This window comes from Anolis sagrei, chromosome 4 (assembly GCF_037176765.1).
Source record: "Anolis sagrei isolate rAnoSag1 chromosome 4, rAnoSag1.mat, whole genome shotgun sequence".
Lineage (NCBI taxonomy): Eukaryota > Metazoa > Chordata > Lepidosauria > Squamata > Dactyloidae > Anolis > Anolis sagrei.
In genome coordinates, this window is record NC_090024.1 from 177,546,467 (window position 1) to 177,690,645 (window position 144,179).

General features: G+C 40.0%; 5 protein-coding genes across 6 annotated transcripts; all 5 read right to left on the minus strand.

Moving 5' to 3' along the window:
• Nucleotides 1-2,743: 2,743 nt before the first annotated feature.
• Nucleotides 2,744-22,563, minus strand: LOC137096979 (cytochrome P450 4A11-like). The gene is made up of 12 exons (XM_067467894.1): nucleotides 21,634-22,563; nucleotides 19,811-19,952; nucleotides 19,493-19,537; nucleotides 17,371-17,498; nucleotides 14,984-15,114; nucleotides 12,384-12,535; nucleotides 8,971-9,071; nucleotides 8,375-8,565; nucleotides 6,476-6,609; nucleotides 5,394-5,458; nucleotides 4,514-4,596; nucleotides 2,744-2,986 (listed from the first exon to the last, which is right to left on the minus strand). The coding sequence occupies exons 1-12, from the start codon at nucleotides 21,814-21,816 to the stop codon at nucleotides 2,818-2,820; spliced, it is 1,524 nt and encodes a 507-aa protein (XP_067323995.1). The 5' UTR covers nucleotides 21,817-22,563; the 3' UTR covers nucleotides 2,744-2,817.
• A 1,775-nt stretch (nucleotides 22,564-24,338) lies between these two features.
• On the minus strand, nucleotides 24,339-44,147 carry LOC132773889 (cytochrome P450 4B1-like). Its single transcript, XM_060773453.2, has 12 exons — nucleotides 43,806-44,147; nucleotides 43,343-43,484; nucleotides 41,804-41,848; nucleotides 38,770-38,897; nucleotides 37,141-37,271; nucleotides 33,680-33,831; nucleotides 32,009-32,115; nucleotides 29,938-30,128; nucleotides 27,845-27,978; nucleotides 26,260-26,324; nucleotides 25,643-25,725; nucleotides 24,339-24,996 (listed from the first exon to the last, which is right to left on the minus strand). Exons 1-12 carry the CDS (start codon nucleotides 44,004-44,006, stop codon nucleotides 24,828-24,830), a joined length of 1,548 nt encoding a protein of 515 aa, XP_060629436.2. The 5' UTR covers nucleotides 44,007-44,147; the 3' UTR covers nucleotides 24,339-24,827.
• A 601-nt stretch (nucleotides 44,148-44,748) lies between these two features.
• Nucleotides 44,749-71,222, minus strand: LOC132773891 (cytochrome P450 4B1-like). Its single transcript, XM_067467896.1, has 12 exons — nucleotides 70,747-71,222; nucleotides 69,669-69,810; nucleotides 67,023-67,067; nucleotides 64,805-64,932; nucleotides 62,765-62,895; nucleotides 58,459-58,610; nucleotides 56,600-56,706; nucleotides 55,452-55,642; nucleotides 54,199-54,332; nucleotides 51,582-51,646; nucleotides 48,607-48,689; nucleotides 44,749-47,574 (listed from the first exon to the last, which is right to left on the minus strand). The coding sequence occupies exons 1-12, from the start codon at nucleotides 70,981-70,983 to the stop codon at nucleotides 47,406-47,408; spliced, it is 1,584 nt and encodes a 527-aa protein (XP_067323997.1). The 5' UTR covers nucleotides 70,984-71,222; the 3' UTR covers nucleotides 44,749-47,405.
• Nucleotides 71,223-77,353: 6,131 nt separating this feature from the next.
• Nucleotides 77,354-110,333, minus strand: LOC132773888 (cytochrome P450 4A24-like). The gene is made up of 12 exons (XM_067467895.1): nucleotides 109,940-110,333; nucleotides 109,222-109,363; nucleotides 108,176-108,220; nucleotides 103,679-103,806; nucleotides 100,898-101,028; nucleotides 96,038-96,189; nucleotides 91,125-91,231; nucleotides 88,872-89,062; nucleotides 85,063-85,196; nucleotides 81,507-81,571; nucleotides 79,041-79,123; nucleotides 77,354-78,044 (listed from the first exon to the last, which is right to left on the minus strand). Exons 1-12 carry the CDS (start codon nucleotides 110,180-110,182, stop codon nucleotides 77,876-77,878), a joined length of 1,590 nt encoding a protein of 529 aa, XP_067323996.1. The 5' UTR covers nucleotides 110,183-110,333; the 3' UTR covers nucleotides 77,354-77,875.
• Nucleotides 110,334-120,275: 9,942 nt separating this feature from the next.
• On the minus strand, nucleotides 120,276-141,020 carry LOC132773890 (cytochrome P450 4A12A-like). 2 transcript variants are annotated; one of them, XM_060773455.2, is made up of 12 exons: nucleotides 140,456-141,020; nucleotides 137,782-137,926; nucleotides 135,682-135,726; nucleotides 133,011-133,138; nucleotides 131,833-131,957; nucleotides 130,576-130,727; nucleotides 128,119-128,225; nucleotides 126,264-126,454; nucleotides 124,546-124,679; nucleotides 122,060-122,124; nucleotides 121,385-121,467; nucleotides 120,276-120,579 (listed from the first exon to the last, which is right to left on the minus strand). In XM_060773455.2, exons 1-12 carry the CDS (start codon nucleotides 140,612-140,614, stop codon nucleotides 120,408-120,410), a joined length of 1,506 nt encoding a protein of 501 aa, XP_060629438.2. In that variant the 5' UTR covers nucleotides 140,615-141,020; the 3' UTR covers nucleotides 120,276-120,407. The 2 variants fall into 2 exon arrangements, with proteins under 2 accessions (XP_060629438.2, XP_060629439.2); XM_060773456.2 differs by having other exon boundaries at nucleotides 137,844-137,926; nucleotides 140,456-140,545.
• Between the last annotated feature and the right edge of the window lie 3,159 nt (nucleotides 141,021-144,179).

The following is a 144,179-nucleotide window of genomic DNA, read 5'->3' on the forward strand; positions in this document are numbered from 1 at the left end:
TACTCTAAATTAGCCAACTTTTTTTTTCCAGATGCATCCTTTGTTTGGCTTTGGGATCTGGATAAGAATCTGGAGAGAGAGCAGTTTGGAGCCAAACAGTAGAACACAAAAGGAGAGTTAAGCATATAGGTCAACACTGTTTTCACTGTCCTATCCTGTGGAGAAATGCAGAACAAAGGTCTCCTTACATCTGACAGCATTTTGCCATCTCCAAATACATAATCACATTGTTTCTTAATAATCTCTTTACTGAAGTAAGCCCACTCAACTGCTTTGACTTTTCTTTAGAAGGCATAAACTCCATAGTCTGTTGATTAGCATGGGATTTTAAGTGGCAATTTTAAAAATCTGCCTGGTAAGATTTCCATTGCAGGAGGATGACAAGCTGCAAAACTAAGACAGCCAAGATGTATCCGAGATACTTCTGGAAGTCTACCATTCGGGATCCTCCCACCATACATCTCACCAGACAGCCAAGATGTATCCGAGATACTTCTGGAAGTCTACCATTCGGGATCCTCCCACCATACACCTCAACATACATCTTCTACCCTGAAAATGTAGTTCAATATTTTTGTCATATAATAATAATATCTTTATTTATATGCCACTTTTCTCTCGCAAATGGACCCAAAGCAGGCATCAACATGTTAAAATACAATACAAAATTAACAACATCAAAGGGACAAATATAAAACATTATAAGCAATCAATAAAACATAAATAAACATTTAAAACAATATACATTATTGCACTTTGCATTGCCCAATGAAGATTTTAGTGCATATTATTTTAGGACATATAGGATGCTTTAATCTATCATGGCTAATAGTTTGTGTATATGTAAAAAACTATATTAATTGTATGATAATCAAGCCTTTTAATGAAAGTTTCTACATATTTTTCACATTTCTGACCATGAAAGGAAAATATCATTTTTCCTTTGAAAAAAGTCTGCTTGTAATCCAATATATTTTTATTTTCTTCTATCCTGCCCTGATTGTGTTTGGATTGTTTTTGTTAGTTAGTCAGTTAGTTATAACGCTTCAGTGCTGTGCATTGTCTCTTTTTAGTTTGCACTTTATTGGGAACTATAGATTTCCCCTATATTTTATATTTATTACTAACAACCTTGCAAGCAATTGAAAACGAGAGTTAAAAACATAAACCTCATTGCTGTGAAATTTCTTTTCCTCCCCTGTGACAATCAGTCACCATGACAATCAGTGATAATATTTAAATCAGGAATAAAATGCTTTTGAATAAGGCTAGAAACAGCTAAACAATACAAAACCTCCAAATAGATAATGCTTGACAAATTGTTTATCCATGCAGAAACTGAGCATCTCTGTTTACTATTTCTAATGCTAGATACAAAAAAAATGATTATCTGACTCTTTTGAAATATCTGGTAATGATTTGGATTTTTTCAGAAAGGAGTATTCTTGGAGTTCAATTGGTAAGATAAGCCTGTGAAGAAATAGCAACACATTGAACAGTGTATATATGTGTATTGGCATCTTTTTATTTTCGAGTGGATTGAAACTTGACTGTAAGTATGCAAGCTGTCAATCCCAGAACTCCATAGGATGGATTCAAGACAGTTATAGTGATATTTATTTATTTATCATGTCAGAAGTGAATTAAGAATACAGTTATAATGTATAAAAAACCACAAAGAGAGTTAAACACTTGCTATTATACTAAATTTCCTTTGATCAGAAGCTGGCCACTTCGAGTCTCTGGTGTCGCTGTGAAAAGGTCCTCCACTGTGCATGGGGCAGGGCTCAGATTGCATTGTAGTAGGTGATCTGTGGTTTGCTCTTCTCCACACTCGCTTGTTATGGACTCCACTTTGTAGCCCCATTTCTTACAATTGGCTCTGCATCTCATGGTGCCAGAGCAGTCTGTTCAGTGTCTTCCAAATCGCCCAGTCTTCTGTGTGTCCAGGAGGGAGTTTCTCACGTGGTATCAGCCACTGTTTGAGGTTCCAAGTTTTAACCTGCCAGTTTTGGACTCTGGCTTGCTGAAGTGCTCCAGCCAGTATCTCTGTAGAACTTAGAAAGCTATTTCTTGATGAAAGGTGTTGGCATGTTGGCTGATATCCATACAAAGGGTAGGCTGGAGATGTCAATGCCTTGGTCCTTTCATTAGTAGCTGTTACTTCCCGATGGATATCATATGGTGCAATACCGGTTAAACGGTATAATACCTCCAGTGGTGTAGGTTGTAGACATCTTGTGATAATGTAGCATGTCTTATCTCCCAGTCCCTCCCAGAGGTCTGCTGAATCTACTTTTTGGAGACTGTTTTGGATATTTTTTTCTACATCTTTACTGAGTACTCTTCTAGATCATAGTTTTTGTCGGTTACTTTTTTGTTACAATTTCACTCATTATTCCTTTGTATCTAGTTTGATTATTTCATCCTTGTTATTCATATTTCGGTTAATACTCTCATTCTATATGGATTTATGTTACATTGTTTTGAAAAAAACCTGGATGTTTTTCAAGTATATTGATTACCCTTTTTCTTATTTGGTTTGCCCTAAAAACAGCAGTGTGGGTGGGGAATATTTTGATACATATTAACAATACCAGAATTGACTGGAGCAAACTGATTTTAGTCTATTTTACATTAGTTATATTAGTTAAAATTAATCAGTCTTTATTGTTTAATAATGTACGTGATTGTTCACGTATATTAATCCAGAATGCAAGAAGAAAATACAAGATTCTTCATATGGGGTTTAATTCTTTTAATTGCAGGGTGGAACATGACTCCAGTGGCTTAAAAAGTACACGGCATCATAATATGTCAGTGAAGCTTCTTCAGTTTCAGATGTACTCCATTCTTGGAGCGTATGACCAACTGAGCCACCGGAATTGAAGGATTTGCTGGGTCTGGCTTCAGCTCAAACTGGAGCAATGTCAATGCAAGAGCCACTTTCATCTCCATCATGGCAAACTGCTGTCCAATGCAGTTTCTAAGCAAATAGAGAGATGAGACAATATTATATTTTGTAGGGAATGGCCAAGTAATGGTTAACAAAACAATCAACACTATCTACTGTATATCTCCTGGTGGACATGGGGGAAAATTCACTACCTTGACTGGAGTTGGCCCAGAAGAAACTGTGTTGGAAACAAAGTTTGTAACAGTTCAGAAGGGGCTGCAAGCATTGTAGAATTGCTCCCCTCTGTATCCCTTACGATCCATTTGAGGACAAAAGCTCTTTATCAAATCTTTTTCAGAAGGCAGGAGAGCAGCAGATATAACCCTCCGTTCCAGATCATTCAGTGGCAAATGTTGCCCCCTAATTCATAGATTTGCCCCTACTGGGTTTGGAATGATTTAAACAATGGATAAACTTCCACACATAAGTATGATTCCCAGCATCTGAGTCACTGGATGACATTTGACTTCACCATTTCTCCCTTTTTATGCTTAAATGTTAAAAGTGTTGCTGCACAGGAGCCAGAATGAAATGGTTCAATAAAACTGTGAAGAATTTTATAGAAATGGCATTTATTTACTTATTTTACTGAGTTGCAGAAAAAAGTTTTAAAAAGCAAAAAAGAAACCCCCCAAAAAACAACCCCCCTCAAAAAACCCCTTACACCTATGTTAAAAAGGTATTTTTGTTTTCTTATATAATTGATTTTTTTTAAAAAAAAACAGCAACATATAGGTGGAGCTATATTGCTGCTGGAGTACATATACAATTCCATTAGTTATGTGTATCCATTGTGAATGCATCAAAGGAATACTATGTGCATTCATGGAGGTATAGCTCATAAAATAAATTTCAACTTATTATCCTTGGAGCCCCCAGTGGCACAGTGGGTTAAACTGCTGAGCTGCTGAACTTGCTGACTGAAAAGTCAGCGGTTCGAATCTGGGGAGTGAGGTGAGCTCCTGCTGTTAACTGCAGCTTCTGTCAACCTAGCAGTTTGAAAACATGAGTAGAGCAATAGGTACTGCGTCGGCGGGTGTTGCATGCAGTCATGGCAGCCACATGACCATGGAGACGTCTATAGACAATAGACAATCTATAGACATTCTATAGATTGTCTATAGACAATCCTGGTTATTCAGCTTAGAAATGGAGATGAGCACCACCCTCCAGAGTCGGACATGACTAGACTAAATGTCAAGGGAAACTTTTACCTTTCCTTATGGTCCTTATATTCAGTTACAGTTAGTTAGATAAACTAACAGTGGAACACTCTACTTGTCTATTCAAAAGTCTTACTACATTTAATGAGCTTTCTCCCAAGCAGCACAGGGACTGTTTTCCTGGTATGTTTAGCATGCCTTATTGATATCTTTTTCAATTTTCCTTAGGGCCTCTTTTCTTCCACTCACAGTAACATACCCTCATCTATTATGTGAGGTGTCAAATGATATGGATATCTGTCCCACACTCCTGGCATAAATTTCTGACCATGTAAGTAAATTCAGGAGCAAAAGAAGCATAAATGGATACATTAAAAACATTAAATATCATTACCTTGACCCAGCTGAAAAAGGGAGATATGCGTAAGGATGGCGCAAATGTGAATTCTCTGGGGAAAACCGCATTGGATCATATACCTGAAACAGAAAACAAAAAGTACAGGTTCTTGAACTGAGGCAGCAAGGGCTCTTAGGCCCAATTTTTGATGAACAGCTGCATTGCAATCATCCAACAGTCCTACATATGCCAGCTCCTAGTCATTGCTTTGCACACTGCACTACATGCAAATATCAGTTTTGGGGCACATTCAAAGTGCATTTTTCAAGCATTTGTTGGCACGCTGTAAAAGGAATTCTGCAGGTGGAGGATGTAAGGAGTCATGTTACTGGCACATGGAGAATATTTAGGCATTTTCTTATTGCCAGTCAATAGGTGAAGAAATCCCTGTATCAGAAACAGAAGTTCATTATTCTGGTACTCTTTAGATACTATGGACTAGACCTCCCTTATTCCCGATCACATGACATGTTGGGGGATGTTTACAGTTTAATGGGTTAAAATAATAAAAGTCACCAAACTGTCTAACCTTAACAGACATTGTCTATTCTTACATCCTCATCTTTCCAAGCCATTGATAATATACTGTCCTGTAAGGTTGGTTACACTGTGCAAATTAGGTTGTCAAATCTAGTTTACTTGGTTTTGGCCTCTTTGGATCACTGTAGATCTTTATATGTGGAAAATTCTTGCTAAAAAGGATCAGAGTGATCCTTTCCATACCTATAGCATATGAACTCACTATAAGAATTATGTGCCATTCTTTTAAACAATGACATTATTCCAGTTTCCTTGGTTTTTGACTTTCAGTTTTAAGTGTGCCTGGTTCTATCCATTTCCTCCATATACATGATCACTAATTGGTTTATTCACCTACCTTAGGGTTATCCCATACTTCAGAATTTCTGTGAAGAGCAAATATACACACTCCAACTAGGAAACCTAAAGGAAGAAGAACAAGGGGTAGTAAAATTAGAAATTTGCTGTAAGCTCAGTTCATGGTTTCAGTATGAATGTTAGGAAAGCACACATGCCATTTATACCCTTCCTGGACAAGAAGAATCAGTGCAATCAAAACCAGACTTCTCTAATGAGGCTTTATATGCCTCTGACTTGGAAAGATGTTGAGAACTACAAGTGTCTCAAAGTTCATTTTTTTTCGTGTCAGGAGTGACTTGAGAAACTGCAAGTTGCTTCTGGTGTAAGAGAATTGGCCGTCTGCAGAGACGTTGCCCAGGGGGAGTCTTCTCTCATGTCCCCGCATGGGAAGCTGGAGCTGACAGACAGGAGCTCACCCCACCGACCTTCAGGTCAGCAGTTCAGATGGAACAAGGATTTAACCCATTACGCCACCACGGCTCCTTCAGCTGCCATAATACTAAGAGAAGACAGCTGTTTGGGGCATATCGTCTGACATTGCATTCATTGTTGGTTCCTAATTAATGTCTAGGCCAACTATAAAACTCTTCATTTTTAATACCAAAATTCATCTGGGAAGACCACAATATGTCAAAGACCATCTTCTCTCTTAAATAAATTTTTACCCATTTATGAAAGATTATACAGGTATCACCTTTACAATAAATATGGCAGGAGAGATTTGTATCAGTGTCTTATTTATCATTTCCTTGTCTGAGTTGAGGTGTGCTGAACTAGAATGATAGAGCAATGACAAAAGTGTATCTACTCTTTTAGATTGACCTCACCATCCCCGTGCACTGGGTCTGCTACGAAGGACAAAGTGATGTTATTTCAACAGTCAGAAAAAGGGCAGCTAGCATTATGCAAACCAAGCTTCCAAACTGTTTTGTCTGTACTTCTGTTTTTGAATTATGGGTTTTTATTTAGAGTTGGGTTATTTTGCAATGATATTTCATGGAAACTATGTGTTTCTGTTAATCTGCCTTCAATTGCATAGCTGTTCTGCTTGTCTTTGAGAACAGAAGAGAAAAAACTGACCTTTTGGCAGGGTTCGTCCATCTTCAAATGTCAGAGGGGAATCCAGTGTTCGAGCTATTAAGGGTACTGGTGGGTAAAGCCGAAGGCTCTCTTTGATGCACATAGTGGTGTATGTTAACTTTCCTAGCTTATCCCTGTAAAGAACACAGAAAATACACTAGAGGAAAGTGCCAATAATTGAATTAATTTAAAAACTCCCCTAAACACTTTCTGGATTACTCTGAGCAGAAATATTTGATTTGGTGAAAAGAAATAAGCTTTTTAAATTGTCGGAATCAGTGAAAAAGCATAGAATATGCCACCCATGAGGATCTCTTATATGTCAAACAAAACTACTAAAGTTTTGAAATTGTGGGACAAATTAAATAGGCAATTGCCTGGCAAAGAGCACTTTTTCAAAATGTCCCAATTTATGACAACTCTCAGTGTCACCTATCATGGCATTTTCTGGGACCTGTCAAGGCCTCCCAGTGAGTTTACTTACCCAAGTGGGGATTTGAACTCTATTATCTAGTGTCATAGTCTAACACTAAAACGAATATGCCTTCTGACTCCATATAATATACATTACATACCAAAAACTTCCTGCTTATTGTCATTTCTGTTATCTTGACATTATTACCGTATATACTTGAGTATAAGCCAACCCGAATATAACCTGAGGCACCTAGTTTTATCACAAAAACCAAAAACAAAAATGGGAAAACCTACTGACTCGAGTATAAGCTGATGGTGGAAAATGCAGCAGCTACTGGTAAATTTCAAAATAAAAATAGATACCAATAAAATTACATTAACCGAGGCATCAGTAGACCTTTTATACTACATATTGCTGCACACATAAAGATTTAAAAGATCGTTCCTGTCTCGGTGCATAACTTGCCAACTTTTAAAAAGAAAACAACTGAACTATTAGAGTTGAAATCTGCACAAACCTACATGCTTTCACAGAACTTTGCAAGGGTACTTGGAGTATCCTGGTTCATCTAATGACAAAACTAGCACTAGATTTTCCAGACATCACAGTCAAACTGTTTTGACAAACCCTCCAATCTTCTTGCATCTGGGCACTTAGTGACAGGGTCATGCACATGAGGCGAGGAGGAGGGCCTCTTGCCCTGTGTGCACCTCTCTCTTCCTTTCGCTGCGCTACTTCCCTCCCTCCTCTTGCCATGCACACGCCTCCCTCCTCCTCCTCTCACTGTGCGAGGAGGAGGGAGGCAGGTGCAGTGAAAGGAGGGAGGGAGGCATGCAGAGAGGAGGAGGGAGGGAGGAGTGTGCGGGAAAATGAGGAGGGAAGGAGGCACACAGATCCAACCTTAAGAAATGGGGCTACAAAGTGGAGTTGACGACATGCAAGAGCAAACCACAAACCACCTTTTGGAATGCAGTCTGAGCCCTGCCACATACACAATGGAGAACCTTCTTATAGAAACACCAGAGGCACTCCAAGTGGCCAGCTATTGATCAAAGGACATTTAGCATAAAGCCAAGTGTTTAACTTTGTTTGTGTTTTTAAATACATGACAACTGTACCCTCAATTTGCTTCTGACACAATAAATAAATAACCTCAAAGATAATCTTATGCAACTGTTGACCTTATCACACTAGAGAATGAATCTACTTTAAATCCGGTTTCTGCTTCCCGCAGAATTCTGGGGTTTGTAGTTTAGGGAGGAGCCTTTAACAGCCTCATTAAACTACAAATCCCAGAACTCTGCAGGAGGCAGAAACTGGATTTAAAGTAGATTCATTCTCTAGTGTGATGAACCAGTGTGTTACTTTTTTTGTCTGAAACTCCATAAACAAGTTTTGTCTCCAGATGAAATCCACTGCATCTCACCCTAGTTTTAAAAGAAAAAACAATAAAAAGGTGAAGGTTAAAAACTAAGTCCCACCATTGAATGGTTTCTTGGTCGCCGAGGACTTCTTTTATCTCTTCCCTGCATTTCTCCTGATGTTCAGGATTTTGAGCCATGCAGTAAAACAGCCATGAAATCCCACTGGCTGTGGTATCATGACCTGCAAACATGAAAGTGGCCACTTCGGCACGTAGATCTTCTTGAGGTAACGGATTTCCCCTTTCATCCTAGTAATGTAGGAGTGCTGTCAGTGTGATGATTTAAACAAAAGCAGACTTCACAAAGCTAAATTATTCGTGGAAATAAAAGTAGAGGAAGACAGTTATTAAAGGAACACAATATATGCAGAAATGCCCTTCAAAGAGTAGGTTTCTGATATTACCAGTTGCTTCATCTGCCTCCCATTTCTCTGTTTCTTCTTCTTATCATCTACACTTATTTCTTATTATATCTAATAACAAAAAGTATTGTTTTAAAATACAGAAGATTTAGGAAATATGTTCATTTCCACAGTACAAAGCCTTTGGAATACTTGTCAATGTGCCTGCATCTACATCTATATATAATTTATTACGTCTATTTCACCCTTACCTGCTGGTTTTCTGCTTTTCTGAAATATTCACAGTACTGACCTTTGTCAAAAGAAGGATATCCAGAAAGTCAAAATGCTTCCCTTTGAACAATGTCTTGTCTCCAGCCTTGAGGGATTCTTGTCTTTTTTGAATAATTTTATCTGTAGTAAACATATGAAAGAGGCATAGTGTAAAATATTTATCATAAAAGCAGAATATTAAGTATTCTTGTTATGCAAAATAAGATGCAATTTTCCTGCATCGAGATTATCTTTTAGTTAGCATAGCAACTTTAAAAATGCAACAGATACTTCATTTTAATGGCCTAAATTCCATACTGTTTCCACATAAATAGCAGGATGAATCCCAATGGAATTTGCATGTGTTGGCTTACCTTTCAGCAACTGATTCACTGGATTTACTCTAACTGGAGCCAGCAATTGGATTAAGGCAAATTTAGTTGGAAATGTAATAATGCATAGCATCAAAGAGTGAAAAATGCCACATAGTGGTAAATAGTAATAGGGTCCGAAAGTCTGAGTGACCTTAAGTCATCTCTCTTTATATCTAACTATCCTGATTCCTCTGTGATGAGTCTTAGGGATTTCTCCATCTCTTCTTCCTTCCCTGAAAAGAAGAGACTAAACAGAGAAAAGAACCTAAAGACACTGCCTTGAAGGAAAACAAAAAACATAATGTAAGAACAAGAGAGAAACAGTAGAAGGGAAAGAACATAGGGAAAACAAGATAGGCTAAAGAGAAGGAATTTTCTAAACCATGCAAAACTGATATTTTTGTTAATTTCCTATATAGGCTTAAATGATCTGTATGGTGGCACACATAAGGAACTTTTCCTGCCTTATCCCCACCTCAATATTTGCTGGAAAGCTCCTCCTATCGATCCCTACACCATACATTGACAGGTAATCATGAGAACGTCTTTTTTTGTGTCCGGACTCCTTTGTCCTTCCTTGGAGGACGAGAGAGAGGGCCTTCTTGGTGGTAGCCCCCCATCTCTGGAATGCCCTTCCTAGGGAAATAAGACAGCCCCCATCCTTCCCCTCCTTTTGTAAGAGCCTGAAGACCTGGTAGTTTGAACAAGCCTTTGAGAATAGCTAGTTCTAGCTCAGCCTCAGACATTGTTGAATATAGCCTTATTTTTCCTACCAATTACCCAGGTCACTCCCTCTAATAGGCCCTGGAAATAAACAGCCATAGACTGTACCTGTTACTGTTGTTGCCTGCTATAGAACTGCACCTATTTTTCCAGGTCCTCTAGAAATTTTGAGCTTGCCCCAGTCTCGGCCCGGCCTTTTAAATTGCCTTGAACAGGCAGGATTACTTTTTAATATATATGTACTATTGTGCTTATATTGTTTTGTTAATTTTATGTCTATGTTGTCTACTCTGTAAGTATTGATGATGTTACTTAGAAACCGCTCTGGGTCCCCTCGGGGAGATAGAGCGGTATATAAATAAAGTTTTGTTATTGTTGTAGCTCTTCCTGTCTCTTTCCTTTTTAGGTCCCAAAATTTTATTAAAGTGTCGTTTATAAGAATAAGCATCATCAGAAATGTAGTTTGCCTTCCTTTGGTTTTTAATAATTTTGTTGTTCATTTGTTCAGTCATTTCCGACTCTTCATGACCTCATGGACCAGCCCACGCCAGAACTCCCTGTCGGCTGTCACCTCCCCCAGCTCCTTCAGAGTCAAGCCAGTCACTTCAAGGATGCCATCCATCCATCATGCTTTTGGTCGGCCCCTCTTCCTTTTCCTTCCATTTTCCCCAGCACCATTGTCTTCTTCAAGCTTTCCTGTCTTCTCATGATGTGGCCAAAGTACTTCATCTTGGCCTCTACTGCCCTTCCCTTCAATGAGCAGTGGGGCTTTATTCCCTGAAGTATGGACTGGTTGGATCTTCTCGCAATTCAAGGCACTCTCAGACCTTTCCTCCAGCACCACAGTTTAAAAGCATCTATCTTCTTTTGCTCAGCCTTCCCTATGGTCCAGCTCTCACATCCATAGGGTACTACGGGAAATACCATTGCTTTAACTATGCGGATCTTTGTTGCCAGTGTGATGTCTCTACTCTTCACTATTTTATCGAGATTGGACATTGCTCTCCTCCCAAGAAGTAAGTGTCTCCTGATTTCCTGGATGCAGTCTGTGTCTGCAGTAATCTTTGCACCTAGAAATACAAAGTCTGTCACTGCCTCCACGTTTTCTCCCTCTATTTCCCAGTTGTCAACCATTCTTGTTGCCATAATGTTGGCAACAATTTACAATTACATTTTTAATAATTTTGCTTGCCTTCATTATTTCACTGATTGCTATTTCAGTGAAGTGGGAAAATGAATGGTAAGTTGGTGCAATAAATTAATAAGATGCTTCAAAGCTATGGCCAAAAGGCTGCTGAGTCTATAAAGGGAAGGGAAGGGAAGAGCAATGGACAAGAGCTTGTAATCCACAACCTCTCAATTTATATAATTTATTCACAGCTAATGTTGTGCCAGAAAGCCTTTGAAAGAACATATATCATGTATCTTCTGCAGGAACAAGGAACACTGTTCTGTTTCTCAATTTCCTGATAAAGAGAAAGTGAACAAGAGGGAGAGATACCATTCCTTCACAATTCCTGTCAAAGCAAAGTAGGTTTTTGCGGCGCAATTATTTGATCGTAGTTGTTTGATGGAAACAGTGGAATCAGACAGTCCAAAACTGTTCTGGGAGCAGCCTTCAATCACAAATGGCCACTATTCAACCTGTGATATTGGAAAATATCCCATTGGATCAGTCACAGGTGGATGCAGGTGTAATGTTCAGTGTCATGGGTTCTGCCTAAAATGACCACAACAACAACAACAGCAGCTGCAATAACAACAATAGCACATAGGCTTGGGCGGTTTTGTTCGTTAATTTCGTAATTCGTTATTAATTTGTATTTAAATTAGCTTATGATCCAATATTGAGCCATGCAGGACTACTGTGAGGAGTAATTTAAAATCGAAACAATTTTTCCAATTTATTTTGTATTGTTTCGTAATTGTTTCGTAATTGGTTCAAAATTGTTTCGAAATTGTTTCGTAATTGTTTCGTAATTATTTCCGTATGTCTGGTGCAAGTTTTATAGTTGTTGTTTGTTTTATCAATGATAAAAAATAAATTATCACACCAACAGTCAACAACAGAGGGAGAGGGAAGCTTCAGAAGTTCCCCCTGTCCCATTTGGAGGGTTTTTTAGCATATTGCGCAATCGCGTCCGCCATTAACGAATCGATTCGTAATTTTACGAAATTTCGTATATTTCAACCTTTTTTAAAGGAAAATTTCGGAATTCTTTAAAAAAACGAAACGCAAGGGCCCCCCTAAAAACGAAACGAGTTTAGAACCAAATTTTCCATTGTTACCCAAGCCTAATAGCACAGTTTATGAAACAGTTTCTGGGCCAAGGTGATAGAGATCAAAGGGGCATACCTGTGTGAAGGTGAGCTAATCTGCAGGTTTTGTGGAACCAACGTCCTTGGGAGCTCAACGAGTAAATGAAATCATTTTGATACAGGGGTACAAGAGTTCTCTCGTTGATCAGGAAGGCGAGATCAGCGATAGTTTTAACATGGAAATTGTCCCTTTGAGGAAATTTAGAAGAGCAGGTAAATTCCAAGGAAGATGAAGTTTCATTTTTATTTTAGTAGCTGCCGCTTTAAAATATATTTAAAATAAATTTTGATATATTTTTGTTTTGTAACAAACTAAAAAAAGTAACAGAATAAAATGAAAGGCACAATGTGGTGTTTCCACTCCATGTTTCAATGTGCCAGTCCTCCTGGTGAAAGAAGAGTTGCTGCATTCCACAGCATTGAGCCATGGCAGTTAAGGTGGGGCTAAGTTGCATTAATCTACAGCACAGATGCACTCTTTGTTATAACATGTTTCCCAATTATATGGTCCTCACATACTCAATGAGCGTGTCTTCAGCTGGAAAACAGGCTTGAGCATAGATCAAGCTGCTGGTCCCAATTAGAGTTGATTGACTGAGCATTCAGCCTTGCATTCTTTTAGCAGTATATAACATCTCTTAATACAAGTAGTTGCCACCAACACAACTGAACAGAACTGAGCCTTAGACTGGAAAGATTATACACTATTGTGCTTACAGCTGTTCTTTCTTAAAGTGGTGCTTTCCCTTTATTTACATTACGGCTCTGCCCCCCCCCCCCCAATTTCTAAACACTTAGAATCCATCGAGGATCCGATTTATGATGGAGTTCTTCCCACATTGCAAGGGAACTTTCTATCAGCTTTCTGTCATGTTTCGTTAGGGAAACATCTGAAACAATCCCAAAAAAAGGGAGTTCCTGAGCAAGGATTCAGGAACCGGGTTATAACTAGAGGAAACGCCCAAAAACATGTGGGATAGAGCTTTCAATTTCTTGAACCGCTTCAGTGATTTTGAGTAAGGGGTGTTTCTATGGAGAGTCTGCTACCAAGCATTAACATTTCTCTCCCAAAATCCTGCTTCATGAGCCTGGCATGGTAATTTTCTAAAGTCTGGTTTCCCCTTGGAATATGTCTTGGATTGTGTGATTTCGGCGTTGGAATATGTCTTGGATTGAGTGATTTTAATTGTTGTTTAATGTCTGTTGTTTTGTTTTGGATTTTAATGCTTTGTTTATGTATTGATATCTATGGGGTATTGAATTGTTGCCTTTGTAAGGCTGCCCTGAGTCCCCTTCAAGGTGAGAAGGGTGGGGTATAAGTGCAGTAAATAAATAAATAACTAAACAATTAAGTGATGTCTGGTGTAAGATGAGCTGCTTTGGTCAACTGTAGAGTTGCTGGATCAGAGGGGATTTTTCCCTCTAGTGGTGACATATTTAAGATCATCTGCTTGGGTCTATTCTAGGGTAGCAAAATTGGAGGAAAAAGTCAAGTATCCCATAAGCTCCCCCCCCCCCCCAAAAAAAAGGTTTTGTCTTTTTAAAATGGAGTGGGTGGGGACTATGCTGTCTTGTGGAATAAATCTGAAAGTCAATAATTTTGGTAAAACCGGCAAGAAAAGACATCATGTGAAGAGGAATGAGAAAGGAGGGATGTCCTTATAATGCTATAGGACATAACACCATGGTAATATAATGTTCTCTGCCCCCATGGGAAAGAGTTCATAGTATAGTTCCCAGGGCCCTCAAACTATATTCCCCATTTAATTCAACCAATTTCTCTCTGTCATACAGCAGAGCACATTTAATAATCTCCCCAAAATAAAGAACCCTGAATTATCATCTGAACACATCTCTCTTCTTCTTTGCACCAAATCAGTGAAGGTTTCCTTCACTTTGGTTTGATTAAAATTAATTATTAGGATGGGAGGTAGAAATTCATTTAAATTCTATTTTTATTCTGAAATTAAAATTAAAATTCCAAAATTAAATGGTCCCATACTACACAGCATACCAACACAAGTAATGTGGATTGGGAATATAAGTTTAGTCAAATATTTCTTATGTGGGGATGAATTCCAATTGTTTCATGAACAATTTGTTAGTGCCTCAAATATTTGAATTCTAGTGAGTTTTGAAAATGTAAATCACAAAATGTGGAAAAATCTGAACTTAAAAACATTTGGATCGATATTTGGAAATGTTGGGTGCATTTTTTCCAAATATATTTTCTTATACCCAGCTCGGTTGTTGAGTTATACTCACACAGAACCTAAAAAAACTATGTCACAGCGACTGAACATAATGTTATGATGGCAAAAGGTAATGCTCTTTAATATAGTAAACATTCGGGCATGGGTACACAACAGGAGAGAGTGAACTCCAGTGTGAAAGCCCATTTAAAGATAGATCCTGCATTTCACAATGGGAGAATACTACACCTTTAAAGGAACTGAAGTGCATGAAAACACTGTAAAGTAGTCATTGGGACCACATTACTGACTCTAAACCACAAAGAAGAATAGCAAGTAATAGCCAAGATTCTAAGCATATCCTGTCTCCAATACAAAGCAGTGTCAGCATAGCAACATTTAGAAGCAGTAATCACACTGGAGTATGACAATATTCTTAACTGACCTATCCATCTGGCAGTTGCTCTGGAAACTGAATGCACATTTCAGGATGCTGTCAAGGGTCATCAAGTTGACATGGTTATATATTTCCACTGATACTTCACTGTCTTGTGAGGACAATGTGTCCCATTTAGCCTTATAACACAGTAGAAAGGAATGTGAAAGAGCAAATATATCCGTTGATAGATTTTAGATATCTGGCTTGGCTTGACAAATTGAAATACAACATCTGCTTCAAGAAAGTGTGGGGAAAATTTCCAATAAAAGCAGCACAATCCAATGCGTTTTTGCTAAACAATTCCCACTGGATTTCAATATGGATTCAGATAATTATTATCAATGGTAAGATCTGTACTCATATTTAATACATAGAAAACAGAAACCAGTGGTATGTCTGAGATTCACCACTGGTATGATCTATACTTGTCCCATCACAGAAGCAGCTTATAAAGGGACACCAGGAGTCTTGCTTTCAGGATAATGCTATGGAATCACAGGAGTTGTAGTTTTGTGAAGCACCGGAATTTGGCAGAGAAGGCTGAAGATCTTGTAAAATTACAACTCCCATTATTCCACAGCATTGAGCCATGGCAGTTAAAGTGGCATCAAACTGCTTTGATTCTATATAAGTAGCATCCCTAATCAGTCTAAACCAGTGATTCTCAACCTGTGGGTCCCCAAATGTTTTGGGCTTCAATTCCCAGAAATCCTAACAGCTGGCAAACTGGCTGAGAGTTGTAGGCCAAAACACTTGGAGACCCACAGATTAAGAACCACTGGTCTAAACAAAGTCACTACTCTATTCTTTCCAAACAGTCCCGTTTGTGTGTGTGTATGTTTTGTGTTGGGGGAGGTGTGTTACAAGCTTATTCAGGTAATTATTTTGAACCTCTTATAAACAGAAAACTATATCTATATTGACAGATGGGATACTTTGTCAAAGACAAAAAGTAAGGCACAATTTGATACCTTAAATACATATTAAAATAAAACAACATATAATTTAAAATCACATAGGTTCTTGTGGGTTTTTTCGGGCTATATGGCCATGTTCTAGATGCATTTCTCCTGACGTTTCGCCTGCATCTATGGCAAGCATCCTCAGAGGTGAGGTCACCTCTGAGGATGCTTGCCATAGATGCAGGCGAAACGTCAGGAGAAATGCCTCTAGAACATGGCCATATAGCCCGAAAAAACCCACAAGAACCGAGTGATTCCGGCCATGAAAGCCTTTGACAATACATTAAAATCACATAGTTAAAACATATCAATTAAACAATTCTTTAAAATCATGCAATTCAAAACATATACAAAGAGCCATTCTAATTGTCATTTGTATTGTTCATTATTGCACTGAAACTTCAATTGTTGCACTAGAAATCACTGTGTAAACGCTTGGTCCCACAACAAGGATTTGACTTTCTTCATGAAGGTAAGGAGGGAGGGGGCTGATCTAATTTCCCTGGGGAGGAAGTTCCACAGCCGAGGGACAAACACTGAGAAGGCTGTCTCTCGTCCCCACTAGTCGCACTTGTGAGGGAAGTGGGATTGAGAGAAGGGCCTCCCGGGACGATCTTAACCTCTGAGACGTTTCCTAGAGTGAGATATGTTTGGATAGGTAAGTTGGGCCGGAACCATTTAGGGCTTTATAGGCTAAAGCCAGCATTTTGAATGGTGCTTGGTAGCCAACTGGCAGCCAGTGGAGCTGGTGCAGCAAGGGATTTGTGTGCTCCCTGTATCCTGCTTCAGTTAGAAACCTGGCTGCCGCCTACTGGCCTCCTTTAAGCTTCCAAACAGTCTTCAAAGGCAACCCACATAGAGCATGTTGCAGTAGTCTATTTGAGATATATGTGGACTGCTGTGATCAAATCTGACTTCCCAAGGTACGGGTACAACTAGTACACAAGTTTTAATTGTGTGAAAGTCCTCTGGCCACCGCCAAACCTGGGGTTCCAGGCTCAGCGATGAATCCAGGAGAACTCTCAAGTTGTAAACTTGCATCTTCAGGGGGAGTGTAACTCTAACCAACATAGGCTGTATCACTATGCCCTGTTCAGCCTTACAAATGACCAGGAGTACCTGTCTTGTCTGGATTCAATTTCAATTTGTTCACCCTTATCCAGACCATCACAGTAGGCAAGCACTAGTTCAGGACCTGAACATCCTCCTTAGCAGCAGGTGGAAAGGAGTAATAGAGTTGGACATCACGTCATGACATGGATACATCCTAAATCATTAGCAGTATATGCCGATGACTTGCAGCTGACTCCAGTTTCCAGATTTTGTATGGGTGACTGAGAGAATCCTGGTAACTGAGACTAATAATCATGTACACAAAAATGCCACACTCTTTCAAATGCATCCTAGGAATGGGACAATGGTGTTTCCTACCAGCATCACTTTGACAGACTCAGCCACTGGAATCACATAAGACTTCAGAATCTCATAATGAAATCCTGGAGTGAGTAGCCTCCGATGTTGTTGCCACTTTGACCCTTCCAGAAGCAATAAACCTTTCCCTACAAAAAATGACAAGCAGATTTTAGAAAGCATAGAAATGTAATGTAGGTTTTTTTTGTTTGCATTTTGTATTTTATTTTGCTGTATTGTATTTTTGGGCTTGGCCTCATTTTAGCCACCCTGAGTCCCCCTCAGGGAGATGGTGGCGGGGTATAAATAAAGTTTATTATTATTTATTATGGCCGTGCTATAGCTGCATTTTCTCCTGATGTTTTGCCTGCATCTGTGGCTGGCATCTTCAGAGGATCGGATGGTAGTAAAGCAAGTGGACTTTATATATCTAAATATGCCAGCCACAGATGCAGGGAAAATATCAGGAGAAAATGTTGCTAGAACACGGCCATGCAGCCTGAAAACCACACAACACCCCAGTGATTCTGGTTGTGATTTTTTTTAACAAAACAGTGAAATGCTTCATTTTGCAAGCAGGGCTCTACTGACAAATGTTTGACCTACCATGATCACTAACACTTAACATTCTGTCACGCGCTGGGCCTGTAAAGACTTTCCTTTAGAACAGGACGTGCAATCTTTGCCCATCGGGAAGCCAAGGGGGACTAAAGAGAAGTTCTCAGAGGGTTTTCACCACAAATGACTTTTAGATGGCTTGTGAAGTACAACAAAGTCTTTTATTAAGGAACAATCAAACATAAATTTGTCTTGTCTTCAGTAAAGTTAAGCAAATGATTCCAAGCTTTTAGGCAACTGGTGAATTCCTAATCTTGCCCACGAAGGACAGGCAACTGTCTTCAATAACTTCTTCTTTAAAGGAAAATCCCCATTTTAACTTCTCCCAGGCTGACTGTAATCTAACCCATACTGATGTGGGCTCTGCTACTGGGTCGAACTGCTTCTCAAACGCCGAGTGGACCTACCAGTAAAAGCTTAGATGTTCTCCAGCTGGAGTTCTTTGGTCTTTAGGGCTGTTTTCCTGGAAATTCTTGGATGCTCTTAAAATTGTTTTCCCCTGGAAATCTTAAGGGTTGAAGCTTTTGTATACGGGAAGCTTCCACACGTCCTATACATTAGCTTTCCTTGCTGAGACTAACTAAAAATGGCCCCCTTCCCTTCCCAATTGTATTATTAAATATCTTGTATTATTAAATACATTTGTATTTTATTGGAAGACAGTAGAAGCAAGGATGGATGGATGGATACACACAGACACACACACACACATCTCTTAGGGCCTTCCAGCCTTCCAGACAGGCTCTATATCCCAGGAACAGATTCCAGATGTTCTGCTTTTAACTGGATTATATGAGTCCCCACTTCCAGATAATTGGGGATAAACAGGAAACTTGGTATCAGATCCTGGGATATAGGACCTGTCTGGAAGGCCCTCAGAGTCAGGCACTTAGGCTTAAATGTTTTGCTGAAGGGGACTAATAAAACAACCAAAACATATATTTAACTAACTATGTCAAGCATGAATTGACAGATTTATTTATTTATTATTTATTTATTTGCTGCATTTGTTGACCGCCGTTCTCAGCCCTAGGGCGACTCACGGCGGTGTACAACATATAAAAAGACAATTTACAATAAGCAATAACAAAAAAGAAAACATATCACTAAACACAATCATATAGTTACACTAAATTGAGAAGAATTGGCACTCATTCCAAAAAATACATCTTATTCACAACCTGGACACATTCTCTCTATGGGACTAAAGCATTTCTGAAAACATCAGAGACCTGTTTATCACTGTGGTTAATGTATATATGCCTTTGGATGTATGATACATTTATGGAAGCTTGTTCAATTAGATTTGTCTATGTTCTGTCCACACAATAACGTTCACAGTAGTTAGTAACCTACATAAAATGTAGCATACAAAATCTGTTAAAATAAAAATAACAAATATGAGAAATAATGAACCCATCAGCAAATAACATAATCAGATAAAAGCATTAAAGCCAGAACTAGATTTATTATTTAATTATGGTGTCTTTCCATAAAGATCTTGGTGGCACATGAAAATACCTACCAATCCATGGAACCAAGCCATGATAAAATATAGGACATTTTGGATCTGTAATAAAACATACAAAAATTAAGTCGGGATAAGAAAATGTGCGATAATTGCATTTCAGATTTCCTTTAATGTTATTAATCATTGTATTTAAATTATATTAAACAGATATGCATGAAAAAAGACAAAATGCAGTTTGAATAATACAGATTTAATACACAACCAGTTTAATTTAAGAACAAGAGTCACAAATAGAATGGGTGGAGGTTATCCTAGTACCATAGGTAGGATATGGAGGTAAGTGCTTGGGATCAATACAATAGTCATGCTTACCTCCTCTGTTGTATACTGCTTTGACATATTCAGGGTGGTTGATAGCTAAACCAGCTAAGAAACTTCCATACCATACAGGAAAACATCTTGGAAATTCTTCTGTCCACTTCTGTATACTTATTAGTTCTTTCTGGAGTCCCATCTGCATTGTGGGTTGGTACTTACAGTTAAAATCATGGACTACTACATGCAATTAAGAAACATAATTTGTTGTGGAAAGGCAATAGCATCTCTCAACTAAAAGGACTATGAATAGGCTATAATTTGTTGTGATGGTTGCTCATTCTGGGGAAGGAAGATGTAAAGTGCTGTCCTTGGGTACATCTATAAGCTAAACCAGGAAATCCCAATTAGATGGCCCCCTTCGAGGGTCTTCCTCCAATGGAAAACTTGGAAGTCCCTGAATAGACTCAGAAGCGGAGTGGGCAGATCAAAAGACAACCTTGCAAAATGGCACTTTGTGTGACTGTGGAGCAGAACAGACAACTCCGCATCTGTATGCTTGTCCACTGTGCCCTGCCTCATGTACAGAGGAGGAATTGTTGGAGGCTACAGACAATGCCGTTGCTGTTGCCTGTTTTTGGTCAAAAGATATTTAGCTGCCTGCGCGCCTTCTATTTTTATCAGTTTTATACTAATTTATGCAATGCTTTTGATATGAAATAATAATGCAGTTTGACACCACTTTAACTCAATATTGTGGAATCCTGGAAACTGTAGTTATAAAAGGTCTTTAGCCTTGTTTGGCAAATAGTGCTGGTGTCTCGCCAAACTACAACTCCCATGATTCTACAGCATTGAGATATCAACTGCATTAATTGTGGGGAGTGAACAGTAAGAAAGTGATTAGATTCTTCTAATAGATTTTCAAAATACTAATATCATCCGCTAATATAAATCCATTCAAAAGCTCAAAAATTGCACTGGAGCATTATCATCTGTACTTAATATTATTATTTATCGTATCAGCAGTAACCAGACATTTGTATTACATTTTTAACAAAAGCAAACAAACAAACAAACAAACAGACAAAACACAAAGTCTGCAAGCTTGGTAGTTGATTAAATGTTTTTTTGACCAGTATCTGGCCACTTGGAGTGCCTCTGGTGTTGCCGCAAGGAGGTCCTCCATTGTGCATGTGGCAGGGCTCAGGTTGCTTCGCAGCAGGTGGTCTGTGGTTTGCTCTTCTCCGCACTCGCATGTTGTGGATTCCACTTTGTAGCCCCATTTATTAAGATTGTCTCTGCATCTCGTGGTTCACTTAAAACTGAACAACTGATTTTATTTTTAAAGCACTCAAATTTGTGAAAGAACCGAGTGTGATATGGCATTTTCAGTGTGTTAATTGAGTTCAGCACCCAAATATATATTTTTGAAAGCTGCAACTAAAAAATTCCCAACTTTTGGTCCTTCAGGATTTTTTTTTTACTTCAGCTCCCAGAAGTCCTTGCCAACTTGGCTAACTGTCAGGAATGTTCGGGGCTGAAGTCCAAAACTCTTGCAGGCTCCAAGTCACATGCTGGATCCGTACTGTAAACAGTTCTGGTCACTGAACTTAAACAAACAAAAAGCTGTGCACAGTTCTTTTTAAGGCTGGATCTACACTGCCAGATAAAATCCAGATTATATGCTTTGAACTGGATTATATAACAGTGTAGACTCATATAATCCACTTCAAAGCAGATAATGTGGATTTTCTGCTTTGATAAATTGGATTATATGGCAGTATAGATGCAGCTTGAAGCAACAAAATGGAGAAGGCACAGGACAAGATCCCACAAATAACAATATTGCAATAGGAGAAAGAGAAAGGATCCCTTACCATATGGATGTGGCCATAGAGCCAGTGAGTGGGGGGCCCTGGGAAATCCCTCAGCCCCTTCAGCAGTTTCTGCCTTGTCTGAAACAGTTGGATGGCCTTCAGAGCCACACAGGTCAGGATCAGAGCAACAGTGAGTTGGAAAAGCTGAGCGAAGTTCCATGAGGCAGACATTAGACTCTCCATGGCTGTTTTGTTTTTGTGCACGAATATTTACAGAGAAGGATCCTGTTTGTCTACTCTGTATCTAAAGTCAAAGCACTAGAGTAAAGGATAGTTCTGCACAGTATTTGGGAAATTAAGTGGTTGATAAAAACTCCACCCACAATCTCTTGTTTCACTCCCCTTTTATAAAGCAGAACTGCAAAATCACAAGATTTTCGTGCCACTTTAGCTGCCAATGCTTTGGGACTTTGAAATTGCATGTAGCTTATGCTTTAATAAATGCTTGTATTGTTTGGTTCTGGGAAGGCTGCCAAAGTACCTTGGAATATGCTTGACGCTAATACAAGGCAAAGGGAACATCTATACTGTGGAAAGAATGCAGTTTGGTACCACTTTACCATAGTTCAATGCAATGGACTCATGGAAGTTGTAGTTTGGTGCATTCTTTGGCAGGGAAGGCTAAACACCATGTAAAGCCATAACTCCTAAGATTTTGTAGCACTGACCCCTCTTGGTTAGTGCTACAAAAGTTGTCTGGAACTGCATTAATTCCACTGTGTAGATGCACCCTACATCTGATTCAACCTAACAGATCTTGCTGTTCCTTGAAGCTGTCAATATTTGCATTGTTTTGTTCTGGGAATGCAGTCAGAGTTCCTTGGAATGTGCTTGATGCTGATTTTGGGTCAATGCCAGATTTCTGTCTGTAGAAATTTTGATACCAGTGAGGAAACTTTGGTGTGAGCATTATGTGACCAATCAACTAATAACTGAACAGGTTAGAAGGTTTTAAAAGACTTGCAAATGGATATGGCCAAGCACCCTTTTCTGCACAGACTGTGAATAAGGGCTTCATTTTCCTTTCTCCCTCTCTATATATTCATTGGCTACAATGCCCTAGGAACAAATTCAATGTCCTTTTGCAGGACAACACAAGCCTACCTCAGTTATCAAGGTCTTTCATATACAGTCCATTTTACAAAGGCTTTGTAGGATCACCCACCCACCCCCATTTTTGTTTTTTTGCAGTACTGCCATTAGGAGAATGAGGAAAGAGAAAACACATTCATTGTTAGTTTGCAACAGCATGTTCTGCAGGAATAGCAGGCAAAAAAGTTCAACCTTGGAAAGAATTCTGCTCTTAGCAGGCCCGTAGCCAGGATTTCGATTCGGGGAGGGGGGTGGGGGCTGAGTCTGAGTGAAAGAGGGTCTATCCTAGCAAACCTTTTGTATCGTTTCCCCAATACCCCCATGCATATGGGATATATTGAGCATGGTGATCAGATCGTGATATGAATAAACACGTTTAAATAATGCACCAGTAAGGCCTTTTTGCGAAAACACCATGAGAATTTGGGGGGGGGGGGGCTGAAGCCCCTCAAGCCCCCCCCCCCCCCCCGGCTACATGTCTGGCTCTTAGGGTGATCTAGGTTTGGCCTGTAGGCCTTGAGTTTGGTGCAAACTGGCTGAATAACTACTGTAACTTTGCACTTGACAACTGTTTTAAATGGCAGAGAGAAGTTAAAATAGAGTCATATACCGTATATACTAGTTTTTCAAGCTGTTTAGGCTGAAAAAGCCCCCCTCGGCTTATGCTCAAGGTTATTTATTATGTTAAGTTGTTGTTGTTGTTGTTGTTACATTTATTATTTTATTCTATTATTGTTGTTGTTACATTTCCATTATTTTACTCTATTATTTTTATTTGTATTATATTTATTATTTTATTCTCTGTATCATGATTGAAAGGATACATTAAGCACATTTACATTGAAGAAGGTCAGAATAATGGTTTAATCAGAGTTGGACAGTCTTATATTAAATTACAATTTTATGTAAACATTTAAAAACATTTAACATACTGATGCACCAATTAATGCAATTTTGGGGTATTTTTTTTAAAATAAAAAACATTACCAGTAGCTGCTGCATTTGCCACACTCGGCTTATACTCGTGTCAATACGTTTTCCCAGTTTTTTTGTGGTAAAATTGGGTGTCTCGGCTTATATTTGGGTGAGCTTATACTCAAGTATATGTGGTCTCTATTTCTGGATAAACATGCATAGGTGTTCCAAGTTTGAGGGGTGAAAGTTATTGCAGTCTGAAAAAGAACTCAGAATCGATAACCAGTACTTGCAACACTTATGAAGAAGGTTCCATTGCAGAAACCCAGTTCATGGATGTTGGAAGGGAGGGGATAGCATGGACACTTGGCATTGAGATGGATAGCAGTTGGACTTTTCCTTCACCATGGAACTAACCTGCAGTCAAGTAGTATGCAAATATATTTTGGTTTTGGATTAAAGGGAGAATTGTCAATATCCAAGCCAGATTCACGAAAGGAAGTAATATGAGGTAACATATTGCAAACATCCATTGGATAACGAACTCTACCAAAGAATTTCAGGAGAGAATAATCTAGTATCTTGCAGGTTTTAGCTAAGCCTTTGGTTGTGTAGTTCATGAGAAAATATGGTTTGCTCTCAAAGAAAAAGAAGTGTCATAATGCTGAAAGGCAAGAGATGAAATAATTCACCCAAGATCCTCAAATATAAAATTTTATTCTTACATATCGGTCAGAATCATATATGCCATACTATTTCTGATTTCTGGACATTGAAGAAAGCTGATAGAAGATAAACCCATCTGAATTGTTATGCAAAAAGAGAGAAATGTGGATACTATGAACTGCCAAAAAGACAAATAAATGGGCTCTAAAGTAAACCAAGCTTGGACTCTTAACCATAAGCTAAAGTGACTACACCATGTTTGGGACATATGAGACTCACTGGAATGATTTATCAGAGGAGACAATGCAATTCAGTAAAGTGGAAAGCAGCAGGAAAGAGGAAGACCATATTGATTCATTCAGAAATGCCATGACCCTGATTTTGCAAGATATGAGCAAGTCTAATGATACCCTGGACTTATGGAAGTACATGGGGCAGTATATAAATGTAATGAGCTTTCAATATTCATTTAAGAGTACCAAAAGTGCTTCAGCTGGGATTATAGTACTGTATATCAAAGATCAGTGGATAGATTTCAGCTTCAGGTGGATTCCATTCTTGGATCGGGTAACAGTCTGTGGGATGGGAATGGGGGGCTGGGAATGGTCAGGAAGAAGTTCAAACCGCTGAAGTGTCAAGGCAAGAGCAACTTTCATCTCATTCATGGCAAATTGTTGTCCAATGCAGTTCCTGGATAGAATTAAAAAGAAACTTTGCATTTTAAGCAAAAGAGGATTCCATAAATTGTCACAGCAACTTTTCTATTGGCTTTCTTTTTGCTACCATCTAAAAACTTTATTAATCTTCAATCCTTATTAGTTTTTGAGTCTCTATGGGGGTTTTTTTAAGAAGTGGTATGGTATAATGAGTCAGGACTACAGAGCTCCTAGGAAACCAGGGTTCACATTCCTGTTCAGCCATGGAAACCAGCTTGGTGAGTTGGGAAAGTTATATTCTCTCCGCCTAAAAGGAGGACAATGGCAAACCATGTTTGAAGAAATCTTGTTAAAACTCTAGGATATGATTGCCATAAGTTGGAGTGGACTTAAAGGCACATAATAACAACAATGCGCTGTTTTATCTGGGTATCTTCTTCCTATAATCCTGTTCTGCAATAGCTTATATTATCTGTTTATAGTATTATTTCACTATATTAATATGAAAGTCACTTTGAAGAGTGAAAAACAATTTAAAAACATACTAAGATAATATGTTAATCCACAGATATGGATTACAAATATCCAAGTGTTTACAAAGTACTAATAATATTTAAATATCTAATATTGATTGAAACCTATGTGTAATTTTATAACAGTGCAGAATCCGAATTCCTTACCTTGGCCCAGCAGCAAAAGGAAGAAAGGCATAGGGGTGACGACGACTTGCATTTTCTGGGGAAAATCTTAGAGGATCAAAGACCTGTAGCCAAAAATATGTATACATCTTTAGACAAAAAGAACCACGTCAAAAAATAGAATGCTTCAACTGTAATTCCACACACACTTAGCTGGTAATAAGTCCTATTGAATTCAAAGAAGCTTCAGATTTGGGCATATCGGGTATTTGTGCCAAATTTGGTCCAGTGAATGAAAGCACATCCTGCATATCAGATATTTACATTAAGATTTATAACAGTAGCAAAATTACAGTTATAAGTAGCAACATTTTTTTAATGGTTGGGGGTCACCACAACATGAGGAACTGTATTAAAGGGTCGCAGCATTAGGAAGGTTGAGAACCACTGGTTTAGATTAATATAAACTAATAGCCCCCAAAGCTATTATCCTAACCATTCCTCTCCCCGTCATGCATATTTTATCTCTCTTTTGGAGGGGGGGGGGGGATTGATCTCAGAACACATTGAAATTGACCATCCCTTTCCTGTCCCATCACTAAAAGCATCCAGTCTCACAAGGAAGATTTTACTTTTTTAGCTTTTTAGTTTATAATTACCTCAGGATTGTCCCAGACCTCAGGATTTCGGTGAAGGTTATAAATACTCAATATAGCAAAAGTTCCTGTGAAGCAAAGAGAGAAGCATTGCTTAATGAGGAACACAGAAAACTGAAAAATACATTCTTCAATACTGCCTGATCTATCAAAGCACTATCATTTGTATTGCTTTTCATTATATATTGCTTTTCACAGAGTTAATCTAAATGAGAGCTAATCTCTCATTAGGTAAGCATGAGAACTTGCTATGAAGGTGCTAAAATTTACTTTATTACTGAATGTTTATCACTGGATGGATGTGATGAGAAAATATTGGATGTAGATTAGAAGGGGATGGGAGTTAGAGAACCAAGAAAATACTTCTCTTTTTTCTAATGTCTGTACCTTCAACCCACGGAAATGGCAAAACTGAGATAGGAATGAGGTGGGATGAGAGAGCAGCAATGTGATTCTGATACAACCTGCAATCTTCTTCTTACATACAATGAAGTAGAAACATCAATGTAACTAGGCTCAAGGTTCATGTGGGGCTAATAATTGAGTAGGTGTTATCTACTTAACAATCCACATTAGTTTACATCAGTGGTTCCCAACCTTTTTTCGACCAGGGACCACTTTGACCATTCTCCAACATTAGTACCAAAAGAGTTACGAATCAGTTTTTGGTCAACTTTAGATTTGGTTTGGTTATTTGGGGTACTGATTCAGAAAATTATATTGGATAGACCACATCAGCTCTAGTTTCTGATACAGAACATATTCCATCCTGTAGTCGCTCACCCACAGAAAACCATATTTAATAATCTAGAGCTGCGGACCTTATTTTAAGTCTCATGGCTATAAGTTGAGAACCACCGGTTTACACTGTGCGATCAATGGCTTGACAAAATTTATGAAAAGATATTCAAATGCTACACTCACATATAAATACCCAGTGTTCCTACCAACTTTGTCGGTAGCAATCACACAAGAATGGGAGTTACCAAGAGACAGAAATAAAGTTTGATAATCTAAATTGAACTGGAGCATAAAAGGAAAAAAAGAGCAATACATGTATCCATTTAGAGATTGGGGACTGAGGACATCCTTTGCTGATGTGTCTATAGTACACTTAATTATTATGAGGTTGTTCAAACCACTTTTTTCCCTTCATGCTGTAGTTTTATGATATCCGGACACAATAAATCTTTCTGGTGCCTAGGATCTCAATAACAATGAAGCCTGAATGGGCCATGAATGCATAAGCATGCAATAAATGCCCATGTATAAATCAAAGGTAGAGCGTCCAATGAAATTTGGGGGTGGCTCTTCTGCTTTTAAATGCTACCTAGAAGAGGGAATTCTTAAAGATGCTGTATGCCAAACAATGGGAAAGCAAGCAACACAGAGACATTAAAGATATAGAAGCCACCTCAGTTTTCACTCTAGCAACACTAGACATATGTATATTACTATTATATTCTTTCCCTCCTTCATCATGTAATTATTAAAGGCACTCCTTCAAAGCACTGAAGATTTTTACAATTAAAAAGAAAACGAAAATATAAATAAATGCAATCTGCAAAAATAAATGTGAAAAAGAGACCTTTTGGTATTGTTCTTCCATCTGGAAATGTTACTGGCACATTTAGTTCTCGCCCTATTTGGTATACTGGTGGGTAAAGTCGAATGCTCTCTTTAATGCACATGGTGACATATGGCATTTTTCCTAGGTCATCCCTGAAAGACAGGAGAAAAAAATTAAGCTCATCTCACAAATGTTTATTTTTTCAAAAAGTAAAAACAAACAAACAAAATTGGATGTACTTGCTGAAGTTCAGACTTCAGGTCAGACATCATCCAAGTTTGAATAAGGTATTGTTAATGTGCCTATATGTTAGACACCATAGCAAATGAACAAAATGAACAGTACAAGTAGGGGAATATTTTCTGTGAGAGAGAAATCATGTTTCTCACTGTTGGAACAATAATCTATAAGCAAATTTCAAATGAAATTTGGAAGGACTCTTGTTTTACATGGGTGCATCTATATTGCAAAGTTAATGTAGTTTGACACCACTTTAATTGACATGGCTCAATGCTATGGAATCATGGGATTTGAAGTTTTATCCTTCTCTTCCTAATAGTGCTCATCAAATTATAACTGTCATGATTCATAGCATTGATCCATTACTGTTAAAGGGGTGTCAATCTGTAGATGCATCCTGTGACAGAACATAGACCCAACATATAGATTTCTTGACCACCCCCCAAAACATGTTGCTTATTATCCCATGCACATGCTTCTAATATTTGGTTTATATAAGGAAAGTAGATGTTGATATGAGAATAGACCTTATCATACCAATTTAGAAGTTCCTTTGAGACTTGCACGCAGATGATGATGTGTGTTCCTTTATTCAAATTCATATTTAGCTGACAATTTCTAAGTGATTTGCAAAATTTGAAACTAGGATTGTTTAATGTTTAAACTCAGTTCTTAAAAGGAAGTATCATCACCCATGCTGAATTCTGCAAAGATAACTTGCTACCATTGAAAGCAAAATGTTCTGTTCCTAGTTGAGGTTATCCCCATTCCATTTCACAGGTTAAAGTGAAATGGAAATTATCCATGAGATTTATTACCTTGTCACATGGCCGCCAGAGGTGTTCTGCTTCATCGAGGGGGAGTGGGGAACCTGGTGCCCCATGGCCTGAATTGCCCAGCTCCAGCTGAGGGCAATCAGATGGGGGAAGTGTGGAGCATGCGAAGAGTGCACAGCTTCCCCCTATGGATTTCAGTGGCAACACGAGAATCCTCCCATGTTGCCTTGGTGGTGGCAATTCTGCAGGCCATTACCTTTAAAGCCCTAAACAGTTCTGATCCAGACTATTTGCATGACTGCTTCTTCCTCTATGAACCAGTTCGGGCCTTAAGATCCTCCGGGGAGGCCCTTCTTTGCGGTCCCACCACCTTCACAAGTGCGGTTGGTGGGAATGCAGGAAATAGCCTTATCGGGGGTGCACCCTGGCTCTGGAAAGCCCTCCTGAAAGAAATTAGACAGACTCCTTCCCTAGCTTCCTTTGGGAAAGAGTTAAAATCTGGACATGGAAGCAGACGTTTAAAAATGGTTGATTACAATTTTACAGTGGTTGTGGTTTGCCTCTCTAATGGACAGCATGTTTTAATCCAGCAAAATTATGAATTTGTGTCATTTCCCTGGTGTTTGTTATGTCAGTCTTCTTTTTTATATATTGTTGTTAAATATTATGTTATTTTATTTGTCTTTTATATTGTGGGTTTTTTTGTTTAGGTTTTTTATATTACTGTTTATGTATCATATTGTAATTTTTTTAGATTTGTGCTCTGCACTGTGTTTTTACTTCTTTACCCCAAGTTCTGTTTGGAGATGGGACAGGATATAAATGAAGATGATGATGATGATGATGATGATGATGATGATGATGATGATTATGCACTGGCCCACCATCCTTCACCCATGGAGCCGCACTAGTATTTTCTGATGGGAGCTGGCTGACCTGTGCTAAACAGGTGCATGCTGCTGATTTTAGCCACATGTGAAGAGGTCCTTAAGCAGCCTAAGGTCTGTGATCAAATACATACTTAAGAAACCTCAAAATACGTCAATAATATAACCCAGAAAATGTATACAGATAAAGAGCAAAATGAGATCTTACCATTCCACATGCCCCTCTTTGCCAAGAAGTTCCACTATCTCCTCTCTGCATCTCTGCTGATGTTCAGGATTCTGGGCCATACAATAGAAGAGCCAAGAGATGCCACTAGCTGTGGTATCATGACCTTCAAACATAAATGTGTCCACCTCAGCACGTAAGTCTTCATCTGACAATGAGTTCCCATTTTCGTCCTAACCAAACAAGGACCACAGGGTTTATGTTATTGATAAGATCTGTTGTAACTCTATTAAAGAAAGCCTGCATGCTTTGCAGCTTCCCAAACTGAATATAACCTAATGTCTTTCATTTATAAGATCACCATAAGTTAAAGCCAATTTGAGGTCATTTAGCAACCCAATTTACATCTACACAAGCAGCAAGGACATGATGGGGAAAGGCCAAACTGCTGCTTTTTAAAGTGACTCTACTTTTTACAGAACAAATAGCAGCTGTTTTGAAATGTTTTGCCTATCTCATAACATTCGTATTGAAAACACCTGGCTGGAATAATATAAGTTTTATTAATTGTTAGATAATGAAATCTGTATTAATTGCCATTTTGAACTGTTACATCTGTTTGAATTCTGTTAGTTAAGAAGTCAGGAGAAGGGTGGAGGAAAGGTTAAGTGTGCATGGACAACTTTACAAACTAAGGGACATTCAGAACTCATTCAAGTCAAGGCTGAATTCAGCATGAAAAGTAATTTTAAAGTGGATTCATTTTCTAATGTGATGAGGTCCAAAGATAATGCAAACTGAATGAACAATAGGCTTCAGTCTGAGAATTGGGTTGAGAAGAGGCAGAGCTGCTAGGAGCAGGAGGTAGAGTTGAAGGAGGAGTATGGGTGGAGTGAAGAAATGTTAGCGTGCAATGTGTGTCTGTTTGAACATGTATGTAAAGCCATCCATTTTGTTAATAGGTGTGGTGGTATTATGACACTACAGAACCTCCCCCCCTTTTTGCGGGTTTTTGCTTCTGCAGAAATAAAGCTCGTATGTTTATAATAAATAAATAAATAAATAAATAGATAAATAAATAAATAAATAATAAACTTTATTTACATCCCACCACCATCTCCTGAAAGGGGCTCAGGGTGGCTTACAAGGCACTCCAAGTGCAGCATAACAAAATGGTACATGAGTATAAAACAATATCACACAAAATGATAAAAACATCTACTATCAACACATATAAAAATAAAATAACACAATTTTTAAAGCACAGACCATCTATAGTTAATACTAGCCACCATCAATTCACAACTAAATTCAATCAATTCACAACTAATCTCCTCATTCCTGATCTTAACTGGGAAACAAGATCTGAAATAAATGTATAGAAAGGCCTGTCATTTCATCATTGTTAGTCCAACCAGAACAACTCACTGAATCAATGGGATTTACATAAAAGTCAATTCACTGCTTGATCATTTTTTCTGCTGTAGCTGGGACTACCAATAAGGGTCTAGTCTACAACATATCATTACTCATACTGTTACAGGCAGTCCTCAAGTTACAAACATGACTTTAGGACTGATAGTTAAGAACAGGGCGAGACAACGGGAAATGAGAGAAATCTTTCCCCCAGGAAGGGAAACACTGGTGCAAGAATTTCATGGGAAGTTTTATCACCAATCCTTATTTCCACAAGAAGCCATCCCCACCCCCCACCCCAAATCCAATTCACAAAGGGACAAAAAGTAAGGTGACATGTGCTCAACAGTGGCACAGACAGCAAAATAAACATCACAGCAGTCGCAACTTCTCCTTATGCTATACAAGACACACACACACACACACATCTGGAGTCACATTTAAAATGTACCTGTTCTGTCTTACATACAAATTCAACTTAAGAACAAACCTATAGAAACTATGTTGTCTGTCGGACTTACTTAAAAGTGTTGAGCAATTTTTTTTAAGTGTTAGGAAATTTTTAAAAAGCGTTAGGAAACCTTGCTATGTTGAAGCTGTCTGCATTGCTGATTAATGTCTTAGCCTCATTCAAGAGGCTAGCATTGACCCTTAAAGTCCCAAAAAGCATTTTACTTGTTCTGGAAATATTCTTTACCTTTGCACAAATAAGAATATCCAGGAAGTCTAAACGCCTCTTCTTCAAGATCTTCTCGAGTTCTTTCTCATTCTTAAGGGACTCCTTTCTCTCCCTTATAACATTGTCTGTAATAGATGTAAGAAGAGAACAAGAACATAAGAGTTAAACAACATTTATTAATAATAACTAATTAATCTGTCGTGGAATTAAACGTATCCTTCCAAGCAAGAAGGCAGGCTGGAAGAATCAGAAACTGCCACCCACTTCCTCAGTCAGCATGTACATTTTATAGCATTCTATATTGCATATGTGATTGGCTATACAAGTGATGTGGCATCTATCTAGGCTTCTATTTCCTTGGAGACACCTGATTTATAAGAAATCACATGTTAGCTATGATACCCGCAAGCGTACTTATATTCTTTCTAGCACTGCCCTTTAGCAAACAGTTTGCCACTCCCACACTATTGAGCAAGGCAGTGCAAGAAGAAAAAATATTTTTATGCATCTCCATTAAATCTATTAATTTTATTCAAAGAAACAAACTTGCCATCACATGAACAAGCAAAGACATATGCAAGGAAACAAAATACACCAAACAAAAGGACAATATCATCCCCTCATCCCCACAAATACATATTTTCTTAATATATAAAACACTAACTTACAATGACTAACAAAACTACTAAACTTCCTAGGAGAAGAAGAAGGAAACATAACATCTGCAGGAGGGTAACACACAAAACAGTTTAAGTACATACACCAAAGAAGGAACAGAATGAAAGGAAAATAGTGCAGTCCTCCCCTTGCCCATTTGAAACTTCAACTTTTGCAAAAGTTATTAATACAGCACCACCTTTTAAAGAATTCCTAGACCTGCCATTTCAACTCTATATTCAAGTTTGTCAGATATTTCCCATGGAGCTGTGTTGGAGAACTTTGAAATTTTTAGAGATAATTCTTTAATTTTTCCAGCACAGTTCTTGGAAATTGTGATAAATCATCTTCCTTATCTCAGCTGCTTCGACTTTCCAAATTCTACTTGAAAGCACAAAGTGGTAAAGACACTGGATTTCTTCCATTCAGCTTTCACTTGAAAGTGTCACTTATCTTTATTTTACACAATATATACAAGACAATCATCAATCATGTCCACTCACATCACAGCACAGTGCAAGAAGCATATTCTTTTCTCATCAGAGCATCTTCATCTGGGCAGCACAGGAACCTCCAAAAGTTACACTCTACCAACACTCTGGTTTCTCTTCAGATCATATAAATCTTTCACCTTTTACCAACACTACACACCTCTGTGTTTTAACCCATGCATTTCTGAAACCATACAGTTTAAACTATAAGCAATTTTCATACTAGAAAACATTACATAACAGTTCAATGGCCAAGCTGATCATAGAATTGTACTGGAGAACCAGTGATTCCTAGAGAAATATTTTCTCAGATAAAAAAGAGTGTGTTTTATTTGTAGGTTTCCCAATTTTGTGGGAATTTTTTTAACCCCAGCAAATGTGGTGGGCTGGTAGAGTTGTGGGCAAACCACAGTGAATTAAACCAAAATTCTTGCCTTTATCCTTCCTCTGATATTTTTATGCCACTTGATACTTCACAATTCAGCAATGTTCATGTAAGTTCCAGTGGTGGAGGGCAAAGGACCATCCTTATAAATCTTACCTGTGTGATGATGGGCTACTTTACAAGCATTGTAAAATTGGCGCCCCTGGGAGCTAAACCAGTAGGTGAAGTCATTGTGGAGCAATGGCGACTTCAACCTCTGATCAAACAGGTTGGTGAGGTCATAGACGGCCTTAATGTAGACATTATCCCTGCAGACAACAACAAAGTACAAAACAGTAAGACACAGGAAGCAAGCACAATCATAACCAGGAAGACAAACCAAAAGTAAGCTCTATTTAAAAAACCTCAGAATACAAATGAATAGAATCAGATTTAAAGTACTCCATCCAGAGGCGGCCCTAGGTAATTTTCAATGGTAAGCAAACAGTATTTTGCACCCACCCCCGCCCCCAACTAATCACTGATATATATTTTCTGTTCGTCGTGGGAGTTCTGTGTGCCACATTTGGTTCAATTCCATCATTGGTGGAGTTCAAAATGCTCTTTGATTGTAGGTAAACTATACTTCCCAGTAACTGCAACTCGCATATGTCAAGGTCTATTTTCCCCCAAGAGTGCCTAAGAGCGCCCCTGGGCAAAATCAACTATACTGCAAATGCTTACTTTGTGTAATGGGTTGAGCCGCCCCTGGCTCCATCATAACAGCAAAACTGTGTTATATAGCAATTAAGGAAGCAAGCACATTTTATCAATTTTATCTTCAATTCTTCAGACCCAACAGGGAGAACTTCTGGCCCACAATCTGAATTTGGCCTATAAGGTTGCCCATCTAGATCACTCCAGCAAACAAGTAGTGATAAGAGCTTTTCCAGAGTGAACCCTGAAAAAATCCCGTCTCAAAAAAATGACGTTGAATTAATTGCTGATTAATTGTCCTCGGTAAATCATACCCTCCAGCATTTCACAGATGAAAACTGAGACACATGGTCAAGCAACATCTGAGTGTGATCAAGACAGCAAAAAGTATTGGAAGAAGAACACATGAGGTATGAAAGGCCACAATCATTTGCTTGCATCCAATTCTCCTCAGAAGGGCAAGACAATCTGTGTTCCAAAAATCAAATTATTTTACAAGTTTCATGTAGAATGGCAAAAAACAGGGGATGAGCATTATGTGTCTGCTGGGCTACATCGTGGCTCTCAAGAATTGTTAGCCTTGGAAGGTATTGCAGGGGAGCTTGCCAGATACTGGGAGAGTTTGTTTCTCCAACAAGACAGGTATATATTCAGTCACTTTGAGTTTTCTAAAGTAATAAGATTAGAAACCAGTGGTAGAAAATTGGAGGAGGGTGCAAAATTACCTCCAAGTCTTCCGAATTTATGTAGAAAGTAAGAGACCTTATTTTCAAGAGATTTCAACTGATACAGTATTGCTGAGGAGAACCAGAGTGTTATCTTGACCTGAATGCTGGACTAGGGCCCCATCTACACTGCCATAAAAAGTCCAGATTATCTCCTTCAAACTGGATTATATTGCAGTGTAGACTCATATGATCCAGTCCAAAGCAGATGATCTGGGATCAGATACTGGATTATATGGCAGTGTAGATCCAGTCTAAGACACAGTGAGACCAGGATTTAAAACCTTGTTCAGCCATTTGAAACTGGGCAAATCACATTCTTTCAGCCTTAGAGGATGTAAAGCTAACCCCTCTCAGAAGAATTTTAGCCCAGAAAACCCTGTTATAGGTTTAGGGTTACCATAAGTAAAAAATAATTTGCAGGTACACAACAACAGTATTACTGAGATAAAGAGATGTGTTCCCTGCTGTTGGGGTCCATATCATCCCTTCCATGATGCTTCCCCGCTGACTCTCGCTTCCTCTTTGGCTCCTTTGGACTCCTATGCCACAATGTTACCAGCACAGAGCTCCATGGTGTCACACTGGAAATAGGTCAGCATCTTGTGGTGGGCTCCATGCTGGCAGAGGAAAGCAGTAGGGAGCATACACTTCTCTCCCTGCATGTGATGAGGTCATCTGTGATAGATTTCCCTTAGAGTCAGGGGCAGCTCGTCCATTATGCGAAGTAAGCGGTCGCAGAACACTTTTTTTTTGCCGGGAGCGCAGAGGCACCTCTGTAAATGCCCCTCGACCGCCACTTGAGGAGCGCCCCCTCAGCTCACAACAGCCCTAGCAGTCCGGGGGGAGCCTCGGCTTTCTTGCCTCACTGCCGGGCGATCCTCTTCCCAAAGGGGCCGGGCCCTTGAGCCTCGCCTAGCCCCTCTCGTTCCTGCTCCACCCGGCCATCGGGTGCGTGAGCACAGCCGGCGCTCAATTGTTCTCCGCGTTTGATCCCTTTCCCATGACCGGCTCCCTTTCCTGATCCCCCGGCGCTCCACCCACCTCCTCTCCTCTCTGCAATCCGCGGGTGGGCCAAGGGGCGGAGCCGCCACTCCTGGCCTGCTTTGCATCCGGAGGCATGTCTGAAGACCCCAGCGTGCACACCAAAAGTCGCCTCTTCTCCTGACATTCTCTTCAGCCATTGGGACCAAGAGAGAGAGAGAGCCCCTCCGTCTGGAGGTATCTCCCACCCCCGCTCCCTCCTTTGTTTTTGCGCCTACCTTCAGGAAAGGTGGGCATCTCCACCTCTCTCTCTCTTGGTCCCAATGGTTGAGGAGAAAGTCAGGAGAAGAGGTGACTTTTGGTGCACACACCGGGGTCTTCAGGCACGCTTCTGGACCCAAAGCAGGCCAGGCAAGGGAGCAAGTGCGGCAAGTGTAGTTACTGGGATGTATAGTTCAGCTACAATCAGAGAGCATTCTGAACTCCACCAATGATGGAATTGAACCAAATATGGCACACAGAACTCCCACGACGAACAGAAAATGTACAGGGTTAGTCAAAATGCATAGGCCAATAAGCCATTCAATTGAATGGCTTATTGGCCTATGCATTTTGACTAACCCTGTATATCAATGATTGGTTGGGGGGGGGGGGAGCGCCAAAATACTGTTTGCTTACCATTGAAAATTACCTAGGGCCGCCTCTGCTTAGAGTTACCATAAATCCAATAAAACTTGAAGGCACACAACAACAGTATTACTGATATAAAGACATGTTCAGTGAAAAACGCCTTCCACACTACATAGGTTACAAAGGCTAGTGCAGGCAAACAGGCTATGTGTATATAGCATAGCCTCCTCCAACTGTTCTGATCTAACAGGAAAGATCTTTATTAATCCTCTACCATCCCACTTTTGCAGATGTTTTTAAAATTTCCTAGTTTCTCTTTCTTCCTCCCACTTTCCCCCTTTGTCCTCAGCTTACTTCCAATGCTGAAAACTGAATGAAAAGTGCAAGACGTAAAGGAGTCTTGTACAGTAGGCTCAGTCAACTATTGCAGCCTTTTCTAATATCTATGTTCTTCCTCATTAATTACTCTTGCTATGTTGACTGCCCTCTGATGTTGCTTGGCCAGTTTTAATCTGTGAAATATTGGAAGGTGTAATGTGGTCATGGTTCTCACTTTGTTTAAAGAAGACATTGTATACTGACCTTTCTGTTTGACAGTTATTCTTACTGCTGAAGGCACATTTCATGATGGTATCAAGAGTCATCAGACTGACATGTTTGAACATATCCACTGATATGGTAATATCTTTTGATACCTGCTTCTCCAGGATATCCTAATGTTTTAAGAAAAAGAATGGAATAATAAAAAGGAACTCTCCAAAATGATTGACTTATTATTGGACATTGATTCATATACTAGGGCAGTGCTATTCAAAGTGGCTGTTCATAGAGTGCTGCTGATCCCAGAGTCATTTGTGTCTGGTGCCTGCAAAACTTGCAGCTAATAAAGGAACAGTTCTAATCAGTGGGCAAAAATAAGAGACCAACCCCTGTACATCAGCAAAAAAATATTGCTGGTTATCTGTGTTAGATTAAAGAAGTTTGAATGTGAAGTACTGTATGAACATTTGAAAGTTATAAAACCTTTTTGGCCAGATCTCAGAGATACTGGTAAGATTGAAGGAACACTGGAAAATACAGCCAATGTTTCCAGTGCACCTCCTGATTGAGACAGATAATCTGTTTCTGATCTAAAAGTGTAATGAGTAGAAGTGCAGAGTTGAAGATGATGATAGAATATGCCACACAACAGCTCTCTCAAGATACTAATGCATGAGAACATTTGCAAGGGAGAATCATTGGGCAATAAGTGTTGCTTAACATTTTGTTCACTCAGTTTTTGTTGTAATTCTGCTTTACGCCCTCTTGCCACAGCTCTGTTGCACTAAATAAGCTTAGCTGGGATCACTAAAGCCTGTGTGGAGAAGCCGTGGAGATCAGGTAGCGCCATTAAGGATTAGCTACTCAGCCCACTGCTGTTTCCTTGACAAAACTAGCCTACCCAGCCATATGGCCACTAGCATGTATTCCACTCATGAGATGAACTGAATACTAGATGGAGCCCATGGTCTGCAAATCTACATAGTACAACCACATCAGTCCATGCATTAATATTCAAGCTTTACCTAACAAAAGCTTTACCCCAGTGGTGCAGTGGGTTAAGGTTTGAATCCAGGGAGAGTGCATATGAGCTTCCTCTATCAGCTCCAGCTTCTCATGTGGGGACATGAGAACCCTCCCATAAGGATAGTAAAAACATCAAAAACATCTGGGTGTCCCCTGGGCAACGTCTTTGCAGATGGCCAATTCTCTCACACCAGAAGCGACTTGCAGTTTCTCAAGTCGCTCCTGATATGACAAAAAAACCCCTAACAAGATGAAACACATAAACTAAAGTTACCATCTAATGAAAACTATAATTTAATTTTGATGCATAAACTGATGTTTACGTGGGCCTTTTAAAGTCAATTGATCTCCTTCCATGCCAAATATGGTGGTATAAATTATTTAGCCTCAATGGAGATGACTGCCCAGTTAATGTCACATATCAAGATGGGCCTCAGACTCCAAACAAACATCCTGAAGCTAAGTAGCAAAGGACACTTGCATTGCGACAAAAGAGATCTGGGGGTGAAAGGGGTTATTAACAGACATCAACAAAGCTTTCTTTGGGATACTGCTAAACCCAAGCACAACATTAAAGTGGTGCCAGTTTCCCATGAAGGAAGTGAATGAAACTAAAGTTGTAACTGTGGCAATAAGATTTCTTACCAGCATCTGCTTGACTGATTCAACCATAACATTGGTGTAAGGCTTGAGAACATCATAATGGAAGCCTGGAGTCAGCAGCTTCCGATGTTGCTGCCATTTAGGACCATTCAGAATCAACAAGCCCTTTCCTACCAGGGAAAAGGAGAAGGTCAAAAGGATGTAACAAAAGTGTTTATTTGTTTTTTATATACCACATTTTTTGTATAGTACATTTTTTCAAGTGACTTCTGCGTATGTATGCTTCTGCCAGAGGTTACCATGCAATCATGTTGGGGGACCTAGCAAAATTGTAGAGGGTAACCTTTCGAGGAATTTTCTACGCCCTCCAGAGTGACTATGGTAACCTACAGTAGAAGTCACTTATTTCACTAGAGTTCATTATCAGGTTGTTGTGAGTTTTTTTGGGCTGATAAGAATTCACGGTTTTCTGTTTCCATTCTAAATTCAGGAATGTATCTCACATGGATATTGGTGGTCATACTACAAATATTTTATGGTATCTTTAAGGGTCCAAACTTTTCTAAACAGTATACATATTGAAAACGAATATGCAGCTTGTGCAAATTGGATAAATATGTTGGGACTTCACAGTTTTCATTGTATAGTCATCACTTATATTTTTGAGTTCCAAATAGCAGTTTTCATATATATGTGTCTACTTCCTTATACAATGATTTCTGTTAATTACCACAATTTCTTATTCTTTAGCTGAATGCTGCATTTCTTCCTGTTTTAGGACATTTCAGCAGGCTTTGCATTCAAAATCTGTGTATGCACTTGTTGTCTGAGGGCAGTGCCTTATGCTGTGGGATGTGGATGTTCATTTTCTTTTGCCTTTTCATTATTTCCTTCTCAAATGCCTCTCCAGGGAAACTGTCACCAACCCATGGTAATAAGTATTGCATGCTTGTATGTTTACTTTTGTGTATTTCTTTTGTTTGCATTTCTCCCAGTATGAAAGCACAAACCAACCCTTAGACCTTTAGCACATTTATCTACTGTATATTGCTGTAGGTTTTTTTAAAAGGTGAGATTACATATCTGTGCTTCTTGTGCGAAATGAAGCATTGAGTAATGCTGATATTTCAATATTTGTTCTGTGTATATTTTAATATTGTGTGTATTTTAATATATATGTTTTGTAGAAATACATTTTAATATGTGAATTTTATATAATGTTTATGATGATCATATGTTTTAGATATTTTGGAACCTTCCTTGAGTCATGAGGATAGGCCGACTAGAAATAATAATAATAATAACAATAATAATAATAATTACTATTATGAGATCTCAAAACCTGGAGGAATGTGGCTTCAGAGACACAGATACAGATACACTCCATACAACTATCTTAGCTACAGCTTGGACTTTTTCACAATACACATTTATAGCATTATGAATCTATAAGGTTTGAATCCGGGGAGAGTGCGGATGAGCTCCTGTCAGTTCCAGCTCCCCATGCGAGGACATGAGACAAGCCTCCCACAAGGATGGTAAAACATCAAAACATCTGGGCATCCCCTCGGCAACATCCTTGCAGATGGCCAATTCTCTCACACCAGAAGCGACTTGCAGTTTCTCAAGTCGCTCCTGACACACGCACAAAAAGGAATCTGCTTTAACTTTCATGGTTCCATTTCTATAGAGCTCTAGAATTTACAATTTTTGGAGTGATTCTTAAAATTTTCTACCAGAAAGCTCTAGTACTCCATTAAATTACAAGTCCCAGTATTCCATAGGATAAAGCAGTGGACGCTTTCACATGACACAGTTTTAGTGCCATGATTTTATCTGCCCTGCCCCTGCTGCATCTTATGAAATCCTAAGCTCGGTAGTTGGGCTTACTGACATTTTTTTAAAATCGTGTCAGAAGCGACGTGAGAATATGCTGCAAGTTGCTTCTGGTGTGAGAAAATTGGCCGTCTGCAAGGACGTTGCCCAGGGGATGCCTGGATGTGTTACCATTATGGGAGACTTTTCTCATGTCCCTGCATGGGAAGCTAAGGCTGACAGATGGGAGCTCACCCCATCTCGCCTACCTTCAGGTCAACAGTTAAGCCGGCACTGAGGTTAAACTTAATACCCCACCATGGTTTACTGACTGAGAATTCTAAATCTTTGTTTCAAATTTAGTAATTTCAAATTTAATATTAATAATAATAATAATAATAATAATAATAAACTTTATTTATATTCCACCCTATCTCCCTGGAGGGGATTCCAAACATAAAAGGCAAACATTCAATGCCTGAATGCAACAACAATACATCCATATTTAGCAACCCAACATATAAACACAAACATTATGACTTAACAACTAAAATTAAATAAAAAACACAGCCTGTTATATAAGACATAAGGCAAAACATCAAACATTGAATAGAAGCATCAGTTTAATATAGTATATTTAAATACTGAGTTCCTAGGTAACCTACACAATAATCAACACAGTTTGACACCACTTTAACTGCCATGGCTCAATGCTTGGAATCATGGATGTGTAGTATTATTAGCTTTAGCTGTCACTACAAATCCCATGATTTCATAACATTGAATCATTACACTATGTAACAAAAATTGAAACATTTTCTGTTCCTAGATTGAAAATGTTATTTCCTGTTTAGTTCTGCAGTACTTAGTTTGAAAATAGTTGTTTTGCACCAGAAATTTTGTTTTTGTGGCTGCCACAAACTATATTGAATTGGTTGAGACTCTATGAGATAATTCATTGTAAAACTATAGCAAAATCTCTTGCAGGGTGTCCTGCAAAAACAAAGAGGTTTTTTTTGCAGTTTAATAAACAGATTTCATGTTTCTATGATGGAAACAATTAGAAAATGACATTTATAACCCAGGAAAAATATCTTGTTACATAGTGTTATGGTTAAAATGGTGTCAAACTGCATTAGATGCATTCTAAGTCAAACAAATGCATTTGTGGTGTAAACTCTCCAGCAAACTCTATTCTAGTAACCGCACACCTTCACAGAATACATTGATATATATATAATTAGAAAAGAATTATACATACCAATCCATGGAATTAAGAAGCCATATACTAGAAGAACCTTGGGATCTAAATAATGATATAAACACAAAAAAACAAGATTTTATTATAAATCATAATCTTTTGTGAGCAGAAATACAAATATTTCATTTTCTAAATTGTATTTTGATGCACAACTATGGAATTCCCCTGAGGCATATCTCCCCCATCTCTGTCGCTGGACAGATACAGAACATAATCACATTTCTTTGCCAATTTGAATGTGAGCCAATGTGTTGAAAGAGTAGACCATGAACAACGTAGGATAGCATGGATCAATGTGACTAATTTAGCCACTCCCTCTGTGTTTATGCGTGGAGTTTATTTTATTTCATATCAATAGCATTGCATACATAAGTATAAAACTGATAAAAATCGAAGGAGCACAAGCGGCTAAATAAGTTTTGACCAAAACTGGGCAACAGCGACCGCATTTCTGTAGCTTTAAACAATTATTCTTCTGTACATGAGGCTGGGCATTGTGGACAAGCATACAGGTGCAGAGCTGTTTGTCCTGTTCCACAGTTGCACAAGGTGGAGGATTCTTTTAGGAAGTTCCATTTTGCCAGGTTGTCTTTTGATCTGCCCACTCCACTTCTGAGTCTGTTCAGGGACTTCCAAGTTGACCATTCTTGGTTTCCCCCTGGAGGCAGACCATCGTGGGGGGCCATCCAGTTGGAATTTCCTCGTTTAGCTAATCAGAGGGATGCTCTTTCTGTTGCTGGCAAAACATTAAGGGGAATGGTGGTTCTCATGAAGATTTTCCTTGATTTGAGTCTACTGGGAGGAAGCTGATAACCATGCAGTGGATGGCTTTCACAGTGTTCAACCTTATTTCTCTCAAAGTTACCACCAACTTCCCATCACACATCGGAGGGGGGAGGGCAATGTTAGTTAGCTAATATCAACAGGTGTAGGTTTGAGACATCCTGTGATTATTCTGTATGTTTTCTTCAGTGCTATGTGTGGTGTGTGTGTGGGGGGGGGGGGGGAGTAACACACAACACATCAGTGATTCCCAAACACTATAATATTCAAAATGCTTTGAACTTCATCTTCCTTAAACCTCAGCTGCTTTGGCCAATTATCAGGGATCCTGGAAGCGGAAGTCCAAAAACACATGGAAGACCCAGAGTTTGAGAACCACAGGAGTAGATGAACAAACAAACAATGGATATGTTTGGAATCAATGTAGCATTAGGTTTTAAAATTAATTGTAATAATACCCAGGAAAATCCAGCCAAAACAGATTGGATAGTCCCATGATTCTGAGCATATGTTCATGCAGTTAGTCACATTTTTCTGTTGGCTAGAGGCAAGAGAGAGACTGGGTACAAAACATATGTATGCTACAAATAGAACGTTGCTTGTCTCTGCTTTTCCAGACTTACTTGTCCTTAAATCTTAAATGAAACTAAACTCAAACGGATTTCAAAATATCAGGAAAACAAATAGCCTCATAAACTACTTCTGTGGAATGTCATCATTTGATCAAAGAAAGGAGTAAGAGAATAAATTTCTTACCATTTTTACTAAACACCGCTTTCGCATATTCAGGATGGTTAATGTTCAAGGCAAATAAAAATTGTCCAAACCATAGCTGATGACATTGTGGGTATTTTTCTGTCCAGGCCGCTGTAGTCAGGAACTCTTCCTCTGCTGACATCTACATTATTTGTTTGAATATCAGTAATCAGTTTACAATACATTGTGGGCATTATGTTTGCATAGCTGATCAGCAATGCTAATATTTTAGATAATGTGGCATAAAGCTCAGATTAATGCAGGTGAAGCAGATACAAAGATGAAATGCATACTTAAACATGGAAACTCATTGGGTGGCATTCTGTCAACAGCAGAGGAAAGCAATTTTTCCCAACAGTAAAAGGATCACCACTATCACAATGTGCATCTCCTTTTATGTACAAAACAATGCACATCAAAACACACACACACACAGACAACGTTGTTCCAGAAGTCACATTACCTTGTGGACATGACCGTACAGCCAGTGTGTGGGAGGCAATGGAAAACATCGGAGAGCACTGATTTCTTGCTGTCTGCGCCAAAACATTTTGATGACTTTTAGGATGACGTAGGTGAGGCTCAGAAGAAGTACTAGATGGAAAATCTGACAGGAATCCCGAGGCAGCCAAGAATTATTGACAGACTCCATTAGTGTGTTCATTCTCTCTGCTGGTTTCACTCTGTTTTTTTCTCCAGACCCGACATCTAATTCAGCATAGTCTGAAATGATGCCTTGTCATCAATGATTCCCCTAGAAATACATGCCACAAGACGTACGCAGTAGGAAATTCACTATAAAACTATCATGTTACCAAAGCCTGTTACTGCCAAGGAAGGCTGGACCTAGGCTCAGCCAATAAAACCCACTCTCTTAAGCTATGTTTTTTTTCAATGTGTGTAGTTATTCTTTTGGCTCTTGAACAATATCAAGTTACAAAGCACTGTCAGCAGTCAATTGTTGACACAGCCTCTGTTTTCTTGACACATGTTAGCAGATTAAGGACACACAGCATTTGTAGAAATTACCTTTAGGGACTAAAAGGTGCCCCAAAAGGATGCTTTTCAAGCTCTCGAACAATTTTAGTACCACTTGAAATGTTGGAGGCTATATAGCTTGCGTAGGATTTTTGGCCCAAAAAAACAAAAACCTGCAGAAAAGTCTACACTTAATGCAGGTTTTCCCTAATCTATCGTTTTTGTTTCTCTCATGTCAACTTTTTTTTCCATAGTTCAGTTATTTTACTGTTTTACTAGTTTCCAAATCTAAGGAACTAAATGCATGTTCATTTTAGTATTATTTTCTGCCAATACACAAACTATATAGGCATTTTTTTATTTATTTACAATATTTATATGCCACTTTTCTCACCCCTGGGAGCACTCAAAGTGGTTTACAAAAAATAATGGCAAAATGCAATGCCTGACATACATAAGCCAAGTCATAAATCATACAGCATATGACTAAGCATAAAATACAATAGGACAAATTCACCATACGATAATAGGACATTTAAACATGAAGTATAAAAATTAAAAACACCTAATAAAAACATTAAAATCACATGATCCCATCTCCTAGACCGGGCCATTCCAAATGTTGATTGCATATATTCCATATTTGCTTCTTGTACTGCATTACTTTACTAGTACTAGTCAAAAGCTTGGTTCCATAACCATATCTTATGGTCTAAAGACCAGGAGGCAGGGCACTGATCTAATCTCACTGGAGAGAGAGTTCCAGAGTTTGGGAGCCACCACTGAGAAAGCCCTGTCTCTTATCCCTCCCAACTGCACTTGCGAAGCAGATGGGACCGAGAGCAAGGCCTCCCCAGACGATCATAACCTCCATGATGTTAGCATAGCATATGCTATTTTGTCTACATATACCGCTGATACTTGGCCACTATGTTCACAGATTTTGCATTCATGGGATTCAATCATCCATAATTTGAACCTCCCCTCCCAACAATAAAATAAAAAATAGATTATGGAGGCCAACTATGTGTGTATGTGCATATTTATGAACAAAGAGGGTCAAATTTCCATGAGATCTGATGAAGTGTCAAAATATGTCTGTCTTGGTCTTTGCTCCATAGTGGTTTGTTTACACAGTCTTTCTCCAGTGGAATGATTCATACTCAATGAACCTTCATATCTATTCTGCCTTCAGTGTTACAAAACTGTGTGGGCTAGATGAAGCATAATATCAGATCCACATCTATTCATTCAATGTAATTTATTCAAGGGGGAACAAGAGCAAAACTGTATGCAGAAATATTGGCAGTAATTATGTATGTTCTTAATATTGGTCATAAATGAAACAGTTGATGATAACACAGACGCCTGGCAATAACCTGAGATGTGATAAAACAACATGCTAATCATATGAATATCTGACCGAAAGTTCTATTACTTTGACTGACCTTAGAACTTGAAAAGCAATAAATCCTGTTTGAACCGGCTGTTAGTCTTTGCACTACTATGTTGGAATCACACAATTTTGTTGTATTTTCAAAATGTATTAGTCCTCCCCCCTGCCTAACTCTTTAATAAAACCACACTACTGACTGATTTATATGACTTATATCCCATCTTTTCGCTTAGGAGTGGTGCTTAAGAAAGGTTGAAGTGGTATGAATAGAACAAGAATAAAATGGTATACATAAACATACAAAATGATAATGCTATATAATCAAACTTATTTAAAAAACTGTTGAATTGGAAAACAATGTAAAATCACATTTAAATCACACTTTATGTAGTGATCTAAGGAATCATTATTCCAATTCAAAGTGCTATTCACAGACTATAATCTTAGAATCATAGAATCATAGAGGTGAAAGAGACCACATGGGCCATCTAGTCCAACCCCCTGCTATGCAGGGAAACTACTTATAAGAAGGGATTTCTTTCTTAACTTAATTTGAAATTAGTATCACCTAAATTATCACTACAACTCATAATAATCAAATCATCACTTCATGGATGAAGACATTTTTGATTTAGAAGAGCATGTACAATCTGCATGTATATATGTGCTAAGAATATCGAGATATCCACTACTATTATTTCTCACAAATAGGCTAGAGTCCTGTTGGGGCAGTATGGCAGCAGAAAAAATAGTTGTGGTAGCACTTCTCAATGATTGTGCAAGTGTGGTTAGTAATACTATCAGGAGCGGATAGTATTCCCAGTAGGCTCAGATAAAAGCAAACTGCCACAGCCTCTTTTAATTTGTCCATTCTCCCTCATTTAAATTGTTTGCTATTAAAATCACACTTTAATATTGCTTGGAAGCACACCTCCTGGTTCCCGTCCATGAAATGTCAGGTGTCTGCAGGCATTAGATAAGGTACTGTATAAAAATAATGCTTTCTGGGCTAATCCAGTACATCATCTCTTATTCTTAACCCACAGATCAAAAGAATGGTAACTACAGCAGGCCTGTGTGTTACATAAGGGATCAAGTTCCAGGACCCTTCATGTAACACTTATTTCCTGTAACCTAATTGTTCTTTCCTTAAATGAGCAATGTCTTGGTCTTCCAGGTGAAGCATACTGTAGCATTGTGATGGAGAACCTACAGGTGGCTGGATAAATGTTCTTTCTAGAAATGTCCGGTGGAAGTTGACCATAGAATTGTGCTGGAAGTCTACTTCTCAAGGTATCCCTAGGTCCCTTCAATGCAATTGTATGGTATTCAAAATCCTTCCCATGTAACTAAAACCACATTCAAGGAACTCATGTAATTAGCAGACCTACTGTACTCACAAAAGGTACGTCAGTCTTGTATAGTCTCCTTTTGGAATGTGAGATGTATGTTTCCCCACGGTTTCCCCCCCTACAATCATCCCTAGATCAATAATTGGAAATCCTGCCATCAGATATCCCAATAGTATATTGGGATTGGGTGGTGGTGGTTTACATTTGGTGTATTTTAATGAATTTATGTGTTTCTTACAAGACGTAGTACATAGGACAGTATATAAAAATTAATGTGCTGCCAATATTTATTTGAGAGTCCCAAAGCACCACTGCTAACATTGCAGTATATTAAAGATCAGTAGATAGGTTTCAGCTTCAGATGTATCCCATTCTTGGAGCGGGTGACGATCTGTGGGATGGGAATGGGGGGCTTGGAACGATCAGGCAAAAGTTCAAAGCGCAGAAGTGTCAAGGCAAGAGCAACTTTCATCTCATTCATGGCAAACTGTTGTCCAATACAGCTCCTGAGTATAATTACAAATACAAAAGAAACATTGCATTTTCAGCAAAATTCCAGAAGTTGTCACATAAACACCTTTTCTATTGTCCAGTTTTTGGGCTTTTTTTTTTGTTGCTACAAACTGAAAATGTTATTAGTCCTCAATCCTTTTGAGTTTTTGAGTTTCTGTATTTTTTAGGAAGTGCTATGGTACAGTGAGTCAGGACTACAGGAATAGGACTCCTAAGAAACCAGGGTTTGCATTCCTGTTCAGTAGGGATGTGTGATCAATTAAAAAAAGTTTCCAAAGTCATTACAAAACAGGGTGCTAGCTCTTCGTTTCTAAATTATTTTTTAAAATGTATTTCGCAAAAATTTCATTACTGTAAAGAGAGTAACGAAATTTCATTATTTTGTTATAGTAATTGCACAAGTGGGGAAACCTCAGGAAAAGAAGGACAATGGCAAACCATGTCTGAAAACATCTTGTCAAGAAAACCCTAAGATACAGTCACCATAAGTTGGAATGGACTTAAAGGAACACAATAACAATAATAACATTGTGTTGTTTTATCTTCTTTTAACAATTCCCATCAGTGATAGCTTATATTTTGTATCTGTCTATAGTATTATTTCAGCATTTTCACTGTATTAAGTGTGAAAACTACTCTGAAAAGCTATAAACAAATAATGCACTCAAAGAATATATGTGTTCAAAATGTTTACGAAGTAGTAAGAAGGTTTAATTTTTTAATACTGATTGAAATCTATCTATAGATCTATAGGATCACAGTTTGATTGAGTCTGAATTGATGTTTTTATATGTGCATGCGTTTTATTTTATTGTATTTTATATTGTGTTCACTTTTATGTTCATTTTTAGGCACTTTGTGTGGTCTGCAAGCTGCCCTGAGTCCTTTTGGTTAGATGGTGGCAGGATGTAAGAATAAAGTTGTTGTTATTATTCTATAAGTTTTCAATTCAGTTAAATCGCATGGAAAATACATATGTTTTGGAGAGGAAACTTACATAACAATGCAGAATTGAAACTCTTTACCTTGGCCCAGCAGCAAAAGGAAGAAAGGCAAAGGGGTGGCGACGACTTGAATTTTCAAAGGAAAATCTTAGTGGATCAAAGACCTGTTGAATAAAATAAATATCAGAGTTAGTGCGAGACTTAGTCACATTTTTGGACAAAAAGAACTGCACTAAAAATTGTTTGTTTTGATTGTAATTCCATACACACTTAATTTGTTATATGCTCCACTTAAGTCAATAGATCTTAATTATAAGTAAGTATGCATGGGACTGCACTGTTAACAATGCCCCCCCCCCCACCTCCCCAGGAAACAGGTTTAGACCAAGGATCTGTGCTGAAGTATATCCTGAAGAAATATTTTTCATATTCAGAAATGTTAAGGCTAATGCAGATTTGACGCTATTCAATTGAATGAAATTAATTGCACAAATACAATTAGTTGGATGAATGCAATAAACTGCATGGTGTTTAGCATATAAATAGCAAACACAAGTCAGTCAGTGGGCGATGGAGGCAGCGATAATTTAACCAACATATTTTTTTGCACTCACGTGAGTGTGCATGTATACACATTAAGCCACATAGGCAAGACATACCGGGATCTGAACTATAGTCCTGGCCAAGAATCAAGGGGGCTGCAACTCTCCTTTCTGCATGCCAATTTTCTAAAGCAGTGGTTTCCCAACATTTTTAGTAATAAAACACTTCAGAAGATTTCCCCCCCTACAGAACACACCATAATTTATTGCACAATTGTCACCACTACATAATACTTGCACCCCTCCCCCCTTTTGGGGTACCAAAATTGTATTTTTGTTTTTCTCACATAATATATGAGTCCCCATTTGGGGATGATTCTCTTTTACTTCCTTCTTTCTCTGAAAGCAAAGCAGTTTAACAACTATAAAATGAAGGTCTTTGGAACTCCAGGCTTCTTTCCTCACTACTGCTTCAGAGGCAAGACAGTTTACAAAACCTGGAATTGGGTTCTTTGGAGAAAGGATTAAGGAGAGAAGATCTGAGTTCTAGAGACCTACATTTCAGGTTTTTTAAACTCCTTGCCTCGAAGGAAAGAGGAAGGAGAGAAGAGTGTTATAGTTTTTAAACTGTTTTGCCTTTGGAGAAAAAAGAAAGAAAGAGAAGGAGAATCAGCCCCAAATGGCTCTGCAGTTTAAAAAACCCAAACAGAACAGAAACAGAGCTGTTTGTTTGAGACTGGATCATTTCTCCTCCTTCGCATTTTATTTTAAATAATGACAGAAAATGCAGAATTAAAGGCAGATGTTCTTTCCTCACATAATAGTTGCACCCCCTTTTTGGATAAAAAGGGGGAAGTGTGACTATTGTGTGATGAAATATGGTATGTCTATCCCTGATTTTTACTAAGGAGCAGCATATATACTCACTGTTGCATTTTGTAATGCTATTAATTACAAATAGTGTTAGCTTTTTGATTTTATGAATATTTCCATTAGAAAACGCATACCCAGGGAACACTACATGCATATTTTTCATTCTTTGCACCATAACCCCTCAAAGAGTAGTTTTAAAGTTGAAAGCCCATTGTAGAACAAACATACATATGTTGACTTTTAGATGTATAGATTGTGAACCCACAAAGTTCTTCCTTCTTTCATCTACTCCTTTCCCCTGAGTTTTGTGTTTACATTACTAGGTTTGGAAATAAAAGGAAAATATACCAAAAACATTTATTTTGGTAGAAGGGAATACTGTATTCACAACTGCTATAATAAATAAAATAGTTTGATTTTTGTACTTAAAATAGTTTTGAAATTGGACTTTATGTCAGATAGCCGAATATGTAAATCCCAGGGCAGCATCCAACTTACTCCTACATTTGTTTTTAGTTTATGCATAAGACGAAAAGCCTGATTCATATCAGCAGTTAGATACATAGGGGAGCAGCACTCAGATAGCCTTTCTGGTTGCTATCTGTCAGCCCTATCCAAAAGTGATTTGGTGGCAAAGATACATATTTCATTTTTTAAAAACACTGAATTTCAATAATATCTTCACATTCTAGCACACACTCAATCAACACAGCAGGAGGAAAGGGGAAGTTAGGTTCTCCACCCCCCCCCCCCAGACTTTCTTAAATTCAGTACACAAACTCCAAGATTCCTTTGAGTAAAACAGCAGCTTTCTATGTTCTTGTTGCCTGGCCATAACCTTTTGGTCGCAATCTGATGTTGCTTGGCCACACTGCATCCCAGTATTGATCTGTAAAATGTTGGCAAGTTTAACCCTTGAAGTCTTCCAACTCTGATTTTGTGATTCCAGAAGTGAATATGAGTAAGATATGCTACCCAGAACCATATCCAATCGATGGAAGTGCAATGTACATAATTCATAATCTAAGGACAGAAAAGAGATCATGAAAATTGAAAGGAACTTACAGCCTCATCAGAAAGGCCAGATGAAGCATCTTTCTTCACCTGGCTTCCACGAGAAAACAGAGGTGCTTCTGGGTGAATCTGCCCCCCCCCCCCCCCCTCGCAGCTCCTTCTTGCCGATGTTTTCCCCATCACATGTGGAAAGTGTTGCTCTCTCGGAGAGGTCCTGTGCTGGCTCAAATTGAGCCTGCACAACACAAGAAGCCTCCCATGTTAGGGAAAAGGGTCCAGCGACACTTTCGTGCTAGTTGGGTGTGGGGCCTCTGTTGGAAGTTGCACAACATTGTGGGGCTCTGTTCTGAAGATGGGACAGAAGTGTCCTAGGGATGGTGTTTAAGGTAAGTATTATGAGGTCCCTAGTGGTCAACAACTCAATGAAATGTAGCCAGATTTTCCTTAGATGTACACCAGAGGTGGCAAAGACAGTTACTAGACTATGTCTAATATCTTGCAATCTCAAAAATATAAGTAACGGAGTTGACTCATAGTCTATACTCTAGAACTCAAAGCATCCAATTTCCCCAGTCACACAATAAAGACTTTACGTTCTTAGCTTTTTATGTTTTAGTTTATAATCACCTCAGGGTTGTCCCAGACCTCAGGATTTCGGTGAAGGTTATAAATACTCAATAATGTTAAAAGCCCTGCGAAGCAAAGAAAGAAGCATTGTTTAATGAGCAGAACCAAATATTAATAAATACATGCCGCAGGGTTGCATGACCTATCAAGGCACTATTCATTCATTATACCTTGTTTCGTGCAAAGAAATTCAGTGTAGTTCACATAGCTGCAGAGTGATCTACAACATTAGAAAAGCATCAGAAACTGTCATGAAGATAATAAAATTTACTTTATGACTGAATGTTTATCTCTAGGATACCAAGAGATGTTTGCCCCACAGTTATGACATAACCACCTTGGATTTTTTTCAGGCCACTTTACATCGAGCCTATTAAATTGGGACAATGGATGCACTCATTTAGCCAGGACATATTAATCAAATAATTGAAATTTCCATTTTTATCTTTCCTTATTTGGATTTATGAAATGCTGCAAATTGCATGGATATCTGTTAAAATAGAATGGTGCCAAAGTTCAGCTGTGATGATAGACAGATTGCAATTAGAGTGAAAGGGGATGGGAGTTAGGGAATCAACAAAAACTACCCCTTTCCAAAACTCTTTACCTTCTGCCTATGAAAATCAAATCATATGACACATCTGAGATAGGAATAAGGTGGGTTGAGAGAGGTATTTTCAGCATCAAGGTGAGAGTAACAATTGTTAGCAGAGAGAAATGAGGTGAGTGACTGTGAGATGGGCATTTAAGAAGGAAAGGACATCAGTAGTCAAAGAATTAATCTTTACTAACAAAATTCTGTTACTGATAGGAAAGATACCTATACTTAGCCTATTCTACATTCTAAGCAGTTGGAGTGGATAGGTTCAGGAATAGAAATGAGAAGGAGGTGGGGAAGAGATTGAAATATCCATCTATGTCATACACAGCAGAGGCAGGATATATTACCATAAAAGAAAAAAGGTTCAGGTTACCCCAAGCTTTCTAAACCCCATCTACCCACCATGATTGTACACTGTTCTTATGCAGAGAATTATTGCAGTCCAACAACAAAGTGATTCTTATAACCTCCAATTATTTCCTTGTATGTAATGAAGCAAAAAGATCACACAACTAGACTCGTCCTGGTTCGTGTGTGCTAAGAATTGAATACGGCGTGTCACTGTTTACTTTACAATATGCATTAGTTTAAATACATTATACCCACACATGAATGTCCAGCATTCCTATCAACATTATTTGTAGCAATTGCAAAAGAATGGGAGGTATCAAGAGACAGAAATGAATTTGGATAATCCAAACTGAACTGGAGTATAAAAGAAGAAAAATTAGCACCTTCAATATGACTATTCATTTAGGGATTAGTCGCTGAGCAATGTTTTGCCTTCTTAGGCCAGGACATCCGGTGCTGACAAGTCTCTAGCACACCAGATTATTTTCAGGCAACAGCGTTTGTGAGACTTTAAAAAATGGCTGGGCAACATAAATCTTTCTGGTGCCTAGGATCTCCATAACAATGCAGCCTGCATGGCCCCAATTTCTAAGGCACAAGCATATAGTAAATTCAGAGTATGTCATTTTTAATGAAAACTCAGGGTGGCTCCTATTCTTTTAATGGCTGCGCAAAGGAGGGAATTCCAAATGATGTTACTTACCACATAACAGGATAAGCAATATCTGCTAAAATTCTGTCTTCTGCACATTAAAGATATATCAGATCTGGCAACTCACCACATATGTACATGGAGTTTTCAAAAAAAAAATCCACATTTTTATATTTTTGTTACAAATGGTGAAGGAAAGAGTAGTACTAATTGGTTGTGTCTGAAAGTATCATATGACTAGTCCGTCTGGAAAATTGTCTGACTTTGCAGTTTAGTAAAAAGTAGCACAGTGTGGTGAAAATGGCTGTGAAACTTGTAAATTCAATCAAAGAGGAGCAGCATTCCATCATATGTGTTTTGTGGACAGAAAATGTGCTGGAAACACAAATGAATCTCTGCATGTGTGCTCAGTATGGGGAGAAAGTTATCTGTCATAGAAGCATCAATGAGTGGATTAAAATGTTGAAAAATAGCCTACTAGGCTGACAAATCCAGAGTGTTCCAGACATCCAACAAAAACCATGCCCACGAGGAATGAAGATAGAATCCTGGAACTGAAAACAGAAGAATCATGGTCGAAGAGAAGCTGAATGTGACTGTTGGATCTGCCTATGACCTGATTCATGCCAGCCTTTGTTCAATAAAGCATGTGCCAAATGGGTGCTGAAGCAACTGACAGAGGATCATAAGTTCAAGCAGCAAACAGAGCAAGCAGCAAACAGAGAAAGCAGCAGTGAAACAATGGCTTTATTCAAACAAAAACATTTTTTGCTGATGACATTGAAAAGTTGAAGTACATCACAAAGAAAGTTGACTATGTAGAAAAGTGATGTGCTTCATGAAATTCTTAATAAATAACTGTTAAGAAAAGTGCAGAAACATTTTGAAGAGCCCCTGTAAATTATTACCAAATCTTTTTCATATAATTATTCGAGATAGTCCCTCAAAATATTAACGAGAAAAGGAAATACATAAATAAATCCAAATCTGCAAAAGATGTGTGGAAGACAGACCTTTTGGCAGTGTTCTTCCATCTGGAAATGTCACTGGCAAATTCAGGTCTCGTGCTACTTGAGGGACTGGTGGGTAAAGTCGAAGGCTCTCTTTAATGCACATGGTGGTGTATGTCATCTTTCCTAGGTCATCCCTGAAAGGCAGGAAGAAAATATTTTTTTTAAAAACCCCAAAAGCCAAATGTCATCTACTTGCTGAAGTTCAAATGAATCTCTCTCTCTCTCTTTCTCTCTCTCTCTCTCTCAGATATAACCGCGGAATGAATAAAGCGTGTTGCTGATATGTCTGCATGTTAGACACCATAATGGAAGGAAATATTTGAGATCTGTTCTGCACAAGTGAGGGAATTTTTTTCTATATATAGAAAATCACATTTCCCATTGTTTGAGCAGTCAATTTTAATTTCAAACCAATTTTAATGAAATGTTGGAAACTGAGTTATTTTCAGTGCTCATAAGTTAAGAAACAAAAGTACTGTATGAATGAGCATATATCTTCCATTTAGATTTCTTCACCCTCACTAACATCTGCTATTAATGGGTTGCTGTGAGTTTTCCAGGCTGTATGGCCATGTTCCAGAAGCATTCTCTCCTGAGGTTGGCTTCTGGAATGTGGCCATACAACCCGGAAAACTCACAGCAACCCAGTGATAAAAGCCTTTGATAATACATGCTATTAATGTTTTGTTTATATAAAGAAAGCAGCTGTTGATACAATATAGTTAACCATAGCAATTTAGAAGTACCTTTGAAAATTGCAAGTAGATGGTGGGACATGTTTCTTTATACAAACTCCTATTGAGATGGTAATTTCTCAGTGATTTCCAACATTTGAAATGAAGATTGTATAATTGTTAAACTCAGCTCTTAAGAGGAAGTCTCACAACCCATGCTGATTTCTGCAAATCAACCTGCTAGCAGTGAAAGGCAAAATGTTCAAGAAATCTTGTTCCACCGATAATATCAGCTATTTCGTTTCTTCTTAGAATAAATAACTCTGATTCGACATTCGATTTTTAAAAATGATATAGTGTTTTCAATATAGGTCAGACAATAACTGAAAGTATAGAAAGAAGAGCAGAAGGTAGAAGGCATATACTAATTCTTAGCTGAAATTCTCTCCTTTCTATTTCCCATATTAAAGAGACTATCTTTGAGATTTAAGGCCTGTGATCATATATATATCTTTTAGAAAAATCAACACTTTGAGAAAATGACTCAGAAAACGGATAAAGAGCAAAATGAGGTCTGACCATTGCACATGCCCCTCTTTGCCAAGAAGTTCCATTATCTCCTCTCTGCATCTCTGCTGATGTTCAGGATTCTGGGCCATACAATAGAAGAGCCAAGAGATGCCACTAGCCGTGGTATCATGACCTTCAAACATGAATGTGTCCACCTCAGCACGCAAGTCTTCATCTGACAATGAGTTCCCATTTTCATCCTAACCACACAGGGAACAGAGGATTTGTGTTACTGATAAGATCTGATGCACTGAGCTTGATTTAAGTCCAACATAAGGAAAAATCATTAGTAACTTCTTTAAAGCAGACTTTCATGCCTTGCAACCTACCAAGATGAACATAATTGACCTCATGTTTTTTTGTTCAAAGGGCCACTTGAGGGTATTTTGTAACAACAATAACTTGTAAATCTCAGTCACGGGAAACAGCAGTTCTTCCTGATAGGAAAAGGGATGCCTGAAGCTGAGCAAGTGTGCAGCCAAAGGTCTGCTCCTTAAAGGTACACTCTGCTTTTTACAAAATTAATGGCAGCTGTTTTGAGATGTATTATCTGTCTCAGAACAATCCTGTTGTTAGTCTAACTAGAACAGACTCACTGAAGCAATAGGATTTATATAAGAGACAGCTGATTCCTTGATAATTGACACAGTGAATGTACTGTAGAAGTTAGAAACATCAGTAAGTTATCAGCTACCATTAGTTCTAACATTACAAAATTTTTGTAATTCTTTGGAAGTTGATGCAAAATGTTGATCACCTTTTAATAAAATATTTGGAAACATGGATAGGTTTCACTACTTTTAGAGCTGTACTCATTGCTAATGAATGTTCTGGCATCATTCAAGAAACTGGTATTTACTTTTAATGTCTTACATGGCATTTTACCTAACATGATGTTATCAGATGAAGGATGGAATACTGCTTTCCTGTATGCACCCTGCAATCTTGGGGGGACCGGATACATCATGCATGCACACAATACTGATCACTCCTACATGCACAGTCTCTTGCTCGGGGCATCTCAGGACTGTTTCATGAAAGTTGCATAATGGACATGGAAAAGAGTCAATGCTTGAAGAAACTATTTCAGCTCAGTTTACAATGCTAGGTGAAAAAATAATTTTATTGGCTAGGAAACATTGCTGTAAATTTTTTACCTTTGCACAAATGAGAATGTCTAGGAGATCTAAACGTCTCTTCTTCGATATTTTCTCAAGTTCTTGTTCATTCTTAAGGGACTCCTTTCTTTCCCTTATCACATTGTCTGTATTAGATATAAATAGTAAAATATTAGTAAAACAGTTAAGCAACATTTCTATGATAACCATGTATTTTGCTCAGCTGAAATAATAGATTGAAATTTTCAGCAATTCAAGGAAGTGTATAGTCAAAGTCTATCTTCTGGGAGGGAAGAAAGCTTGTTACGTTGGTTGAAATTAACCAGGAAGGGATTGGGAAGAGGACACTCTGACTAAATGTGAATCAAAAGGAAAATACAGTTGAAAAGTCACTGAAGTGCTAACAGCAAATAGTCTAATCAGGAAGAATGTGAAACAAATATACAACATCAAGCAAAACACAACTGAGCCAGTGCAATATAAGCCTATGGCAGAAACTGGGGAATTGACTCAGGATTGTTACAAGAAATCCATTTGAGAACTGGAAAGGATAAAGACAAAATATGTTGATCTCAATGTTTTTAGAAGAGCCTCTAAAAGCTGGTTCTCATGTGTAGATGTTAGCTACCATCCATTATAAGGCTGGGACCTCAGAGTTGCCCTTTCCTAGACAAAGAATTGATAGACTTCTTAGGAGAAGGCAAAAATAACCTCTGCAGAAAGGAAGGAAGAATACAGATCGAGTGCAAAGAAAAGAGAAGGAAAGAGAAAAATTATACAATTGGACCTCCACCTTTGAGGGTTCAACATTTTCTGATTTGATTTTGGTAAATTTTATTAATATTGTCTCTCTAGGATCTCTAGGATCTCTAGATTCTCCAGCACATATTCCAGTAGAACAAACAGTGAAAGTTTTTCAGGCTATATGGCCATGTTCTTCTCTTCTGATGTTTCGCCTGCATCTATGGCAAGCATCCACAGAGGTTGTGAGGTCAGACTTCACAACCACTGAGGATGCTTGCCATAAATGCAGGTGAAACATCAGAAGAGAATGCTTCTAAAACATGGCCATATAGCCTGAAAAACCTACAACAACCCAGTGATTCCAGCCATGAAAGCCTTTGACAATATGTTAAAAAGTGGAAGTTGATGATAGAGGCACACTGGAGGACCTGGAGATTCCTAGAAAGGTGTTCTCTCTCTCTTTTACTTCTAGGCTTTCTACTTTTATGGATTCGCTATACTCCTAATCCCAGAAAATGTGGCGGATTAACTCTAATTGTTACTTAAAGGACTTAAAGACCTGGATGTTCAGCTGTGCTTTTGACTAGGCAATTCCCTGGACGACTGCCCCAGTTAAGACCCAAAAATCTTCTCCTCAAGCACTTTACAATGTTTATCCATATCCTTAATGGTAAATTGCTCTTATCCTCATCACTGCTATATGGTATTTGCACTTTACACATTAGCTCTATTCTCTAATGTTGTGGCACCAGTCCGCCCACCCATGACGAGACATTGAACTTTGCTTTTGGTTGTTTGGCTTTCATGTTTGTTTTATATATGGTTTAATGTTGTTTATTTCATTATATTGCTTATGATACCATTTTGTTGATATGCATTTTAATGTGTTATATTTTAACTGTTCTGTTGGGCTTGGCCCCATGTAAGCTGCCCCGAGTCCCTGGAAGTGGGGTATAAAAATAAAATCATCATCTTCATCATCATCATCATCATCATCATCAAAAACACAGTGGATTAAACCAAAAAAATGTTAACTTTGTCTTTTCTTTGGCTCTTTTGACCCATCTGACATTAATTCAGCAATTTTCATGTAAGCTCCAGAAACATTTAACCCACAATGGTGCAGGGGAAAGGACCATCCTTATAAAACATACCTGTGTGATGGTGGGCTAGTCTGCAAGCATTGTGAAACCGACGTCCCTGGGAGCTAAACCAGTACATGATGTCATTGTGGATCCACGGAGACTTCACCCTCTTATCAAACAGGCAGGTGAGCTCATAAACAGCCTTAATGTAGGCATTATCCCTGCAGACAACAAGAATGTTCAAGACAATAAGACACAGGAAGCAGGCATAATCATATCGAGGAAGACAAACCACAATTAAGTCCTATTGAATACGCATATGGTTAAGATCACACTAAGGGTCTCATCAGATGGAGGTCCAGAAGCTGGATGACATAAGGGGCAATCTTGGTGCAGTGGGGGGAACTGTGGGGCAGCTCCCAGCTTCGTTCCCTTACCAGGGTTAGTCATGGGCTACCATCCCATTATGTTTCTTGGCAGTTTCTGGCTTCCTTTAGTGATGATGCAGGTAGTCACCTGTATCCTCAGGGCTTCCTCTGAGCACACAGCCAGGATAGAGCCCCACAGGAAGTAACCCTGTGTCGTAGAATGAGCTCCATTTCAGCTCTGTCTTGCCGGCACACCAGTATAGGGGGAAAAAACAGTCTGATGAGGACCTTAAAGTATTCCAGAATTATAGTAGAACTGAACTGTGTCACATTGTAAGCAAGAAAACAAGCACATTCAACATTTTTATCTTTAATTCTTTTGACTTGCCAATAAACTGTAATTGGCCCATTTAACTTACTCCAGCAGACAATTAGCAATATGAAAAAAAAATTGAATCCATTCTGACATCTCCTCACAATGAAACATGCCCTCCAACATTCCACACGGCCAAGCTACATAAGAGTGTGGTCAAGATAGCAAAAGTTATTAATGAGGAGGAGCACATAAGGTAGAAAAGACCATATTTTTGTCTTTTGCCTAACCCTCTTGCAAACAGCCTGTGTTGTAAAAATCAAATCGTTTGCAGAAAGTATTAAAAAACTTTCTGCAAAAAGAATCTGTGAACCCCACCTCCTCCAAGATGAACTGAACCACCTCAACTGGGCTCTACAGGCCAATGGATACTCCACCTCAGACATCAGAAGAGCTGCAAGACCAAGAACAAGCCACAAGAATAAAGATGTAGATCCACCCAGAGGAAAAGTGTCCCTGCCATACATCAAGGGAACCACTGACCGCATAGGGAAGCTGATGAGGAAACACAACATACAAACAATCTACAAACCCACCAAGAAAATTCAACAAATGCTACGTTCAGCAAAGGACAAGAGGGATCCTCTCACCTCTGCAGGAGTCTACCGTGTACCATGCAGCTATGGACAAGTCTACATAGGGACCACCAAACGCAGCGCCCAGACACGCATCAAGGAACATGAAAGGCACTGCAGACTACTCCAACCAGAGAAATCAGCCATAGCAGAGCACCTGATGAACCAACCTGGACACAGCATTCTATTTGAGAACACAAAAATGCTGGACCACTCTCACAACCACCATGTCAGGCTACACAGAGAAGCCATTGAAATCCACAAACATGTGGACAATTTCAACAGAAAGGAAGAAACCATGAAAATGAACAAAATTTGGCTACCAGTTTTAAAAAATTCTAAAATTAAAACAACAGAGAGAAAAACAGGCAGGGACATCTAATCACCTTTCATTAAGAGTTTGCTCCAGGCACAGTCAGCCCATTGTATGCTAATCAAGGTGGTCAATTGAAAAGATTCACACCTAGCCCATCTTACAGTAGCCTTTTGTCTCACCCTGGTCTTTCCACAGATATATAAACCCCCTTTTTTCCCAGCTCCAGACCTCACCCTCTGAGGATGCCTGCCATAGATGCAGGCGAAACGTCAGGAGAAATGCCTCTAGAACATGGCCATATAGCCCGAAAAAACCCACAAGAACTGAGTATTAAAAAACTCTCCTGTAATATGAGCAGCATGTCTCTGCATGGCTACATCAAGGCCCTCACAAATATTCTGTTCACAAAAAGTTGAATTGTTGCTTCTGAAAGCTTTCTGTAAGATGTTGGGAAGTTTGTATAACCAACAAAATAAGAAGTATATTTCCAGTTTTGGAAAAAAAATGGAACTGGAGGTAGAAGATCGGAGAAGGGGGCAAAATTATCTTCAAGTCTTCCAAATGTATGTAGAAAGTAAGATAAGGTAGGTCTTATTCCAAGTGATTTTAACTTCAATGGTTTTGCCCACAATAGAACCTATGTGGTGGTTTGAATGCTGGACTAGGGCCCCTTCCACACAGCTGAATAAAATCCCACATTTTCTGCATTGAACTGGGATATATGGCAATGTAGACTCAGATAATCCAGTTCAAAGTCCATTTCTGCCTTGATATTCTGGGTTATATGGCTGTGTGGAAGGGCACTAGGATGTAATTAGTCCTTGAGTTTCAAACTTCTACTTACAAATGACTCCTAGTTACAAATGGGGGGTGAGACAACAGGAACCGAGAGGAAATCTGCCCCTGGGAACGGAAATTCATTCTTGTCAGAGTTATCATGGGAACATGCACTTCACTGAAGTGTTGTATTGCCTTTAGATACTAGTTTCCCCAGAAAATGCACTGCACTGAAGCTTTATCACCAAGCCTTATTTCCACAACAAGCCATTTTTTTCAAAATCCAATTCTCACAGGGACAGAAAGTGAGGTGAAATCTTTTGAACAGGGGCACAGACAGCAAAACAAGCATCACAGAGGTGATCCCTTCGATCTTCTGGAGAAGCCCTTCTCTCGCTCCCGCCCCCATCGCAAATGTGACTTATGGGGACGAGGGAGACGGCCTTCTCTGTGGTGGCCCTTCGGCTCTGGAATTCGCTCCCCAGAGAAATTAGGCAAGCCCCCACCCTGGCAGTCTTTAGGAAGAGTCTGAAAAATTGGCTATTCCAGTGTGCCTTCGATGAATGAACAATAATCCCTGACCTTTACCAAACCCTGCATAAAATGCCCTCGGAAGCACTTTATCCCATCTTCTAGTGCAATTAAACCTAATTTTCGTCCCTCTGATCCTCTGTTTAGATACATTACATGGCCTGCTCACCCAGTGTTTTTAAACTTTTAATCTTTGCAACTTGCCCTGCCCAATGCCCACTGTGATTTTTTTGGTGATTCAATTACTGTGATCTTATATTGTTTGGTGTGTTCATTTGTATTGTTTTCTGTATTTATTTTTTATTTTCATTATATATTGCCATTTGCATTTTATGTAGTATATTTGCTCTGTTGTACTGTTGCGGTTGGCCTCATGTAAGCCGCCCCGAATCCCCTTGGGGAGATGGTGGCGTTTTTAATCTATGAAATTGGGGAGTGTAATGTGGTCATTGTTATTATTAATTAACTTTTCCCTATGCTATCCAAAGTTTTAAAAAATGGCTGGAGTTACACTTTAAATGTATTTTACATACAAACTAATTTTAGAACAAGCCCCCAGAACTGTTTGTACTGTGAATCTGAATCTTTACTCAGCAGTTGAGACACATTGGGTGATCCTGGGCAAGTCACACTCTTTCAATCTCTAGCAGAACAAGTGTTGTCCAGAAAACCCATGATAAATTCATGTTAGGGTTACCAAAGGTCAACATTAATTTTAATGCACATAACAACAACAATATTGTTGAGCTAAGAAAATATTCAATGAAAAGTTCCTTCTACACTGCCCTAGGTTGCAGAAGTTGGTGGAATCTCATAGTTCCTTCTTATCCCAGTTTCTCTCTCTTTGGCCCCATCGACACTGCCAGATAATCCAGTTTCTGAATGCAAATTAACATCATTGGATTATAGGGCAGTGTAGACTCATATAACCCCAATTGCTGCAAACTGAATTCATGTACTCATGAAGGGGTGATTAAGGAGAAAGGACAATCTTCTTCCCTACCTACTCAGCTATATAAAACCCAGAGTATTTACTTGAAACTGGATTATATGGCAGTGTTGACAAACAATCAAAGCAGATAATCTGGATTTATACAGTATGGCAGTGTAGAAGGAGCCTTCTATGCCCCAGGAGGTACAGAGAAAAGTTTCAGCTTCTCCTAACATCATTAATAACTTTTGCCACCTTGACTGCCCTCCGATGTTGTTTTTAATCTATGAAATTGGAGAGTGTAATGTGGTCATCGTTCACACTTTGGCTGGATCTACACTGCCCTATATCCCAGGATCTGATTCCAGGTTGTCTGTTTATGCCAGATTATCTGGCAGTGTAGACCAATATAATTCAATTGAATGAAAATAATCTAGGATCAGATTCTGGGATATAGAACAGTGTAGATCCAGCCTTTGTTTAAAGAAAACATTGTATACTGACCTTTCTGTCTGGCAGTTACTCTTACTGCTGAAGGCACATTTCATGATGGTATCCAGAGACATCAGACTGACATGTTCAAATATCTCCACTGATGCTGTATTATCTGTAGATACCAGCTTCTCCAGAATAACCTAATGATTTAAGAAAAGAAATGGAATCATAAGAAGGAACTCTCCAAAATTACTTACTTATTATTGTACACCGGGTCATATTCCAGGGCTGTCCTGAAGTCTCCACTTCTGATGTGTGCAGAGGTTTCAGGAAATATAGGTACAGTTGGAGTCAAAGGACCCAAAATAAGATCCATACACATAATATTGCTGGCCCTATTCTATGGGCCTCATCACACTTACCTTTTATTGTGTTCTAGGAATCTAAAGCCAGTCCAATGGTGGGAGGACGTGCTGCAAACCACACAATGTCATTGGACTTCCTGTTGAAGCCTCCAACCGGAATGGAATCATTCTTAGATGCTTCCCTCCTAACACAGGAAGGCTCCTGTGTTGTACTGCCTCCAATGGAGCCAGCACACTTCAGCACCACTTTGATGACACTTCCCCTGTGTAATGGAGAAAGTGGCACTGCTTGGGAGCGGCACATGGGGTGATTGAGCTGCCCCATATCCCTGCTGCTTTGCCACAGAGTCTGGCAAAACAGCATGGGGAGTGGGGGTGTCTGTGTGATAACTTCATATTATAGAATGTAAGGTACTGTACAAACACTTGAAAGTTATAAAGAATTGTACCTCATCACTCTTACCTATTTAAGTGTCCTAGGATGCTTGACAGGCAGTTGAGAGAAGGATGGGCATGCAGCCCATCACAGGATGTCCCTCAACTTCCAGCTGAGGCTCTGCCCTCAACCAGCATGGAAGCATCCTAGGACACTTCCTTGTCAACATGGAAAGGCTCCCGTGTTGTGCTGGATTCAATAGAGCCAGCATACTTCCGCCCTGGTTGGACAATGCTTCCCACACGTGATGGGAGGATTGTTGCCACACCAAAGTGTTGCATGGTGCAATGCAGTTAGCCAGCTCACCAGGCATTCTGCCATGCTTGCTGGTGAAAAGGCATGAGGGGTGGCATGTGATAAACTCCTCTGTTGAAGTGACACTGGAAAGCACAGCTAGTGTTTCATTTGCAGCTCTTGCTTAAGACAGACAAGCTCTTTCCTATTGTCTTTCTTGCTTCTATACTAAACCCATAATTCTCATAATACTGAGCACAGAAGTAGAGTTATAGTAGCTGACAACATGGCTTCTTCTGAAGACATCAGTGCATTAAAACTTTTTGTTGTATCCCCTCTTAACACACATAAATTGCTTATTTTGGAACACTAAAACCTGTAGGAAGAGCTGTGGATATCAAGGAATGCCATTTCGGATTAACCACTCTGTCAACTGCCCACCACTCTTCCCTTGTGGATGATCTCCCCATGTGGGAAAGATATTTGTAAAGATAACAGTTAGGTAAGTGGGAGAGAACTAGCCCACCTGGCCATTTTCCCTATACACATATTTTAATTAATGGGCTGAGGTCATCTGAACTCTACTGCTATCACATATCTCTAGAATACATCTTTTTTTTTAAAAAAAAAATCTAAGTTGTCCCCACACTCGAGCTGAAAACAAGATGGAGCGAGTGGCCTGCAAATCTACATAGTATAGTTATGTCAGTCCATGAAGAGTGATATCCAAGCTTTACCTAACAAGATGAAACACACAAAAACTAGTAAAAGTCAGTATCAAAGATTCATGAATCTTATAATTTAATTTAGATGCACAAAGTAATGCTTATGTTGGCCTTTAAAAAATAATTGTCTTCTTTCAAGGCAGGTATGGTAGCATAAATTCTTTGATTCCAAACGAAATACCTGCCTGGATCATTTCACAAAGGAGATCTTGGGTTCAGTGGAAGAAGTAAAAGTCATCATTGAAGCTTTACTTGGGTTTCTGCTAAACCTAACCACTACATTAAAGTAGTGGTGGTTTCCCATGAAGAAGTGGACAGAACTTGTAATCACAGCAATGAGAATGCCTACCAGCATCTGCTTGACTGATTCAACCATGACGGTGGTGTAAGGCTTGAGAATGTCGTAATGGAAGCCTGGGGTCAGCAGTTTCCGATGTTGTTTCCATTTAGGTCCATCCAGAATCAACAAACCCTTTCCTACCAGGGGAAAGGAGAATGTCAAAAGCACAAATCAAAAGTATATGTTATTGATTTTTGTAGTACAATCCACATACCCATGGGATCAGCACTGGAGGTTTCATGTACTAACATCTGACAAACATGTCCTTTCTGGGAATTGTATAGGCTATCCAGTTGATTTTATGGTACAGTTCTGCCAGATGTTACCATAAAACCATGTTGTAGGACCTAACATGTTTTTATTTCTCCAACATTTCTAAGGTCCCAATAGCAACTGTATGGTAGTAAACCCCCAGTCTGGAGACTGCCAAAACTATTTGAAATCATAACCCATCATATTAAAATGTAACTTAAGTAAACATTGAACCAAGCAATTAGGGGCACATCTACACAGCACATAAAACATGGGATTTCCCGAGTTAAAAAGAGGAGGGGTGGCTACATGAAGTTAGCTGTAAATGCGTGCTGATTCACTGCAACAGATGAAAAACATGGGATAAAATGGTCCCCCTTTATTCCAATTCTGTTTGGGAAAATGCAAAAATTTGCACCACTATGTAACCACCCCCCCCCCCGCCCTGCCCCAATGGAAACTGGTCCAGCACATGTATGCTTTTTAAAAAGCCTGAAACAGCTCATCAACTGGTTGGGCTGTGAAATGGACATACAGCTGATTTAAAGGAAGCACAAACAGAGTGCAATTAAATCTCTCTGAAACTCTTTATTTTAAACTGTATAATATTAATCAGAGCTTTAATAAACAATTGGGGTAAGGAAAAAATCCGGCATTAAGTACTGAATCTCATATGCACACATGTGAATCTGCTTATATTTATATTGAGATATTTACATGTGTGCATGTACGGTCCACTGCATAATGGAGTGATTTAAAAAACCCAACATTCTGCTGCATGTCCCCAATCCTTCCCCCATCTTGTTCTGATACAGAGGAAACCTGTGAGGTTGGCGGGGGAAGGAATCCCGGGACCCACAGGTCAATGTAGGGACATGCTCTCAGGTCCCAGGTTTTTTAGTCCTCCCTTTAAAACCTGCATTTTCGTGCTATGTGGAAACACCCTAGGTCTTCTGATAATTTAAATCCTGGAACAATGTGGCTTCACAGACATCCTCCACCCCAATAGAAGGGACTTAACAGGTTTGATTACATGATATACTGCCCATTTCATCTATAACCTATAGGGACTTGTATGCAAAGCATATGCAGCCAGTAGCTTGTGTGAGAGAGATTCCAAATCATCTTCACCCATAGAGTTTTTCTTGGCATGTGGCAGAGAGACAGCTTTTTACATATGATCATACTTTCATATGCATCTTGTCAGCTGTGTCCCTCAGGTTGTGTTTTGGGGGTGGGAGTAGAGGTCCTATCGATTCTCCTTTGATGAATTGGATTGCAGTACTCATCCATCTGCCAAGTGACCAGCTAAAGTGTGTTATTTGAATAGATACAGAAACTACAAATGTGATCTAGTTCTTCTGTACCCGGTATGTATCCAGTCTTCAAAAGTCATGGATTGCCTACAGGAAAGGTATTTCCCACTTTCAGTATGATATGGGTCCTTGGACTCTTTCACATGAAAGTTAGAGCAGTATCAGTTAACTTTCTTTGTCATAGTTCCATTTCCTCTGGGGATCCATCTTGACATTTGCAGTTTAGGAATCAATATTTAAAACTCTCTACTCAGACTTCTAGTGCATTATCAAATTAGAAACCCCAGTATTCCATGAAATAAAGCACTACATAATTTTAATACCATGATTTTCAGTGCCTTGGCTACATTCTATGGGATCTTGAAGTTTATACTTTTTGGGTTACTGGCTGAGAATCCCCAAACGTGTATTTCAAATTTTAAAAAATCAAATTTAGTATGGTAAATTTAAGCATCTGATTCCCAAGCAACTTTAACTGAAATGCCCTAGTCAAACAAATGTTTGATTTGCAAACCCTCCAACAAACTCAATTTTAGAAAACACATACCATCAAATTTCTGTAGATAAGTCTGAAACACAAAAACATATGTCCATGTCTGATGTCACAAACATGACAGAGAATACAGTGATTTATGTAATTAGAAAAGAATTATACATACCAATCCATGGAATTAGGAAGCCATATATTAGAAAAGATTTAGGATCTAAATAATGGTATAAATGAGAAAGAAGATCATTACATGATACAGTCGTTTGTGAGCACAAATACAAAGGCTTGTTTCAGGCCCGTAGCCAGGATTTCGTTTTTTTTTTTTGGGGGGGGGGTGATTTTTTTTCAGGGGGGGTGTCGGGGGGGCTGAGTCTGAGTGAAAGAGGGTCTAGCCTAGCAAACTTTTTGTATCATTATCCCAATACCCCCATGCATATGGGATATATTGAGTATGGTGATCAGATCATGATATGAATAAACATAACAGTTTAAATAATGCACCAGTAAAGCCTTTTCGCAAACCACCATGAGAATTTGGGGGGGGGGGGGGGGCTGAAGCCCCTCAACCCCCCCCCCTCCCCCGGCTACATGCCTGGCTCGTATTCTGTTGCCACAAACTGTGGCATTCTCCAGAAACACATCTGCATCAGTTGACAGACATAGGGTATAACCACATTCTTTTGCAATTTGTATGTGAGCCAATGTGTTAAAGGAGAGGACCATGAACAGAATAGCATAGAATGGACCTGCACAACGTACAGCTGATAGGATGCTTGCGGCCCACCAAAGCATTTCAGGCAACCCATCAAAAGTGCAAAGGATAGAAAAGAAAGCAAGAATGTAACATGTGCTTGGAGAACAGGAAGTGCCCTTGGCAGGGGTCTCACTCTCAAAAGTGCATTCCACTGTTGCAAATGGAAACTCTGGGCCAACGGAATGAGTTCCTTTTCCATCTTCCCTCTTTTAAATCCCCAAACCAATCCATTATAGGCCCCACTAGCCAGCAATTTAATTGTCATCTGCTCAACAGAGAGGTGGTGTCTAACTTCTTCTCATCTACACAGAACTTGTAAAACTCCTGTGTTCACTGATCTTGCTGCATGGAGGATTCTAGAAGTTATAGTCCAGAAGTGATTTATCAGGGTCTGTTCATGTAGGAATCCCTACTATGCCCAGGTTCTCCCATTTTGGTGTAATAGGATGCATCTACACCATAGAATTAATGCAGCTTGGCACCAGTTTAACTACCATAACTCAATGTTTTGAAATCCACAGGGCTGTATTTTGGTGAGGCACTAAAAATTACAATGCAGTCTGAACCCTTCCACATGCACTATGGAGGGCCTTCTTATAGCAACACCAGAGGCACTCCAAGTGGCCAGCTACTGGTCAAAGGACATTTGGTATAAATAAATAAATAAATAAATAAATAAATAAATAAATATGCCCCAAAGATATTTAACTTATTTTAGTTTTGGCCCCTTTTACTGCCAGATTGTTCAGGACTGGTATAAAGCAATGTGACTTAGGACTTCATCAGATGTAGCTAAGGACAGGAGAGAAAATTGTCTTATTGTGTGTGGAATCATCTTCTTTGCATGGCATTCCATCTTTAAAGAAGATGGATAATTTATTTACCTCAACCACACAGGATCTCATCCACCCGGCTCAACCATTCATTTAGAGGAAATAGGAGATATCATTCTATACCATTTCTCTCCATCGGCTCCTATGCTTCCTCTCAGGAGGAGACAGGAGGCATTGTTCTTAAGGCAGACACCATTTCTTTCCATGGGCTACTCTGCTTTCCTTCCCAATCCACTAACTATCATGGAGGCAGGAGGTGTCGTTCTTAAGGCAGAGCCCCTCCCCTTTCTCTGGGCTCCTCTCCTTTCCCCCTAATCTCATTACTCTCATCTGCAGAAGTCAGAAAGAAAGTTTAAACGGTAGCAGTAGCATAATTTCGAAAGCCAAGATTACTATAAAGGAAAAATGGCAGGTGATATTTTCAAATTTCTGTATTTCGAATAATTAATTTTTTTTAAAAATGACCATGCCAGGCTCATAAAGAAGGATTTCGGGAGAGAAATGTCAATGCTTGGTAGGAAACTGCCCATATGAATGCCCATTATTCCATGTCACTGAAGACATTCAACACAGGCAAATCTGACAGGTCCCATTCTGCATGTTTTCTCCATGCTTTCTCCCATTTCCACATGAATCATGAGCTTAGAAGACAATTCCTCTTTGTCTCCCCCCCCCCCCTCCCACCCAATTTCTTAACACTTCTAAAACAGTTCCCTGATGAAGCATCATAAATGACAGGATCTTGTGATGGAGTCTGTGATACCTCATCAGGGAACTGTTTTAGTAGCATTTAAAAAATGGGGGAGGGGGGTTATTCAGCTGCTTCACTTGTTTTTGTGCGGGCAGGGGCAGGAAGGGAGATGAACAAACAAAGAAATGAATGTGTCTAGAATCAATGCAGATTGTCCGAGGGACTTAACTGTTGCCATGAACATTATGTTTTAAAATTAATTTTTAAAATGCCCAGGAAACCTCAGTCAAAACATATTTTGTTGGCTAGAGTCAAGAGGGAGACTAATCTACAATAGGCAACATGAAGTTATGTATGTCACAAACAGAACGTTGCTCATCTCTGCTTTTCCAGACATGAAACTAAATTCAAATGGATTTTAAAATATCAGGAAAACAAACAGCCCCCCTCCCCCCCCCCCCAAACTACTCCTGTGTGATAAAGGTGTAAAATGTCATCATTTGATCAGAGAGGGGAGTAAGATAATAAATTTCTTACCACTTCTAGTAAAGACCACTTTCGCATATTCAGGATGGTTGATGACCAAGGCAACTACAAATTGTCCATACCGTAGCTGATGACATTGTGGGTATTTTTCTGTCCAAGCTGCTGTAGTCAAGAACTCTTCCTCTGGTGTCAACTGCATTATTAGTTTGAATGTCAATAATCAGTTTAAATACATCCTGGGCATTAGGTTTGCTAGTAATTTTAATGAGGCATAAAGCTCATTTTAGTAGGGGTTGAGCAAAGATACATTTCTGTCTTTGGAGTTTATAGCATTTTTCATCTATATGTGTTGACATTTTAAACCACTTGTTTTTCTTACTTTCTCTCCTCTCTCTCAAAAAATAAAATTTTAGCTGCCTTCTTCCTCTTCTACCTGTGATTTCTTTTACTGTTCATTGAATCCCTTCACTGGAGCATAAGTGCAAATAGACCACACACACATATATAAAAATAATCATGGGACCTTTCACACTACACAGTTATAGTGCTATGAGGCCACTTGGTCAATTACGCATTCTATGGAAACCTAGGATTCGTAATTTGGTGGTACGCTAGAAAAAGACAGGATGTTTTAAAAGTTGGAATCGGCCTCAGGAAACCTGGGTTGCAATCCCCACTTAACCATGAAAACCCACTGTGTGGCATTTCTCTCAGCTTTAGACGAAGGTAATAGCAAACCCACTAACTCTAAGGGTGACAGAAAACCCTGCTTGTCTAGAAAACCCCATGGTAGATTTGCCTTTCTATAAATTAGAAACAAAACAGTAGAACTTCATGTCAAAGAATGCCAAATATTCCTCACTGAACTGCAAATTCCAGCCTTTCTTGTGATAGAACTATGGCCGTTAAAGTGGAATTATAGTGCTATGATCCTGTAGTTTGAAAGGTTCACAGGATGTTCCATACCAGCTGACAAGTTTCTCAAAGTTTTACTGCTATTTAAGAAGCTTGGCAACTTATCCAAGATCCTACCAGGAGAGGGACCACCACTACCATCACATGTATCCCATTTTATGTCCAAAAGATGTAAACCAAAACACACAAAACACATCTTCCAGATTCACTTTACCTTGTGGACATGACCATACAGCCAGTGTGTGGGGGGTAATGGAAAACACTGAAGGGCGTTGACCATATTCTGTCTGTACCAAAACACTTGGATGACTTTCATGATGACATAGGTAAGACTCCAAAGAAGTACAAGATGGAATATCGGATGGGAATCCTGAGGCAGCCAAGAATTATCCACAGGTTCTGGCACAGTATTCATACTTTTTCCTGGTGTCTCTTTGTTTTCTTCCATCATGCTCCTCTTGCTCCAAGCAAAAGTGTTGCTATAAACTCCAGACCTCAAGTTGCTCCTGACACGACCAAAAAAATGTATTGTCTTCAGCAATTTCACAATGCATGCCAAAAGAAAAGCTCACTATATAACTGTCATGTTACCTAAGACTGTTACTTTCAAAAAGGGCTGAACCAAGGCTCAGCCAATAAAGCCCACTCTCTTAAGACATGCCTTTACTTTAAAGAAAACCAGTGTGACTTATCTTTATTTTCGTGAACAGTATCAAGGAGGAGCCCCCGACGGCACAGTGGGTTAAACCCCTGTGCCAGCTGGACTGAAGACCAACAGGTTACAGGTTCAAATCCGGGGAGAGCACGGATGAGCTCCCTCTATCAGCTCCAGCTCCTCATGTGGGGACATGAGAGAAGCCTCCCACAATGATGGTAACACATCAAAAATATCCGGGCATCCCCTGGGCAATGTCCTGGCAGACAGCCAATTCTCTCACACCAGAAGCAACTTGCAGTTTCTCAAGTCACTCCTGACATGACAAAAAAGAAGAAGACAGTATCAAGTGACAAAGCATAATTCGCTATTATCTGTTAATATAGCTTCTGTTTCCTTGGCCAATGTTAACAGGATAGGTACACAAGCTCAGAGTTTGCAAATGTTACCTTGAATAGTTAAAACAGGTTCAGCTGCTTCAGTTTTTTAAAAAATCTTTTAAGTTAGGAAAACTCCACAATTACAGCAAAGTTTAGTTAAGCAAACAACAATGATATCTTTATCATCAAGGGGAAAGATTTTTCTCAAACTCTGGAAAGATTTCAGTGCCTTTCTCCATGGGAAATTTTGCCAATCCAAATAGTATCCTCAATTTGAAAGAAAAATTGTTATCTACACCGCTGTGGCATATGAAGCTTGGTAGCTTAACAGCTTTTTTAGCAATGCTGTGTTACCCTTTGTCAAGTCAGCTACAAGATCAAGGGCAGCCCAAATCGTTTTGCAGCCTGAGACAAATTCACCTTTGTATCACACAAAACCACACACTACCTGTTGCCAATCTGCCATCTCCTTTTGTCCTCTGCTATTGAGGGACAAAACTTGTCAATGCGCCACAGATGTTTCTGTGCTGGCATGCTAGCACAGAAGTGATGTCAGAGAGAAGAATTGTCCTTTTCACCCACTTTCCTTTGGTTGGTAAATGTGTATTGTTTGTTTGGTTTTTTACTATTACTATACTGCTGTAATTGTGAAGTTTCCTTAATTTAAAATATACATTTCTTAAAAATTGGAGCAGCAGAACTGTGGAAGGACAGAGTTACATTGCTTAACTAGAAGTGTGGCTGTACACCTCAGATCACTGAAGCGTTGCAGTTCTGCAATACTTTGGAGAGAGACAATATTGAGGGTCACCATACTGATAAGGTGCTGCTATCTTTAGCTTTAAGCCAGGCCTTGAAACTGCAGGCCATTAAATGCTAATCAAGGCGGCAAATTGCAACATTCACACATACCCCAAGCAGACAAGAGTTCATTCCCCCACCCTGGACATTTCACAGATATATAAATCTCACTTACCATATATTCTGGTGTATAAGACGACTGGGCATATAAAATGACCCCAACTTTTCCAGTTAAAATATGGAGTTTGGGATATACTCACCGTATAAGACCACCCCTATTCTGCCTCCTCCTCCCACCCCGTGAAGGGAGGGAGAGAAGGAGGGAGATCCTAACTAAAGAATTAAAAACATCTAAAAACAATTATATCAATTATTAAAATCACACAATCCATAACTATAATTTTGCTACTCTTATGAATCATAATGTAAATCTTTGATATACAGGATGTACTTTCATTGTTACAAATGGAACATAATTAAAGCATAGTGATTAATCAGAAAAGCAATGTTTGGGGGGTGATGAACAACAGATAATGGGATTTGCAGTACCTTAAACCAATTCAGTGATGGCTTCCACAGACCAATGACACCTTCACGAATTACAGACCTGGACCAAATTGGCACACAGAACCCCCATGACCAACAGAAAATACTGGAGGAGTTTGGGGAGAATTAATGGGAGATGTAGTTCACACATCCAGAGAGCACTGTGAACCCAAACAACTATTGATCTGGACCAAACTGGGCATGAACACTCAATATGCCCAAATTTGAACATTGGGGAAAACAAACCTTGGAAATTGGGAGCTGTTGGGATTTATAGTTCTCTGTAATCAAAGAACATTCTGCACCCCAACAGCAATGGAATTGGACTAAACTTTGCACAGAGAACTCCCATTAGCAACAGAGAATACTAGAGGGGCCTGGGGAAAACAAACCTTGGAAATTGGGAGCTGTTTGGAGAGGCGGTCCTGGGCCCACAGGAACAGCAGTGGCCTAACGAACCACTGGAGGTGTTCTGAGGTAGGACACCACTGCTTCCGCTGCTCCGGGAAGGCATTCTATTACTGCTGGAGTGAGAGAGGGCTGCCGCTAGGCCACTGCTGTTCCTATGGGCTTGGAGCGGAGTTCTCCACCCCTGCCAATCTGTCCCCTGCGTACAACATGGCCCCCAACTTTTCAAAAGTTTTTCCAGGGTTTTAAAGTCGCTTTAAATGCTGGAATACACTTAGTTTCCAACAGACCCCTAAACCTTTGATGATGCCTGCCATAGATGTAGGCGAAACATCAGGAGAGAATGCTTCTGGAACATGGCTGAAAACAGCCCAGAAAACTCACAGCAACTTATCTTGGGAATGTTATGTTGTTCTGGGCTGTATGGCTGCGCTCTAGCAGCATTTTCTCTCGATGTTTTGCCTACATCTGTGGCTGGCATCTTCAGAGGATGATGGTAAAGCAAGTGGAGTATATATACCCGTGGAATGTCTAGGGTGGGAGAAAGAACCAGTGTCTATTTACCAAGTGTGAGGGGTGCAATTAGCAAGCCTGATTAGCAAGTGTTTAAGTGGGATCCATCCATTAGTATGTGAGTAACTGAGAAGATTGCATAGTCAATAGTGAGGGCCAGACCTTTGTTCTCTTGGAATGTTTATGTCCTGTACTTTGTCTGGGTGGTGTTTACTTGCCCTTGATAGCTTGCTACCCAGGGGCTTCCTGTGTCTGGGTGATGTTCATTAGTTACTGTCTTGAATCTGGTGTTTCTCAATACTGGTAGCCAAATTTTGTTCATTTTGGTTTCTTCCTTTCTGTTGAAATTGTTGATGTGCTTGTGGATTTCAATGGTTTTTTTGTGTTGTCTGACAAAGTGGTTGTCAGAGAGGTCTTCTTCCAGTGAAAAGATTCATACCCAATGAACCTCCATATCTATTCTGCCATCAGCTTTACAAAACTGTATCCGCTGTGTAACTGTGGCCATATTTGTTTCTGCAGATCTTTTTGTTGTTTACAATTCATTCATCAAATGCATAATATCAGAAAATCATGTTTATACATTCATGTATTTCATTCCAGAGGGAATAAGAGTGAAATTGTATGCAGAAAAAAATGATAGTGATAATTTTATTCTTAATGTCAGCCATAATTGAAATGGATTATTATAACACAGATGCCTAGCAATAAGTAAGCCGGGATGTGATAAAATAACTTGCTATTTAAATGAATATAAGCCGAGAAGTTTTATTATTTTGATTTACCTTTGAACTTAAAGGCAATAAGTCCTGTTTGAACTGACTGTTCTTTTCCCAGCAGACACATGAAGATGTTAAATAGCATAGGGAACAAGAGTGAACCCTGAGGGACTCTACAGGCCAATGGCCCAAGTGTCGGTCAGAAATCCTCACCAACAACTTTTGAGATCACTTCTCCAAGAATGAATGGAACCTGTGAAGAATAGTACCTCCAAGCTCCATCCCAGAGATACCATGATCAATGGTATCAAAACCTGCTGAGAGGTCCAGCAGAACCAATAGAGTTACACTCCCCCAGCCAAGTTCATGACCAAAGCTCTCTCTATCCCACAGCCAAGTCTGAAACCATACTGAAATGGATTTAGATCACCCAGAAACAGGAAACAGTAATGTTCCTTGATAAAACCACTGGCCAGAGGCCAATGATGTATTTCTGCTGGTTCTGCCAAAAGGAGCACCTTTTCCTTCCTCCTGCAATCATTCTTGCATCCCCTGCAAAAAATAAAATAAAATAAACTTCTCTGTAGGCCAGAAAACCCTGCAGAACAGGTTTGAAGTGTCACAGAGGACAACAACAATGTATGAAATGGAAAGTTCAAATTCTTTTGCTGTTGGATGCAGACTCTTTAATTTTAACCAGAATTTCCACATTTTCTATGAGCCAGGAGATTATGGTATGCAATGCTGTCATGCCCCAAAACAGATTATATAAAGATGTTGAGAAGTTTCTAAAATAAAAACTGTTTGTTCAGAACAGTAAAAAAATAATTGTTATCATGAAACTTCTTGATACTAAGATTTTATGATTCTATGGTCATAGGCAGTTTAAAAGAATTGTTATCATGAAACTTCTTGATACTAGAAATAGAGCATAAATGGAGCATAAAAGGTAGGAAAGTATTTGAAGGCATAAATCTGGGTACCATGTAGCCTCTAGAATACCTTCTATGTGGAGTTTCAAGGCAGGAAGTTCACACAATTCTACGATGTCAGTGACTACTGTGAAGTAAAAGGTTGGAATCCACAGCTTCAGCATCCATGGTGTCAACTGTCCATGATTTGGAAATACCCCCCCCCCCCCCACACACACACACAAAGGAATCATTGTTGTGGGCTTTTATACATACTGACCATGCATAGCAGTGAACCCAAGGGCCTGACTGTCTCTTCCAGCTCTATGGCTGGATCTATACTGCCATAGAATGGAATTTGAACTGAATTATATGGTAGTGTAGTTCCATATAATGCATTCTGAATCACACTGAACTGCAGTTACATTATACACTGACAATATAATGTAAGTCAAACTGGATTATATGGCAGTGCAGATCCAGCCTAAGATTTTATGATTCTATGGTCATAGGCAATATAGACCTATGAAAATAATGGAGGTAGCAAAATATATTGGGCCAGTTCTGCAGATATGTCTAATGCAAACACCTTCAATTGAATCACATTTTACACTACAGGTATACAGTTAATGAAGTGGATATCTTCTGGAGATTAACCCAAAAACTGGTACCAGAAGCAGGAATAACAGAGAAAAATATGTAGAGCAGTTGGTGTGTTGGCTGCAGTCTGTTGGTGCACCACACAAATATAGTGAACCTACAGGCAGTTCCTAAGGTACGAACAAAATAGGTTAAGTTTGTTCTTAAGTTGAATTTTTAAGTTGGAACAGCTATATTTTAAAGGGTAATTCCAGCATACAAACATGTGTATATATGTATATGTACATATACATGCATGCATATACATGCATGCATGCTTTGGCTAGCATAGGGAAGGGTTAACACATCTGTGGTGTTTGTTTTGCTGTCTGTACCCCTGTTCAGAAGATTTCACTGCACTTTCTATCCCTCTGAGAATTGGATTTTTGAAAATTTGGCTTGTTGTGGAAGCAAGGATTGGAGATAAAGCTTCAGTGGAGACACCTTTTCCCCATGATAAGTCTTCCAGGAGTGAATTTCCCTTCTGATGGGTAGATTTCTCTCACTTCCTGTTCTTAACTGTGAGACATTTGTAAGTCAGATGTTTGTAACTCAAGGACTGCTTGTATATGAAATAAGAAATAAAAAAGTTTTCATGAGATATGTTGCAACCCCATACATTTCATTATTACAATTTATGTATGTGTCTGTATGTCTTATAAGTTTTACTAGCAAAACTTCCTGTTTGCTAATAAAATTGAATTACTGTGTCATGAAATGATGCATGTATAAAAATGATGTCACCAACATGAAATGTTTGAAAGTTCCTACTTTTTTAAAAAAAAAAACAACAACAACAACAACAACGATGAGCCATTAAATATGTTTCAGCAAATTTTGTATTTAAAATTAACCGACATGTACATGCAAAATAAAACAATCAGGTCTGAGAAGCCTTGCATAAGTAAACAAAAACATTTGGAAATGTCTAAAAATTACTAAATGTTTATAAGCCACCTTAGATCCTCCACAAGGGGAAAGGTAGTATATAAATTAACTAATTACTGATAAATAAATGGTCAATGGCAGGGCACTTCTCAGAATTAGAATATGAAGAGAGTCTAGGAGCTGAGAATCAACGTCAAACAATCCATATAGAAAGAAGAAAGGAATTCCTAAGTTTTTAAAATACCATTATAAAGAAGAATGGAAGTTTAATGTTTTCTTTTTCTTTTTCTCTCCTGCTTTTTTCTCCCCCCCCCCCCTCCAAGCTTTAACCCTAACCCCAACCCCAACCCTGAACCCAAACCCTAACCCCAACCCAAATCCCATCCCATTTTGGACTTCTATTCTTTTAATGTTTACCCTTGAAAACCTTCAATTAAAATTATACTAAAAAAGAAAGCCGATAGAAGATAAACTCATTTGAATTGTGCAACAGGGAGAGAGTAATATGGATACCATGAACTGCAAAAAAGAAAAATAAATTGGCCCTACATCAAATCAAGCTTGGATTCTCATAATAAGCCAATATGACTACATTGACATTTCTGTGTTTTGGCCATATCATAAAACTCACTGGAATAATTCATAGGAGGAGACAATACAATTTGGTAAAGCGGACAGCAGCAGGAAGGAGAACTTAGCCATTGTCTTGACTTTGCAAGATCTGATCAGATGTCTGTTGATGATGCCATGAGCTTATGGAAGTCTTTCATTCAAAGGATCATTATAAGTCAAATAGGACATGGGATAGTTATAAAAAATTGTTCTATCTATATAATTTTGAGAGTTCCAAAGTGCCACTCCTGGAGTTACAGTATGACAAAGATCAATGGATAGGTGTCATCTTCAGATGTATCCCATTCATGGGTCGGGTGACAATCTGTGACGTGGGAATGTGGGTTTTGGAATGATCAGGCAAAAGTTCGAACCGCAGAAGTGTCAAGGCAAGAGCAACTTTCAACTCATTCATGGCAAACTGTTGTCCAATGCAGTTCCTGAGTGGAATTAAAAGTAAGATTTTAAGCGAAAGAGAATTCCAGAAGTTGTCACATAAGCACCTATCCACTTTTTTGGCTTTCTTTTTGCTACCAACTGAAAACCTTATTAGTTCTCAATCCTTATGTTGTTGGGGTTTTTTTTTTAGTCCCTGTGTTTTTTTTAGAAGTGCCATGATATAGTGAGTCAAGACTAGAGGAATAGGTCTCCTAAGAAACCAGGGTTCATATTCCTTTTCAGACATGGAAATGTACTGGGTGGGTTGGGAAAGTCACATTCTCAGTTTAAAGGGAAGACTGAAAATGGCAAACCATAGCTGAAAAGATTTTGTTAAGAAAATTCTAGTATATAGTCGCCACAAAGTGGAATGGACTTAAAGGCACACAATAACAATAATATTGTGTTGTTTTATCTGGGTATATTCTTCCAACAATTCGCATATATGAAAGCTTATATTCTGTATCTGTTCATAGTATTATTTCAGCATTTTCACTATATTGAAAGCCACTATATTGAAAGCCACTCTGAAAAGTAATAAACAAATGAATAATGCACTCAAAGAATATATGAACCCACAGATATCAATCAAAGTGTTTATGAATTAGTAAGAATGTTTAATTATCTAATACACAGTGGGTTAAACCCCTGTGCTGGCAGGATTGAAGACTAATAGGTCAGAGGTTTGAATCCGGGGAGAGCGCAGATGAGCTCCCTCTATCAGCTCCAGCTTCCCATGTGGGGACATGAGAGAAACCTCCCACAATGATGGTAAAACACCAAAACATCTGGACACCCCCTGGGTAATGTCCTTGCAGACAGTCAATTCTCTCACACCAGAAGCGACTTGCAGTTTCTTAAGTCGCTTGTGACATGACAAAAAAAACCTTATTGAAATCTATCTATAGTTCTAGAAGTGTTCAACTTAGTTAAATCTCATAGAAAATAAATATATTGTGGAGAGGAAACATTTAAAAAGCAAGATTCAAACTCTTTACCTTGGCCCAGCAGCAAAAGGAAGAAAAGCATAGGGGTGGCGATGACTTGAATTTTCCAAGGAAAATCTTAGTGGATCAAATACCTGTTGCAGAAAATAAATATTTGAGTTAGCATGAGACTTGATCATGATTTTTGGACAAAAAGAACCATGCCAAAATATCATGCTTTGACTGTAATTCCATACACACTTGCCTGATTATATGCCTTATTGAATGGGTCTTTATTATAAGTAAGTGTGCATAGGACTGCAATGTTAGCAGTGTTCGTTTTTTTAAAAAATCCTAAGTGAGCCTTAGGATTGATTAAATATGGTAGTTTTGAAATTGGGCTTTATGTCAGACAGCTAAATCCAGAGCAGCACCTAACTTACTGTATTTGATTACTGCACTTTTTAAGTTAAAATGACCCTGTTACAATTGTTCTATCCCTATATGGCTATATGTTCTACATACCTCATTGACCAGCCTATCTTCTAAGCTGTTCGCAAACCAGCTCCCTCCCTCCCAAATAAATGTTGAAGTACTTCTGGTTGCTGCTTATGATGTTTGTTTTCCTTTTGTTATAATGTTGTTTTATGTTGTTTTACTATTTTATTTGTGATGTTTTTAACTGTATTTGTTTGGGCTTGGCCCCATGTAAGCCACCCTGAGTCCCTTTGGGAAGATGGAGGTGGGGTATAAAATTAAAGCTGCTGCTCCTCCTCCTCCTCCTCCTCCTCCTCCTCCTCTGCTTGTTTTTGGTTTAAGCATATGATGAAAAACCTGATTTGCATCAATGGACACAAGGAGAGCAGAGCTTGAATAGCCTTTCTGGCTATTGTCTTTCAATCCTCCTCAAAACCCATTCAGTGGCACAGATAGAAATTTCATTTTAAAACCTCTTAAAAGTTTCAGAAAGGTCTTCATTCTCTGGCATGGACATAGGTGACTATGGAGCCCCATTCTTGAGGTACATTAGTGCTCATAAATGGTTTTATGCGCATCAGCTATAATTTCCAACTCATTTTCACTAAGAAACTGGACCAGGAGAGGGAGACATTCTACATTTATTTTGTCTGTTAATGTCTGTTAATGTGAACAAGGCTGTATCTTTCTGCTGGAAAGATGTAGTAACTTCATTAAGTTTCCCAAATTTCATGAGCCACTTCTCGTTGCGCAAAAATCTAGCATGTTTGCTAGGTGCAGAAAGGTTCTCCCCTGTGAATTAAACCAGAAATGTGTTACACGGCCCAAAAAACCTGGCCAGGATTTTTCTTCTTGAAAGCCATTGAAAGCAACATACTGCAATTCAAAGGATGAGTGTGGATGCAAATGTGAGATTTCCCTGAGATGAATTTATTGAGGGGAGCAGTGGTACGCTAGTATTTATAAGACAAAGACCTTCTTAGGCCCCTTCCACACAGCTGAGTAAAATCCCACATTATCAGCTTTGAACTGGGATATATGGCAGTGTGGACTCAGATAACCCAGTTCAATGCAGATATTGTGGGACATTCTGCCTTGATATTCTGGGTTATATGGTTGTGGAAGAGCCCTAAGATGTGATAGAAAAGCCAAGAGCATGTATGAGAATCTTTTTCAGAACTGCCATGCACCTTCTTTGAAGAGGTCATATGGGTCTGAGACACAGGGCTGTGATAAAACGGTTCTGTTGGCGAGTAGGTGTTAGGAGATAACTTCTGTTTCCCCTTCCTTCACACTAAAGACAAAAGAATATTTGACCTGGTGCAGTTTTATTTTACAATCCATTTAAAATTTGATTTAAAGAACAGAATTTGGAAACCACTGCTCTGAAGCATTCCCTGAAGCTGGTAGGCATGGACAGAAGAGTAGTTACTCTTATGTATTTCTGTTGCAAGGTTAACTGTCTCTGGTGGTGCGTAGTTTCTCTCTCTTGCAGGCACTTTCTTTTTTTGTTTCCACGTACTCTGCTTTTTGTGAACAGAGTCCAAGATGCAAAATATATTTGCACTCAAATAAGTCAGCAGGAAAGAGAGGAGGAGGCTAGGGGGGGGGGGGGGGGCTCTTAAAGTCTCTATTTCAAAGTTGAGCCAAATCTGGCCATTGGGCTACTTGCAGTCCCCATAGCTATTATCCAGGCCACCCCTCTTTCCTTTCTGGGCACTCTTCTTTCTTTCTTTCTTTCTTTCTTTCTTTCTTTCTTTCTTTCTTTCTTTCTTTTTCTTTTTGGCTACAGATAGGGTTAATTGCATCTCTAAGGGCTTTTAAAATAGGCTTTTTTCACCCTGTACTAATATCAAAAACAGCAAAGAGAAAAAAAATTCAGAACCAGAAATAGACGATCATCTCCTTCTGATTTTAGCTATTTTGGCGGAGATAATTGGTTTCAGAAGATATTGAAGTTAACCATTCCTGCCCTATCTCATCATTAAAAGTATCCAGTTTTCCCATTCTTCCAAGAAAGCCTTTGACGCCTAAACTTTTATTGCCCTAGTTTATAATTACCTGAGGATTCTCCCAGACCTCGGGATTTTGGTGAAGGCTGTAAATACTCATTATGATTAAAAGTCCTATGAAGCAAATAGAAAAACATTGCTTAACAAGGAGTACAAATAAATAAATGCTGCAAAACTGTATGAGCTATCAAGGCACTATTCATTTGTATTGCATTTAATTATATCTTTCTTTCTGCAGAGTTCCTCTAACTGAGAGCTGATCTGTCATTAGGAAAACATCAGAAGCCGCCGTGAAGATCATAAAATTTACTGTATTGTTTAATATTTATCACTGGGATGGCAAAAGTTATCTGTGAGGTTGTATACTTTGGAATTGATAATAATAATAAACTTTATTTATACCCTGCCACCATCTCCCCAAAGGGACTCAAGGCGGCTAACATGAGGCCAAGCCCAAAGATACAATGCAGCAAAATAAAATACAAAATGCAGACAACAAAAATACATTAGAATAAAATACATACAGTAGCAAAATAAAATAAATAAAGCAAATTGACACAATGGGCAGGCCAAATGGACAAGGTAAAATGATAAAACCCTGGATGAGGTAGGAATAGAAAAAGTGTCATTGAGAGAAATTGAGCAGAATGCCATATTGTTTAAGACAATACACTGTTTTGAGACAACACATCCTTGGAGAACTATAACATTTCCATCCAAAAACTAGACTCAATATTTGCCCCCACAGCTGTGATACAACCACTTCAGACCACTTTAAACCCAGGCTGTTATATGGGGACAATAGCTGAACTTATTCAGGCAGCACGTATTTAAATAAGTGAATACACAATTCAATTTCCATCCTTGCTTATTTGGATCTATGAAACGATGGAGCTATCATAGATATCTGTAAAGGTAAAATAGCAAGGAAGGTATGAATCCCAAACTTGGAATTAGACTGAAAGGGGATCAGAGTTAGGAAACCAACTTTCCAGAAGTCTCTACCTTCTGCCAAGGAAAATCCTATCCAATAATAAATCTGAGACAGGGTTGAGAGAGACCATTAACTTCATTAATGATAGGAAAGGTACTGAACTTACACTAAGCCTATCCTACATTCTAAGGAGTTGGAGCAGAAAGTTTCAACAACAGAAATGGAATGAGAAGCAGGTGAGGAAGAGCTTGCGAATATTAGACCCCTTCCATACTGCCATAAAATCCAGATTATCAAAGCAGATAATCCACATTATCTGCTTTGAACTGGATTATCTAAACCTACACTGCCATATAATCCAGTTCAAAACAGATAATCTGGATTTTACATGGCAGTATAGAAGGGGGCTCAGTCTACACCATACATATCAGGAGCAGGATAGATTACCATAAGAAGAAAAAAAATGTTCAGGTTAGTTTAAAATTTCTAAAACCTGTATACTATTTTCCCACTGCAACTGTGAGGTGCTGTTCTTATGCATCCCAATAACAATATGATTCTGATTATAACCTCCAAACCTTTTCTGATATGTAATAAAGCAGAAAGATAATCAAAACTGGACTTGTCCTGAGCCTAAGAATTGTGTAAGATGCATCAACTTAACAATTCACATTACTTTCAACACTGTGATCAATTGCTTGACAAAATTTAGGAATAAATATTTAAACGCAGCACATATGAACATCCAGTGTTCCTATCAACATTGTTGGCAACAATTGCAAAAGAATGGGAGGTACCAAGAGATAGAAATGAAATCCAAGCTGGGCTGGAGCATAAAAGAAAAAAAAAGTGCACTTTCAAAAAAATATATGCCCATTCATTTAGAGATTAGTGTTTGAGCAATCCATAGCACATCTGATTGTTTTCAAGCTACACATTTTGTGTTGCAGATGGGATTTTTTTATGACTGTGCACCGTATACCTTTCTGGCACCTAGAATCTCCATAACAATGAAGCCTGCATGGGCTCTGATTTCTATGGCACATTCACATAGTAAATCCAGGATCTGCCATTCCTAGTGAAAACTTGGGATGGCTCCTATTCCTGTAATAGGTGTGCCAAATAGGGAATTCCAGGAGATATTACTTACACATAAGAGGATAAGCAACATCTGCTGAAAATCTCTCTTCTACACTGCATATGTTTGTGGGTTTTCAAAAAGTTTCTGCATTTGTGTAATTTTGAACAAAAACAATGAGAGCAGGAGAAATAATAAATGGTTGTGTCTGAAAGTACCATGCGACTAGTCCAGTGGGTTTTAAAAACCTTTTTTTGACCAGGGACCACTCTCCAACGTTTATACCAACATGTTTACAAATCAGTTTTTAGCCAACTTTAGATTTGGTTTGGTTATTTGGGGTGCTGATTCAGAAAATTGTATGGGATAGACCACATCAGCTCTAGTTTCTGATACAGAGCATATGCCATCCAGTAGTCGCCATCTGCTCACCCACAGAAAACCATATTTAATAATCTAGAGCCACGGACCTTATTTTAGGTCTCACAGTCCACCAGTGGGATGCTGCCCATAGGTTGAGAACCATGGATTAGTGTGGCAGGAAAGCCAGGTTTGCCACACCAAAGAGGAGCAGTATTTTGTCATATGCTTTCTGTAGGCAAAAGGTGTGTTGAGAGCACACATCATCATCTTCTTCTGTTTCTTCTTCTTCTACTACTACTACTACTACTACTACTACTAGGTAAAGGTAAAGGTTTTCCCCTGACATTAAGTCCAGTCGTGTCCAAATCTGGGGATTGGTGCTCATCTCCATTTCTAAGCCAAAGAGCCAGTGTTGTACATAGACACCTCCAAGATCATGTGGCCAGCATGACTGCATGGAGAGCCATTACCTTCTCACCAGAGCAGTATTCACATTTGTATGTTTTAGAACTGCTAGGTTGGCAGAAACTGGGGCTGACAGTGGAAGCTCACGCCACTACCCAGATTCAAACCTGTAACCTTTCGGTCAACAAGTTTAGCAGCTCAGCGGTTTAACCCACTGCACTACCAGGGGCTCCACTACTACCCCTATTATTACTACTATATTCATACCCCACCCTTCTCACCCTTAGGGGGACTCTGGGCAGCTTACAAACTATGAAAAATTCAAAGCCACATTGCATATACAACAATAAATACAACATAGCGATTTAAACAGTCAAAATATAAGTACAATAAAACATTACAGTTAAGATATAAGTACAATAGAATGCAACAGCTTAAAAACATTCATTCAATTCCAGCCAAAGTGGGCTGATGGAATAATCTCTTGTGCAGGTGATTATATAGATGTGAAAGTAGAAGAGTATCAATGGCTACATACTCAAGCAAAAACATATTTTGTCTATGGCATTAAGAAGTTGGCACAGTACTGGTAAAAATACACCACAAAGGAAGGTGACCATATAGAAAAGTGGTGTTGTTTATGATATTCTTAATAAGGGAGTTAAGAAAAGTGCATAAACCTTTTGAAGACCCCTTGTAAATTACTACTACATCTTCATGTAATTTTTAAAGGTAGCCCTTCAAAATATTGAAGAATTTTTTGGATAAAAGAAAAGTTAAAATACAAATAAATGCAAATCAGCAAAAGATGTGTGAAAGACAGACCTTCTGGTAGTGTTCTTCCATCTGGAAATGTCACTGGCGAATTCAGTTCTCGTCCTATTTGAGGGGCTGGTGGGTAAAGTCGAAGGCTCTCTTTAATGCACATGGTGGTGTATATCATCTTTCCTAGATCATCCCTGAAAGGCAAGAGGAAATTATTCAACAAATCTCACAAATGCTTATAATATCAACCATTTCAATTGGAATATTGAAATTTTCCCAATATTTCAATATTGGGGGGAGGGGGAGAGAGGATGTTGGCAAGAACCAAAAAATCTAACAACGAGCAAAGTAGAAAGTAATTTCTTGGCTCTGTATTGCGGCATGGAGGGGGGGAGGTGTTCCACTAGCCGAGGGGCCCCCATAGAGGTCGTGGTGGGAGGGAGGAGATGCGGCAAAAGGAGACCCCGAATTCGGCCTAATTCGGACCGCTTATCCATATTAACCACCCCCAATCGGTCTCCTAAGGTAAATTGGTGTAACCAGGTGAGCGGACCCTCCGGTTTGAAGGTGGTGTTGTTGAACGCCAGATCTGTCAACGGAAAAACGACCTGGATCCAGGATTTAATCCTGGAGGAGCGGACAGATCTGGCATGCATCACGGAGACCTGGTTGGATGAAGCTGGGGGCGTAAACCTCTCCCAGCTTTGCTCCCCAGGCTTCTCCGTGCAACACCAACCAAGAGCCGGAGGACGGGGAGGCGGGGTCGCAGTGGTCTATAGAGATTCCATCCATCTGACCAGGAGCCCCATCCCGCAGACCACAAATTTTGAATGCGTCCACCTGAGGGTGGGTGACCGGGACAGAATAGGGATTCTGTTAGTGTACCGTCCACCTCGCTGCACTACAGTCTCCCTACCTGAGCTAGCGGGGGTGGTCTCGAGCCTGGCTGTGGAGTCCCAACGGCTTCTTGTGCTGGGGGACTTCAACATCCATGCTGAGGCAACCCTCACAGGAGCGGCTCAGGACTTCATGTCCGCCATGGCAACCATGGGGCTGTCCCAACGAATAACTGGCCCCACCCACTGTGCTGGACACACATTGGACTTGGTTTTCTGCCAGGGATGGGAGCAGGGTGGCGGTGTGGAGGAGCTGTCTATCTCTCCGTTGCCATGGACCGACCACTTCCTGATCAGATTTAGGCTCACTGCGCCCCCTGACCTCCGCCAGGGTGGAGGACCCATTAAGATGGTCCGCCCCAGGAGGCTTATGGATCCGAATGGATTCCTGACGGCTCTTGGGGAATTTCCCGCCACCTCGGTAGGTGACCATGTCGAGGCCTTGGTCACTCTCTGGAATGGGGAGATGACCAGGGCAATTGACAGGATCGCTCCGGAACGTCCCCTCTCAAGTAACCGAGCTAAACCAGCTCCTTGGTTCACTGAGGAGCTGGCAGCGATGAAGCGAAGGAAGAGGGTACTAGAGAGCGTGTGGCGCTCGGACCCAAGCGAGCCAAACCGAACACGGTTTGTGTCCTTTCTAAGGGCATATGCCGCGGCAATAAAAGCCGCAAAGAAAACTTTCTTTGCGGCCACTATTGCGTCTGCAAAAAACCATCCAGCGGAGTTGTTTCGGATTGTCAGAGGTCTTTTAACTCCCCCGATCTCAGGTGGGAGCCCTGACAATCCGGCCACGCGCTGTGAAGCATTTGCTCGGTTCTTTGCAGACAAAGTCGCTTTGATCCGCTCTGGGCTGGACGCCACATTAAATGCAGTCTCCGTGGATGTGACACAAGCACCTGCTTGTCCTATTTTGTTGGATTCTTTTCAGTTTGTGAAGCCCGAGGATGTGGACAAGATACTTGGAGGAATGAGACCCACCACGTCCATCCTAGACCCCTGCCCATCCTGGCTTCTGAAGGAGGCCAGAGGGGGATTGGCCGAGTAGGTAACGGTGGTGGTTAATGCCTCCCTTCGGGAAGGCAAGATTCCAGCGAGCCTAAAACAGGCTGTTATAAAGCCGCTGTTGAAGAAACCATCACTGGACCCCACCAAATTTGACAACTTTCGGCCTGTTTCCAATCTTCCCTTCTTGGGCAAAGTCATGGAAAGCGTGGTGGCCTCACAACTCCAGGTATTCTTGAGAGACACGGATTATCTGGATCCGGCACAGTCTGGTTTCAGACCGGGACATGGTACCGAGACGGTCTTGGTCGCCTTAGTGGATGATCTGCGCCGGGAGCTAGACAGGGGGAGTGTGTCCCTGTTGGTGCTCCTGGACCTCTCAGCGGCCTTCGATACCGTCGACCACGGTATTCTTCTGGGGCGCCTTGCAGAGATGGGCCTTGGGGGCACTGCTCTGCAGTGGCTCCGGTCATTTCTGGAGGGTCGTACCCAGAAGGTGTTATTGGGGGACTCCTGTTCAACACCACAGCCATTGACCTGTGGGGTTCCTCAGGGTTCCATCTTGTCCCCCATGCTGTTTAACATCTACATGAAGCCGCTGGGTGAGATCATCCGGAGTTTCGGGGTGCGGTGTCACCTGTACGCAGATGACGTCCAACTCTGTCACTCCTTCCCACCTGCTACTAAGGAGGCCGTCGAAGTCCTGAACCGGTGCCTGGCCGCTGTAATGGTCTGGATGAGGGCGAACAAACTGAAACTAAATCCAGACAAGACAGAGGTACTCCTGGTCAGTCGCAAGGCCGAGCAGGGTATAGGGTTACAGCCTGTGCTGGACGGGGTCGCACTCCCCTTGAAGGCGCAGGTTCGCAGCTTGGGTGTGACCCTGGACTCGTCGCTGAGCCTGGATCCCCAGGTTTCAGCGGTGACCAGGGGAGCATTTGCACAGCTTAGGCTCGTGCGCCAGCTGCGCCCGTATCTTGCGAAGTCTGACTTGGCCACGGTGGTACACGCTTTGGTCACATCCCGCCTCGACTACTGCAACGCTCTCTACGTGGGGCTGCCCTTAAAGACGGCCCGGAAGCTTCAGCTAGTCCAGCGCGCGGCAGTCATGTTGTTAACAGGAGCGGGACGCAGGGAGCATACAACGCCCCTGCTGTCCCAGCTTCACTGGCTGCCGATTCGCTACCGGGCCCAATTTAAGGTGCTGGTGTTATCCTACAAAGCCCTAAACGGTTCCGGCCCAAAATACCTTGCTGACCGCATCTCGGCCTATGAGCCCACGAGGACCTTGAGATCATCCGGGGAGGCCCTTCTCTCGGTCCCGCCTGCCTCACAGGCACGCCTGGCGGGGACGAGGGAGCGGGCCTTCTCGGTGGTGGCCCCCCGGCTGTGGAACACCCTCCCTGCTGAAGTTAGACAGGCGCCCTCCCTTATGGCCTTTCGTAGGAGCCTGAAAACATGGCTCTTCGAGTTGGCCTTCAACTGAGTGCCATATCATTGGAATGATGACCGGAATGGACTACGACTATGAAATCGACTATGACCCCAGGATATGACGAAGCGGATTTTTAGTATAAGTATATGTTATTAGTAGTAGATTGTGGTGTATTGTCTTGATTTATTGTAAACTGTCTTTTCTATGTTGTTGTTCACCGCCACGAGTCGCCCTAGGGCTGAGAGTGGCAGTCAATAAGTGCAAGAAATAAATAAATAAATAAATAATAAATAAATAAATAATTCCTGTGATTTCACATTAGATTTTTTAAATAATATACTGTTATCATTGGGAGCCAAGCCATAATTAAAAGTATAGATAGAAAAAGAGAAGGCAAGAGGAAGAAGTCACATATATTTCTTAACTGAAAGTCTCTCCTTTCTATTTCATAGATTAATGTGATTTAGTCAGTATAAGGCCTTTGATCATATACAACCTTAAAAATACAGATAAAGAGCAAAATGTGGTCTGACCATTGCACATGCCCCTCTTTGCCAAGAAGTTCCACTATCTCCTCTCTGCATCTCTGCTGATGTTCAGGATTCTGGGCCATACAATAGAAGAGCCAAGAGATGCCACTAGCTGTGGTATCATGACCTTCAAACATAAATGTGTCCACCTCGGCACGCAAGTCTTCATCTGACAACGAGTTCCCATTTTCATCCTAAGAGCACAGGGAACACAGGGTTTGTGCTATTGGTAAGAGCTGGTGCACTGAAGGCAAAGTCCTTAGTAACACCCATAAAACAACCTAGCATGCATTGGAACTGATCTAGCTAAATATAACTAACCTCATGTCTTTCCTTCATATGGCTGCAGTAAGTTAAAATCAACATGAGCGCATTTAGCAACAATAGCAGCTTGGAAATCTCAGTGCCCTTCCACACATCCCTATATCTCAGAATATCAAGGCAGAAAATCCCACATTATCTGATTTGAACCAAGTTATCTGAGTCCACACTCAGATAATGTAGGATTTTCTACCTTGATATTCTGGGATATAGGGCTGTGTGGAAGGGCCCTCAGATAATGTGGGATTTCCTGCCTCGATATTCTGGGATATAGGGCTGTGTGGAATGTATTGTAATTGGAGCTACCAGGAAGATTCCAGCCTACAACTTCAGCTATAATCACTCATGCTTCCACACGATGACTGCAATTATTTGGCCGTTGATCACTTCTTAACAAAATATTTAGATATTTAGATAAGTAGTTGGTAATACTACCATTATACATCTGATTAATAGCTACCATCCATATCCGTGCCCTGTTCGCCCCACCAGCTCAATAGATATCTTGAGCAATGATCAATTTATTTGCCCCAAGGAACTGGGAAATTGTTTCTTCCTTTCAATGTTTGATGTTTTGTCTTATGTCTGTTATAACAGGCTAATTTTTTTAAATTTAATTTTAGTTGTTAAGTCATAATTCGGGTTGTTAAATTTTTTTAGTATGGATGTATTGTTGTTGTATTCGGGCATTGAATGTTTGCCTTTTATGTTTGTAATCCATTCTGAGTCCCTCCAGGGAGACAGAGCAGAATATAAATAATAATAATAATAATAATAATAATTATTATTATTATTATTATCATTATTATTTAAGCTTCACTATTTTTACAGCTGTGCTCATTGTTATCAATATCCTGGCATCATTGAAGAGGCTAGTATTTACCTTTAATGTCTCACATGGCATTTTGCCTGTCCTGGCATAACCTCTTTCACTAGTGCTTTTTTAAATGGAAGTCCTGTCTTTTCTGTGATGATAGATAATAATTTACACATGCTGAATGTTCAGTTAAGATCCCTGACAAAATTAATCAGAGTTTAACTCTTTTAAATTTAAGGGAAATGTGTAAAGTACAATGCTTTAGAAGCCTCAGATGGATTTTCAAAGCCTTCCTACCACCCTAGGACACAGGAGCCAATTTTAGCAGCAGCCACAACACTTGCTTCTTTGCCTTCTGGGGGGCACAACGAAGGCTTGGAGACCAGCTCAGGTTTTCTGATGGGACGATGGTAAAGTAAAAAATTCTGGCACTATAGATACGATGGATTGAGGAAAGAGCTAAAATTTGTCTGAGGCTTTATGGTAGAAAGGTGGGAGGAAAAGGGACGGGGGAAAGCTTTTGGTAGGAAAAAGGTTTGGGGAGACAGCCTACAACAGTGGTGGCAAATATTTTAGTGACCAAGTGCTCAAACTGCAAACCGAAACCAGTTGCAAGTGAGAAGGAATAAAATCCTTTAATTTCACTTTGATCTGAAGAACCAGTCTTTTAACTGAGATTTTTTTTTTAAAAAAAATCTCAATTTCAAAACAGAAAAATACATTCTCCCCTCCTACCTTTCTCTCTGAATGACTGTCTTTGGTACCCAATGATTAATGCTTGATGACATAATTGAGGACCGTCCCTCGGTCCCAAGTTTTGGCATAGAGACTTCCAGGCGAGGAACAATCCTGAACTTTGAACCTAGTGGTAGTATTGGATTATTAGATGCTTCTTCAGTATAGAATATAACTATTTATTAAAGCACATGGCCATGATCCACAGAACATGAGACTCTTGATGGCCATATCAGAGCTGATTAATGATGGTTACATTGTGCACATAGAAAAGTTGCAAAGCTTGGAGAAATTATTTCAGCTCAATCTACAATGCCAAGCAGCTATAGCAAATATAATAACTATTTGGTAGGCTAGGAGACAACTGCTGAATAAATACTTACCTTCGCACAAATAAGAATATCTAGGAAATCCAAATGCCTCTTTTTCAAGATCTTCTCAAGTTCTATTTCATTTCTAAGTGACTCCTTTCTCTCCTTTATTACACTGTCTGTAGTAGACACAAGAAGTAAACATGAGCATAAAAGTTAAACAACATTTCTGTCTATGATAATAAAGATTCTTGCTGAGGTGAAACAATAGCTTGATATTTTCAACAACTCAATGAAGTTAATAGTTTGAAGTCTAGCTTATGTGAGAGAAAAATGCAGTAGGGAAATGCAGCACAGAATGGGTAAAAATGTAGTACAGGGATATCTGGCTAATTAAAATGATAGCAAGTCTCCAAGACCAGATGAACTACATCCAAGAGTATTAAAAGAATTGGCAAAAGTAATTTCGGAACTACTGACCATAATATTTTAGAATTCCTGGAGAACAGGAGAACTTCCAACAGACTGAAAGAAGGCCAATGTTGCCCCCATCTTCAAAAAGAGGGCGAAAGAGGACCCGAACAATTACTGTCTAGTTAAGCTGACATCAAAACTCGGAAAGATTCTGGAGCAGATCATTAAAAATACAATCTCTAAGCACTTTAAAAAGGATGTTTAGAAAGAAATGGTTGCAAAAAATCAACATGGGTTTCTCAAAAACAAGCCATGCCAGAATAACTTCATCTCTTTTTTGATAAGGAGTGCAAGCTTGGTAGATGGAGGGAATGCTGTAGATGTAGCATATATCGATTTCAGTAAGGCCTTTGGCAAAGTTCCCCTTTACACTTCCTCAAATAAGCTAGTAAAAGACAGGCTAGACATTGCTACTGTTAGGTGAATTGGGAATTGGTTGACTGGCCAAACACAATGGGAGCTTATCAGTGGCTCCTACTTATCCTGGAGAGAAGTAACCAGTGGGGTGCCACAGAATTCTGTCCTGGCCCAATGTTATTCAATATCTATATCAATGACTTGGGTGATGGAATAGAAGGCACACTTATCAATTCTGCAGATGACACAAAATTGGGATGGATAGCTAATACTCAACAGGACAGTAGAATTATTTTTTTAGATGTGGATGATACCCTTCCTTCTTCGAGCAGTACCACATCAGCTGCTGATTACTCAAGCCAATAAAGTGGTCATACTCCTAAAGCTGACGAAATATTAGAACGTTCAAAAATGTGTTTTTATAACTGGCATACAGAGTCTTTTGACATAGGATAAATTCAACAGGAGAAGATAGATGAAAACACAAAGTAAAACATTCTTCAGTCAGTTCTCCTCCCAAAACAGCCTTACACTTTTCCTTCATCAAAAGTAAAAACAAAAAGAGAAAATTTCAAGAAAAATGGATTAAAGACCCCACCTCAGGATTTGCTGTTTTGCCTTATTCTAATAAAAAAGAAGCAGTTTATTGCAAACCATGTTTTTTGTTTTATCATGATGGTATAGGAAAAGGAAGTCATGAGGCTCCTGGAAAGTTGGTTATATGTGATTTTAGAGACTGGAAGAAAGCCAAAGAGACATTTATGAAGCACTCTGCTACAGAATATCACAAAGCTTGTGTTGTACATGCAGACAATTTCACTAAGATAATGTCAGGAAAACAAAAAGATATTTGCTCTCCAATAGACACACAACGTGCAAGGGAGAGGGTGGAAAACAGAGCTGCTCTAATCTCCATTATCAAAACAATTCTCTTTTGTTCAGAGGAAGAGTTGCCTCTTAGAGGAGATGTAGACAGTGGTCCTCTCTCCTTGGAGAAACCTTCCAAAAAAGATGGGAAATTTTGAGCCTTACTACAATTTAGAGCATGCTCTGGAGACAAAAATCTAAGGAGACATGTTATTAACTTATGTATGTAGCAAGAATGCTACATACATCAGTCCTGAAATACAGAATGAGATAATTTAAATTGGTTCCAGTTTAGTGACAGAAGAGATTGTTGCTAGAGTCAACAAGTCTGATTGCTTCTCCATTCTGGCAGATGAAACCAGCAACAGAGCAGCTTCATTATGTCTTCACTTTGTAGATTTAAAGGAAAACTTACCAGTCATCAGGGAAGATTTTGTAGGATTTATACCCATATACAACCAATCGGCAGAAAATGTCACTAAAGTTATCCTAGAAAAATGCTACATATTGAAATTGGACATGAAGAAGTGTGTAGGGCAGGTCTACAATGGAGTTGTCAGCATGGCTGGCCATCTAACTGGAGTTCAAACAAGAATTCGAGAAACATACCCCAAAGCAAGATATTTTCATTGTGCAAGTCATTGACTGAACCTTGCATTGAGTGATACATTTTCAAACTCTTCTGTCAGAAATTGTCTTGGAACAATAAAAGAAATAACAAATTTATTCAGAAACAGTTCAAGTGCTAACAATATTTTGAAGTATTGTCGAAGGCTTTCATGGCTGGAATCACTAGGTTCCTGTGGGTTTTTACAGGCTATAGGGCCATGTTCTAGAGGCATTTCTCCTGACGTTTTGCCTGCATCTATGGCAAGCATCCTCAGAGGTAGTGAGGTCTGTTGGAATTAGGACAACCCCAGCCATTCCACAGATATATAAACCCATTGTCCTAATTCCAACAGACCTCACTACCTCTGATGATGCTTGCCATAGATGCAGGAGAAACGTCAGGAGAAATGCCTCTAGAAAATGGCCCTATAGCCCGAAAAAACCCACAAGAACCTAATATTTTGAAGATTAATATTAGCGTTCATTTGCCAGAAACAAAGAAAAAAAGACTGACACGTTTATGTGAGACCCATTTCATTGAGAGGCATGACAGTGTATTGACATTTGTTGAACTATTTAAGCCGATTGTAGTTGCCTTAGAAGAAATCTCAGAGAAACCATGGAAAATCTCTTCTTCAGCTTCAAACTTTTTGACTGCAATTGAAAAAGTGATTTCATTGTTAGCCTGTTTGGTTGTGAACAACTCTTCAGCCTTACTTTGCCCCTATCAATTTTTCTTCAGGAAAAGTCTTGATATGGCATCTGGCATATACCATGCTAAGTCGCTGTTAAAGTCTTTAGAAATTTTGAGAGAAGATGCAAAAGATCATTTTGTAAAACTCTGACTTAGCAAGAACAACATCTGAAAAAATATTTCAAAGCAACTTGACTATTCCAAGGCAAAGTTCAAGACAGGGTCATCGGGTAAATCCAGGGACTAATTCTGTAGAAGATTATTTCAGAGTTGCGGTGTTCATACCATGTGTCGATTCACTCATACAGAACTGAAAGGTTTCCAGGTTCTCCTCCCTGGGTTTTCAGGTCTAGACAAAGTTCACCATACGAACAACTGTCATAATACTTTGAAAATGACACAGCACTTGCTTCCGTCAAGTCTGGGTACATAATGTGGTGTAATATTACACCATCAATTAAGAAAGTTACTGAGGTATTTAAAGTGTTGGAACTGTATGACAAAACCTACTATCGATCAATAAATTTCCTTTTGACTGTGTTAGCTACTCTACCAGTAATGACATGCAGTGTAGAAAGATTGTTTTCAACCATGAAGAGAGTGAAAAGTGTATCTAGAAATTTAATGACAGACCAGAGACTTAGTGGACTAGCAATAATTTCCATCCATTGGGGCATCACTAGCAAACCAGAAAAAGTAAAAATGAAAAAATGGCCAGGTAGAAGAAAAGAAGATTGTTGCTGTAAAGTAAAAGATAAGTCAAAAAGTATTCTAAACATTTTGTTAATGAAAGTAAATAAATAATATTTATTATTTAAACTGTTATGTTTATTCATATCATGATTTGATCACCATGCTCAATATATCCCATAAGCATGGGGGGATTGGGATAATGATACAAAAGGTTTGCTAGGGTAGATCCTCTCTCACTCAGACTCACCCCCCCCCCCCCCCCAAATCAAAATCCTGCCTACGGGCCTGAGTCTCAGGATTGTTTTAGGAAATTCATTTGGGGATTAGAAAGGAGAAAAATGAAAAATGTTACCCTAGTTTTTAAATTTTAATACTTTAAAAAAACTTTTATTAATGTCAATTTTTAAGTCTGGTTTTTAAATAGCTTATTGATTAAATGTATTTTTTAGTTGTGTGATGTCTAATTTGTTGCAGTGTTTTTTATTGCTCAGTGCTGATGTTTGATGTGTTATTATCTGTATTATGGGAATTTATCTGTTTGTTGTTTACATTTTATGGCATTGAATGTTGCTGCTACATGTTGTTAACCACCTGAGTCCCCATTGGGGAGATAGGGTGGGATAGAAATAAAGTTGTCGTTGTTGTTGTTATATAAAATGTTGATGTGTATGTGGTTTGAAGAGCTCTTAAAAGCTGACTCTCATGTGTGGATGTTAGCTGCCTTTCATTACATGGCTGGAGCCTCAGAGATGCCCCTTCCCAGACAAAGGATTGATCGACTTCTTAGGAGAAGGGAGAAATGATATTATCAGGAGCCAAGAACACAAAAGGCTTGAGTATCAATACTAAAGAAAGAAACATAAAGTAAGAGGAAAATAATACATTCAGCTTTCCACATTTGAGGCTTCAATTTTTGCAGATTTTATTATTGGAAGATTTCATTAATATTTCCTGCCTAGTTATCTCTAGATCCTCTAAAGCAAAATCCAGTGGATCAAGCAATGGAGGTTGATCATAGAGTCACCACCAAGGGCCTAGAGATTCCTAGAGAGATGTTCTCTCCGATAAAAAATGTTTTCTTATTTGTAAGTTTTCTACTTTTGTGGAGTTTCTGCACTCTTAGCCACAACAAATGAGATGGGCAGACTGTAGTTGTTATTTAAATTCTTATATTTGTCCTTCATCTGACTCTTTTGACCCACCTGACACTAATTCGGTAAAGTTCATGTAAGCTCCAGAAACATTTAACCCACAATGGTGTAGGGGAAAGTGCCATCCTTATAAAACATACCTGTGTGATGGTGGGTTAGTTTGTAAGCCTTGCGAAACCGGCGCCCCTGAGAGCTAAACCAGTACATGAGGTCATTGTGCAACCACGGAGACTTCATCCTCTGACTAAACAGGTAGGTGAGCTCATAGACAGCCTTAATGTAGGCATTATCCCTGCACGCAACAACAACGTTGAAAACAATAAGATACAGTAAGCAGGCATAATCATATTGAGAGAGACAAATTGCGAATTAGCCCTACTGAAAACACAAATTGATAGGATCACACTTAAAGTATTCCAGAATTATAGCAAAACTGTGTTACATTGTAAACAAGAAAACAAGCACATCCAACATTTTTCTCTTAAATTCTTTAGACTTGCCAAGAAGAACTTCTGGTCCATAAATGGAATTTGGCCCATAGGGTTACCCATATAGTTCACTCCAGCAGACTGTTAGCAATAGGAGCTGAAGGAGTACTGAAGTAATTCCCAAGGGAGAAAGAAACCTTGAATCAATTACCGATATCTCCACATAGTGAAGCATACCCTCCAATATTCCATAGATAAAAACTGAGACACATGGCCAAGCTACATAAGAGTGTGGTCAAGATAGCAAAAGTTATTGATTTGGAAAAGTATACAAGGTAGGAATGACCACACCTTTTTTTTGTTTTTTTTGGGTTTTTTTGCCTAAACCTTTTGGGAACAGTCTGTGTTGTAAAAATCAAATTGTTTGCAGCCAGTATTATAAAATTATCCTTTAATATAGTGGATGAGCAACATGTCTCTGCTGGACTACATCAAAACCCTCAGAAATATTATGTTCAAAACAGTTGCTCCTGAAAGCCCTCTACAAGATGTTGAGAAGGCTTGCCATAGGGAAAAGGGGGTGTTCTGATGGGCAGTCCTTAGCAGCAAGCTGTCGTAAGCAGGAGCTGGCATCCCTCTTTACAGATGTGCATAATAATTTATTTATTTATTTAGAACTTTTGTATCCTGTTCTTCTCTATCTCCATGGAGGGACTCAGAATGGCTAACAGCAAAAATTCAATGCCATACAATACCATAAATAACATCATAAAACAACATACATTAAATAAGTTCTAAAATGCAAATAAAAACAGTTCATCAAGTTAAAAACATCATCCAACTCATCATCAAACTCAGTCCAATTGCTGTTGTCCATTACCACTTAAACTGTACCGGGTTATCAATCAATCAGTGAATGCCTGATTCCACAGCCAGGATTTTAACCGCTTCCTGAAGGACAGGAGGGAGGGGGCAGGCCTAATCTCGCCAGGGAGAGAGTTCCATAGCTGGGGGGCCACCACAGAGAAGGCCCTGTCTCTCGTCCCCACCAAGCGCAGCTGCGAAGGTAGTGGGACCGAGAGCAGGGCCTCTCCGGAAGATCTTAACATCCTAGAAGGTTTATAGGAGGAGATGCATTCAGACAGGTAAACTGGGCCAGAACCGTGTAGGATTTTGTAGGTTAAAACCAGCACTTCGAATTGTGGTTGGAAGCCAATCGTTGGACTAATTGTAGCTTCTGCGCAGTCTTCAGAGGCAACCCCACGTAGAGTGTGTTGCAGTAATCTATTCGGGATGTACCCAGAGCATGGACCACCATGGCCAAGTCAGACTTCCCAAGGTACGGGCGCAGCTTGCGCACAAGTTTTAACTATGCAAAAGCTCCCCTGACCACTGCTGAAACCTGGGGTTCAAGGCTCAGTGATGAGTCCAGGATCACTCCCAAGCTGCGAACCTGCGTCTTCAGGGGGAGTGTAATTCCATCCAACACAGGCTGTAACTCTATGCCCTGTTTGGTTTTACGACTGACCAGGAGGACCTCTGTCTTGTCTGGATTAAGTTTCAGTTTGTTCACTCTCAACCAGTCCGTTATAGCTGCCAAGCACCAGTTCAGGACTTGAACAGCCTCCTTAGTAGCAGGTGGGAAGGAGTGACAGAGTTGGACATAATCTGCGTACAGATGACACCGCACCCCGAAACCCTGGATGATATCCCCCAACTGCTTCATATCGATGTTAAACAACATAGGGGACAGTACTGAGCCCTGGGGGACTCCACAAGACAATGGCCATGGGGCCGAGCAGGTGTCCCCAAATAAAACCTTCTGGGAGCAAACTTCCAAGAAGGACTGGAGCCACTGCAAAGCAATACCTCCAAGACCCATTCCCACACCGCATCCCAAAAGGATACTATGATCAATGATATTGAAGGCCGATGAGAGGTCCAGCAGAACTACCAGCGACACACTCCCTATCTAGCTCCCGGCATAGATCATCCACTAAAGCGACCAAGGCTGTCTCAGTACCATGACCCGGCCTAAAGCCAGACTACACTGGATCTAGATAATCCTTGTTTTCCAAGAATCCCTGGAGTTGCGAGGCCACTACATGTTCCAGGACTTTGCCCAAATAGGAGAGATTGGAAACTGGTCAATAGTTGACAAATTGAGTGGGGTCCAGTGTTGGTTTTTTCAACAGCAGTTTTATAACAGCTTGTTTTAAACTGGCCGGAATACTGCCTTCCTGAAGGGAGGCATTAACCACCACCTTCACACACTCTACCAAAGCCCCTCTGGCTTCCTTTACCAGCCAGGATAGGCAGGGGTCTAGGAAGCATGTAGTTGCTCTCGCCTCTCCAAGAATCTTGTCCACATCCTTGAATTGAACAAATTGAAACAAATCCATCAAAAGCGGACAAGCAGGTGCTCTTGTTATATCCTCAGAGACTGCCATTAACATAGTGTCAATGCCAGAGCAGATCAAAGCGACTTTGTCTGCAAAGAACTGAGCAAATGCTTCACAGCAGGATGTTGAGTCGACAGGGGACCTGTCCTGGGAGGCGGGGATCAACAACCCTCTGACTACTTGGAACAGCTCTGCCGGATGGTTCTTTGCGGATGCAATATTCTTTGCTGCTTCTATTGCCGTGGCATATGCCCTTAGATCAGGGGTCCTCAAACTTTTTAAACAGAGGGCCGGGTCACAGTCCCTCAAACTGTTGGAGGGCCGGATTATAATTTGAAAAATCTATATAAATAAAAATGTAATGATCGTTTGTGGGATTAACAGAACTCAAAAATCACTGGACGAATTGACACCAAATTTGGACATAAGACATCTATCAGGGGAGAAAGAAGGGTAGAGAAGGAGAGAAATAATGAGGGAAAGAAGAAGGGAAGAAGGGAGGGAAGGGAAAAAAGAAGGGTAGATAATGAAGGAAGGAGAGAAGGAGGGAGAGAAAGAAAGAAAGAGGGAAAGAAGAAGGGAAAGAAGGAGGGAAGGAGAGAAAGAAGGAAAGAAGGGTAGAGAAGGAGGGAGAGAAAGAAAGGGAAAGAAGAAGGAGGGAAAGGAAAGAAAGAAAGGTAGAGAAAGAAGGAGAGAAGGAAATAAAAAAGTGAAAGAGGGAAAGGAGAGAAGGAACGAAAAAGAGAAAGAGGGAGGGAAGGAAGGAAAGAGACAAGAAAGGATGGAACCAAAGAGAGAACATCAGGAGAGAATGCTTCTGGAACACAGCCATACAGCCCAAAATCTATAACCCAGATGATGTCTGTGTGTGTGTGTGTGAAGGGAGGGGGTTCTTGCCCAGCAGCGGAGGAGGAAGAGGAGGAGGAGGAGGGTCTTGGCGGGTGCTTCCCTGTTGGAAGGAGACCCCTCCCTCCCTCGCTCGCTCCCTCCGCACTGACCCCCTCCCTCTGCTCCTTGCCTTGCAGGGAAGCCCATGGAGTCCCCGCCCTGACAGGCAGAGGCTCGGGACGCGGCTGCTGCTCCGCCTGGCTCTGATCTGCGGAAGCACGCAGCTCGTGGCCCCTTCCCAGCAGAAGAGCCAGCTGGGCCTAGGGAGGCAGAGGACGAAGCAGCCCCGAAGGTGCTTCACCTGCCGCCTCCCCCCCTTCTCCTGCCGTTGGGATGAGGCCAGGCCCCTTCCTGAAGGCAGGAGAAGAGCCGGCTGGGCCCAGGGAGGAGGAGGAGGAGGAGGGAGCGGCCCCGAAGCTGCTTCGCCCGCTGCCTCCCCCCCCCTTCTCCACATCTCGCGGGCCGGATAAATGCCCTCGGGGGGCCGGATCCGGCCCCCGGGCCTTAGTTTGGGGACCCCTGCCTTAGATAAAGGCATAGCTGTGCTCGGTTTGACTCACTAGGTTTTTTCCACCATATGCCCTCTTGTCTACACCTGATCAAGTGATGGTCGGTCCATAGCAATGGAGTGATGGACAGCTCCTCCACACCGCCCCCTTCCTCCCATCTCTGGCAGAAAACAAAATCTAATGTGTATCCAGCATAGTGGGTAGGGCCAGATACTTATTGGGACAGCCCCATGGTTGCCATGGTGGCCATGAAGTCCTGAACTGGTTCAGTAAGGTTGGTCTCTGCATGGACGTTGAAGTCCCCCAGCACAAGATATAGCATAGTACATGCATTGTAGAACAGATAACAGGCAGTTTTCCTTTGCTGGTTTGTTCGAATTAGAATATTGTGCTTAGTAGAGAGTTGCCATCCCTGTTTATAGAAATGCATGATTATTCCTTCCTATGGAAAGAAGTGGTTTAAAACAGCATTCCTGTTTCTAGGGTTCAATGAGTTTTGATGCAGAACAATTGGATCCCATTCAAAGCAATGGTTTAAAACAACATCACAGTTTTCATCTGTGAAATTGGACAGTGTAATATAGTCATCGTTCACACTTTGGCTGGATCTACACTGTCCTATATCCCAGGATCTGATTCCAGATTTTCTGCTTATTCCAGATTATCTGGTAGTGTAGACTCATATAATCCAGTTCAAAGCAGATAATTTGGGATCACATTCTGGGATATAGGGCAGTGTAGATCTTTGTTTAAGGAAAATATTGTATACTGACCTTTCTGTCTGACAATTACTCTTACTGCTGAAGGCACATTTCATGATGGTATCAAGGGTCATCAGACTGACATGTTCAAATATCTCCACTGATGCTATATTGTCTTTAGATAACTGCTTCCCCAGAATATCCTAATGTTTTAAGAAAAGGAATGGAATCATAAGAAAGAACTCTCCAAAATAAATGACTTGTTCTTGGACACTGAGACATAGGACTTCATCACACAGGCAAATTTACCCAACCTATGACACTTTCACCACAGTTTAGGGATGGAGCCCACTGGATCCCATCAAATGATGTAGAGCTAGTTCTGGCAGGGATCCGTCCCCAAACTGTGATGAAAGTGTTGTATTGTAGGATGGAGCAATGAGAATACGGGAGGCTTCCTATGTTCTTGTTGCCAGCAATGGGGTGAACATGGGGAGGAAGCTGGGTAGTGACACTTTCTCCCCTGGTGGAGAAGGCAGTGCTATGGATGATGTGGGGCATGGGCTGCTGGATTTCCCTGCTGCACACCAGATTGACCACACTGCCTGGCAAATCCCCCCACTGTCGCCCGCGTTGGGTGACTTCAGGTTCACAATCTAGGGCAGTGCAATTCAAAGTAGTTAACTCTACTATGGGTTTGACTCCTTTTCTAAACTCACAGTATTGAGTGTTAATCATAGAGTAGCTGACAACATTGCTTTCTTTCAAGATGCTAATACATGAGAACTTTTTGCCATATTCCTGTTTAATCTATTCCCACAATCTTTATAAATTTAGTTGAGATCGCAAAAGCCTGTAGAGCAGAGCTTTTCAAATTGTGTGTCATGATGACACATTGGTGTGTCACATGAACATACCAAAAAATTAGAAAACTCTTGGGAATATATGTTATTATCTTACAAAACATATAATTTTAAAAAATATATAAGATTTTTACATGCAGTATGATGTGCTCCCATACATTTCATTATTACAATTTATTGTATGTGTCTGTATCTCTTATACGGAGTTGGTTTAATCTCTGGTTTGATAGTAAAACTGAATTACTGTGTAACAAAACGATGTATCTAAAAATGTGTTCTGAGATGAAATGTTTGGAATGCACTGCTAATAAGTGTAGGGATAAGATGTAGAAATTAGTTAGTGCCATTTAGAATTAACCACTTTGTCAACTGCTCCACACTGTTGCCTTGTGCATGCTCTCTCAATGCCAGAAAGATTTTTGCAAACGTAAAATCTAACTCAGCGGAAAGAAACCATCCATGGCATGAAGCCTTCTTCCACCGTCCCAGGACCATTAGCAAACCCCAACCTCGTGAAGCCAATTTCTCTTTCCACATACACATTTTGGCTCAGCTCTTTAATCTAAGCCAGTCTGGATCAACGCATATATAGAGGGGGCCACCGTTTCTCCAGTTGTGGCAGGGCTGAGTGCAGAGCTCATGGAGCTGAACCCACCCGAGGGTCCCCACTGGTGAACCCCAAGCTTCCCAGATGGTCGTTCATGTCCCAGTGATGCAGTGGCCAGAGGAAGCCCCCTGCTTCACAGCTGCTAATAGATCTGCACCAGCCATCATCCAAAGGAAGCCTGGCCCCTGTAAAGATTTCTCCAGGGAGATGCAACCTCAATTAAAACAAAATTGAAATATAATTCCTATGCTGGTACAATATTTTTGGGACTTTGCCAACACTTTTCTCTCCAACCCTATGTTATATATCTTTTCTTTGCTCCTTTGAATCTTCGCATCATTACTGAGCTTATAATAAGAACAAATAAAAAGGAATAACCAGTTTATTTTACTGCTTTATTTTTGATATTATGAAATACATTAAATAGAAGGCAAACCAAAGTGAACTCTTTTATCTCAAATTATTGCAAGAATTCTCCTCAGCCCTGGGCAGAAGGCACGGTCAGGACAATAATCTGTTGGACAAAAGTCTTTCCTGACACTCAGCAGGAGGCCATCCACTGGCCACCTGAAACTTCCCCTTTGGGGGACCCAGGCAGCCTGTTATCCATCTTCAATAGACATTTCTGGACCTTTCCTTTGTCTTCCCAGCATAGGAAAATGTCTGGGAATCCAGCATCTAGTCTCCTTGCATCCTGGACCTGATATCATCATAATCCAATCAATTCTGGACATTTATCGCTTCCTACATTCCATTGATACATTCCATTGATACAGCCCCCTGGAGGCCTCACCACCTCCATTAGCCGATTGGAAGCCCAAAAGCTTCCCTGCCCAGCTGGGAGAGGATCCACTGTCACGTCATCACTGCCTCCTCCAATCAGCATGTGTGCTAGCTAAGTAATACCTTTCAACCAATTACAGGCCTGGGAAATACCAGACGGCTTTCTGGTGCTAGCCAATCAGAGAACCAGGAGGGAATTTCAAACCATAGCAATGATAGTGCATGGAAACTCTTATATATAAAGATGCTTGCTTTTTCCTTACAGTTAATGCTCGTACACCTTGAGCATGCTGTACAAACATCCAATCGCAGATTGACTAAGCTTCTGTTGTTTGCCTTCACACTGGTAAGATCCTGATTTCTGTCTCGGAACACTCGCAGTTAGCAGAACCCACTAGGCTTCCCTCGGTATCTGCGGGTCCTTGGAAAACTTCAATCTTTTTAGCATCAAGATCTTGGTTTCACACAAGAGAAGTAAAAGTCATCATCAAAGTTTTCCTTAGATTTCTGACTGTTGAACCTAACTACTACATTAAAGTGATGGCAGCTCCTATGAAGAAAGTGGACAGAACTTGTAGTCATAGCAATGAGAATGCCTACCAGCATCTGCTTGACTGATTCAGCCATGACAGTGGTGTAAGACTTGAGAATATCATAATGGAAACCTGGGGTCAGCAGTTTCCGGTGTTGCTGCCATTTAGGTCCATTCAGAATCAACAAGCCCTTTCCTACCAGGGAAAAGGAGAATGTCAGAAGCAAAAATCAAAAATATCTGTCTGGTTTTTTATGGTACAATCCACATACCCATGGGATCAGCACTGGAGGTTTCATTTACCCACATCTGACAAAATATATCCTTTCTGGGAATTTTATAGGTTACCTAGTTGATTTTGTAGTACAATTCTGCCAGACATTTTTGCCAACATTTCTAGTCTCTCCAAAGTGGCTCTGTGGTAGCTTCTGGTAGAAGTCATTAATTTCAAAATCCATGGTTTCCTGTTTCCATTGTAAGTTTAGGAATGTATCAGCAAGTGTTTTTATGGTACTTTTAAGGGTGCAGCTGTCTCTACACAGTGCACATACAGAAAACCAATATGCAGCTCATCCTTATTGGACTTGGCATGTTTTAATTATTTTTGTCACCACTTATATTATTGAGTTCCAAATGGCAAATTTCATATATGATTTCCTTATACAGTGTTCCCTCGCTACTTTACGGTTCACTTTTAGTGGACTCACTTTGCGGGTTTTTGAAAATATTAATATAAAATATAAAATATTTATGTCCAGTGGAGGCCAGGGACCCCGGAAGTGCAGCAGCCTGAGGTGCAGCGGGGAAGACCTGCCTTGCTGGCCTCCACTTGTAGTCATAGCAATGAGAATGCCTACCAGCATCTGCTTGACTGAGTCAACCATGACATTGTCTACTATGAAGTTTGGTGGCCTGAGTTGTGGCCAGAGGCGGCCCTAGGTAATTTTCAACAGTAAGCAAACAGTATTTTGGCGCCCCGCCCCCAACCAATCAGTGATACATATTTTCTGTTCATCGTGGGAGTTCTGTGTACCATATTTGGTCCAATTTCATTGGTGGAGTTCAGAATGCTCTTTGATTGTAGGTGATCTATACATCCCAGTAACTACAACTCGCATATGTCAAGGTCTATTTTCCCCCAAGAGCACCTCAAGAGCGCCCCTGGGCAAAATCAACTATACTGCAAATGCTTACTTTGCGTAATGGGTTGAGCTGCCCCTGGTTGGGGCGGGAAAGGCTACCTCCCTGGCCTGCTGATGCCTGCGTGGCTCTGGAGGCTATGCTGGGGTCTGCAGAGACCAGGGAGGCAGGCAGGTGCACTTGGGATGGGCCGGAAGGTGGGTAAGGAAGCGTGGGTAAGAAAATAATATATAAAATATTTAAAATAATGTTTACATATTAAAATTAATATGGCATCCCTACTTCACAGATCTTCAGTTATCGCGGGAGGTCCTGGAACAGAACCCCCACGATAAGTGAGGGAACACTGTACAATGATTTCTGTTAAGTACCACAAACATCTTATTCCTTAGCTGAGTTCTGTATTTCTTCCTGTCCTACATTCCAAAAAATGTATGTGCACTTGTTGCTGTCTGAGAGCACTGCCTTACGCTGTAGGATGTGGATGTTAAGTCTCCATGCTTTTGCATCCCTGTGTCTTGCCTTTTCATTCTTTCTTTCTCTAATACTTCTCCAGGAAAACTGTCACCATCCCATAGTGAAAGGTACTGCAGGCTTCTCTGTTTGCTTGTTTGATATTTATTTTGTTTGCCTTTCTTTCTGTATGAAACACAAAATGGCTAAATCTCTCTAAACCAGATTACAGCCTTTGGATGGGGAAGCAACAAGATCCATCAGGGAATTATGTTTAATAGTGTGCCATCATGTGGTGTGAATAGCCCACATAAATATTCAAACAGAAGATTAATAAAAATTAAGAAATGATAAAACCCCAATTTGGAGAGTGCCAAAGCTACTGCAGATCAGAATCCGTCACATTGAAATTTAACTCAGCAAACACTGAACCAAGCAATGTGGCCTGGCAGACATCCTCCACCCCAACAGAACTGTCTTAACTATATCTTGGATTCTTTCACATTACATAGGTATAGCAATACGAGTTCATTTTATCTGACATGCGACCTCATCAAAAAGGCCAGTCAATGCATTGCACTTTGTCTGACATCACTGTGAAAAGAGAGGGGCAATAGGGCAAATCTCTTACCACATGCACAGCTTTTTCTCAGCAATGCTACCCGCACAATATGTGGGAGCGTTGCCCTCCCAGAGAGCTGCCTGACATCGCTGTGAAAAGAGAAGAGCAATGGGGCAAATCTCTCACCCTGCACACAGCTCCTTCTCAGCAATGCTACCCATAACATATGTGGGAAGTGCTGCCATCCCAGAGAGGACAGGCAGGGTGCTCTGTTGGGGGGGGGGGGGAGCCTCCAGTGACACTTTCACCCCAGTTGGAGGTGAGGCCTCTGTCGGAATTCATATGACATTGTGTGATATCCAGCATGGGGCAGCATCTCCAAGACAGGGTGGAAGCATCCTAGGACACTAAACTTACTCCCATCTGATGAGGCCTGTAGTGATGCTTACCTAGTAGGCCGAAAGAGAAGCCTGGGATATCAGTAGGCGGGACTCCATTTTGGGAGTGTAAGCAAAGGAAGCAGACATCTTGAGAGGATAAAGTGAGAAGAGGGGAGGAACTGGAGATCTCTTAGGATTTGTTAGGACAGATGGGAGGAGTTAAGTCCTGAGAGGGAAAAGTGTCAGCTTCACAGAGAGAGAAGGGAGATTGGTTTTGGGAACAGAAGAGAGGAGAGGTATTTTTGGGGAGCTTAGATTTTTCTGACAGAGAATGTTTGTGATAGGCAAGGCTGCATTATTGGCCAGAACGGTCAAGTAGTCTCCTGGGTGCTTGTGTGGGTTTTACACAAGTGGTTTGCTCTCTGGTTAGAGTAGATTAGTTTATAGAGGACTCTGTTTAGAGTGAGGCTAATTGCTCTAGGGACAACCTGAGTAGGTTAGTCTGGGGAACTCACTGCTACTGTGTTATTGTAGAGTGAGGAGTTTTACTCGTGATTAAGTCAAAGTACCTGTTTAAAGAAACCATCAAGAATATTGTACTTCAGTAACCATTCAAGCTTGTGTGCCTCATTAAAGAAGATAGTTGCTTATTCGATCTTATCAATAAATATTTTCTCTATTTCAACTTTTATAGAAGCCTCAGTAGTAATTTATTCCTGTGGGAATAATTATAGAATCATAGAATCATAGAATCAAAGAGTTGGAAGAGACCTCATGGGCCATCCAGTCCAACCCCCTGCCAAGAAGCAGGAATATTGCATTCAAATCACCCCTGACAAATGGCCATCCAGCCTTTGCTTAAAAGCTTCCAAAGAAGGAGCCTCCACCACACTCCGGGGCAGAGAGTTCCACTGCTGAACGGCTCTCACAGTCAGGAAGTTCTTCCTAATGTTCAGATGGAATCTCCTCTCTTGTAGTTTGAAGCCATTGTTCCGCGTCCTAGTCTCCAAGGAAGCAGAAAACAAGCTTGCTCCCTCCTCCCTGTGGCTTCCTCTCACATATTTATACATGGCTATCATATCTCCTCTCAGCCTTCTCTTCTTCAGGCTAAACATGCCCAGTTCCCTAAGCCGCTCCTCATAGGGCTTGTTCCTTGATCATTTTAGTCGCCCTCCTCTGGACACATTCCAGCTTGTCAATATCTCTCTTGAATTGTGGTGCCCAGAATTGGACACAATATTCCAGATGTGGTCTAACCAAAGCAGAATAGAGGGGTAATTATAGCTGTTTTAACATCTTAACATCACAGTCATCTCAGGGAGCTAAGGAAGAGCTGGGTGGCAGGAAGAAGTTTACCTCAGAGAATCATCTTTAATATCCTAAAGTATTTTAGGTGGTGGCAGCAAATCTACCAGAGTACACACGTTACCTCATATATATATATAAACACTATGTGCCAAGAGTCAAATTCCTTTAAATTGGTGTCCAGCTGTGGGATTAGTAACTATGATCCCTTAGATTGGTGACAGCAGCATGATTTATTCTGAGATATAGTCCATGATCCTTTAGAAGGCCCCATATGGTTCCATTCACTCTGTAATCTCCAGATTTGCTGTTTAGGGAGCCATATTTAAAACTTTCTAGTGAAGATCTCCAGTGCATCATCAGTTTACAAGCCTTAGTATTACATGGGATGGAGCAGTGCTCCCTTTCACACTACATAATTTTAGTTCTCTGATTTTAAGTGCTCTGGCGATATCCTATAAGATCCTAAAGTGTGTAGTTTTGGCTACTTGGTGAGAATTCTAAATCTGTGTTTCAAATTTTCAAATTTCAAATTTAGTACAGATGTAAACATCTGACTGCCAAGCAAGTTTAGTTGAAATGCCGTAGCAAAATGAACACATTTGCTGTGTAAGCCCTCCAGCAAATTTATGTGAATAAATTTGAAGCACATATGTGTATGTCTGATGTCACAAGCTTAACACAGAGTACAGTTATCTGTATAATTAGAAAAGAATTATACATACCAATCCATGGAATTAGGAAGCCATATACTAGAGAAGATTTAGGATCTAAATAATGATATAAACCAGAGAGGAGATCATTACATGATATGATATAGTTTTTTGTGAGCACAAATGATAAAGGTTTCATTTTCTAAACTTTACTCTGTAACCACAAACCATGGAATTCTCTTTACACATATCTCCCCCCCCCCCCCCCCCATCTCCTTAAGTGGACAGACACAGAGCATGATCACATTTCTTTGCAGGCTGGAATGTGAGCCAATGTTTCGAAAGAGTGGACTATGAACAGAATAGAGCAGTGTGACTAATTCAGCTACTCTCTCTGTGTTTGTGCATGGAGTGGGGTAGTAAGCAAGTAGCTGAACCAACAAATGCATTTGTCTGAAATCAATGTAGCTTGTTCATGTTAAGGACCTCATTACATAGATGAGGTTCAGCATTGTGATTTGCCTGTCTCCATGGCAAATTGGGGGAGCAGTGAGGAAATCCCAGCAGCTGACGCTTCCCCATCACATGCCTTAATTCCACAGTATCCCCATTGTTCCTAATGGCACGCGGGAAGGTACCATGTTGGCTGTGCAGTGTCCTACCATGCTGGAAGTCAGCCTATGTCATCTGATCATACCAGTTCCATGAGTGAACTGGGATAGAACTATTCTAGGATACTTATTTTTTCACATGAGATGAGGTCATAAGTCACTGTTACATGGTTTAACAAGTGTCTTATACATTAAGCTTTGAAAATAATTTTAAAATACCCAAGAAGTCTCATGTTCCAGAGCACATGCAGTTAGTCACATTTTGCTGGCTAGAGTCAAGAGAGAGACTGATCTACAACAGGCATCACAAAGATATATATGTCACAAACAGAATGTTGTTCATCTCTGCTTTTCTACTTGCTTGTCCTTAAATCTGAAATGAAATTAAACTCAAATGGATTTTTAAATATCAGGAAAACAAACAGCCTCATAAACTACTGCTGTGGAATAAAGGTGTGAAATGCCCTCATATGATCAGAGAAGGAAAAAAGAGAATAAATTTCTTACCACTTCTGTTAAGGACTACTTTTGCATATTCAGGATGGTTGATGACCATGGCAACTAAAAATTGTCCATACCATAGCTGATGACATCGTGGGTATTTTTCTGTCCAGGATGCCGCAGACAAAAACTCTTCCTCTGGTGTCATCTACATTATATGTTTGAATTTGAAAATATCAGTTTATGTGCATTCTGGGAATTAGGTTTGCATCTCTAGTCAGTGATTCTAGTAGTTTTAGAAAATGAGGCATAAAACTCAAGTTAATGCATATTAAGCAAAAACACATTTCTGACTATGAAGTTTGTAGCATTTGTCTTCTACATGTGTTGACACTTAAAATCACATTTATTTTTCTTACTTTCTCTCCCTCTCCCTTAAACAAACTGGCTGTCATCTTTCTCCTCTGCCTGGGATATCCTTTACCATTAAGGGGAAAACCTTTACCTTTACTTACACCTAGGAAGGCTAGGATGCCTCCTTCCTTACTCTCCTCCCCTTGGCAAATAAGAATATTCTTATTCCATCTAGCTTTTAGAAACTGCTTGTGATTCACTTTTAATGATGTATTGTGCTGTTTGGTTGAGATTTTTTTACATTATATTTTGATGATTCATGAAATTGCTTTAAACCTGTATGTTGTTTATTTTTTTAAATAATGCACATATTTTTTGTACAAAACAGCACACACCTAAACACACAATGCAGTTCCTGGAGTCAGCTTACCTTGTGGATATGACCATACAACCAGTGTGTGGGAGGTAGTGCAAAACACTGGAGAGCATTGATCAGGTGCTGCCTGTGCCGAAACAGCTGGATGACTTTCAAGATGGCATATGTAAGGGTTAAAAGAAGTACAAGATGAAAAATCTGACGGGAATCCTGAGGCAGCCAAGAATTACTGACAGACTCTGACAGGGTGTTCACACTTTTCTCTGTGTTTCGTGATGTCTCTCTGTTTTCTTCCATTCTGCTTCTCTTGCTCAAATTGCTAGGCTTGCTATAAACTCCAGACCTCCTGACAGCTGCTTTCTCGTCTATTGAAAGGCTATCTTGTCTTCAGTGATTAACCTAGAATCAGAATGCATGAGACATGAAGTACAAGCTAGGAAATTCACTATAAAACTATCAAGTTACAAAACCTGTTCTGTCAGAGAGGGCTGAACCAAGTTTCAGCCAATAAAACTCACTCTCGTCAACTGTGGTGTTTGTCTTTCTTTCTTTTTTGCTCTTGAACAATAAGTAACGAAACATATATCTAAAACAGGAGATCTGTGGCAATTCATGGTAAACTGCAGGGGACACAGCTCCCTGTTCATCTCCAGAACATTCCATTTAAATCTTTTTGATGGTTTTTGAAGCTGCTTTTCAGCTGTCCTGTGCTAAGCCTCTTGTGAGAAGGAGGGGATGGATCCACCAACTAAGTATAAATCAAGTCTTTCTTCTTTCCTTGAATACAATCAAAACCTCATTTGGACTGCAGTATAACATCCCTTTAATTGCCATGGCTTAATGCTTTCAAATCCTGGAACATATAGGCCCCTTCTGCACTGTCCTTATAGCCCAGGATCTGATCACAGGTGATCTGCTTTGAACTGGATTGAGTCTCAACTGCCATATTATCTGGTATAAACAAATAATCTGAGATCAGATCTTAGGATATAGGGCAGTGTTGAGAGGGACTCAGGTATCAAAATAGCCACAGAGGATTTGAAGCATGCCTCTTCTTAGAAATACTAAAGATCACTTTTACTATAAAAATGCCTTGTTTGTTGGCTCTAAGCACATGATTTGCAGAAGATGGGATGCAATTATTATAAGATAAACAAGTGCCAGAGATTTAGGGAAAAGGATGGAAATACTATTTGGGGACATGAGACATTTACTGTTGTATGTCATGCATACGATATGTTGGTGGCTGCAAATGTGAGGGGCATAGAGATAACAGGCTAATGAAATTTAGCAGTTGAAGCCATTTCTTGACTTTCATTTGTTCTCGACTGCCGTTCCATCTTGTCTTCTGCCTATATCATCACTTGAGAGGCCCCTCCCCCTTCTGGCACCAATGGCTGCTCTGGCCAGAGTGAAGACAGAAGGGAGCAGAAGACACTTCCATCTTGTATATTGTATATACATATAATATAATAGTAGTAATAATAATTCAATATTATAATTATAATTATATATTTACATTACATGTAATATTACTAATAATATTACAATATAATGGTATAGTTCAATATAGTAATATATACTGATATTGCACTATGCTAATAATATAATGTATTGTATGAAAATATATGCTGTAAGCCGCGCTGAGTCCCCTTCGGGGTGAGAAGAGCGGCATATAAATGCTGTAAATAAATAAATAAATAAATTTATATACCGTCCCTCTCAGCCCGCAAGTGACTCAGGACGATTTACAGTCGGTACCGAGACCATAAAATACAATTTCAATATAATAAAACAATCGAATAATAAAACCATAACAGAATCAATAAAATCAACAAAAACATGTATCATTAGGGTCTCCTCATTAAAAACATTGTCCAATCACATCATCAAACCATTCCATTTTCTTATGTCTGTTACACTGTATTTGCAAATGCCTGCTCAAAAAAGCCATTCACAATAAGGACAGAAATTTGTTGTATTTATTCATTCTTTATCCCTGAATAGAGAGGAAAATATAAATACTGAAATAAATAGACGGATACATAAAGGCTATATTGTGATAATATAACTTTATTAGGTGAACAAAAAAGGCATGGAAAGTCCTTATGCAAGCTTTCAGAACAACAGGTTTCTTTATCATTTTGACCTTCGATCATGATCGGCAAGGGCACCCTATATTTACATAACTAGAATACAGGTTTGGACCTGAAATAACCTGAAAGAAGGATAATAATCTAAGCAAGTTTTGACCTGTGAATTGCCTTACAAATATGAACTGTAAAGTATAGTCCCAACTCAATAAACTAACAAACAAGGGTTATTTTAAGCAATTGTTTCCAAAGATATTTAAAGGGGAAAGTCTGTAACAGATAACTGTGTGTTTAGGAATTCAACTCCATTTCAGAAAGCTACTCCTAGCCCGCAGATCCTAGGGCAGACACCCAGGCCAGGATCTTTGGTGGGGCCTCCTTCCTACCACTAAGGTTAAGAGCAGTCTGATGCTCTACGGGATTTAGGATAAAATAAGTCAGTTTAAATGATTACACAAAAGTAGTATTTATTTTTTAACTATATGGAAATACATATTCTAAACTTACAAGAATATTATACATTATCTTAAAAGTATATTTTCTAGTTTTTCTTGTAAATTTTTCAATAGCTTCATTAAAATAAATTTGCTTAGCTAAATCATTCTCTCTGAGAGCTGCTCCCCCCAGGATATCAAATGAGGAAAATAGAGGACACTGCACCCTATTTTTCAGCTTAACAGCTCTGTGGATGGCAAGGCCAAAGCTTCTCCCATCTGGACCGTCTTGGACAGCATGTTTCTCTTCTCCCTTCTCCACACAAAGGTGGCCAAGGCAATCCTTTCCTATCTCTCCCTCCCCTTCCCACCCCCTTTCTGAGCTTCCTTATTCTCAGTGTCTTCACTTTTTGAGATCATTTACACTGAGATAATAACTGGGCCAATTCCAAAGTCACAGTCAGTATGTCCAAAGATGAAGTATTAATGAATCATGGGACATACCTCCTCTTGTCCCCCTTCAGTCCATTAACATGGCAGCAAATCCAGAAGTGTGTGTGGGGGGGGGGGGGGGGGGGGGAGAGAAAGAGAGAGAGAACTCTCCAAAGAGGCCTCCAAAGAAAGAAAGAGAAGAATCATAGAATCATAGAATCAAAGAGTTGGAAGAGACCCCATGGGCCATCAAGTCCAACCACCTGCCAAGAAGCAGGAATATTGCATTCAAATCACTCCTGACAGATGGCCATCCAGCCTCTGTTTAAAAGCTTCCAAAGAAGGATTCTCCACCACACTCCGGGGCAGAGAGTCCCACTGCTGAACGGCTCTCACAGTCAGGAAGTTCTTCCTCATGTTCAGATGGAATCTCCTTTCTTGTAGTTTGAAGCCATTGTTCCGCGTCCTAGTCTCCAAGGAAGCAGAAAAGAAGCTTGCTCCCTCCTCCCTGTGGCTTCCTCTCGCATATTTATACATGGCTATCATATCTCCTCTCAGCCTTCTCTTCTTCAGGCTAAACATGCCCAGCTCCTTAAGCCGCTCCTCATAGGGCTTGTTCTCCAGACCCTTGATCATTTTAGTCGCCCTCCTCTGGACACATTCCAGCTTGTCAATATCTCTCTTGAATTGTGGTGCCCAGAATTGGACACAATATTCCAGGTGTGGTCTAACCTGGAATAGAGGGGTAGCATTACTTCCCTAGATCTAGACACTATGCTCCTATTGATGCAGGCCAAAATCCCATTGGCTTTTTTTGCCGCCACATCACATTGTTGGCTCATGTTTAACTTGTTGTCCACGAGGACTCCCAAGATCTTTTTCACACGTACTGCTCTTGAGGCAGGCATTGTCCCCCATTCTGTATCTTTGCATTTCGTTTTTCCCGCCAAAGTGGAGTATCTTGCATTTGTCACTGTTGAACTTCATTTTGTTAGTTTTGGCCCATCTCTCTAATCTGTCAAGATCGTTTTGAATCCTGCTCCTGTCCTCTGGAGTATTGGCTATTCCTCCAAATTTGGTGTCGTCTGCAAACTTGATGATCATGCCTTCTAGCCCTTCATCTAAGTCATTAATAAAGATGTTGAACAGGATTGGGCCCAGGACGGAACCCTGCGGCACTCCGCTCGTCACTTCTTTCCAGGATGAAGAGGAAGCATGGGTGAGCACCCTCTGGGTTCGTCCATTTAACCAATTACAGATCCACCTCACCGTAGTTTTGCCTAGCCCACACTGGACTAGTTTATTTGCCAGAAGGTCATGGGGGACCTTGTTGAAGGCCTTACTGAAATCCAGGTACTCTACATCCATGGCATTCCCCGCATCTATCCAGCTTGTAACTCTATCGAAAAAAGAGATCAGATTAGTCTGGCATGACTTCTTTTTGAAAAATCCATGTTGATTATTAGCGATGACCACATTTGTTTCTAAGTGTTTGCAGACCACTTCCTTAACAATCTTTTCCAGAATTTTGCCCGGTATCGACGTGAGGCTGACTGGACAGTAATTGTTTGGGTCATCCTTTTTTCCCTTGAAGATTGGGACCACATTGGCCCTCCTCCAGTCTGCTGGAATTTCTCCTGTTCTCCAAGAACTCTCAAAGATTATTGCCAATGGTTGCGAAATGACTTTTGCTAGTTCCTTCAGTACTCTTGGGTGTAGTTGATCTGGCCCTGGAGACTTGAACTCATTTAGAGTGGCCAGGTATTCCTGGGCGACTTGTTTCCCAATTTGGGGTTGGATGTCCTCTAATCTTTCATCCACTCCATCTTGCTGAGGTTGAAAATGACTTTCTTTTTGTGAGAAGACCGAGGCAAAGAAGGCATTAAGTAGTTCTGCCTTTTCCCTACCCCCTGTCAGCATTGCCCATCTTCTCCTCGAAGAGGCCCTATCGCCTCCTTGTTTTTCCTTTTTCTACTGACATAAGAAAAGAAGCCCTTTTTATTGTTTTTAATGTCCCTGGCAAGCCTGAGCTCGTTTTGTTCTTTAGCCTTGCGGACCTTTCCCCCACAGGTGTTGGCTATTTGTTTGAATTCTTCTTTGGTGATTTCTCCCTTTTTCCACTTCTTGTGCATGTCTCTTTTGTATTTTAGAACAGTTAGAAGTTCTTTGGATATCCATTCTGGCTTCTTGGCACTTGTCCTATTTTTTGTCCTTTCACTTGTTCTATGGCTCCAAATGGCTCCCAGACACTTGTCCTTTGCACTTGTTCTATGGCTCCAAATGGCTCCCAGACAGACAAGAAAAGAAGCCTCTAAAGGGACCTCAGAAAAAAAAGCGAGCCTAATCCCAGGGGTCCCAGGCTGCAACCTTTAATGGGAGTCATGAAGCTACTTCTTTCAAATTAGTCACTTGCTTTGTATGGCACTGCATTTGCTTTGATACTGTTACGGTGGGTTTTCAATAAAATTCACTTGTAGGGGGAAGATAGGCATGTCTTTGAATGGCTGTACTTTGTCTACACTTGCCACCGATCTATTGGATTTCCTCCAAAAAAGCAAATTCCCATCTCTGCTTACTTTTCAGACAGTAAATTGTATCAGACTGAAGATAATGGAGCAATTCCATGCTCCAGTTGCAGATCTCCCTCTTGTCAAAGTAAATGAGATAGGGAGGCTATTATTTCTGTTCTGAAATCACAGATTGCGGTGGGATTCCCATCATGCTTGTACTCCCCATTAAGAATGTGAGGAATCCAAACAAGCTGATGGCAGGGGATACATAACTTATATGGATCCTCAATGGATATGGATATGGTTGAGTCAGAGATCATAGTGCCAATACAGATCGCAAATGGTCATAGGATTCTTCTGATGGACCTGACCAATGGATTCATTATGGTGGGGGCTTTTACCATGATTCTTCCTGCAGCTGTTCTGAGCTGAATACCTCTCCTGGTATATAACTTCTGAAGGATTGAAATATAATGGTGGGAGAGTTCCCATTCAAGACAGCCGTGCCAGAAACAGCAGTAAAATAAAGAGTGAATTCGCCACCCACATGCTGGCAGATTCACTACCCTCCCCTGATGCAGCCCTCCAATTGTTTTCTCTAGTCCTCTTTCTTCAACAACGTATTTATCTTTTTTCACCAACATATAAATTGTCCACCTAGGTAATGTTTGTGTGTGTGTGCACGCATGTGCGCATTCCATACAAGCTCTAAAACAGCTTTTGTACAGCTGTCTCCTGCTTTGGGCAGCTTGATTTTCATCCTTTGTCCTTTTAAAATCAGAACTCAGTAATTACGCTTTTTCAACCACATAATGAATTAATGGGTTCCAGTTACATATAATTGTAAAGGTGTGGAGGTGAGGCCTGTCTCTCTGTTCTATGCAAACACCCTTCCTAGGAAATGGCCTGAGATATACTTGGAAGGCCTGACTAAGAGCCTTTTCTTTTGCCATAGCAAATACAGTCCCATTCATGGCCTTTTGCAATTCAGCAATTATCAATAAAGCACGGGATCCAGTATTCAAACCGAGTAAAACGATTTACACATTGTTTCTGATTTGGTGCCATCCTCAGCTTCTGTACTGCATTACTTGCTTATACAACAGGTTAAGGCTCAGAGCATTGTAGATTCCTTATTTCAGCTATTTCCATTCTGATCCCTAACCTGTCAAATACGCTGGTGATGTCTGCATTCTACACTGCCGCCTACTGGCTATTCATCTAAATGTATTGTCGAAGGCTTTCATGGCCAGTCACTGGGTTGCTGCGAGTTTTTCGGGCTGTATGGCCATGTTCCAGCAGCATTATCTACTAAAATTTCACCTGCATCTGTGGCTGGCATCTTCAGAGGTTCTGTTGGCAGTGAAGCACGTGGAATGTGTATATATCTGTGGAATGTCCAGGGTGGGAGAAAGAACCCTTGTATTGCAGCGGTTCCCAACCTCTTTTTTAACCAGGGACCACTTTGACCAGGGACCACTCTCCAACATTAGTACCAAAAGGGTTACAAATCAGTTTTTGATCAACTTTAGATTTGGTTTGGTTATTTTGGGTGCTAATTCAGAAAATTACATTAGATAGAACACAGCAGGTCTAGTTTCTGATACAGAACATATGCCATCCATTAGTTGGCATCTGCTCACCCACAGAAAACCATATTTAATAATCTAGAGCCGATGTGGCAGTAGTAATCTTTCGTGGGTAATCAGCCTCTCCCCACCTGACATTCCCATTGTCTTGGCATTATGAGAGTTTTGCAAAACCAATCACTCTGTTACCATATGGTTTCGAGGCAATGGTGTAGTAATGGTGAGGCCGCAAACCATATTTTCATTCTTGGGGACTAATGGTGGTCTGCAGACCATAGGTTGGGAACCACTGGTTTAAAGCAAGTGTGAGTGTTGCAATTAGCAAACCTGAATAGCATTGAGTAGCTATGAAGCTGCAAAGTCAATCAATAAGGGTTCTCAATGTGATTCATGCTTGCAAATGATATGCTAAAATACGAGAGCCTTAGGGCCCTTCCCCACAGCTATATAACCCAGAAAATCAAGGCAGAAAATCCCACAATATCTGCTTTGAATTGGGTTAACTGAGTTCACACTGCCATATATTCCAGTTCAAGACAGAATTTTTGTTTTGTTTTGGTTTTTTCATGTCAGGAGCAACTTGAGAAACTGCAAGTCACTTCTGGTGTGAGAGAATTAGCCGTCTGCAAAGACGTTGCCCAAGGGATGCCCAGATGTTTTTTTAAATGTGTTTTACCATCCTTGTGGGAGGCTTCTCTCATGTCCCTGCATGGGGAACTGGAGCTGTTAGGGGGAGCTCATCTGCACTCTCCCCAGATTCAAAACTGAAACCTGTCAGTCTTCAATCCTGCTGGCACAAGGGTTTAACCCACTGCGCCACCGGGGGCTCCACTTCAGAACAGATAATGTGGGATTTTATTCAGCTGTGTGGAAGGGGCCTCTGGGGCTTCTACACTGCCATATAAAATCCAGATTATCTGCTTTGAAGTAGATTATATGGCAGTGTATCATTACATTTTATTGGAATACACCCCTTCTCCAGAACATCTCATTAAATTACTGTAAAGCAGATCCAACAATATGGTTTAAAGTTGGCAAGTGCTTCAATACTCTAATGAGATTATTATTTGATTGTTTGGGAAGGACCCAAAAAAGATTTTATTTCAGAGATTTTTTCCTGAATGTTCTGAAAGGAGAGAAGGTGGCTTATCCTCTTCCTCAACTCTACAACATTTTAAGATATATGAAAAGAACAGGCCAAAGAAAGAGCCATAGAAGAAGGTAGGGACAGCTAGAACTGACAACTAGTGGCCAGCTGAAAGCACCCAGTGGGATCCAAGTACCCCTCTCTGGGGGACTAGCCTGGCATATTGGATGGACTACAATATTAAGGGACATGTATAGATGTTGTATTTAACAGTGATCTGTTCACATATCTTGTAGCTTTTACAAATGTATATACACTATACAGGCCCGTAGCCAGGATTTTGATTAGGGAGGGGCTGAGTTTGATTCGGGGGGGGGGGGATGAGTCTGAGTGAAAGAAGGTCTACTCTAGCAAACCTTTTGTATCGTTACCCCAATACCCCCATGCATGTGGGATATATTGAACATGGTGATCAGATCATGATATGAATAAACATAACAGTTTAAATAATGTACCCGTAAGGCCTTCTTGCGGACCACCAGGCTACATGCCTGACACTATAGCTTACACAGCTATGCAGTGACTCCCAGCCCAACCTTCTCAATCTCAGTTTTTAGGCACCAACCACTGTGATTGATAAGAGTCTATTCTTGTTAGTTAGGAAACTAAAGAATGATTTTTCCAACCCGTCTCATGAGTAATTTTTATTGCGACAGCCAGATATGATTTTTTTGTTGCAATTCCCCCTCGCATCAATGACCGCTTACATCCCAAGAGTGCATGAGGGAGAAGATTAGTCTTCTGCTTCCTGATTAAGAGGGACCCCCCCCCCCCCCCGGGCTGCTTGGCAAGTGAAGCTTGGGGGACTTTCAAAGTCCCTACGTATACCAGAGGAGTTAAGAGTAAAGGAGATAATAAGCATGTCTACAGGTTTGAACAGCAATTTTTAGATTATTGTTTTGCAAAATCCAAAGTACACATTTTGATATCTTTATTGAGCCAGTCAGAAGGTGTATAAATTGTGTCCCTTGTGATTGGGTGGTAAAAGTATCACCACAATGTGTACTTTGGAATTTGTTTTATGGTGAAGGTAAGTGTCCTTGCACTTGTTTTAATTACGAGATACCACGCTTTATTGCTTTGCTGTTTCATTTAACTGAGTTCCTATATCTTGGAGAATAATGAAACAAGTGCCTCATCTTGAATATCTAGTGCAATAATGCTAAAAAGACAAAACAGGATATTCAACACAAACATGATGATGCCCTCTAGCTTAACAGCACTAAGGGAAAGAAGCACCTAAAATAAGAAGCACCGAGAAAGAGGAAAGAACTGAGTGCCCTAAGGAAGGAGATAAGGGAATCCAAGAAGAATCTGTCCCTCTTACCTAGTAAAAGTATCTGCTGCTGCCTGGAAGGACAATGTGCTCCTGCAGAATAATGTTACATGTCAGAGAGTGGTAGAGGTAATCAAAATGTGTATGTTTTGTATGCATTACTAGATGAAATAATATTGGGGTATAAATCAAGTGAAAAACTGAGTAAGCAAGAAAGCAAACCATATAGTTGTGTGCTGCCTCATCTCCCGATAGAAAAACTATGACTCTTCTCACAATTCTTCCTCATGCCTGAGATTATTTGGGAAATCAGGAATGCGATCATCAGCTCCTTGCTTCCCAGATGACAAGGGAAGAGATCTCTAGCAATCCCGGGGGCTTCTCCCCATGAAATGTAGACTAGAGGGTTTTCATGGCTACTAAACTAGTGGCTATGTAGTTATTTTGAATATAATATAGTTAAACGGTCATTGCTTCTTAAACTGTGGGTCCCAGCCCCAAATGGCATCCCTTTAGCTTAATGCTGGAATCATGAAAAATCTGGCAATAATAAATGTTTTCTGAATATCACCTTGTGGCTGTTTTAGACATTTGCATGAATCTGTAAGCAGCAATGTGCAGTGTTTACAGTGGACTCTGCAGAATATGATTAGCTATAGTTCATAAAAAAATCAGCCTGTTTAGCAAGTCTTGAAAATGCTAATTTACTGTCAGTAAATGTCTGATTTTATACCTATTTCACATACCTATATACCCAGGGTCAAGTAAAAATTTCCGAGGCCAAAAGGGGCCATAAATGGAAAAGTTTGACTGCCCAATAGGAGTCCAGCCATTGAATAGTAGTTGTAGTAGTAACAGTCCTAGTAGTAAACAATTATCCTTGTTATTCAGAAGGAGATTGCCATTGGATATCTCAATATTAAAGATTTATTCTCAAATTATTTTAATAAAGAATCTGTTCAATCAATGCAGTCTTGCCCCGTTCTCCATTACACTCGCCCTTCTCCTGTCCTATACTATTTCTTCTGTAGTTCTTGTAGTTCACATGATTTTTTTCAAGCAAAGGTGTATCCCATTCTCAGAACGCGTGATAATTTGAGGGATGGGAACAGGTGGGGGCTTCAAAGCATCAGGTGAAATTTCAAACCGAAGTAAAGTCATGGCCAGAGCTATTTTCATTTCATTCATGGCAAACTGCTGTCCAATGCAGTTTCTAAAAAGAAAAGAAAAAAGAACTGGTTACAAAAACATCTACATCAAGACTTAATCTGAAGAAAGCATTTCTTCAGATGTATCTGTTATTATTAAAAATCCCATATCTTAGAACAGGGAGAAGAGGAATACTCAAATTCCACAAGAATAGAAGGGCTTAGCCTTCTCCAATGAGAAGGCCAAACTGAACCATCAAAATCTTTGCATAGTTGAGTGTCCTCAAGAATTATTGTTCTAAAGAATCAGAGCACTAGGAAATATCCTCAAACACACAAAACCATCTGAAAATGAAACCAGGAGGGATGATGATGATGATGATGATTGTTATTATTATTATGTGACATCCCTTTTGGTCATGACAAGTGTGGTGGCTGATCCACTAAAAGATGCAGAATTGCCCACTCCTGATCTAGACAAGAGATACTGAGCTGATAAATTATTCTAATGTACATCTACCATATATACTCCTATATAAATCTAAATAAAATTAGCTCCAAAACCTGTGTCAACCTACCCACAGACAATGTGACTACTGTACCATATCTGAGTAAAGTGCTGGAAGCCAAGAGCTTTAGGAGAACCAACCACTCTACTCTCTCCAGCGTGGTACTGCTTCTGGCCATTCTGAATGCCTGGGTGGGAATATGGAAACTGCCCCCCTGAGGTGTTTTCACTTCTTTGTGGAATCACCCCTGACTTATCCATGGGTCTTATCAAAAGTCATAACTATGTCCCCCAAAGCTGCCCTTCACTTATACAAGAGGTTGATTTGTACACAAGTACATACAGTATGTTGTAAGGCTTACCTTGGTCCAGCAGAGAATGGCAGGAAGGCATGGGGATTTCTGCTGGATACATTCTCAGGTGTAAACCTCTGGGGATCAAATACCTAAAACAAAAATATTCCATGGGTTATTTTTAAAGAAACCTGTTTGGCTATTTTAATCAATGTTAAATACACATAAGCATAGAAAAACACACATGTTTTCTTTTTCTTCTCTTACTTGAATGGCTCCAGTTATCACAGCAAAAGTGCACTCAACTTTTGGTCTACCAAGTATTTTGGACTTCAGCTCCCAGACCTCTGGGTTAGAGCAGAGCACAAAAGATTGAACTGCAGTCCAAAATGTTTGGTGAAACAGATGCTCCTTACTCCTCAAGCGAGAGTGAATTCTCTCATAGGTGTTATTAAAATAGCAAACACTTTCAATTAGTACTTACTTTTGTTAATCTATTAAACCCATGAAGAGTTCAACAGTTTAAGAGTTCTCATCCAAGTTTCCCTGTGATGATGGTGGGACTGAGAGACAACCTTACCCAAGAATCTTAATAATTATTTGAGAGAAGCAGGATAGCCTTGCAGAAGTATTCATTAAAAGCCTACTTTTTATACAAAGGAGATGCTGATAGTCAATAATTCAGTTGTAGCAAAACAACAAACATCATTGCCTTACAGCAATCAGAATGCCAATGTCACCTACCTCTGGATCTTTCCATACACTGGGATTCTTGTGGATGAGTTGAATACCTATTGTGATCACAATTCCTGAAAAGCAATCAGTGGTAAAGAGCACTTAAGATGTGTCAATAACAGCCACTATAAGCTCATATTTATGGCCAGTGGTTTAAATCTTTGTTAGTAAGCTACTCCAGGCATTGCAGAAATGAACCTTTAAAGAAATAGCAATGAGCCTACTCTAGACCATATCAACTTCTTTTTTATATAGGTGTGAATTTTAACAATGATAGCATGTGTTGGTCCTCTATATCTACAGGCAATCCCCAAGTTACGAACAAGATAGGCCCTGTAGGCATGTTCTTAAGTTGAATTTGTATGTAAGTCAGAACAGGTACATTTTTAAGTGTAACTCTCCAGCTATACTTTGGGAAGGGTTAACACCCCCTCCCCCATGGTGTTTGTTTTGCTGTCTGTGACTCATAGAATCATAGAATCAAAGAGTTGGAAGAGACCCCATGGGCCATCCAGTTCAAATCCCTGCCAAGAAGCAGGGATATTGCATTCAAATCACCCCTGACAGATGGCTATCCAGCCTCTGTTTAAAAGCTTCCAAAGAAGGAGTCTCCACCACACTCCGGGGCAGAGAGTTCCACTGCTGAACAGCTCTCACAGTCAGGAAGTTCTTCCTCGTGTTCAGATGGAATCTCCTCTCTTGTAGTTTGAAGCCATTGTTCCGCGTCCTAGTCTCCAAGGAAGCAGAAAACAAGCTTGCTCCCTCCTCCCTGTGGCTTCCTTTCACATATTTATACATGGCTATCATATCTCCTCTCAGCCTTCTCTTCTTCAGGCTAAACATGCCCAGTTCCCTAAGCCGCTCCTCATAGGGCTTGTTCTCCAGACCCTTGATCATTTTAGTCGCACTCCTCTGGACACATTCCAGCTTGTCAATATCTCTCTTGAATTGTGGTGCCCAGAATTGGACACAATATTCCAGGTGTGGTCTAACCAAAGCGGAATAGAGGGGTAGCATTACTTCCCTAGATCTAGACACTATGCTCCTATTGATGCAGGCCAAAATCCCATTGGCTTTTTTTGCCGCCACATCACATTGTTGGCTCATGTTTAACTTGTTGTCCACGAGGACTCCAAGATCTTTTTCACACGTACTGCTCTTGAGCCAGGCGTCCCCCATTCTGTATCTTTGCATTTCGTTTTTCCTGCCAAAGTGGAGTATCTGTTGGGGTTCAGCCTGAGTTTGAACTTGAACCTGATTCTTTGTTTGTTCCTCCTGATGCTAATGAAAGTATATTTACTGATGCTAGTGGAAATGTACCTTTTGATGCCAATGCTCCTGAAATTAGTGAGGAAGAAACTGCTGTAGGTTTGGAAAATGCCAATGTTCCTGAAATTAGTGAGGAAGGAACTTCTGTAGATTTGGAAAATGAAAGTACCAGTGTTCATAAGAATGTTTCAGAGGGAGACCTTGAACTTTCCCTCCCTTCTGCACCTGTTAACTGTAATGACAACAGAAGGGGCCAAATTTGGGAAGACAGAAGTAAATCACTCAGTTTGCGTTGATCCTCCTGAATTCAAGAATTAAAAACATTGGCTTCAAAACAGAAGGGCGGTTCACGGAACCAATTCTTGAGTTTTAATTGCAATACGCCGGGCTGATTGTCTCAGTTCAGGCATCGTTTCAGAATTGATGAAGACCTTGGCAGTTCTCCCGGTTCCCTGGCCTTAGTCTGGGAAGATTTCTAGGATATCAAGTACGGTTAGTGGATTGCTAACAGATTCCAGTATTTCCCAGTGAGGCTTTTGGTTTTGCTTTGTCCATTTAAATTCATGTTTGCTGATTTTGCTGTGGCTTTTGACTTGCATTTTTCCTTTATTTTGTAACCATTTTTCTTCAATAAAAAAGGATTGTTTTTCACAGCCAAGTGTGGTGGATAGTTATCTTAGGGCCTCGTTCCCTGCTCTGGATTGCAACAGTATCTTGCATTTGTCACTGTTGAACTTCATTTTGTTAGTTTTGGCCCATCTCTCTAATCTGTCAAGATCGTTTTGAATCCTGTTCCTGTCCTCTGGAGTATTGGCTATCCCTCCCAATTTGGTGTCGTCTGCAAACTTGATGATCATGCCTTCTAACCCTTCATCTAAGTCATTAATAAAGATGTTGAACAGGACCGGGCCCAGGATGGAACCCTGCGGCACTCCGCTCGTCACTTCTTTCAGTTTAAAAGACTTCACCTCACTTTCTGTCCCTTGACAACTGGATTTTGAAAAAAAAATCTTGTTATGGAAGCAAAAATGTTGAGAAAGCTTCAGTTGAGACACCTGTTTCCCTATTATAATGCTTTCAGGACTGAATGTTTATTCCTAGGGTTAGATTTCTCTGTTGTCTCCCATTTGTAACTATGAGTTGTTTATAAGTCTGATGTTTGTAACTCAGGGACTATGTGCACATCTGTATCTATTGTTATCAGAGAAAAATGAAAGCAAATATACCTTCAGGCAAAGTCCTTCCATCAAAAAATGTAATAGGTTTGGCAAGCTCTCGGGACACCCCTGGTACTGGGGAATAAATACGGAGGCTCTCTTTAATGCACATGGTGCAATAGGTCATCTTGCTAAGATCATCCCTGGACAAAAATGGAGACAGAATGATTTAAAAATTAAAAATGTCTATACAGTAAGCAAGGCTATATGTTGGTTGTATGTTCACCACCCAGGTTTTATGGTATTGTTGCACTTTTAAAAGTTATGCCAGTGCATCTTGGCATTGTGCTATGTGTTGAACCTCAGCAGGAGTTCACCTTGCTCACAGCACTCACCAAGAAACCAAACATGGTAATAAACTGTTTATTGATAAAAACACATATAAAAAGGGCCAAAGACACATTAAGCAAATAAAAGGGTAAAAATCTAAGAGTTAATAAGGAAGCAAGTCCCAAAGGCCATAGGTAAATCTAGAAAGCAAAGGTTAAAACATGAACATCAACCCAGGCAACAAGGAGCAAAACATGGGCATGAATCCAAAGGTAATTCCATAAAACAAGCAACCAAACTTGTTCATAAATCTTTGGTCTTGAACTAAGACATGAACTAGGAATCAGACAGGAGGTCCTCACTCCAGTAGCAACGTTGCTTGATCTAAAATCCTAACAGCTCTCTCACTAATTTAAGGACTGCAAAACATGAACACATTCCTTTGACCTTGAGAGGCCTGCTTCTGCCTCTCTTTGCCACAGATTTTCCTGCACCTGAATCTCTGCCCGCTCAGAAGCAGCCTAGTACCTCTGGTACCGATGCTTCCTCGGATGAGCTCATGTTATCCTCCCCTCCCTGTCTGTTGAATTCCAAAGCAGTTCCACTTTCACCCTTGGTATCAGCAACAGCATCCTGCTCCAAAACCCCCTCCATTCCCTTAGCAACAGAACCATCAGGCCCTGAACCCCCAAACCCCTCATCTTCATCTGGTTGAACCACAACACTATGCAGTTTCAAAACAAAAAGCACAATTGCTGCATCATACTGAAGAGCTGATGTAACACCATTAACAATCATGCCTACAGCAACTTTGTCATCACTGCGCCAATCATAACATTGCAGCAGAATAACCTGTTTATGGATCACTATGAATTATTGCAGAAAAAATATAAAATCCAGTGCATCACTTCTTGCATGTACAAGACATGAGCAAACCAGCCGGTAAGCAAAACCTGTCTCCCAAGAGGTCTAAAATTCTCTGACAATTATCAGTGACAAACACATTTCTGGGCCAATGCATTGTTTTGCTCACCTGTTGCAAGGTAAATTTATAGTGATTTTGTTCTGTCCAAAGGACATAATTCCTTTTGTGTCTTTCCACCTTTATTTTAGACTTTCATTTCAATGTAAGCCTCTAGTATGGAACAGAAAATCAGTTGAGAAATATCAAACCTCTTTAGTTTGTAAAATACAACTGTACTGCTAAAACGTTTTCATTTGGCCTGAGAGCAGAACCATATAATATCAAAAAGACAAGCTACCTACTTATATAATGGGAAAACAATAGCTACTCACTTCTGTAATTGGAACTTCCCCTCATACTATACTGAGTCCTTTTAATTACTATTAAAACAAAAACCAGGAAGCTTAGAGCCAGGAAAGCGAGATGTCTGTATGCATACTTGTGCTCATTAGCACAGTTATGATTACCTCAGCCATTAAAGATGAAAGCTCACCATTCAATGGTGCCACGGTCTCCCAGAATGGACTTTACCTCCTCCCTACATCTCTCCTGATGTTCTGGGTTCATTGCAAGGCAATAAAGCATCCAGGAAATCCCACTTGCTGTGGTATCATGACCTTCAAACATGAAAGTGTCCACTTCTGCACGTACATCTTCATCAGATAGTCCAATTCCATTTTCATCCTAAACACAATGACGCAAATATCGGCAATCTGAAATTAATTCCTTAAAAATTAATTCATTACTCCTAATTCACCAAAATTGCATTAAACAATGCATTAAAGTATCATTTTAATTGTTAAATATCAAGAATATCTTCTGATTAACTATTAACATTTCACATTACCTTGTTAGCTTTGGGGGTAATTTTGAGTGTTGGTATTTTTAGTAACTAAATTGTTTCATCTGCCAGAGGCGCTTCCTGCATGGCAGAAGGGGGTTGGACTGGATGGTCCCTGGGATCTTCCACTGAAATACTTTTAAGTTTATGTTGGTTAAAATTGTTCTTCATTTTAAATATTGCTTGGTCCTTTCTTTCCTCCTTTTTTTTTTTCATTACCAATGAGATATTTGCAGTGTGCATAGTAATTTGTTCATTTGTTTCATTTAGTTCACACAAACATTTTCCATCCATCTGCCACTAGCCTGGCTCATCTATCCAATTTTAAAACGCAATCCATCAAAAAGTTTTTCCATGCCTGATATATATATATACAGTATATATAATATAATATAATATAGCATATATGACATTTCATGGGGCTCCACGAGAAACCTTTGCTTCAAAAAGGTCTGCATCTGAAAATGTTTGAGAACCCCTGATCTAGCCTATCTGTCAAGCCTCTCTCTTTGAGCATGCCAGAGCCTGAGGATCCCAGGAGAAACATTTCTTTTAGTCCCACTACATTCACAGATACAGATGATAAAAACACAAGAGAGAGAGCCTTCTTGATGATTTCCCATAGACTTTGGAACTTCGTCCTTATGGCAGAAAGAGTGCTCTCCTCCTTGTTGTCTTTCTGTCATTTTTTTATTATTATTCAGATATGTTTTTAGAACCAAAGGCTCCTACAAAAAACATCTGTAAGTGCTGTATTGTTTAAATTGTACTGTTTTATTTATTTTCTATCTTTTTAAAATGTAGATTTCAAATTGTTATAGTATGGATAATTTCATTCTGTAACAATTTCACCTTTTGTTTTGTTATTAATTACATTGCAACCATTTAAGATGAAAACCACCTTGAGTCCCAATCTTGGAGAATGGGTAAGGTATAAATAAAGTTGAGAAGGGGGTGAAGAGGAAGAGAAGGATAAAGAAGAAGAAAAAGTACAGGAAAACAAGGAGGAGGGAGAGCAGTAGCAGCAGGAACAGGGAAACGTTTTTCTCTACCAGGGTTAAAGATGAAATGAACTGAAAAGGAGGAGTCTACAGAGGAGAAAACAGTGCAAGTAATAAAGTTACATATTGCCTGGATTATGTGCAAGAGATAATACCGTTTCACACTTCCTATGCCAAAAAGAATGCAAAATTAGCAGCTAGTCTGAATTGAACCATTACTACCAACAATTTGATATACGTATTTCAGAAAAGAAGACCATATCAGATATTTATTGTTCCTTGGAAACAAAAGAATTCCAGTATGGAAGTCAAAGCATGTATGTAATCTTTTCCTGCTATTATTATTTTGTTGGCTACTCTCCACAAAATCAAGAAGTGAACTCTTATTTCTTGCAGTGCCTGGAGTTTCCAAAACTTCAACGCAAACTACATGTGTTACAGTGAACTATGGTAGTCCAGGCTGAAGGCCACAAAAATATGGAATAATTCAGTACTTCGGGACTTACTTTGGCACAGAGAATGATATCCAAAAAATCCAAGTATCTCTTCTGCTGGATCTTTTGGAGTTCTTCTTCATCCCCCAGTAATTCTTTTCTCTCCTTAATGATTTTTTCTGTGTTTAAAAATGAACAATATAATAATTTACCAAAATTACCTGTTCACAGAGACACGGGCAAAGATTAATTTCAAAGCAGCAACATAGTATCAAGAAACTATCAACTGGTAAGTAGGGGTGTGCACGATTCCATTTGGCGATACCAGATTCGGGGAAACTCAGCAATCCGGCTGCTGAACTACCAAAAACGGACTGGGCAGGGGACAGACAAAGGCTTAACCAATATGGATCACATGCAGCCAGATCTTTTGGCTAATGGGGTTAGGCAGCACTCTACCTAAGGCAGAGGCCATGGAGTGTGGGCAGCCTTGAAAATCAGGCAAGAGTAGGTGCTTGGTGGTGATGGTTCCTACACTTTCTTCTCCAGCAGCCTCCTTCATCCCCTCCCAACCCCCCCCCTCCCACATCAGAGCGCAAATAAGGCTGGAAAGAGAGGGGGGAAGGCTCCAGAGAGGGCCCCACCGGGAACTCACTTTCCTAGCAGCACTTTGTATAGTGTGGGCATTATAAAAGCCTCTGCACTTCCTTTTGGGGCATGATAAAAGTTGAGTTTTTTCTATTTTTCTCATGTTTCTTTTTCAGCCAATCAGAGACCCGGTTGACTGTGTCCATTCTTCTCCCCTCTTGTAGTGCCTGCTAGTTGGGACTTCAATTCCCAGAACCCCCTCTTGTCTGTTTGTTTTTTTTAAAAAAAAAAATTATAGTAAGATTTTTTAAAAATTCCCAAAAATCAGTGGATAGGTGAAATGTTCTGATACTTGGTAGACATGCATTCATAAATGTGGCCTACAAGCCAGACACGTCTCATGTAAGCAAGCCTAAAAATGGCAGAAAAACAAGTATCTAGAATTTTCCCATTGGGACCAATTGATCAAATCTTACCAGAAAGAAAGCAGCCCCCCCCCCCCGCCCTCCCGATTTCAGGAATTTTCCAGTAAATGGAATGGGGGGCCGCTAAAAATGGGACTGAAAACAGTATTGGTAAAAGTCGCACACCCCTACTGGTAAGAGGCTATTTATTGCATGCTCATGAATATTAATATGCCTATAAACAGTGCCATGTATTAAATGATCACATTTCCATCTCAAACAGATGCATACAGTAAACTAAACTCTATATGCCCTTGAATTCATGCTGGGATGGATAATGACACTTAATAGATCTATACAGGGAATGCTTAGGTGTGAAAGCAAGATGCGATGAACCAATATAACCACTATATTCTGTAGTAGACATCTTCAAAATATATTTATAATTCTTGTCAGCTTCACTGTGTTCAGTCAACATGCTATTACATTCATGTTAGCATAGAAACCACCAACTGGAACTTATCAAACATTTTAAACACAACCAGTCAACAGTCTCAAGCATTCCTAACTTGGACTAACAGAGGTGTGCATGACTGTAAAAATCTGCTTCATTTTTATTTACAAAATTCATGTAACCCCCGTTTTGATACCCAGCGTGAGTGTTTTGAAAAATTTGTAAGCGGTCCGGGTCATATCTAATACGAAGTGGTGAGAATTTTTTTTTGTTTCACTATTAAAAGAAACCTACATGAGCTAAGCTATACCAGGTGAAGGAAGAGGCCCCACGGTACTTGGGGTGGCTCTTCTCTATCTGCTGCCTGGGTCTGTGGCAAGCCTCATGCCTGATAGGAGAGAAGGCCCCGCAGAAGGTGTCTGACACAAGACTACCTGACATCTTAAACAGAGCCTACAGTGTTCAGCAGGACCTCTACTGCCAGGCTAGGTTTTTCCATCCGTCGCCCAGCCTTCTACGAGCAAGCCCTGTCCTGTGCCAGAGATGGAGCAAGCTGTGCATCCAGTGGAAAAAGAAGCCCCGTCAAAGGCCCTAGGCCTTGCTTAAGATGGCGGATATTCTCGCACCAACGTTACCTCTTGCGAGACTTGAGGCCCTCTTGCAAAAGGTGGCTCTAACATGGTAAGCCTTCAGCAGGGCTTCCCCATCAAGCTCATAGCTCACCCCAAGCCTAGTGCTGGGCAGGGCCTGCTTACAGCCCTCTCTGGGACCTCCTCTTCTGCTAGGCATATGGCTCTTTGTGAGGAAGAGTCCGATGGGGAGTGGGAGGGAGAGAGGGAGGGAGAGCAGCCCTGCCACCACCGCAAGAGTACAAGAAGGTCTGAGGATGCTTGCCATAGATGCAGGCAAAACATCAGGAGAATGCTTCTAGAACATGGCCATATAGCCCGAAAAACCTAGAACAACCCAGTGATTCCAGCCATGAAAGCCTTTGACAACACAATAACTGGAGAAGCTGTGTAATTTGTCCACCACTGGTATGACACAAACTCTAAAGGGGGAAAAAAGAGTCAGGAAGAGAACCTGTATGAAGATGAGCAACCTTGCATGCTTTCCGAAACCGATATGCCTGTGGAGTGAACCAGTACGTCACATCATGGTGGCCCAAGATAGTGAATAATCTCCCAAATACCAAGGAGCAAAGTTCAAAGACCGCTTTGACATAGGAGTTCTCCCTAAGGGTCAAATAAGGAAATCATATGGTCTTAATCCTTGAACATTCTCAATGCCATAAAGTCTTAAAGTGACTGCAATCCTAAACCTCTTTATATCAGAATAAGTCTTATTCAACTCTGAATTGTACCATTAAATAAGTATTTGGGATTCTAATGTTGTATGCAAAATAGACAGTGAGTTTCCTTGAGGAGAGAAAAAGCAGGGTATCAATAAACATAATAATATTTCAAGTTTTTTTACAGGGAACTCTGAATGTTTAGCTGTTACTGCTATAAACAAACAATAACTTTCCTTTGAGATTTGTTGTCTTTCTGCCACAGCCTTTATGTATAAAATCTCACTTTTATTTTTATTTTATTTTGTAAGAAGAAAAATTACAACTTTGTGTGCATTTCCAGGTGGCAAAGCGATTTTAATGAGACATGTGGGAATTTGGAGGTTGCCTACACTAGTGCTATAGAAATACAGAATGTATTGGAACAGAGAAGCTTTCCTCAATCCTTCCAAACATTTATGTAAATATTGGTTAAATTAGGATGGGATGCCTCTACTGTGTATTTCACGCAGAATTTGGAAAAATTATTTTTGATATTCATTTTTGATCCCTCATCTGTGCTGGGATTTTGGGAATTATTTATTTATTTACAGTATTTATATTCTGCCCTTCTCACCGTGAAGGGGCCTCAGGATGGATCACAGAACATACATATGCAGCAAATATTCAATGCTGTTTCATACACAACTAGACAGACAATTAAACATCGATTAGAGGCATATATATATATTGGCTTTCCCCATCTTTCCAGCATCATGGAAGGCGTTTGCTTGATTCCGGCCATTTGGGGGGAGGGGGGTGTTGCTCTATCTCCCTACTGAAGAGCTAGTTCGTATCTTCCTCCTTTGGATTGAATCACCAGCATTGTCTCAGAATACCATCCAAATAAGTAATGTTGTCAAGCTCTGATTTCACATTAATGAACTATTGTGTGGGAAGTGGAATATAAATTTGAGATAGGTAGTTGGAGTATTTTAAATCCCTACTCAGTGCATTTCAAGCCAATAAAATGAGCTTTTGCAGGGAATTAATGCTTAACCATTACTAACCTGTCCAGTTGACAATTGGTGTTATAACTGAAGGCACATTTCATGATACTGTCAAGCGTCATCAAGCTCACATGTTCAAAGAGCTCTACTGATTTCTGCTGTGTGATCAACTGTTCCCATTTATCCTAAATCAAGAGATGGAAAATAATTTAAGTTTGTGTTGCTTTCAACCTTTAGGAAATGTAATCTCAATACCACCTGCTGGTAGTCCTGTTGTGGCCACCTCTCTCTGTAAGGCTACATAGGCTCCTTCCACATAGCTGTATAAAATCCACATTGAACTGGAATATATGGCAGTGTGAACACAGATAAAACAGGTCAAAGCAGATATTGTGGATTATCTGCCTTGATATTCTGGGTTATATGGATATGTGGAAAGGTCCATAGTTTAAGCCTGTAGACTACTTGTATGAGTCATCTTCTCGCTTTAAGATCTTTATGAGACATTTGCAGCAATTGTTTGAAGGCTTTGTAGACATTTCCCCTAGGATGCAAGTAATCTCCCTTCCTAGTGGTTTTGTATTGGAGGGAAAGAAATCATGCAGACCTCTAGATTTTGTTGGACTGTAAGTTCCAGCATTCCTCGCCACTGAACATGCTGGCCTGGATTGCTGGTAATAACAGTGCACCATCTTCTAGACATCTGAACGATTCTACCCCCGATGTAAAAAACTAAAATTCAAGAAGTAACTAGTGTCTTAAGCATTTGTTATGTGTATATCATAAGCCATGGTTTATGTTCACAGAATCACAGAAACCTAGAGTTGGAAGGCATCACGTGTCATGCAGTCCAACTCATTTCCATGCAAGAACACACAATGTTATCTATGTTTTGTTGCTGAAATCACAAATCATATAGCAGGTTACCAAATAAATCATGTTTAGTGTCTCTCTCTCTTGCCCCCCCCCCCCCCCCCCCCCGCTTTGCAGTTCCTCACTTTTGCCAGACAGAGTTTGTAAGCCCACAGTAAAGCATGAGTTAAGAATTTGATTTGTGTCTGGCTTCTTAGCAGAGGTTGATCTTCACATCTGCAGAATAAGCTAGATTTCCATGAACAATGCCTTAGCATTTTCATGGAGGCAGATGTAGTAATTGAGGTATTTTTCACAGCAACATCATCACCAATAGAACTATTACCAAGATAGTAAGGTAAAACATTTCCTATAAAATCACTTGCCAACATCACTTTGGTAGACTCTGCCATTAGTTTCACATAGGGCTTTAAAATGTTATAGTGGAAACCTGGAGTAAGCAGTTTTCGATGCTGTGCCCACTTTGGTCCGTGTAAGACCAGCAAACCTTCTCCTAGGGAAACACAAACATAGCTTATCAGTGTACAAATAGAATCATAAAATCACAAAATTGGAAGAGATCACATGGGTCATCCAGTCCAACCCTCACAGCAGGAGAAGCACAATCAAGGCAAATACAGTTTCACATATTCAAACAGAACACTCCACTAATCACCATAGTTTGCAGCGTCGATAGATTTTGTTTTGCTTACCTAACTCATCCCAAAAGTAACTGGCCCAAAGGATCCCTGATATAATTAGAGATCTTGAAATAGCAAATATCCACACAGGTACCCAGCATGAGAATTTGAGTACCATTTCTAAAGTAGGTAATTGTACAAATTTAGATGCTTTAAGTAACAGCTCATCTGATGTCAGTTACTAGAGCTTTTGTGTTTATATATCATTCAGTTTCTCTCAACCTTTTTATATATCATAGCTGGTGCCTATTATTTTTTTGCTGGCTGGGTCATTATTAAATTCTCATTTTGCAGTCTTCCATAGATGTATTTTCTGTTTTGCTTCTGTTTTCTATCCTTTAAAATAAATGAGAGGTTTGAAGTAAGCTCAAGTTGGAAACACACCACAGTGCCCTGAATATATATTTCCATTCAAGAGTCTTTGTGTTCAAAAAAGATCTAAACACTACACAGCGTTGCATTTCAAACTTTCTTCTCTTCTTTGAAGACTGACTGGAATTACAAAATGGAAATGCATACCTCTGTCCTGTCACTACATGTATCCATGTGCAAACATGTGCAGGTGTAGACAGATGTGTGTGTGTGTGTGTGTGTGTGTATAAGCCAAATTACATTCCAAACTTTTGGTGTTTTTAATTATGTCAACGTATGGCAAACATAATTTATGCAGTAATCAAAATATTTGAGTGGAGTCATCTATACAATCTACTCATAATGGATAGCATTAAAACTTGAAAGCTACATTTTTCTCTTTTATATAAATTAAAATATAATAAATTTGAGACCTTTCTGCAGAACTTTAATTTCTATTACAACATTAAGCTGCATATACCGTAGTACAAATTCCATACCCATAGAACTGATATTTCCTGGAAGTTACCATAGAATTACTTTGAAAGCCTAGAAAATCTTTAGTGAGACATCCTCTAGGAATTTTCTAGGTGTTCCAGGGCATGTTTATGGCAACTTGCGGCAAAGTTCATTCGTTTCATTAAAGTTTGCTATTAACCATAGTTTCCAGTTTCAGAAATATGTGAAGTCACACTATACTCGCAGAACCTGTCCATAATTTTATTCTTGTGTAACACCTAAAAGCTCTATTTATTTTCATTGATAAAAACTTGAAAAGTATCTGTTAGCATATAAATGTATTTAAATGTTTGTATTGTCTTTAAACAGTAATTCTTTGGGCTGTTTGCATAATGTAAAAACACCAATATTTCAGAGTTTTCTCCATGATAATGGTTTCCGATATATATATATATAGATAGATAGATAGATAGATAGATAGATAGATAGATAGATGGATGTGATTTTTCAATATAAATTGCAATGAAGTTTAAACAAAATGGAGGAGAAACCAGATGAAGAGTAGCTTCCCTTTTATCAGAGTGTTGAAATTCAGCCTGTGTTTGTGTTTCAGGATCATGGTGCTTCTGATGTGGGAAATGATGTGGGAAATGACTGCACCGAGGGTCAAGATGGAGATGGTCTGGTCAATGATATTCATGCTGAGAATGACAGAGAGACACCAGTGCAAAGGGCAGTTTCTCATGAGAATGTTCCTGCAGGGCATAGAGATGATAGTTTACTCCCTGACTCTGTGAGCTCTCAAGATTTGGGGTTTGAAAACAACTTGACGCCTGGAGGAATTAATGAGGAGCAAGCTAAGGAGCTCATGGATAGGTGGCTAGAGTTCAGCCAGAATAGGCAGCTAACTCAAGGTTTGCGTCACTCCTCCAGGCTCCGAGAGATAAGAGCCAAGAGCGATAGCTGGGGAAAGCAAAACCAGTTTCTGAGTATTGGGATATAAGGTCTGCCTCAAGGGAAAACTTGTTAGATCAAGCATCATCTCAGAAACTTAGTTCTTGTTCCATGGAAGTCTTGCTTGGAAGATTCATGTTAAGGGTACTTGTTCATGGTTGAATTTCTTGGTCTTTTTGGAGTCAACTACAAAAGTCTGGGTTTTGCTTTTAGATTTTGTTAAACCCTGCCTTGGATTGCCTGTGTATTTTGTTGAATCCTGCTTTGGATTACTTTGTTCCTGCTGATCTTTTTACCTTATTGGGACTTCTCTACTTTCTTAAAAGCATATATTTTCAATTGGCTATTTTACTAAGCTTCAATAAAAAAGGAATGTTTTCCTATTCATTGTGTGGTATTTTGAAATCAGAGGGTTATTCCTGTTCTTGAGTGCAACACAGAGCTCTCTAGCTATGGAATATCTGCACCAATAACCTAGAATGAAAACCTATATACTTCTAGCTATGTTATTTATTTAATTATTATTATTATTATTATTATTATTAAAAAAAACTTCCTTCAGTTACTACTTCATTACAAAGTCCGTACATACCAATCCATGGGATCATGTTTCGATAAGTTAAATTGTCCTTTGGATCTGTAAAAAAAAAAAAAGAGTTAATAAGAACAAAAAGAATGAAATTGCCCCTCGTTTTTTGTTCATTATTCTTAAAACCTTTAAACCACTTCATCAAAAATATTCCCAGGATAGTGTAAATAACATTATGTAATCACACAAATGCAAAATATCAAGCATATGAGCCATTCGACCAGAGAACAAATGACAAATTCAATTGAAACTAAAGACTAAATCCATTTGCTTGTCCCAAATAGAGTAAATCCAATGAATAAACTGGATTTGTGCATATTCCATCTTATTATTTATTTATATAAGTCATTAATTCATAATCGCTAGATCACCAGGATCCCTGAACACAATAGGTACAAATGCTTTTAAAGCATGTACTACGTAAAATAAAACTAAAGGTTTCATTTTTTAAAAAAAAATAGCTTTACTGTTTTTAGGTGGAGTTACTACTTAGCTGATAATTGAATGGGTTAGTAGCAAGGACTAGCAACTGTATTTAGACCAAAATCCCAGTGGGGGAAAGAGACATTTTGATCTAGCACTGATGTAAGTATAATCTCATCTGCCTTGGGAAGACATTCAATCAAAAGCAGTCCTTCCCTCTCAAGCTTTTAATCTTGAGATTAAAAAAAAAATCCCACCATATCTGCTTTGAACTGGAGCCCTTCCACACAGCCCTATAACCCAGAATATCAAGGCAAAAAATCCCACATTATCTGAGTGTGGACTCGGATAACCCAGTTCAAAGCAGACACTGTGGAATTTTCTGCCTTAATATTCTGGGATATAGGGCTCTGTGGAAGGGCCCTGAGCCCACACTTAGATAATGTGGGATTTTTTGCCTTGATACTCTGGAATATAGGGCTGAGTTAGTGGAAGGGCCCTATATCCCAGAAAGGAGCCTATATCCCAGAAAATGATGGGAAGGACCCTATATCCCAGAAAATCCCACAATATCTGCTTTGAACTGGGTTATCTGAGTTCACACTGCCATATAACCCATTTCAAAGCAGATATTGTGAGATTTTCCACCTTGAAATTCTGGGATATAGGGCTGTGTGGAAGGGCCATCAGTATAACACTGGTTTTCCAGATCCTGGAGTTAACTGTCCACAATGCCTTACCTTGTTGCAACCTTGCCTGATTCAGATTACCCTGGGCCCTTCCACACAGCCCTATATCCCAGAATATCAAGGCAGAAATCCAACAATATCTGTGTGTGGACTCAGAAAACCCAGTGGAAGGGCCCAGATACAGAGTTGGAAACTATCAACATTGTGATGCTTCCTCACTTCACATTTTTACAGAATAACAATTAAAATCAAACTTGTAGAATTCCACAATTTTCCCTATGCTTCTTTCTAAAACTATCCAGGCAAGTATGTGCAGAACCATCATATTAGTATAGACCCATCTCCCATGCACAGAGCTGGTTCAGTAAGATGCCACGGTTGATACTACAAAAAACATGGCTTAAGCAGCATTGATAGGGTTGTACTTTTCCTACCTGTTTGCTGACAGTGGTCATCCATCCATGTGACCGAAGGCACTTCCACACAGCCCTATATCCCAGAATATCAAAGCAGGAAATCCCACGATATCTGCTTTGAACTGGGATACTGGAGTCCATATTGCCATTTATCCCAGTACAAAGTAGAAAATGTGGTATTTTATTCAGCTGTGTGGACGGGGCCCAAGATTGTTTCCATGCCCAAACCTATCTAAATCCAGATAGAAATATATTTAGATAATACATTTCATCTTACCCTTTCTGTCTCACTATTGTGTTGTAATGCTTTCTTACCTCAATCACCAATGTGAACAATTTTTGATTTTGGAGTGTTTTGGATTTTCAGATAAAGGACCCGCAACTTGTATCTTGGATCATATTAAATCCTAGCTTCCTTTTTTTGCTCTAGTGGATATTTGGAAACAATCTTTTCTTTTCTTTTTGCTTGCTTGCTTGTTTTTTTGACAGCTGTATCAAAATCAATAGGATATTGTTTGTTCTTTGACTTAAATTCACATGCATACTCATAGTGATGGATAAAGACTGTGTTTTACCTGCTCTAGCAAGTAATGTTTTTGCGTAGTCAGGATGAGTGATTGTTAAATTGGCAAAGTACCTTCCAAACCACAATGGATAGGCATATGGATATAGAAGCATCCATTCTTTTGTCTTCTTGAACACTATAGAAAAGGGTAAAAGCTGAAAAAATACAAGATGGTAAAGAAAGAGGTAAAGGTGACATTTTTCTTGACTTTTTGAAAACAACCAGTGCTTAAATATAACATAATGGGTAATGCTATGAATCAAAATACAGTATTTTCAAATAGCTAATGATCTGGCCCAATGCAAACCCTGAAGCAAAGTTGATGTTTTAAAATATCTTGCACACTAAAACTGTCTCAAAGCTTATGTAATATGTGGTGACAAGTATTAACAGATAACAGATTTGAAAAACACTGTTCCTTACTACAAATAGTGGCAGAGTCCTAATACAATACTGTTATCGATAGACGATTGTGGAAAGAATGATGCTGCTCATTATTAGTGACGCCTAGTATCCGCTATCTTTGTATGACATCTATAGCATCAGATAATTTCTTTCTCTGAGTCACCATTTCTAAGTTTTATTTTATGCCTAAATCTCCCATATAACTCAGGGCCCTTCCAGAAAGTCCTGTATCCCAGAATACAAAGCAGAAAATCTCACATTATCTGAGTGTGGACTGAGATAACCCAGTTCAAAGTAGATATTGTGGGATTTTCTGCCTTGATATTCTGGAATATAGAGCTATGTGGAAGGGCCCCCAGAATATCAAGGCAGAAAATCCCACAATATCTGCTTTGAAGTGGGTTATCTGTGTCCAGACTGCTATGTATTCCAGTTCAAAGCAGATGATGTGGGATTTTATTTAGGTGTGTGGAAAGGGGGCCAGGATCCAATCCCAGATTATCTGCTTTAGGGCCCCTCCACACAGCCCTATATCCCAGAATATCGAGGCAGAAAATCCCACATTATCTGAGTGTGGACTCAGATAAGCCAATTCAAAGCTGATATTGTGGGATTTTCTGCCTTGATATTCTGGGATATAGGGCTGTGTGGATGGGCCCTTAAACTGAGGATCCTTCCACACAGCTGAATAAAATCCCACATTTTCTGCTTTGAACTGGAATATGTGGCACTGTGGTTTCAGATAACCCTGTTCAAAGAAAATATTGTGGGATTTTCTGCCTTGATAGTCTGTGTTATAGGGCTGTGAGAAAGAGCCCTGGAATGAGTCCCCACTACCAGATAACCTGGGATAAACAGATAATCTGGGATCAGATCCTGGCCTATAGGGGCAGCGTGGAAGGGCCCCAAAACACCATATCAAAAAAATTATGAACTCATTAAACCACTGAACTACAAATAAAGCCTTGTCAGGTTATTTTGAATGTTGTTGCCTTTAATAATAATAGTGGGACTGAGACTAAATTAACTGAACTGCTACCAAAGAAGTCTAGGGGTCCTTCCATACTGCCATATAACCCAGAATATCAAGGCAGAAAATCCCACAATATCTGCTTTGAACTGGAATATCTGAGTCTACACTGCCATATAAAAAACGTAAATTGTTTCCCCTGAAATTAAGTCCATTTGTGTGGGACTCTGGGTGGTGGTGCCCATCTCCATATCTAAGCCAGTGTTGTCTGTAGACACCTCTAAAGTCATGTGGCCAGCATGACTGCATGAAGTACCGTTACCTTCCCGCTGAAACGGTACCTATTGATCTATCTATTTATTTATTTCATATACTTGTACCCTGCCCTTCTTACCCCTGAGGGGGGACTCAGGGCAGCCTCACAGCAAACACCATTCGGTGCCATCACAATGATAAGAACAATCAACAAATTCATTAAAACAAAACATTAAATAAACAGTTGTTAAAACACGCCAATTAAAATCCGGGTCTGGGTCAATTCACTGTCACTTCAAAATTGCTTATGTCTTCTTCATACAAGCCGCTGTTCAATGGTCAAATGCAAGGTCCCACAGCCAAGTCTTGAGTTTCTTTCTAAAGGACAGGAGGGAGGTGGCTAGTCTGATGTCTTTGGGGAGGGAATTCCACAGATGGGGAGCCACTGTTGAGAAGGCCTTGTCTCTCATCTCCACCAATTGCGTTTGCAACAGTGGTGTGATCGAGAGCAGGGCCTTTCCAGATGATCTTAAACTTTGTGATGATTTGTAGTAGGAGATACGTTCGGATATGTAGTCACATTTGCATGTTTTCGAACTGCTAGTTAGGCAGAAGCTGGGGCCAACAGCAGGAGGTCAGCACACTCCCCAGATTTGAACTGGTGACTTTTTGGTCAGCAAGTTCAGCAGCTCAGCGGTTTATATATTGCAGTTCAAAGCAGATAATGTGGGATTTTATTCAGCTGTGTGGAAGGGGCCAAGCTGATGTGAAATCAGGGGCAGCAGTGCCTCTGGAGAGGTGCTAGCCAGGGCAGGAGGCTTCTCGTTGGAAAAACTGGCTCGGCCTGGACTCTGGATGCCCTCGCTTTTGTCCTGCAGAGCTACCGGCAGCCTAGGCACACAATGCCTCTTTTGAAGGCGTGGGGAGGAGGCAGGGACCGCCTGCTTGCCTGCCTGCCTGCCAGCCCCAGAAGGGATGCTTTGTGCAGGCAACGTGGGTTGGAAACCCTGTTGGAAACCCGACTTCTGGTTGGTTTGATCAGCTGGGCACCTACCTCAAAGATATGGCCATACAGCCAGTGGGCGGGGGGTCCGGGGAAGCTGCTCAGGCTTTTCAGGAGGTCCTGCCGTCGTCGGTGGAGCTGGAGAGCTTTGAGCAGCACCCAGGTCAGGCAAAAGACGGCCGCCAAGTACCAAAGCCGAGACAGGTCCATGCTGCGGCAAGGGCGGTTGGCACAGCAGAAAGGAGCGAAGGAGGGCTTCAGAGGCTCCTATACATAGTCTGGGCTTCTCCCCCTGGCAAGAGCACTTGCCCAAGAAGAAAGCTCCCTGCCTAACGAAACACCTCGCCCTAGGATTTCCCGATGGGGAGGGGGAGAGGGCGCCGCAGAGCTTTGCGAAAGCAGAGGGCGACTGCGGCAGAGAAAAGAGATCCACGAGGGAAAGGGTTAAAGAAAAGGGACAAACAGCCTTCCTTCTTGTTCCGAAGCAGAGTTCAGTGCCCGCGGGGGGAGGAAGGGGGAGAATCCTCTGGTGTCAAGCCCAGCAGCCTTGCTCTGCACTGCATTCTAGACGAGTCCTGCTGACTCATGGCGAACGAAGGGCGCATCCAATCTGTTGAATTCAAGCAGCCTGGCACCCCTTGAACTGCCCTGGCTCAATGCTATGGCATTCTGGGGATTGCAGTTCTACAAGTCTTGAGCCTTCTCTGCCAGTATGGTGCCTCACCAAACTACAATTGCTATGATTCCACAGCATTGAGCCAGAAAGATCCAAGTGGGGGGTCAAACTTCATTAGTTCCACAGGGTAGATGCACCCCTTCCACACAGCCCTGTTTGTTGTTCATTCGTTCAGTCGTCTCTGACTCTTCGTGACCTCATGGACCAGCCCGTGCCAGAGCTCCCTGTTGGCCATCACCACCCCCCAGCTCCTTCAAGGTCAATCCAGTCACTTCAAGGATGCCATCCATCCATCTTGCCCTTGGTCGGCCCCTCTTCCTTTTACCTTCCACTTTCCCCAGCATAATTGTCTTCTCTAGGCTTTGCTGTCTCCTCGTGATGTGGCCAAAGTACTTCAACTTTGTCTCTAGTATCCTTCCCTCCAGTGAGCAGTCGGGCTTTATTTCCTGGAGGATGGACTGGTTGGATCTTCTCACAGTCCAAGGCACTCTCAGAACTTTCCTCCAACACCACAGCTCAAAAGCATCTATCTTCCTTCGCTCAGCCTTCCCTAAGGTCCAGCTCTCACATCCGTAGGTTACTACAGGGAATACCATGGCTTTGACTATGCGGATCTTTGTTGCCAGTGTGATGTCTCTACTCTTTACTATTTTATCGAGACTGGACATTGCTCTCCTCCCAAGAAGTAAGCGCCTTCTGATTTCCTGGCCACAGTCTGCATCTGCAGTAATCTTTGCACCTAGAAATACAAAGTCTGTCATGGCCTCCACATTTTCTCCCTCTATTTTCCAGTTGTCAGTCATTCTTGTTGCCATAATCTTGGTTTTTTTATGTTTAGTTGCAACCCAGCTTTTGCGCTTTCTTCTTTCACCTTGATTAAAAGGCTCCTCAGCTCCTCAGTTTGCCCATGCCTGCTCTAGCTGCCCATTGCCTCTGAGGGTCCTTCCAGGCAGGCTCTATTTCCCAGAATCTGAATTACTGGTTCCTGTGTGACTTCAAGGACGATCTCTAAATGATAAACCTCACCCAAGGTTGTTTTTGAGTGCATGGACAAGGCAGCAAAGGGTTCTTTAAGAATGAATGGTGTAATTATCATAATTATTGGGGACAATGCTGACCCTCAAGCTTAGGGCAAGGGAAACACTTGTTTTTCAACCTTTTTTGTTGCAAATACCTGTTGTATTACCTCAGCCAGGAAGTGAACATCTCTTCCATTATTCAGTATTCTAGTTAGACTATCAGCCTAGGCAAATATACTTTATGGATGCATCTAAACTGTAGAAATAATGTAGTTTGACACCATCTGAACTTCCATGGCTCCATGCTATAAGATCCTGGGATTTGTAGTTTGGCAGGGCACCAGCACTCGTTAGCAGAGGAAGCTAAAGACTTTGTGAAACAAAACTCCCAGGATTCCATAGCACCCAGCCATATCAGTTAAAGTGATTTCAAATTGTATTATTTCTACAGGGTAGATGCACCCTTGCTCCTCCTTTCCTTCCTCTCTGTAGTATATTTGGAAGCAACAGGAGATAGCAAGATGGTACTTGAAGGTGCAAAGAGAAAACCAAATTCAATTCAACAGCCCAACATTAAAGGAAATAAGATAGCAAAAACAGATTAACAAAATCATATTAATGAGAATGCATCATCAACAAAAAATCCTAAAACTACCAATGTTCACCTAGAATAATGAGTAAATGTGGTTACTAATGAATTATTTATTTGTATAGGGGACCACATGATGTCAAAACAGATGGAAAGGGGCAATGCAAATAAGGTTCTGAGTCACCAGTTCATCCAAACTGTAGAACTCAGATAGAGAGGATATGCTGAAGAAAGAGAGCAAGCAGTGCTGGTATTTAATGTGAGAAGTGAACATGAAAGAGGCTAATTCGTTCATGCTTTGCGTACCTGAGGCTCCTTCTACACTGCCATAAAATCCAGGTTATCAGAACAGATAATCCACAATATCTGCTTTGAACTGGATTGTATGAGTCTACACTGACATATATTCCAGTTCAAAGCAGGTATTTTGGATTGTATATGGCAGTGTAGAAGGGGCCTTTGTGTACCTGAGTTCAATAACATCTATTGGCTCAGGAGATCTGCTCAAATGGTAAAAGGATCTATCCAAGGTGCTGAATCTTCCATTAAAATAGTCTTGGGCACCTTCTACACTGCCATATAATCCAGATAATCTAGATTTCATATGGCAATGTAGAAGGGTCCTTGGAGTAAAACTTTTATTCATTCCTCCACACAGGCTCCATCTACACTGCCATATAATGTAATTTCAAATTGCATTACATTGTCAGTGTAGACACATATAATGCAGTTCTATGCAGTTAAACTGCATTATATGAGTCTACACTGACCATAAGAATACTGTCACTGTATTCAGTAATCATAAGACTTACATAATTAAAATTAGACAAAATACATCCAAAGAACTGAAAAAGAATATTGAAAGAGTACTGGATATGAGAAAATATAATTACAAGTCTTGACACTGGATGACAGAAGAATGTTTCTACTTTGCTATAGAAGACATTTGGAACTTTAAAAAATTTAGATGATGTGTATAAAAGTACTTGTGTCGAAGATATAGATGTAATAGCTACAAACAAAAACTCTCCCCCTCCCCTCAATCCCCTTCCTCTGTTTTGGTGATGTAGCAGATATTTATATAATTTTAATCTACTAACCAGAGCTCCACAACCTCTACCCCCTTTTCACTTTTACTTTGTGTGTGTTCAATATTTTGTGTTTCTATGTTTAAATGTATAATAATAAAGCTATGAACTAAAAAAAGACATAACAAATGTTATTTGTGAGATACTTCAAAACTGGTTTTCTTAATTCATTACAAGTATGTTTTCAACTATAATGTCAGATCAAATACATACAAATAAATGAATTTGTGCTCAGTTAATATGGAGATACGGGTAGCTCTGAAAGAAGTCTTAATTGTAGATCTGTAATAGGAAAAATAAACTCACACTAGGAGGCGCTCTAGTTTTTAACCATAATTGTAATTGTGTTTTTACTGTTTTTTAATATTTACATGTCATGACTCAGAGATTTAATTTTGTTTTT

Excerpts from the sequence above, each read along its gene's own strand:
- LOC137096979 (XM_067467894.1), bottom strand. The coding sequence starts at position 21,816 with ATGGAGAGTCTAATGTCTGCCTCATGGAACTTCGCTCAGCTTTTCCAA. Across the intron at positions 19,538-19,810 it reads AGCAGTATACAACAGAGGAG|ATCCAAAATGTCCTATATTT; the intron begins GTAAGCATGACT and ends GTTTTATTACAG. Across the intron at positions 9,072-12,383 it reads ATTAGCTCACCTTCACACAG|ATAAAATTATTCAAAAAAGA; the intron begins GTATGCCCCTTT and ends TGTTTACTACAG.
- LOC132773889 (XM_060773453.2), bottom strand. The coding sequence starts at position 44,006 with ATGAACACACTAATGGAGTCTGTCAATAATTCTTGGCTGCCTCGGGAT. Across the intron at positions 41,849-43,342 it reads AGCGGTGTTTAGTAAAAATG|ATCCCAAGGTTCTTCTAGTA; the intron begins GTAAGAAATTTA and ends ATCATTATTTAG. Across the intron at positions 33,832-37,140 it reads AATAACTGTCAAACAGAAAG|GGATAATGTCTACATTAAGG; the intron begins GTCAGTATACAA and ends TGTTGTCTGCAG.
- LOC132773891 (XM_067467896.1), bottom strand. The coding sequence starts at position 70,983 with ATGATGGAAGAAAACAAAGAGACACCAGGAAAAAGTATGAATACTGTG. Across the intron at positions 67,068-69,668 it reads AGTGGTCTTTACTAGAAGTG|ATCCTAAATCTTTTCTAATA; the intron begins GTAAGAAATTTA and ends ACCATTATTTAG. Across the intron at positions 48,690-51,581 it reads AGGTCTGGGACAACCCTGAG|GTCTTTGATCCACTAAGATT; the intron begins GTGATTATAAAC and ends TTTATTCAACAG.
- LOC132773888 (XM_067467895.1), bottom strand. The coding sequence starts at position 110,182 with ATGGAAGAAAACAGAGAGACATCACGAAACACAGAGAAAAGTGTGAAC. Across the intron at positions 89,063-91,124 it reads ATATTCTTATTTGTGCGAAG|GATGAAAATGGGAACTCGTT; the intron begins GTAAGTATTTAT and ends CTGTGCTCTTAG. Across the intron at positions 85,197-88,871 it reads AAAGAGGGGCATGTGCAATG|GGATGATCTAGGAAAGATGA; the intron begins GTCAGACCACAT and ends CTTGCCTTTCAG.
- LOC132773890 (XM_060773455.2), bottom strand. The coding sequence starts at position 140,614 with ATGGACCTGTCTCGGCTTTGGTACTTGGCGGCCGTCTTTTGCCTGACC. Across the intron at positions 133,139-135,681 it reads AAACATGATCCCATGGATTG|GAGAAGGTTTGCTGGTCTTA; the intron begins GTATGTACGGAC and ends GTGTTTCCCTAG. Across the intron at positions 131,958-133,010 it reads AGTCTACCAAAGTGATGTTG|GATAAATGGGAACAGTTGAT; the intron begins GCAAGTGATTTT and ends CTCTTGATTTAG.